Source organism: Muntiacus reevesi, chromosome 18 (assembly GCF_963930625.1).
Source record: "Muntiacus reevesi chromosome 18, mMunRee1.1, whole genome shotgun sequence".
NCBI classification, from domain to species: domain Eukaryota; kingdom Metazoa; phylum Chordata; class Mammalia; order Artiodactyla; family Cervidae; genus Muntiacus; species Muntiacus reevesi.
The window spans coordinates 46,363,477-46,507,655 of NC_089266.1; positions in this window are offsets into that span (position 1 = coordinate 46,363,477).

The following is a 144,179-nucleotide window of genomic DNA, read 5'->3' on the forward strand; positions in this document are numbered from 1 at the left end:
TGGTGTCTGAAGGCGGTAATGATGAGGTCCTACACAGCATGAAGACTCCACTCTAGTTCACTAATGACAGAGGTCAGCCCAGATGCCTGGATAACCCTCCAAGCTATTCTTGGTCCTCAACTTCGGGCTGGGGAGGGAGCCCCCAAACTCTCACCTCTTCAGTGCAGAAAGACAGCACTAAAAGGGACTTTGTAAATCATCTTCCCGAATCTTCTCATTTTACAGATGGACAAATAAAGGCCCAGAGAAATTCATCTGGCAATTTAGCATTGACGTACGTCTCTGGAACTCAGAACTTCCAAGTCTTGAGCCACAGATAGGCACCGTGGTAAAGCAGAAAAGGCTCTGGAGTCAGAGGGGGCTGCTGTCTAAACCCTGACTCTGCCACCTGACATGCTGTGCTCCTGGCCTAATCACTTAACCTCTCTGAGCCTGTTTCCTTGGTGATGATGAGGTTGTGCAGATTTAACGAGATGGCATGTGTAGAAGAGCTTCATATATAACAGCGGATCACAGAAGTGAATCCTCTTTCCCCAATCTGGATCTCCTCTGCACCAACAGTCTGCCCCCTACTCCTCAACCCCATCAGAAATCTGTTCTCCCCACCAGCCTACAGGACCTCTACCCTTTCCTTTCCCGCCACCATCGAAGCACTCCCAACTCCCTCCACCGAAGGAGGGTTCTTGAGTCCCTTCTGAACTCTCTGCCTCCCTACTTCATTCTGTTTTGTCTTTCCACCCATCTCTGACGGACAGCAGAAGTTCTAGTACAACCAAGCAGAGGCAGGGATCAGAACAAGGTGGGAGGAAACCAGCAAGGTCAGCAAGCTGGCCTCTTTGTTCCCGGAAAATGAGTGCAATTTCCCTTCCTTTCTACAGGAAGCTGGGTCCAGTGAGATAGCAACAGCTAAGGGGTTGCCGTGGTGAGTAATGGCCCCAGCAATGACTCTGCCCTCTGCTTGCACCTCATGCCCCAAAGATGAACTTGGGGCCTATGAGTCAAGGGGAGTGACAACTTCAACTCAGCTCTGGCCCCCACCCCAGCCCCTCAATCCTTGGCAGTGTTTCTCTCCTCCAGGGAGTCTTCCAAACCTGGTCTTGTGAGAAGCCACAAGAGCTCATTTGATGCAGTGCAACAGGGGGAGATGGATGCCCAGAGAGGCACAGGGCCTCATCTGAAGACATATAGCCACTTAGAACACTGAGACCTCTGAGCCATCGGTTCTCCCTCCCGCAGGGGCCTCTGGACTTTCTGACACCCCTCCTGGGCCCTGCCACTAGCCCACCTGCTTATCTATAAAGGAAGGAATGAAAACCTGACAGACCTAGATGGAATGTTAGCTTACTAGCGATGTGACCTCAGGTAAATTACTTAACCTCGATGTTCCCATCTATAAAAGGTGATAATGATGGCGTCTCTGCAGTCATTAAAGAATTGATGGATTGGCTATTTAAAGTGCTGCTCACGGTGCCTGCACACAGCAGGCGCTTAATATGCATGAGTTCCCTCTCAGCCCCATTCTCAGACCCTATGCATTCCACCCCCCACCCCCTACCCCGCGGTAAAGAATCCACCTGCAATGGAGGAGATGTAGGAAATGCAGTTTTGATCCCTGGGTTAAGATCCTCTTGAGCAGGAAATGGCAACCCACTTCAGTCTTCTTGCCTGGGAAGTCCCACGGACAGAGGAGCTTTCTTGGGGGGCTACAGTTAATGGGGTTATAAAGATTCAGACACGACTGAGTGGCTGAGCGTGCACACACACACACACACTTTTATTTATTTACTCATTTGACTGCCCTGGATCTTAATTGCAACATGTGGACTCTTAGTTGCAGCATGTAGGATCAGCATGTAGTTCCCTGATGAGGAACTGAACCCACACCCCCTACATTGGGAGTGCAGAGTCTAAGCCACTGGATCACCAGGGAACTCCCCCAGAACCAACCTCTTAATTGCTCTGCTATCTCTGATGCACTGGCCCTTTACACAAAAGGACATTCTCTCTCTCACACACACACACAAACGCATACTCATGGGGAGACAGGAAGCTGGTCTGGGCCCCAGAGTGAACCCTCTGCCTGGAAAAATGCAAAAATGTGTCTCTCCACAATTCCTTTGCCTTGCCCAGCCCCCTCCATGAGGGAGAACACCACCCACCATTCCCCTCCCTGCCCCAACCCCATCTCCCTGAGGTCCCATCTCCTGGGTCCCCCAGGGGCCTCGGCTGTGTTGCAAAGATGTCCTGGCACTCAGGAGGCAAGAACAGAATGAAATATATGTAGCATCTTATTAGTAAAGGACATCTGAGCCTCTAATTAAAATTTGCCTAATGACCCAACTTCTCCGTCATTTTCGTTCTCGGAGACATTAATTTAAGGTGACAGGTACTTAGGCAAAGGGAAAATTAATTTTTCCTTTAAAAAATTAAAGGGGAAAAGAGTGGCCTGCTCCCTTATTTATTGATTTCTCATTAAAATGTTTATTTTTCAAACTCCCTCCCACTCTTTCCCAATAAAACCTGAGGTGGAGAATAACTTGATGAAGGGGAAAGGGGTGGAAGGAAAGCATCATGGGGGTGGGCGACCAGGCACTCTGGGGGAGTGGGCAAGCTGCTGCCTTGGGTGAGGCTGGGTGGTCCCTCTGCCCAGGACCCTAGACGGCCTCTGAGAAGCTGGTTGTCAGTGGTTCCGGGCGAACTTGTGTTTATCCAAGCTGTTTGACTTGGCTGAGCCAATGGTGTCTGTTTCTTTACAGAACAGCCGGTGGGTACCTCTCCCCCAATACCAGGCTGCAGCCTAGCTTTCTGCCAGGGAGGAATTCCCCGAGCGACAGGCTGCAGCCTCCAGCACACTCCAAGGGGACAGGGATCTGGTGTGAGACACCCAGAGAGGCAGCCGAGGTCTGTCTACGGGACCCCTGTGCTGGTCCTTGGCCTCCCAACTACACAGGTCTCTAAGGACACAGGTGGGTGATGAGCTAGGGGTGGGGTGCAGCCCTCCAATCGGGGAAGAAGGACATGGCCAGGATGACTTTCCAGTCCCAGAGTCCCATTGGGGATTGGTCTAGAGAATACAGAAACGTTGCTCCGCCCCTTCCCCTGTTTATGAGTTTGTGTCCAAAAGTCTCCTCTTCAGATTCCCTGGGAACCCCTGGGCAGTCCAGTGGCTGGGACTCCGAGCTCTCATTGCTGAGAGTCGGGGTGCAATCCTCATCAGGAAACTAGGATTACACAAGTTGCACAGTGCGGCCAAAAAGTAAAAAAAAAAAAGTGGGGGGAGCATTTCCTAATGCTTTCTCCCTCTCCCCAGAAGGCCTGTGCCTTTTCCTCTGTATTTCCATCCCCTCCCCAGGAGCATTCTGTCCCACCCCTGTTCCTAAATCTTTCTAATGCTCTGTCCCTCAAGAGGGCTTCCCTGGTAGCTCAGCTGGTGAAAAATCCGCCTGCAATGCAAGAGACCCCAGTTCAATTCCTGGGTTGGGAAGATGCCCTGGAGAAGGGATAGTCTACCCCACTCCAGCATTCTTGGGCTTCCCCTGGTGGCTCAGCTGGTGAAGAATCCACCTGCAATGCGGGAGACACAAGTTCGATCCCTGGGTTGGGAAGATCCCCTGGAGAGGGGAATGGCTGCCCACTCCAGTATTCTGGCCTAGAGCCAGGAGTTCATGGTAGGCTGAGGGGGAGAGAAGGGAGGGTCAGATGGCAGAGAGATCGGGAAGAAATTTGTAGAGACTGGAAGTCTTGTTGCCATGTTACTAACTCCTCTCTGTCTCTCTCTATCTCTGTCTCTCTCTATCTCTGTCTCTCTCTGCGTCTCTGCCTCTCTGTTTCTCTCTGTCTCCCTGATTCTCTCTCTGCCTCTCCATCTCTGCCTCTGTGTCTCTCTGCCTCCCTGACTCTCTCTGCCTCACTTATCTTTGTCATCCTCTCTCTCTTTCCCCCTCCAGCGACACGACTGCTGCTGGGAAATCTGTCAGGTTTTGCTTCCTGGGGAGCCAGGAAGGCTTTTCTAGCAATTAGGCCAAGGCCTCTGATCCGAGAGATCGCTGAACACCTGGTGAGCAATAACTCACTCCACTGGGCCCTGCGGGGGGACAGGAGACGGGGGAGAGGGCCAGAGGGGGAGCCGCCCTCCATCTCCTGGTCGAGGGAAGGCCAACCCCAGGCAGGAGGGGGGTGGACGTGGCCGTGGTGATATGGACCTCAAAAAGTCCTTCCCCACAGGCCACCTTGCCAAGGGCTACTGGCCCTGCACGGCCCCCGCCAGGGCGCCTGAGCGGCTGTTCCTCATCATACAGGGCCAGGAAAGAAGTTGGTGATAAGGCCATGGGCAGAAGAGGCACATGTGCAGGGCAGAGAAAAGAAAATGGGATTTGGAAGCAAAAGACCAAAGCTTGAGCTTCACCCGTTCCTTCCTTTGTAATCTTGAGCATGTCACTTCACACCTTTGAGACTCAATGGCTTTGGAAGTGGGGCTTCCCTAGTGGCTCAGCTGGTAAGAATCTGCCTGCAATGCAGAAAACCCAGGATCAATCCAAGTTGGGAAGATCCCCTGGAAAAGGGAATGGCAACCTACCCCAGTATTCTCGCCTGGAGAATTCCATGGACAGAGGAGGCTGACGGGCTTTCAAAGTAAAATGGGAATGTTAGCACCCACCGCCGAGGGCCCCTGGGAGGGACAGATGAGCCAGTAGACAGGAACGTGGTTTGGAAAGTTACTTAGGACCCCCTGTCCCTGCATCTGCCCACCGCTGCACCTCTCCACCCACCAGTTGCAATTCCACTAATGCAAGGAGGTAAAAAAATGTGTCAGGGCTTTAAAGATGCCTGTTCATCTTGCTTTGCAAGCATTTGCATATTGAGTTCAAGAGGCTCGTCCTAATTCTGAGGATGGAAAATAAAATAAATTAACAAACGCGAGATTAACAAATGGGACTCCTGCTGCAGTCGTCTCCCCGGCTGCTCCGGGCTTGACACCTGGGAGACAAACAATGTTCTCAGGGCAACCAACATTTAATCCTCTCTGGACCCTGCCCCTCTGACTCCCAGCCAGAGGTCGGTACTGGGGGAGCTGGAGGTGGGCAGCTTGAAAAGTGGGGGCCAGGCCCAGGCCCCGGGGCAAGGAGTTCCCCTCAGCTTGCTCCATTGTGAATTTGCAGAGCAGGCTGTGGTGCACATGAGCATGCCCCCTGGACCACGCTGCCTAGGTCTGAACCCCAGTTCTGCCACATCCAGCTCTACGGCTTTGGGAAAGTCAGTAAACCTCTCAGTTTTTTGATGCCCTTGAGAGTCAAACAGGAAAAGTTGTGACACCTAACCCATCGAGTTGGTGTAAGGGCTGAATGAGTTATGTATATAGTACTTAGAGCTGAGCCCTGAATAGGCAACTTCTTGGTAAGTGTCCTGGTGTTTATTTATCTATTTTCATCATCACCATCACCCCAACATCACCATCAAAGCCATCACCATCATCAGCATGTGGTAGAAAATGTCTCCTCCAGGACTATAAACCAGGGACCCAATTCTTGTTCTCACTTTGCCCTTCATCCCCTGTGTGGATTTGTGGAAATCTCCTGGCCCTTTTGGCCTTCGTTCCCCAAAGGGACCAACCCAGGCCCCCTTCAAGCTGTAACACGACAGTTCAGGCTGAGGAAGCTCCCAGCTTGCTCCAAGGCTGCCTGAGAATAGACTTGGGCCTCTTGTCACATGCAAAACGCATGTAAAACACACACAGATTACCATCTCCATGCACTCCGAGGTTCCTACAGCTCCCACACATGAGAGGGGCCCTCGGGCCATCGCTGTGCAGGCCCGGAAGCTGGGACACTGCCTCACCACTTGGGAGGAGCTCCGTCTTCTTTCTTCCACCCCTGCCCACATTGTCCCCCTTCCCCCCGCCATTCTGGCCTCCTTACCCTCTGCCTGGCTTGGCCTGAGAATCCCTCACCACCTGGGAGACGGCAGATCACTTATCACCAAGGTGTACATCTGCCTTATGCTGGGCCCTTCACCTATTTTTTTTTTCACAATTCTCTCTCATCGCTGGGAGGGTGGGTGTCAAGACCCCCACTTTACAGATGGAAAGACCGAGGCTCAGAATGAAACAACTTCTAAGAAGCACCTTCCCTGTTAGGAAGGTGAGTGGGGAACCAGGAGACTCACTATGCTGGAATTCCTTTTCATGGACTGTGGCTCCAAGAAAGAGAAAGGAGAGGAGGTGGAGGGAAGCTTGTCAGCCCTCTTTCCCATCTTAGTGCCTGAAGGCCAGCAGCTTCTCTGCTCAGGGAGCTGGCACTGGTAACCGAGGCTGAGAATCGATGTGGCTGTCTGCCAGGAGATTCCTGGAGCCCCCACTGACTGATGGTGTCTGAGAGTCACCACTGAGGGCCACCCCCATGACCATGATCCTTGACCCACTTTTGAGGGCTTCCCCAACTTCCCTCCCGCCCAGCACTTTGGATTCCAGAGGCTGCTAAGCTGTGTCAGGGGTCAGAAAGCAGATGCTAATGGCCAGGTGCTCCCAATTCCCTCGAGGAACCCGCTTCCCCTCCCAAATCCCAGAGGGGCCAGGCTGTGGCCTGGGGAGAGGGTTAGGAGGGAAATGATGACATTCTCGACCATCACACAGCACCCAGGCTTCCCCTAGGACCCTCCTTGGGCCCCCCTGGTCAGCCCAGCTCTGCCAGGACCCTGCCCACGTGCCGCAGTCACAGCCTCCGTAGTCGTTTCTCCGTCTTCTCCCTTCTAAGGCCCTTGTTCAGCCTGAGGCCCATTAAGTTGATTAACAGGCACATTCCAGAATGGAGGGATAAATTTCAGTCCCTAGAGGACCCTCCTTCTCCACCTCCACCTCCTCCTCTCTGTCCTGCTCACCTCCTCCTCCTCCCCCTCCTCCTCCCCACCCCCCTTCCTCCTCCCCCACCTCCTCCTCCTTGTCAAGCCCCTGCCCTGCCCACCCTGCTTCTGTTACTCACTCTCTGGTCCTCCAGATTCTAGAGCCAGAGATGTTGGAAACAGCATGGGCCAAGACTGGACCAGGCTAACATTTGAGATGTGTGGTTGGAGAAGGAGGAAACAGGAGTTTTTCTGCAGTAAGCAATGATTTAATCCTCTCGTTGGCCCTTCCAGGAAATGAGTATCTCCATTTTTTATAGATGAGGAGACTAAAACCCAGAGAGGTTAAGTAGTGCCTTGCCCAATGTCACCTAGCTAAAGGTCACCTAATGGAGACAAAACCTCCGTTGTTCTGAAGCCAAGCCCTGCGCTTGTGGGATGCTGGTTTGACACAGAGATCCCTAAGTCCTCTCCCAGAGATGCTAGGTCTGGCTGGGGGGGAGCCCAGGGATCTGTATTTAGCAACCACTTTTAGTAGTTCAGATCTGTAGACAGGTTTAAAAACCACTTTATTAACCCAAACTCCTCATTTTACAAATGTGATAACTTAAGACCCAGAGAAGGTATGTGATTGGCCCAAGGTCACACAGGAAAAGGCCAAAGTAGGACCTAAGTCCCAGCTCACTTTCCACTTGGAGGACCACTAGCGGAGAGCAGCCCCAGATCTCCTCTGGTACCACCCCCCACCCCCATCTTTACCTGCATTTCCCATAGAGTGGAAGGCCAGGGCAGGGCCTTCCGCAGGAAAGAATAGCTCCTTCTCTGGGCCTTGTCTTTTGCATCTGCAACTTGAGATGTGATTTTTGCCTCCTGGAGAGGAGAAGGAAGCCCCACAAATGCAAGGAAGGATCCTGGCCAGTTTCTGTCTCCATGTTGGAAAGCAAGAGGACAAGCTGCCTGCAGAAGCCTGGGGTTTATGCGAACGGTCCCAACCCTTTGGGTTGTTCAGGTTAAGATCTCATGGCTGCACCAGGACCCTCGTCAAAGCGACCCTGGATGGCAAGGAAGCTGCCTGACTTTGACAAATCAGCAGGCCTTCCTTGTGGCTGTTACCCTCCATGGATGGAGGGAATGGGTCAGGGCCCAGAGATGACAGCAAGATGACCAACCAGCCTGGGATTTTCGAGGACTTTCCCTCTTTATTACTGAAAACCCCACAGCCTCCATTTTGGAGGAAAAATAAAAAAATAGACCATTGGCCACTCTAGACAATAAATCACACACTCAGGGTCACGCGGCGTGAGTCCCCACAGCCTCCTTCTCCTCCCTTTTCCAAGAGTTCTTTTCCTTTTTAAGGTGAGGAATAGGCAGCACCATCCAGTGACAATAAATAACAACAATAATACTGTGAGGCTTCTTTGGTTCTAAGGTGCTATTGATTTTAAGTGAAATCCAAGTTAACAGCTTTTCAGAAGCAAAAGGAGACCTGTGTTACTATATTATATTATTAATACATTACAGTAGGGTGCTTCATGATGGCAACATGAAAATGTTAGAGAGATAATGGAGGAGTCTTCCAGTTGAGGAAATACGGTTGTGGTAATCACCCTAATAAAGGCACAGCCCGACACGTGTAGCCCTTGTCCTTTGATGAGCACCCCGTGGTGTGGCAGATGTTGTCCACTGCAGTGATGAGGAAACTGAGGCTTAGGGAGGGCACACACCCTCCCAGGGATCCTCCAGCTAAACTCAGCTGAAAGTCCGTCGGTCTTGCGGACACACGGACCTCTCTTTCCTTGGGGCTCCCAGAGCAGACACTCAGCCAAAGAGGGTGGAGTCGGGGGAGGCTCTCTGTATCCTTCTGGGGACTAACAGCATTAGCTCCAGCCGTATAACACCAATGGCCTCGTAATTTATATTGCGGTTTTCATTACTTCCCTTCTCTGCAGGCTTGTTCAATAAATTACCATTTTTATGAATTCCAAAGTGCTCGGTGGAGGGCAGAGCTCCACCTGGCTCTGACTGCCGTGGAGAGGACAAAGGCGGGGGGGTGGCTGGAGAAAGGATAGGGGGTTTCCCACGTCCTGCATGCCAGGGACTGGACAGAGGTGGGAAAACCCTACAGGCTTGGAGGATGCCAGTCTGGGATCCAGTCACTCCACGTCCTGGCATCGGGAACCTGGGCCTCCCTTCTGCCTTTGTAATACACATGGGAGGGGTCAGTCCTCCTTTGCAGATCCTGTGAGAAGTCAGTGAGATGACAGGAGTATCATACCTGGTGCATTGTAGTGATAACTGCCATTTTCCTGTCTTGCTTGTAACTACCTCCCTTCTCCTCCCAGGCAAGTCAGGGAGTTCCCCCCCACACACACTCCACAGAGCCTCTCAGGATTGCCCCCGCTTCAGGCCTCTTCTTCTGCCCTTCTCAGCAATATAAGATAGATCAATACTTACTGAAATGGAAAATCTCCAGTGTATATCTCAAAGTTTGAAAAGCAAGATGTACAGACTTCCCTGGTGGTCCAGTGGTTAAAAATCCGATTGCCAATGCAGGGGACATGGGTTTGATCCCTGGTCTGTGAAGATTCCGCATGCTCCAGAGCATACTAAGCCCACGTGCTGCAACTATTAAAGCCTGTTGTTCACCTAGAGCCTGTGCTCTGCAGCAAGAGAAGCCCCCGCAATGAGAAGCCCATGCATGGAAAGTGAAAGTCACTTAGTCATGTCCAGCTCCTTGCAACCCCACAGACTATACAGTCCATGGATTCTCCAGGCCAGAATACTGGAGTGGGAAGCCTTTCCCTTCTCCAGGGGATCTTCCCAACCCAGGAATCGAACCCAGGTCTCCTGCATTGTAGTTGGATTCTTTACCAGCTTAGCCACAAGGGAAACCCAAGAATATCGGAGTGGATAGCCTGTCCCCTCTCCAGCGGATCTTCCTGACCCAGGAGAGTAGTCCCCACTGGCAGCAACTAGAGAAAGCCTGCATGAAGCAACAAAGACCCAGCACAGCCAGAAATAAGTAAATAAATAGGTTGTAGCCCATTTGTTGCTACAAATGTTTAGTTTTTAAAAAGCAAGACATAAACCAATTTGTAGAGTATGATTCCAATTTAATACAATATATTGTTACATGTATGAATATACAGAGACAGATCTGTATAAGCACAGAAAAATCAGTGAGCAGACTTCATAAATGGTTCACAGTTTGTAGGATTTCCCAGGTGGCTCAGTGGTAAAGAATCCACCTGCGGATGCAGGAGACACAAGAGACACAAGCTCGATCCCTGGGTCGGGAAGATCTCCTGGAGTAGGAAGTGGCTCCCCATTCCAGTATTCTTGCCTGGAAAATTCCATGGACAGACAAGCCTGGCGGGCTGCAATCCATGGGGTTGCAGAGACAGACTTGACTGAACATGCCCTTTTTCTTTTCTTTCTTTTTTTTTTTCTTCATAGTTTGTGAAACTTCTGAGTGATGAGACTTAATGATGAGGGGAGCAAGTTAATTTTTGTGCAATTTTCCAAAGTGGGATGGAGGTGATTTTTCTTGCAGCAGGTATTTCTAATATATTTTTCACATTAAAAAGGAAAAGGAAATATGACTCCTCCCTTGAAGAATACAAAATTCCCAATTCCTCTTTGCTCTAGAAAGAAGCAGCCAGAGGTTAGCAGCTGATGCTCCCAAGCCGTGGATTCTGAAGCCAGAAATTTCCAGGGGAGTGTTTTACTCTCAAGTGTGCTGGACTCCGGGCCCTGCTCCTGCCCTCCCACCCTTCTCCAGTCTCTGCCCCACTCCCCGCCCAGAGGCCTCACCCTGTCTCCACGCCCAGTGAGCGTTGCATGTCAGAGGACCTGTCTGCACACCCCTGGCTCTCTCTTGGAGGGGGACTCAGGGCCAGTTAGGAAGTAGAGCTGTTTCCTGCACCATCTGGATGCACCTGTACCCACTGCAGTCACCATGGCAACACAACTGCAGCAGGGGGCTCTGCCCAGGAAACAGGTTGCCTGGAAACAGTGCTGAGAATGGGCGGGGCCCGACCAGAGACAGCCCCTTCCCCTCTTTCTGAGGGGGAAGTAAAGAGAGGAGAGCCAGGCAAGAGAGATGGCCCTCCAGCAGGAGTGGGGAATCCAGCCAGCATCCCCTTGCTCGTTACCTAAAGAGACAATGGCAGAGATTGGTCAGGACCACTATGGGTCTTGTAGACGCTACTCTGTCTGGAGAAGGGTAGCCGATAGCCAGGCTAAGAGTTTGGGCTCTGGAAGGACCTCCCTGGTGGTCCAGTGGCTAAAGACTCCATGTTCCCCATGCAGGGGACTCGGGTTTGATCCCTGGTCAGAGAAGTAGACTCCACATGCTGCAACTAAGACCCGGCACAGACTAATTAACTAATTTTGAAAAAGAGTTTGGGCTCTGGAGCAGACAGCCTCACCTGGTCATAAAGTCCATCACAAATGTTGGGCTCTCCCTATGCCTCAGCTTCTTCATCTGTGCGAAAGAGGGCTGATAGAAGTACCTGCCTCTCCCTGTTCTTGTGAGGAATACTATCTCTACATGTAGAGTAGAAACACAATACATGTCAACTCTTGTTACTAATGTGCCTGGCGTACACTAAACACTCAGTGAAGTGAAAGTGGAAGTATTAGTCTTTCAGTTGTGTCTGACTCTCTGCGGCCCCATGGACTGTAGCCCTCCAGGCTCCTCTGTCCATGGAATTGTCTAGGCAAGAATACTGGAGTGGATTGCCATTCCCTTCTCTGGGGGATCTTCCTGAACCAGGGATTGAACCCGGGTCTCCTGTGTTGCAGGCAGATTCTTTATCGTCTGAGCCACAAGGGAAGCCCCTAAACACTCAATATGCATGCTACTTATTAATTCCTCTTCATCCTAGTGGAGTTCAGACAGCTTGCCCCTTCCATCGGCCCTCAACAATTATTGGTTGACATTTACACTCTGCCAAGCTTTGTTCTTGGCCCTGGGAATAAAAGATTTAATAAAAATAGTAATTCTCCCTTTGTGGGACTCACAGACTAAGGGGTTGTGGAAACCCATAGAGGGACGATGTGACCCATGCTGGATGGAAGCCAAAGCAGACTGGGGGGCGGGGGCGGCACAGGGGTGGAGCTTGTCCTGAGTCAGTAACACCTGAGCTGAAGTTTGATTAAGACGCTGGCCAGGGAGAGAAAGGCATCCCAGGCAGGAACAGCATATGCGAAGGTACAGAGGCAAGCAGGAAGCAGCAAGCTCCATTTGCAGAATGGTGGTGCCGTTGGAGTAGGGACTGGGAAAGGGGGAGCAGAGAGACCAAGGCTGGAAAGACGGGCAGCGGGTGGATGGTGAATGGCCTTAAATGTCACATGAGGGTTTGAATGTGATTCTGAGGACAAGGAGAACTCTGGAGAGTCTCTAACAGAGAGGGACAGAAGGATACCTGGAGAGGGTGAGGGTGAAGGCGGCGGGGGTGGGCGGGGTATCAGGAGGGCCACTGGATCAGGGCAGCAGCCACGGAAAGAGTGGGAGGGCCAGAAGATCCCTGCCCTCTCCCCAGGGCACCATCGGGGGACCCATGGCCCTGCCGGCTTCTCGCCGCAGCCCTCATCCCACGGGGAGCTGGATGTGGCTAGAAGAGCCGGCGGAGTGCAGTGCCTGGAGCATTTGATCAGCTCCTCCTGGGTCTCCTGGTAGCTCTCATGGCCTTTCCCATAGGGAGCCTCCCAGACAGTCCAAGCAACACAGGCCACCGGAACAAGTGTCGTGTCTTCCAAAAGAATGCCAGGACGGTGGGCAGCACTCATGTCACAAAGCCACCTCATCTTTCTGTTCCAAGAAAATCGAGGCACACGGCAGCACACTCCCACCCCAGATTTCAGGTTAGACCTCAGGTGCAGGAGCCTTGGAGACCCTGTTCTCTGGCTCTTGGAGACGGAGACCCCACCGCCCCTCTGTGAGGGAGTCCCCCCAGTTTCCCAGCCCCTTCCTTCAGAGCCAGGAGCACTCAGCTGTTTGGTGGAGCTGGAACTGCTGTGAACAGGAAATGGGGGTGGCAAAGGTTTCAGCCAGTGGGAGCCCAGTGACATCACCGTCCCCAAGCTTTGCAGATGAGGAAACAGTGGGCCAGTGAGGACCCACCCGCTCAAGGCTGCAAGGGGCGCTGGGTCATTCTGCCGGCCCCCTCCCCCAGCCTTCCAGAGGACCGGCCGGGCGGTGCCCGCCGCCCCTGCTGCTGTGCAATCTCAGCTCCAACCTGACTCAGACTGCCTGGGCAGCCCGAACTGCTCCTGTTCTTTTTAAAAATCTTTTTTCTTTTAGCCTGACCGTGAGCTCTGCTCGGTTGAGGGAATAACGTGAGCGTTCCGGATGGCAGAAAGGAATGGGACAAAAAGTGTTGGGAGTGAGGTTCAGGTTCCCTATAAGCCCAGAATATTACCCATTTCCAACTGGATTCAGGACAGAAGGGGTTTGGTACACAGCCCTAGGAAGAGGCATCACTCAGCTGAGAAGAGAAGAGAGGAACGGGAGATCAGGGACCCGCGGACCCCCAGCTTATAAACCCTGGACCTGGGGAGGTCCTCTTTTGAATAGCCTGAGCCCTCCTGAGTTTCTGCAGGTCTTCCCCAGCCCCACCTGCAGCCTCCCAGGGAAGCAGGAAGGAAGGAGGAAGAGGAGGGAGGGGAGGCCCCTCCCGCAGACCCTAAGGTCCTAAAGAGGAAGAACTGGATCTTATTCCTTGTTGGGTTCTCAGGATCAAACACAATAAACTGCCTTTAATTGAAGTTCAGCAAATACATCACAACAGAAGAAGCAAGCATTTATTAAGCCCCCACTGTGAATCAGGCTCTCTGCAGGAGAATTCACATACGTCGCCTCATGTTAGCAGCACCCCCGTGCACTCGGAGGACTGTGGCGGTCCCCACCTTGTGAGGACACTGAGGTTCAGAGAGGTTCACTTCATCTCCTAAGGCCACACAGCTCGTGAGGGGCAGAGCTGGGATTCATGCCGGGGCTGCCCGGCTCTGAAGCCTGGTTTGTTCTCCTCACCTGTCATCCCCAAAGTGGTGGGGGAGCTGGGTGGGGGGGGCGATGGCACTCAGCTCTGGGAGCCAGGCCTCCTGAAGCAGCACCCCCAGCCTGCAATCCTTCTCCTGGAGCAGTTCTGCATCTACGGCCCCAGCTTCCTCCTCAACCTGTTTCCTGGAACTCAGCTCCCTGTCGATGCCTCATTCATTGTGTCCCCGCATAAACATCTACCAAGAAGTGAAGATTTCCCAAATGGACTTTTTCCCTGAATCTGAGCTTCAGGGCTTGCTTGAAAAGGGCGCTGTGACGGGCGTGTACTGGTGGCTGGGGCCCTGAGTTGGAGGGACAGGGCGGGAGGGATGAGGCCTGGGGAGACGGGCACAGTGTGACCCCCACCCAAGTGGCCATCCCAGACCCCCGCCACCTGGAGATTGGGCTGCAGGCTCTAAGCGGTAGCGGCCAAGGAGAAGGGAGGGGATTAATCCCCCCTGAGAAGCAGCAGTGCCTGCGGAGGAGCGGGTTCTGTCCACACCTGGGGCTGCATTTAATCTTCAAAAACCCCTGCGAGGAAGGCGCTTTGGGCCCCGCTGTATAGACTGCAAATGAGCCCTGCAGAAGAGAAGAGACTTGTCCAAAGCTACACAGCCTGGAAGTAGCTGAATCAGGATTTAAAGCCAGATCTCCCTGGCCCCCGAGCTGTGTTTTTTCTGTGGCATCGCCCTGAGTGTCCCCTGTAGGATGTGCCTGCAACCACGTGGATCACGCCTGATGGAGAAGGGCACAGGGCCTGCTGGCAATTCCCAGCAGATTAAGCCCACAGAGACGGCCTCCTGCAGCAGTCGACCTCCATCACTTCCTGGATCCCTCCTTCCTGACCTTTGGGAGCCAAGGGTTCCTCTGCTCTGCCACTGCAGGGACCCCCAGGAAAGACTCAGGGAGCCCACCAGTTTTGCCTCTAGATGATCATTTGGGACCTCCCAACCAACCCTCCCTGCGTTTGGCCGCTGGAGAAGTTGGGGTGCAGAGTGGAGCAGGGACATAACCAAGCCCACCAGCCCATGGGAGGAGGAGGGCTGAGAAAAAAATTCTTAACCCCTGCCACCCTCACCTTGTGGGAGCACCTCTCCCCACAGTCTTGGGAAGGGGGAACCATTTGAGAAGCCTGGGCCTTTGAGCCATCACCAATTGGTGGGTGTTGAGGATGCAGGAATGACTGGATTAATGCTGCCTTAGTCCAGTGGGTAATTATTTCTCAGGGTTTGCGGAGGGGTGAGATGACATAGCACATGGAGAAGATGGCCTTCCAGGGACACAGGAGGTTCATCACCGTGACAAAGAGCTTAGCGGGGGCCAAGCATCCCACAGCCCGTCTCATGCAGCCTCTGTTAAATGAGAGCATCACTGTCCTGTTTGACCCTGAGGCCCAGACTACAGGGTGAGCGAGTGGCGCGGCCAGGGTCCAAAGTGCCCAGAACGGGGACCCCAACGCCCTCCCCATCCCTTGGAGCCCCCGCCTCCTCCCCCATCCAGGTCAGAGTTGGTGAGGATGAAGCTCAGCCCCCCTCCCCAGCCCAGGTGCCTCCAAGCACCTGGAAACAGGCTGCGCTGGGAGCCGTGGTGGAGGCAGGTTGGGAGGCAGTACTGTCAGCTCCCATCTGCGTGGGTTTGATGCCTGATTCAAGTTTCCGCTCCCGTTAAGGGGAGGTAACTGAAGGCACCGGAGGGGAATCGCATCTTTCCAGAGGGGGAGGGTTATTCGCTGGATAATGACTCCGTGTCTATTCTTAAGCAGGGGGCTGGGGCCAGGTGCCCCCTCCTACCGTGACCTCGGTTCTCCACTGCGGCCTGCTGTTCCCAGGCTGCCCTTTCAATCACAGGAAACCTCCACTGAGGCCCGCTGGGTGCTCGGGCTGGAGACCGGGGCTCAGCTGAAACTCTCAGGCTGCCCTTGGTGGGTGAGCAGCCGGAGAGCTCTCCCCAGGCCAGCTCCAAGCTTCCTCTGCATTTGTGACAACAATCAGAGGCAAGAAGTCTTTGTCAAGTTCAACCTGTCATGGGAAGAGCTAAGACACTAGCCCAAGAGAAAAGGGACCCAAGTTCCAATCCTGGTTCTGCCATGACCATGCAGGGTGCCAACCTCTGGGTCAAACATGCTTCATTGGAGAAACTTTTTTGGGTTTTTTTGGCCACTCTGTGCAGCATGTGTAGGATCTTAGTTCCCCGAACAGGGATCAAACCTGCACCCCTTGCATTGGAGTCTTAACCCCTGAACTTTCAGGGAAGTCCGACTGGGGACCCTTGAGGCTCTATCAACTCATGGTTCAAACCCAAGACATCTTGCAGATCGTGGTCGTATGTTGCTCAGGCCCCCCGAAGAGCCAGGCGGCCCCTTCTTCTGTTTGCCCCGCCCACTTGAGTCACCAAGAAACAGTGAGGAGGAGGAGTTACTCTGCAGCACTCAGGCCCAGGTCTCCAGCTGTTCCTGTCTGTGACACAAGGGTGTAGTCAAGATACCCTCTCCTCCCCCATGAAGAACCATGCCTTCTCCATCAGAAGGGGCTCCGCCAGACCCACAGTGGGTCTCCCACCACTCACAGGGGTCCCGTTTCCATGGAAATGCTGCTTCCCTCCATCCTCAGATCTTCACTAAGGGATCTTCACTAGGCTCAGACTCCACCCCCACCCAGAGTTTGAAGCACCAAACTGGGTTGGAGCCCCTTAGAGCTGTACCCCCTCTTGTCATGGAGATGTCTGACCTGGGGAGCAGTGCATAGAGATGCCCCAGACTTCCTGAAGCTCCTAAAGCCATCCAGCCCTCAGAGAGCCCCTCTGAATGCCAGTGTCCATAGGCCTGGCCAGTGAGCAGGGCGAGAGGCCTGTCCCTCCCCCTCCCATGAAGACCCCAGTGCTCCAATCAGAGGAATGGCAGTAGCTACCGCCCACTGCCCACCAGGCCCCCCTCCCCACAGGTCAGGGACAGAAGTGGTACTTCTCCCTGCAGAGGCTCAAGAGGAGTTGGGGAAGGGATAGGGCAAGATTGGGGGCTGGGGCAGAGGCAGCGGGTCTGGAAAGAAGGGCCCAAGGTATTTTCCTGTGTCTCCTGCAAATATTCAATACAGTGGGCTACCAGGTTTCTCCCCACCCCTTCTATCAAAGGCAATTTTCCAAAAATTTTGACATACTAAGTCCTGAATGGAAAACTAGGGTCCCCAGCCTCCCAGGGCCCTTAAGGAGCCAGGTCTCCAAAGACTGAGGCACTGGAGGATATATAAGTCTGTCTACTCCTTGGCAGAAACATAAGTCTCCCTGGCTTCAAAGAAAAGAGGCTTAAAAAGGTCTGGGCACCAAGACGCAAACATCAAAAGCCTCAAGCCCACTGCTAACCAGTTGTGTTAACTGCAAATAAAGCTGAAATGTACATATACAATTTCCCTGGAAATGTACCTGTCAGGCCAGAAGGGAAGCCCAAGGCTCTCCTTGGCCTATTGCACCTGCCCTCCTCCTTTGCCCCCAACCCCCCAGCTCCCCCTTCCACATGAGTACCAAAGTCTCTTCCTCCTTGGGTTAACTGCTCATTCTCAGGGTATTTCAGGAAGGGAGGAAAAAGCTCCTCCAGAGACACATCAGGGTTGAAGGCAGAGGAAACCTTATAAGGATCTCATCCATAGAAAGTGAATTGAGGGACTTCCCTGGTGGTCCAGGGGCTAAGACTCCAGGCTCCCAGTGCAGGGGGTCTGGGTTTGATCCCTGGCCAGGGAACTAGATCCCACATGCTTCAACTAAAGATCCTGCATGCCGCAGTGAAAATCAAAGATCTCACAGGCAACAACTAAGACCGTCACAGAGGAAGGAAGTAAAGTTGAGCATGCTTTGCTTCTTTCTCTGGAGCAAAGGGGCATCTACCCAAGGACTGAAAATGATAGAAGCCCTGCCCCATCCCAGGGTGCCCAAGGCTGGCAGGAAAGACCCAACCTTCAGTTTGCTGGGAAAGACACAGCCCAACTGGTGAAGCAGGTTTCCCCTTGTCTGAAGGGGCAGAGGCAATTCATGCTTCCCAGGAGCCCCAGCCCAACAGAGGAGATGTAGAACTGACTCAGACGTGCTCCTACTCCAATGGGGACGACAGCTCTGCCCACGATCCCCCAGGCTGATGGTCTGTCTGCTTGCCCAATATCTGATACGCAATCAAACAGTCAGATCTTCCCTAGCCCTGCAGATTCCCTGGATGAGCCTTTACCAGCTTTGCTACAAGCAAGGACAGCTGCCGGGCGTCTGAGCACCAGATGTTCTCATCTGCTTCCGGCCCAATCCAGGGACCCAGGACCTCTCCCCCACTCACACTTCGAGTCTGAGCAGTTCCCAGCCTGGGCTACCCTGCCCCACTCTCACCCACTACCCCTCCATCTATCTTCCCCACCGAACATTCCGGGAAGGCTGGATTCCTAAAGCAGAAATAGTAGTGTCTGCTCAGCCTGGCAACGCAGTCCCTGAAAATCAGCAACAAAATCAGCAAACATTATCGAGTGCTAAGCACGTGCCAGGCATGGGCAGTGTGCTGGGGAGGAGACGGCCAATAAGACACGGGCCTGCCCCCCTCCCGGGGGAATCCCCTGTCCCAAACACCGAGGTGTCACACAATCTGGTGCCTACAGATTGAGTGTGGCTGCACGAATCCTGAGGAAAAGCAGAGGAGGGAATGATTAAGTCTGCCTGGGTGGGGGTGGGGTGGAGAGGCTTCTGGGAGGAGGGGCCATGTGGCTCCAGCCTGGAAAAATAAACACACATTTGCCAAGTGGAGTGGGGAGGTGGGGAGGAGTATTCTGGCAGGGAGAGAAAATACAGGCTCTGGGAAGGGATGTAGTTTGTGGCACTGAGAGATAAAGAAAGGGCCAGCCTGGTTTAACAACCTGTGGCTCTCAAACTAGAGCCCGCATCACCGCCAGAGTTTCTGATTCAGTAGGTCTGGGGTGGGTGGGGTCCAAGTGATGGTGATGATTCTTACTAGTCCAGGGACTATAACTTCAAGAACCACAATTGTAAAGGACTGTGGCAAATTGCTTTATTATCCCCAGTTCTTCAATTCCTCCTTATAATAGAATTACATATCTTTTCCTTTTGTCATGGAGCTTGCCTGCTCCTATTAGAGGAAGCAGAGTATATTTCTCTGCCACCATTGGGCTTAGCCACGCAACTTGCTTTGGCCGATGAAGTGTTAGTGGACTTGCTACGAGTAGAGACTTTAATCTCGTGATGAGAGTCAGCTTGGCACTTGTGCTTCCACCATCTGGCATGGAAAGTGCTTGCTTTGGGTAGTTGCTGGTCCCAGGACAAGAGCCATAAGTCACAGACCTGAATCCAGCCTGCAGCTTAAGACAACTGAACAACCTGAAGACTCTGAAGACAACCTGAAGATTCTGGAGTGAGAAAAACAATGGTTTGTGGTTGTAAGCCATTGAGGTTTGGGGGACTGTTTGTTATACAACATCATCATAACAGAATCCTGATGAATACAAGGGTTTTGAATGATATAATAAGTAACCTGGGATCAGTACAGGAAGAACAATGAAAGCTGATGGTGGAATAGGTCTAATTGGGCAAACTCAGAGGCTGGGAGGCCAGGTAGAGGCTGCTGCCGTGTTTCAGACAAGATACAGGATGGGCGTCCCAGTGAGCAGAGGGGAGAGAGTAAGGTATACAGAGGACAGAGATGCTAGAGCCAAGCCCACAGGACCTGGGTAGTAACTGGCTGAAGAAGGGAGGGAGACAGAAGCAGCTCACGATTATAGTCACCCTCCTAGACAGCAGGGAGGAGATGGAGAAGTTCAGTAAGAACACAGAGGAGCCTCCACAATGCTCCAGGGAGGCCGATCACAGCCCGAAAGCCAATACACATAGAGCTCCCCCCAGGATCCCACCACCCACCCTAAGCTGGGTCCTAGCCAGGCTGCTCACCTGGGCAAGCTTCATTTCCTCCGCCACCCGACCCCCAGCCCCGCCCCACAGCCAGAGCACCATCCAAGCGCTGCAGGGCGACTTGCCTGGCTAAGGAACCGGAGCCTCCGCAATTTATGCTGTTTTTCTCCGATCCATTTGGTTCTAAGTCAGCTGTAGACGAGCTTCGCCCACAACCGCCGGTCTTTTAATTTAATTGTGTGCTGCTAGGGTGTTTTTCCCCCTGGCAAATACATCAAAATTGTCACATTGTAAATAAACAGCCTTCTTCCGCCATTCAACACCCACCATCCACCGCCCTACCCTCTCCACCCCCACCCCACACCCACAGCTGCAACATCTGGAAGGAAAGGAGGCCCGCCCTGGGCGTGGATCCCTGGGCGTGGATCCCCCCCGGAAAGCAAAGAAATACCTCTTGAAGAACCTGAGCACTGCCTTCTGAGCCAGAGGACCTCAGGAATAGAGTCCCCTGCAAACCCCCGCCATTTAGAGACTGTCTGGAGCCCTGGAGAAGCTGGGCTGCAAACTGAGCATTGGGGAGCATCCCTAGTTGTCTGAGCCTGTCTTCCTATTGGAAAAAATGGGCTTTGCAATGAGTCAAAATACAGAACTACAATCAGATCTTGTCAATTGCACAAAGTTGGACTTCTCTGGTGGTGCAGTAGCTAGGAATCCACCTGCCAATGCGGGGGACATGGGTTCAATCCCTGGTCTGGGAGGAGTCCACATGCTGAAGAGCAACGCAGCCCGTATGCCAGGACTGCTGAGTCGTCACACCCAGAGGCTGTACTCAGGACCAAGAGAAGCCACCACAGCGAGGAGGCTGGGCGCTGCAACGCAGAGCAGCCCCACTCAGCACAACTAGGGGAAGCCCGAGCAAAGCAGCAAACATCCAGTGCAGCCAAAAATAAATAAATAAAGGGATAAAAAAACTGCACAAAGTTATAGTGTCACAATCACAGGTGCATGCTTGGGCTTTATCCCAGCTCCATCATTTGCTGTGTGATCTTGGGCAGGTTATTTAACCTCTCTGTGTCTCAGTTTCCTTGTCTGCAAAACAGAACTAACAAAGGTGCCCGAATCCAAGCACAGGGTGAGAAAGAAAGGTGGTACATTTAAAGCATTTAGAACAGGGCTGTCCTTGTGGCTCAGACGGTAAAGAAACTGTCTGCAATGCGGGAGGCCCAGGTTTGATCCCTGGGTTGGGAAGATCCCCTGGAGAAAGAAATGGCAACCCACTCCAGTATTCTTGCCTGGAGAATGCCATGGACAGAGCAGCCTGGCGGGCTCCATGGAGTCACAAAGAATCAGACACGACTGAGCAACTAATATTACACCAAGAACAGGGAGCACATGGTAAGAGACTGATGAATGTTAGCTATTAACATTACATCCAGGAGGAAACTGATTGGAGAGGCACAGCCTCCCTCTGGGTTACTCAGCCTCGAACTTCCAGTGAGAGGCAGACACAGTCTGAGGGCCAGGAGACCACACAGCAAGAATTCTTTTTGGCCGAGTTATCACCCTTGAAAACCAGATTCACTGTACAATGCCACCGCCGCCGCTGCCACCACACACACACACACACACACACACACACACACACACACACACCAAGGCAATCAAAGTTGCCGTGGCGGGCATCCCTACTGGGAGGGAATCAGTAAAGAAATGGAGACCCCATGGGCACATTCCCACAGGGCAAGAAAAAATGGAAGTCCCTCCTCTTAGGTTGAGATGCCAACAGGAAAAAAAAAAAAACCAGAAATTCGCTCATTCCAGAAATATTCATAATTCGCCCCTCCTGTTGGAAACATTGAGAATAGAGTCATGAAGAAAACTGACAATGCCCTTCCCTCCTTGGGAAATCCCCTCCGAGGGATGTGATGGGAAAGTTCTGGGTTCTGACCTTAAATGGCCATCTCTCTGGACCCCGTCTTGTCACTTTTAAGCTTCGTGATCTTGAGTGAGTCATTCAACACCCCCTCCTCACCCCGGTTTTCCCCTCTGAGAAGAGGAGGTGATTGCAGCTGCCTGTAATGTTGCCACAAGGCTCAAATGAGAGGACGTGCCTCCAGGGGCTCAGTAAATGCCTGTTCCAAGGTCTGTTATTTTAGTTCTTTAAATCTGTGCAGAAAGGATGGCTGGTTGTCTCTCCCTCGTCCCTGAGGGATGGATGGAACTCGGGGTTTTAGTTGGGCTCACAGTCCTCCAGGATCAACTACATTTCCCAGCCTCCCTTGCAGCTCAGTTCAGGCGTGTGAGAAGTGTCTGTGCTCTTGGGGAAGGTGACTGGGGGCCCTGCAGCTCCTCTGCTCCCCTATCCCTTCAAACTGGCTGGAAGGCAGACCCAGTGGACATGCTGGTGAGGCATCTAGTCCGTGCCAAGGAAGGCAGCACCCGGAGGAAGGTGGAACGGTCAGATAGAAGGGATCCCCAACACTGAGAGACCCAGCCTGTAAACATGAGAAGGAAAGAAAGAAGGTTTGGTCTTGTTCAAGCCACTCTTGTCTGAGACTTGAGGAACAGCAACAGAAGAAGTATCCCAGTTGAAGTAAGACTATTTTTCCTAAGTCACCACAGCTGTCACTGCACCTTGACTATGAGAAGTGTAAAAAACAGGAGGAGACAGGTTTTTACACACAAGTAAAGTGAAGTGTACATGCAAGAGCATGGCTCCAATGAAACCTGAAGATGCAGATAAGAAAGGACCAGTGGGACATCAAGGATGAGAAGTCTGGGTTAATGAGGAGGGTGATGAAGATGGATGAGTGTGTGATGACCTCAAGAGGTCTTATTTGGAAGATGAGAAGACTGATGATAGAGCTGGTTACAGAGCCTGACGGGGAGATGAGGGGAGGGGCAGGGAGGTGAGGAGCCCAGTCTGGGACCCATGGAGTTGAGAGGTGTGCACGACCTCCATGTAGGGGAGACTTGGGGGCTGGAGATGGAGATTTAGGGACCACCTCTCTAGGTGATGAGGGCTTCCCAGGTGGTGTTAGTGGTAAAGAACCCACCTGCCAATGCAGGAGACATAAGAGACATGGGTTTGATCCCTGGGTCAGGGGTCAGAAAGATTCCCTGGAGGAGGGCATGGCAACTCACTCCAGTATTCTTGCCTGGAGAATCCCATGGACAGAGGAGCTGGGCAGGCTACAGTCCATAGGATCTCAAAAAGCTGGACACACCTGAAGTGACTTAGCATGCAGGCATAGGCACAGGCTGGCTGAAATCTTTGGAAAGGAGATGTACAAACACTCAAATACGTAAGTACATGATGTGATACGTACAGAAAAGGGAAAGAGTCAGATGCTATCTAAGCCAGTAGAGAGGCTGCGAGGAGGGGCAGGGCAAGCCTCCAGGACTCGTTAATGTTGAAATGGAGACCTAGACTGTGTGGGAGGGCACTTACCAGTAAATCAGAGGTGGGAAATGGGGCAGAGAAGGGAATGAGCAGAGAAAACAGCATAAGCAAATGTCCTGTGGCTGGGGAGACTTCAGCATGATGGAAAGCAGGAGCAATGGAAATATGTCATTCTTTTTGGCCGTCCAAAATGAGAATCGCCTTCCTATATTAGAGGAGGCCCCTCCTTTACTAGCCAGACCAGCTTCCCATCCCAGGCACTAAAAATGTCAGATCATCACACCATCGGTCTCCCTTGCAGCTAGGCTGCCTGGGTCAGGTCACCCGAGGCACGCGTGACTTGTTCTGTCACCCAGGACCCCGTGGTGCACAGAGGACGCACAGACAGGGCTGTTTTGTCATTTAGGATTGTGACCTGGCAGGGGAGCCCTACTTTATCCAGACCTCACCCTCTATCCAGATCTCTCACCAAAGAGAGCCCCTCTCTGCCAGACAGAAGTCTGCTTTCTGACCTCCAGACATCACCTTGCCCTTATCTGAAACCCCTGTGCTTGTTACACAGCCCTCTTCATGGACCCAGATGCCTGGCCTCATGTACAGAATTCCACCTGGTTCCATAGAACCCCACGCAGCTTCACAGAACTTAGCTCCTGGCTTTTCCACAAACAGATCCTAATATTGATGTACAAGGATCACGTCTATTCTCCATCACCCTGGTTGGTTATACAGAAACCTGCCCGGCTGCACAGACTCCTGCCGTTTTCTTTAGAAACAAGCTCAGTTGTGCTGAACCCTCTGAGATTTTGTAGAAATCCGTATTCGCAGAATCCTGCTTTGTTACAGAGAAACCTGCTGGGCTCTCCACAGCCCTGCCCCATTAGAGAGAACTGGGCATCGTTACGGCAGGACGGTTGACTCGGACACCTGCTTTGGGGCTCAGGACCCTGCTGTTGGCCTGACCCCTGCTTGCCAACCTGATTGCACCGCAGAACCCACTTTGGCAGCATAAAGCCCTCCCGGGAGGTTCAGAATCCTGATTTTTTAAAATAGATCCCAGAATTGGTACATAGAACCCTAGGGGGTCACACTGAATTCATCTCCATTACATAGGACCCCAGTCTGGTACATCTTCTCTGGCGAAGCCCAGCATCACCTCTGTGACTTCCCTAAGGATGGTGCTGGCATTCTTGGTGGCTCAGTGGTGAAGAATCTGCCTACCAATGCAACAGATGTGGGTTTGATCCCTGGGTCGGGAAGAAACCCTGGAGAAGGAAATGGCACCCCGTTCCAGTATTCTTGCTTGGGAATTCTCATGGACAGAGGAGCCTGGCAGGCTACAGCCCAGGAAATCACAAAAGAGGCAGACACATCTTGGCAGCTAAACAACCACAACAGCAAAGGATGCTGCACCTGCGTGTGCCTTTGCGAGTGGAGGGATGTGAAGAAGAGCTGAAGATGGTTGTGGTGGCTTAGTCGCTCAATCATGTCTGACTCTTGTAACCCCAAGGACTGTAGCCTTCCAGGCTCCTCTGATCTTGGGTTTTCCCAGGCAAGAACACTGGGGTCGGTTGCCATTTCCTCCTCCAAGGGATCTTCCCGACCCAGGGAACAAACCCAGGTCTCCTGCGTTGCAGGCAGATTATTTACCAAGGGAACCGCCAGGGAAACCCTGAAGAGCTGAAGGGTCCTCCCAATATCACCTTTGCTTTAGGAGAGGCTGGGAGGACTTGTACCCACCCCACACCCAGGGTCCAAGCCCCTTTACTCCATCCTCCCCTGCCAGGGAGGACTTCAGCTTGAGCTCTGCTGAGCAAGGGGCCAGCAGGTACTCTGCTCAAGGCCTCGAGGGAGGAGCCTGAGAATCTACCCTACTTCCTTCCCTCCAGTGCTGGCCGGGGCCGCCTGGGCACAAATCTACTTGGACAGAAATAATCAGCCGAATTAATTTAGCTTTAAATAGCAGCACTGAGAATGTTTCCACAAAATTTTCTCCGAGGAGAGCTAAGCAGAATTAATGATGGCACAATATCAGAGAGAAATGTTATTTATTAAGGCCTAATCATTCCAGGAAGTGGGGGGAAGTCATCATAATATAATAAAGTGGAAATCAGCCAGTCCGGCCCAGCCTGACCCCCACTTAGGAGCCAAGGAGCCCTGGGAGAATGGTGGGGACCAGGGGAGCCTCACAGAGAAGCTTCCTGCAAAATGAACAGTTTCTCCTGTGGTCTCCCTGATGTGGGGGTCCTGAGCAGGCTCCCTTGTTCCGGCCACATTTCTTATTGGCTGTGTCCACACCAGCCCGTCTGCTTCTCAGCACCCCTGAAGGTGAACAGACTTGACAATCAATGGCCAAAACTCTGTCAAGATATGGAGCTCCCCAAAAGAAGACCTGCTCCACCCCCACGTCCTGTTGCTCCTCACCATAAAGCATCCTTCATCCATTTCTTTTCTCAACTGTTTTTTGGGCTTGTTTTTTTTTTTCGGGTTTTTTTTTTTTGGCTGCACCGGGCCTTTGTTGTGGCACACAGGATCTTCTTTCTTAGTTGCAGCACGTGGGATCTCGTTCCCTGACCAGGGATCAAACCTGGGTGCCCTGCATTGAGAGCGAGGAGTCTTAGCCACTGGACCACCAGGGAAGTCGCATCAACTGTTATTTATTGAGCACCTCCAACTGAGGGCCCAGCACTGTCCTAGATGCTGGGGACAGAACAGTGGGAAGACTGGCAAATGAATGAATAAGCAAGATGATGCCTGGCAGTAATTGTGTTATGGAGACAATGAAGTGATGGGAGGACAGGAGAGGTGAGCGATTTTGGCAGTGTGATCAGAGAGAGTGCTGAGAGAAGGCAGCATGGGAGCTGAAACTGGAAAGAAGTTGGTCCTTTGAAGATCTGGGGTGTGAGAAGGACTTCCAGGCAGAGGGAACAGCTCGGGCGAAGACCTGGAAGAGGGGAGAAGCTTGGCTTTCTGAAGAAAGCATGAGAAAGCAGGAGTGACCGCGGCCTGGAGGGTGAAGGGGGGAGTGACAGTGCCTCTGTTTCTAGTTGTGGGACCAAGAGTGCAGGGATGGGCCAAAGTCACCAGGGGAAGGTGAGATTCAGAGGGGAAAGAGTGAGGGGCCACTGACTCTCCAGCCACTGCTCACCCTGAGATCTTCCTCCCATTATGCTGTGACCTCCAGTGTGCCTGACACTCATGGGAGGTCTCCACCTACACGGGTTACAGGCTACCAGACAAGGCAAGAAATTGGTTCACTTCAGTTCAGTAGCTCAGTCGTGTCTGACTCTCTGCAACCCCGTGGACTGCAGCACGCCAGGCCTCCCTGTCCATCACCAACTCCCGGAGTTTACCCAAACACATGTCCATCGAGTCAGTGATGCCATCCAACCATCTCATCCTCTGTTGTCCCCTTCTCCTCCCACCTTCAATCTTTCCCAACATCGGGGTCTTTTCAAATGAGACAGCTCTTCGCTTCAGGTGGCTGAAGTATTGGAGTTTCAGCTTCAACATCAGTCCTTCTTATTTATTAAGCAGTGACTGTGTGCTGTCCACCACTTTTCTTAAGGGCCATGGACAGAGCAGGAAAGGTCTGGAAGGAGATGGACTTCCATGTGTTGGGGAAATGCTCTCCAGGCAGTCTTCTGGGCTGTGGTCCAAAATGCAAGTTCTAGGGTCAGAAAGACATTTCGTCTCTAAACTTCAGTTCTTCGACTATAAAATGGGATGAGGGACTTCCCTTGTGGTCCAGTTGTTAAACATCTGCCTGCCAATGCAGGGGACATGGGTTCGATCCCTGGTGTGGGAAGATCCCACAAGCCACAACTACTGAAGCCCACGTGCCTAGAGCCCATGCTCCACAAGAGAGGCCATGGCAGTGAGAAGCCTGAGCACAGCAACAAAGACTCAACACAGCCCCAAATAAATAGCATAAATTAAAAACTTCAATAAATTTTTAAAAATCTCTAAAAAGGGCCTCCCTGGTCATCCAGCAGTTGATAATCCCCCTGCCAATGCACAGGGTCTCTGGTGTGGGAAGATCCCTCATGCCTCAGAGCAACTAAAGCCTGTGCACGACAGCTACTGAAGCCCACGAACCTGGAGCCTGTGCGCTGAAACAAGAGAAGCCCCCACAATGAAAAGCCTACACACCACAACAAAAGTAACCCCTGCTCGCCACAACAGAGAAAGCCCACGCACAGCAACGAAGACCCAGCACAACCAAAAGCAATCTTTTATTTTTAACTCTAAAAAAGTAAAGTAGGATGAGCGTATCTGCCTTGTGGAATTCTGTAAGAGATTGTGGGATCTTGTGGGAATTCTATAGGGAGCGAGTCAGCTGCTGTCTGGCTTACTGGGGGCAGACTCAGGGAGGCCACTCAGCTGCAGATGGTGGCTTCTGGTTCATGTGGCTCTCCTACTCCACGGGCCAGCCACCTAGTTAGTTCTTGTCACAAGAATGGCAAAAGTGCAAGACAGCAAGGAGAAACATTCCATCTCTTCAAGACAACTCAGAACCGTCACTTCTGCCCCATTCCATAGGCCAAAATAAGTCACATAGCCCAGCCCAGAATCCAAAGGAACTGAAATCTACTCTGTCCATTAAGTGGAAAGAACTGCAGAGTCACATTACCAAGGGTGAGGACAGAAAGAGGGTTAAGATTTGGGGACAGGAATGCAATCTACTATGAGTGGTATCATTTGAGTCCCTAGATCCAGTTCAACCTGAGTCAGATTCACCACATGAGTCCAACTGATCTTTCTGCCCTGTTCATACCTGGACAGAGTCCATCTTTTGCTTAACGTCAGAGGCAATTTTCTCCTAAGAGAGACAGGAGGAGCCCTAGGATATATTGAGTCCCACCATGTGAGAAGTGCTGTGCTAGAAGCTGTTACTGAACTCTCACACTTGACCCTCAAATAGTAGCTCTATGAAGGGGCTGTGAAGTAGCCCATCTTGCAGGTAGGAAATAGGGTCCGTGGGGTGGTGTGACCTGTCCACGGTCTCATGGTGAGGATGGAGGTGAGCAGGCAGGGTTGAAAAGTGTCCAAATAGTCTGCCTGAGAATGAAGCAAGTGCCTTTCTCACTCCTTAACTGTGATCCTTCAACTTGGGAGTGGGGGCACAGATCAACTGTCCCACCTTCCCTTCAACCAACCAAACTAACAAAAATAACTGATTTTCCTGAGTCCTTCCTGTGTGCCAGGTAACCATGAAGCACTTTAAATGTGTTAGCTCAGGTAACTTTTTTTTTGGTGTGGAAAGTGAAAATTGAAAGTGCTACCTCCTCAGTCGTGTCTGACTCTTTGTGACTCCATGGATTGTACCCACCAGCCTGTTCTGTCCATGGGACTCTCCAGGCAAGAGTACTGGAGTGGGTTGCCATGCCCTCCTCCAGGGGACCTTCCCAACCCAGGGATCAAACCTGAGTCTCCCACATTGCAGGCAGATTCTTTACCTTCTGAGACACCAGGGAAGGACCTTTTCTAAAGTCTTTATTGAGTTTGTTACAGTATTGCATTTGTTTTATGTTTTGGTTTTTTGGCCATGAGGCATGTGGGATCCTAGCTCCCTGACCAGGGACCAAACCCATACCCTCTGCATTGGAAGGTAAAGTCTTCACCACTGGGGTGCCAGGGAAGTCCCTGTTCAGGTAATCTTTGCAAAGGCCTTGTATGTTAACTGTTAGTATTATTTCCATTTTACTGATGAGGAAACTAAGCCTCAGAAATTTAGAGAGCCTAGCCAGGTAGTAAGTGGTGGGGCCAGGATTCCAACATTTCCTGTCTGGTAACAGAGTCCAGCCTCAGAGCCTCCATTTAGACCAAAGATGATACTCAGTAGTCATGTCCAACTCTTTGAGATCCCATGGACTGTAGCCCGACAGGCTCCTTTGTTCATGGTGTTTTCCAGGCGAGAATACTGGAGTAGGTAGCCATTTCCTTCTCTAGAGGATCATCCCTACCCAGGGATAGAACCTCGGTCTCCTGCATTGCAAGATTTTTATTGTCAGAGCCACTGGGCCACCAGGTAGGTTAGACCAAACAGAGGGTCCTTAAACCCCTGGGGGCTGGTGGGAGGGCCAGAGGCTTCAAATCTAGTTCACTCCACCTCTTCCCAGGGGACCATCCCCCAGGCTCCCCCAGATTCTAGGCTCACCCCTTAGTGCCTGGTCACCAGCCTCTGTGCCCATGAGCCAATCCCCTGTCTGGCCGCAGACGTGATAAATAGCTCCCATTAGCCCCTCCGAGCTCCGATTTGATGTAATGTTTTATTAATGGCAACCGTCAGAGAAAAGCATTAGCCCACTGCACGCCGCGAGGCTGCTGACCTCTGTCCTGAAGCCTGCACTCGGGTGCAAAAAGGAAGGGGTACAGGGGAAGGGACCACCCCCTCTCTAGGTCCTCGGGCAGAGCAGTGACTCCACATGCCTCCCTGCACAGGCCCCAGGCTGAACGAAAGCCATGTTTCAGCCAGGCACGTTCCACCCGTTGCTGGTGCTTTGTTGCTTCTTTGACTGACAAATTAGGGGTTTGAACAAAACTCGGGTGAGGGAGGGGGGAAGATGGCAGCTGCCCACTCTGCAATTAAGAGAGCCTGAGAGAAAAGGGGCAGACACTGAGACATCCCATAAACATTCCTTCATCTGGTCCAGTTTGGGCTGTGCATTTTGAGTGGGTATATGCAACCCCATGTTAATCACTGACGAATTTTCCCCTCGGAGCTTACCGTCTGGGTCATCACACTGATCCAGGCTGAAAGTTCCCACCCAGCTTTCAGACCTGCTGTCCCAGGCCATCTGAGACTCAGGCCGGGCAAGTTCCAGTCATCCCATTAGAAAGACGGAAAACTGAGGTCTGAAGAGAGGCTGTGCCTTCTGCCAGGTCAAGGTGGGTGAGCCAGCACTCGCATTCCAGGCTTCTGACCCAACCTGGATCCTCCTACACAGCCGTGGATGGTTTGCAGTGGGGAAGGGGCGTGGGTATGCTCTCCCCACCTCCCATGTAGACGCTGAGTCATCAGTCACCGGGCAGAGCCTGGCAAGTTCTGGAGGGTGTGTGTATGTATTGGCGTGGATGCAGTTGAAGCTCACCCGAGACTCACACCTCTCCCCAGTATTAACATAGAAAGGAACCCGATGCTACCCATTCTGTCAGTAAACATGTACTCAGGGCCTGCCACCGGCATGTGCTGTGGGAAGAATGGGAGACCAGACCAGACTCTGCTCCCAAAGCATCCTCAGATGTTAACAGACCGCTTCATGCGTGTGTGCTAAGTCACTTCAGTCGTATCCGACTCTTTGCGACCCTATGGACCATAGCCCTCCAGGCTCCTCGGTCCTTGGGATTCTCCAGCAAGAATATTGGAGTGGGTTACAATGCCCACCTCCAGGGGATCCCCTCTAAAAATGAGGTAAAAGAGGCAGGCACAGAGGGTCCAGGGGCCCCTGATAGTGTGTTGATAGTTCCAGCCTATGGATGGAAATGTCATCAGCTAGGAATGCCTGAGGCACCTACCTGGTCCGTTTTATTCCTTGAAAGCCCCACAGACACTCAACCCCACAGGGCGAACTTTTGACTGAACCACCACTTGTGGTTCTCACTCTCATCCAGGACACTCACTTCAGGAAAAACCATCAGGGAACTTTGGAGATGTGTCAGTCACTGGTCTTAGAAGGTGCACGGCACACCGGAGGTCCATCCTGTGGGGAGAGGGAGAGTGCAGACCTGGGGCTCTGTCTTTATTCGGGTTCAAGTGTGCGATATCTAGAGTTTTCTGAGTTTGCTCTTTATGGGTAACTTAAAGCATAAGATCAGGAGTTGGGGTGTGGGAAGGGAGAAGCAAGACCAGTCAGCAGTCCATTACCTAAGTTACCCAGGGCTTTCTGAACAAAAGCCTTTCCTGAGTGGGGCAAACTTAATTCCTTACTTGATTTTTTTGTTAGCAGCTGTGTCGTAAGCTGACACTGGGTTTATTCATGATGGATGTCTGGTGAAATGGATGCCTTGGCCATCCAAAGCTTAATATCAGGCACTTTCTGGGCTCTCCTTGGTAGGACAAGGTCAAGGAAAACACCAAGGAGGAGAAAATATCCCAGATGGGACTTAAAAAAGAGTGGGAGGGACTTCCCTGGCGGCCCAGGGGTTAAGACTCCATGCTTCCAATGCAGAGGATGCAAGTTCAATCCCTGGTTGGGGAAGTAAGGTCCCACAGGCCAAAAATAAATCAATAAAAAATAAAAAGAGTAGCCTAACCAAGTAAAAATGTTAGTTGCTCAGTTGTGTCTGATTCTTTGGAATCCCATGGACTGTAGCCCACCAAGCTCCCCTGTCCATGGAATTCTCCAGGCAAGAATACTGGAGTGGGTAGCCATTCCCTTCTCCAAGGGATCTTCTCAACCCAGGGATCAAACCCATGTATCCTGCATTGCAGACAGATTCTTTACCATCTGAGCCACCAGGGAAGCCAAATAACGGGGATGGAAATCCAAGCAAAGGGAACAGTGCAGGAAAAGAATGTGTGAGACTCAAACTCCTAGCAGAAGGAGGCATTGGCCCCAGGGCCTAAAATGAAACTGAGGTTGGAAGGGGACAGACCACCCCCCCCCACCCCCAGGGCCAGGCGAGGGAAGTTGTGCTTCCCCTGCAGGGCTCACGTGTCTCTAAGTAGGAAGGTAAGGAATTGATGCTTCAGAAAGGGCATCCTGGCTACAGCGTGGAGAAGGGATGGGAGGGCAGTGAGAGGCTGTGACCATGGTCCAGAGCAAGGAAGGCAGGGATTGTGGCCTGAATGAGGGAAGATGGCAATGGGGATTCAACACTGATGAAGGGACTTCTAATTGACTTATAGAGGTTAGACAAGGAAGGATGCATCAACATGTCACCCTGAAGGGGAAGGGAGTCTGGGATCAACATGTACCCTCTGCTATATTTAAAATGAAAAGCCAGGACTGCTCTGGTGGTCCAGTGGTTAAGAATCCATCTGCCAGTGGAGGGGACACAGGTTTGATCCCTGGTCTTGGAAGATTCCACCTACGGCGAGGCAGCTAAACCTGCGAGCCCTAGGGCCAGTGCTCCACAAGAGAAGCCACTGAAATGAGAAGCCTACGGACTGCAACTAGAGAGTAGCCCCCACTCCCTGCAACTAGAGAAAGCCCACACGCAGCAACAAAGACCCAGTGCACCCCAAAATAAATAGATAGATAATTTTTTAAAAAATAATAAAATGGATAACCAACAAGGACCCACTATATAACACAGGGAAGTCTGCTCAATGTTACATGGTAGCCTGGATGGGAAGGGAGTCTGGTGGAGAGTGGATACATGTATGTGTACGGCTGAGTCCCTTTGTTGCCCACCGGAAACTACAGCAGCATTGTTTACCAACTATATTCCAATATTAAATTAAAAGTTTTTTTTTTTTTAAATGTCACCCTGGCTTCTAACACAAGATATAGTATCTGGAACAGCAGGAGAAGTTTCCCTGAGAGGAAGTTGAGATGGAGGAGACAAATGTCCATGATATTTTTAATGAATATTTTTAAAGTGCAAAATCAGATAATGTTGGGTTTCCCGGGGCCCCCGAGCTGGACCAGATGGATGGTGAAAATGAGAAGTGGTAATCAGAAAGGAAGCTGTTTTCCTTATGACAATAAAACCTAGTACCTCCAAGGCTTGGCTCTGGTATAGGACCTCCTGTTTGGCGAGGGGGACTGGACCTGTGATTTCATGTCCCTCTGCGATTCCATCTCTCCCATCCCTGGAGCCTCTGCACGCTGGCCTGCCAGGGCAGTGTTGCTACCCTTTCAGCTGTTTTTTTTTTTTTTTTTCTTTCTCTCTCTGTTTTTAATATCATTAACATAGAATAAAATTAGCTTTTGCTTGATTATAGTTCTTTGAATTTTAACACATGTATAGATTCGTGTTCCCACCGCTACAGAGCAATTCCATCACCCCAGAAAATCCTCACGCTGCCCCCTTTTTAAGTATTTTTCCCACTCCTCTCCCTTGGCAACCACTAATCTGTTCTCTATCACTGTAGTTTTGCCCTTTCCAGAATGTCATATAAATAGAATTGCACAATATGTGACCTTGTAAGACTGTTGTTGTTTTTTTTTTCACTCAGCATAATGCTTTCAAGACTCATGTAAAGTGTTATATGTATCGACAGTTCTTATTGCTGAGGCGTATCTCACTGTACGGATGTACTACATTCATTCATCCACCAAAGGACAATTGGGGCGATTATGAACAGAGCTGCTGCTGCTCCTGCTGCTGCTAAGTCACTTCAGTTGTGTCCGACTCACTGCGACCCCATGGAGAGCAGCCCACCAGGCTCTTCTGTCCACGGGATTCTCTAGGCAAGAATACTGGAGTGCGTTGCCCTGCCCCTCTTCAGAATAGAGCTGCTATACACATTCAAATGCAAGCTTTTGTGTGAATGCCAGTTTTCATTTCTCTAGGGTAAACACCTAGGAGTGGGAATGCTGGGTTGGATGATGTGTATGTTTAATAAGGAAACGACCAAAGTGTTTTCTAGAATGACTGTACCATTTGCATTCCCACCAGCAATGATGCGAATTTCAGTTTCTGCCTATTCTTCACCAGCGCTTACTTTTATCGGTAGTTTTTACTTTAGTCATTCTATTTCGGTACTGTGCTGAGCTCAGCTGCTTCCTCTATGTCTGACTCTGTGCGGCCCCATGGACAGTAGCCCACCAGGCTCTTCTGTCCATGGGATTCTCCAGGCAAGAATACTGGAGCTGGTTGCCACGCCCTTCTCCAGGGGATCTTCCTGACTCAGGGATCAAACCTGCATCTCCTGTGTCTCCTGCATTTCAGGCAGGTCCTTTACCACTGAGCCACTGGGGAAGCCCTAGCCATTCTATTATCCATCTAATAGCAGATACAATATAGCATCTCATTGTGGTCTTAATTTGTAATTCCATGCTGGCTAAGGATGTCAAACATCTTCTCATGCACTTGCTTGCCCTCTATGTATTCTCTCTCCTTTGCCCATTTTTAATTCAAGTTGTTTGGTTTTTTTGTTTGTTTTTTGCTTTTATGGCTGCACAACATGTGGAATCTTTGTTCCCCAACCAGGGATCAAACTCTTACTTGATTAAGCACAGAGTCTTTATCCTTGGACCTCCAAGGAAGTCCAATTTTTTTGGTTTTTTTATTATTAAACTTTGAAATATACATATATTACAAACCCTTCATCAGATATGTGAGTTGAAAATATTTTCTCTAAGTCAAATATTTTGTCTTAAGTGTCTTTCACGTAGCAAGAATTTTTCATTTTGATGAATTCTGATTTGTCAAATTTTTATTTTACAGACAATGCTTTTGGTATCATATCAAAGAATTCTTTGCCTAGCCCCAAATCACTAAAGTTTTCTCCTTTATTTCTTCTAAAGATCTGATAGTTTATGTTTTACATTTAGATCTATGCTCCACTTTGAATTTTTGTATAAGATATGAAGCTTAGAGTGAGGTTCACTTTTATACCTATGGATGCCCAATTATTCCAACTCCATTTATTGCAGGGAAAAAATTATCCTTTCTCCACTGAATTGCCTTCACATTTTTGTCAAATGGTTTTGTTTGTATAGGTCTGTTTCTGGAGGTTCTATGCCGTTCTATCAATCTATGTTTTTTTCTCTGTATATACATCTTTCTTTTTGCCGTTACCACACTGCCTTGATTACTGTATAAGCTTTATAGTAAGTCTTAAAATTGGGTACTGTGAGTCCTTCAACTTTATTCTTCTTTCAGAATTATTTTGGCATTCTATCAAAACTTCCTTTGCTTTTCCATATAAATTTTAGAACCAGCTCATTTATATTTACAAAAAACTTTCCTGGATTTTCATCAAAATTGCATTAAATCAATAGATACATTTGTAGAAAATTATTTTTTTTTATTATTTTTAATCTTATAATACATCCATATTACATGTCTGTCCATTTATTTAGGCCCTCTTTGATTTCTTTCATCAGTATTTTGTAGTTTTCAGTATGGTAAACTTCTAAATATTTTGTTACATTTATGCATAAGTATTTCATATTTTTGGAACTATTATCATGAATGATGGTGTTTTTAAGTTTTGGTGTCCAAGCACTTGTGGCTCATTTTTAGAAATATGATTGATTTTCTGTGTTTATTTTGTATCCTTAGTTGTAGGAGTTTTTGTTTTTGTAGGTATTTGGAACTTTCTACATAGACAAACATTTGGTCCTTGAATAGAGACAGTTCTATTTATTACTTTTCAATCTTCATGCCTTTATTTTTCTTTCCTGATTGCGTTGGCTAGAACTTCCAGTGCTGAATGGACATCCTTGACTTGTTGCTGATCTTTCAGAGAAAACATTCTAATTTCACCATCAAATGTGATGTTAGATGTAGGTTTTTAATAGATATCCTTTATCTATTGAGGAAGTTGAGGAAGTTCCTTTATACTCCTATTTTCCTGAGAGTTTGTATCATAAATCAGTATTTCATTTTGTTAAATGTGTTTTTCGCATTTGTTGATGTGATCATGTGGGGTTTTTTCTTTAGAATGTTAATACAGTGATTGTTATTTAGGAATTTTCAAATACCTAACCAGCTTGGCATTCATGTAATAAACTCTACTTAGTCATAGTGTATTATTTTTTTATGTATTGTTAGAAGCAATTTGCTCTTCCCTTTTTAGTTTCTTAAGAGAGAACCTAACATTATAGATTTAAAATCTTTCTTCCTTCCCAATATATTTATTTAATGCTATAATTTTTCCTCTTACTATTGCTTTACTACATGCCACAAATTTTGATATGTGGTGATTTCATTTTCATTCATTTCAAAATATTTTCTAATTTCCTTTGAGGCTTCTTATTTGACTCATGGATTATTTAGATGTATGTTGTTTATTCACAGTATCTGGAGATTTTCCTGTTATCCTTTCATTATTGATATCTAGTTTAATTTCATTATGGTAAGAGAACATGTTTTGCATAATTTCTATTTGACGCTATTAATATTTGTTTTATGACCCAGTATACTGCCTATCTTAGCGAATGTTCCATGTGCACCTGAAAAGAATGTACAGTCCACGTTAGTTGGGTTGTTCTGCAAATAACTATTACACTCAGTTGGTTGACCACGTTGTTCATTTCTGCTGATTTTTTTGTCTATTAGTTCTTTCAAAACCTGAGAAAGGAGTGCTAATGCTTCCAATTTTAATTATGAGTTTGTCTATTTCTCCTTCTAATTCTGTCAATTTTTTCTCTGATATTAAGTGAATCCACATTAGATTTTTTGTCTTCTTTATGAATGAATCCTTTTATCATTATGTAAAAACCCACTTTATCCCTATTAATTTTCTTTGCTCTGAAGTCTACTTCATCTTATATTAACAGAGCAACCCAGCTTTCTTTTAATTAATATATGCATAGTATATATTTTTCCATTCTTTTACTTTTAACCTATTTACATCAATATATTTGATGTATCTTGTAGATAACATGCATCTTCCCAGGTGGCTCGTGGGTAAAGAATTCCACCTGCAATGCAGGAGACCTGGATTCAATCCCTGGTTGGATCCTGGTTGTATTGAATTTTGAATACAAAATCCTCTGCTTTTTAATACACTGTCTAGGTTGGTCATAACTTTCCTTCCAAGGAGTAAGCATCTTTTAATTTCATGGCTGCAATCACCATCTGCAGTGATTTTGGAACCCAAAAAAATAAAGTCCGTCACTGTTTCCCCATCTATTTGCCATGAAGTGATGGGACCGGATGCCATGATCTTAGTTTTCTGAATGTTGAGCTTTAAGCCAACTTTTTCACTCTCCTCTTTCACTTTCATCAAGAGGCTCTTTAGTTCTTCTTCACTTTCTGCCATAAGGGTAGTGTCATCTGCATATCTGAGGTTATTGATATTCCCCCCAGCAATCTTGATTCCAGCTTGTGCTTCCTCCAGCCCAGCGTTTCTCATGATGTCCTTTGCATATAAGTTAAATAAGCAGGGTGACAATATACAGCCTTGACGTACTCCTTTTCCTGTTTGGAACCAGTCTGTTGTTCCATGTTCAGTTCTAACTGTTGCTTCCTGACCTGCACACAGATTTCTCAAGAGGCAGGTCAGGAGGTCTGGTAGTCCCATCTCCTTCAGAATTTTCCACAGTTTGTTGGGATCCACATAGTCAAAGGCTTTGGCATAGTCAATAAAGCAGAAATAGATGTTCTTCTGAAACTCTCCTGCTTTTTCAATGATCCAGCAGATGTTGGCAATTTGAGCTCTGGTTCCTCTGCCTTTTCTAAAACCAGCTTGAGCATCTGGAAGTTCAAGATTAACATACTATTGAAGCCTAGCTTGGAGAATTTTGAGCATTACTTTACTAGCGTGTGAGATGAGTACAATTGTGTGGTAGTTTGAGCATTCTTTGGCATTGCCTTTCTTTGGAAGTGGAATGAAAACTAACCTTTTCCAGGAAGTCTCATGAGACCCAGCAAAGAGCCCAGAACTGGTTATAAAATGTCTTGACTCCAAGAGATGAGAAGGGTAGCCCATAGCACCCCATCAGAGCAGGGCCCCCCAGGGCCTCAGTTACCAAGTTTTCAGCTGCTTTAAAAGCAGAAACAGCAAAGGTAGAGTTGCGGAGAATGACGCCCCAGGATACAGCACCTTCTGTCACCTGTTTCCTCATCAATAACCCTTGAAGAGAGTTATTGAGCGCTCACGGCCTTGACTTCTAGGTCAGGATTGAGAACAATATCCTAGGCTTGCTGATGAATGAAACTCATCAGAACCTCAGGCAGTGACCTCAGGATCAGAGGCAGGGACCTCAAAGCCCAAACTTCCTACCACCCCAGGCCTCTCAGGCTTCTAGGCTCCTCAGTCTCCACCCCTGCCCTGCTCCCTCCCTCTGAATCTTCTCAGCCTCACTCTCCATCCCTCCAGCCTGACCCCTGCCCTTCTGTGGGATCTCCTTTTTATTCATCAACTAGTTTTCCCTAGTTCTTCATTGCCCTTTCCCCTTCTTCTCTCCTTCTCATCACTTCCTCCTCCTGCACTCTCCCACATCTCTCTCTATTCCCTCCCTCTTGTCCATTGCAGATTCATTCATTCATTCAACAATTACCAAGAGCCCATTTCTGGGATAAATGTGGACAATTCCAAAAAATAAGGACATTGCTTTGCCCTGGAGGAACTCACAGTTCTAGTGAGAGAAAGAGATGAGAATGCACTATGACAAGTTCTTAAAACATCCAGGCCCCTGGGCTGATTTGAAGAAGCTTTCCCCTCCCTCCCCATACCCTCCTGAGTCCAAGCAGTCTCAGTCCCAGTGTAAGAAGCTTCCCAGCCTCATCCAAAGACAAAGGCACCTTTTTCTCTGGGAAAGCATGTTAACATTTCAGTTCCCACTTGTCCTCTTGGCTAGGAGTCTTTGTGGTGTGTACAACCTATGCCACAGTTCATGACAGCCCTGCCCTGGGATTCACACCTCAGCCAGAAGGTCTGCTTCTATGGACCTTTCTGGGCCTTGGGCAGTATCAGAAATGTCTTTGCAAACTGAACAAAGCTCCCCAGACAGATGAGGGAAGGTCACGTGGTGACCACCAGGTGCTGCCCAAACCTCTACCATCCAGGCTGGCAGAGGCCTCTGGTCTTGCTTCTTTGTCTGAATCCCACTCCTTCTCTTCCTCTGCCCCACTCCCTGAGGCTGAGGAAGACAGTACATCCCTTGCCTGTCTTCTTTCTGTGCAGTTGGAATCGACAGGTCCTCGGGCAGAGAGACTGGCCCCTCCTCTGACAGCAAACTAGTTCTAGATAAATGAGTATTGGTTTTGCTCTGTTTGGTTTTCATTTGTAGCTATCCTTTGATTTTTTTTTTCCCCCTGCAAAATTGGTTAAGCAATGATAGCGTGGCCTGGATCTGCAGTTGCGCTGAAGGAGAGGCTCCTGGAGGCTGGCTCTTTCAACGGGCTTTCTGCTTTGTTTCATTTTCCACCCCACCCCCCAACTCACCTGTCTCTTTTGGATTTGTGAGAAGAGTAGAAAGAGGGGGAACTCACACACACAGAGTATCTATTAGTGCCAGGCAGTGTGCAGGCGATTGATGCCAGTTGTCTCATTCTAGCTTCAAAAGATGACACTAAAGAAGCTGGTGTGGTGGGAATTATTCTTCCTATTTTTCAGATGAAGAAAATGGGGCTCAGAGAGGTTCGGAAACTTGTTCAAGGTTGCACAGCCAGAAATGAGCACGGGGAACTCACTGCTTCGCCTACCAGCTGACTAGGTGGCCCCCAGCAAGGGGTCCTCACTAGACCTCACGCTGCCCCTCTGTGAAAGGGAACCAGCCCGGGAGGAAACCTGGCAGAGTGCAGGAACTGGGAGGAGTCGGGGGTGGTCAGTGGGGCCGTGGAGTGGGCTGGCTCCCAGGCCTGCCTGTTGGGTGGGCAGGGAGCGGTCAGTCTCGTATTCGAAGCAGAGACCTAAAGGTTTGACTCATTACCTCTCTCTGCATCCTCTCTGGGTTTACGCAGTTGCCAGGCTTTACAGAACCGGGGTTGGGGACTTAGCATTCCCTCCTTCAGGTCCTGGGATGTGTTTGATGGGGGAGATCCTCTGTGGATTGGCCAAGCCCTCAGTGATGTCCAGCTTGAGAAGGCGTAGCCACAACCGATTGCTAGGGTGGGGGAGGGAGAAGGAAGGGACTTCCAGGGAGCAGCAAGGTGGTGAAGTGGAAAGGCCACTGGCTGAAGTCAGGAGACTGGGGTATGAGCGGCTCCCATTGCCACACCTCTTAGCTGTGTGACCTTGGATGAGTTAGTTCATCCCTCCAGGGCAGTAAAAATAACCGAAAGCAGATATTGGAGGGTTTACTGTCTTCCAGCCACTGATCTAAGCATTTTGCAAATATTAACTCATTTAATCCTCAAGATAGCTCTAAGAAGAGCATCATCTTCACTTTACCTACATGAAAAGAGGGGAGTTGTGAAGATCAAACGAGGCAAAGCAGTAAAGCAGTTTTTACAGTGTGTGCGGGGGTGGGGAGGCGTGTGTGTGTGTGTGTGTGTGTGTGTGTGTGTGTGTGCACGCGCACCCACACAGGCGGGCAAGGAGAGGACATCATTGCAGATCTCACCTCGGCCAGAACCCATCAGGGAGGAGGAGCCTCCTGAGGCCTGGCCACCCGCAGAGGCTGACAACCTCCGTGGAGACCTCCGTGCCCTGGCCTTGGCCTGACCACCATCCATCACTCAATCCGCAAACATCTGAGGGTGCGGCACAGGCCAGGTCTGTGCTACAATCAGAGCCAGAGGACAGTTCTGACTCTGTGGGGCCAAGGAGTGAGCTCAGGAAACAGACGACTGTTTGCTATAGGCATCGTCTGTAATAATATCTCACGTGGAGGAGGTAAGTGTTTTGGAGGAAAAGAAAGCAGAGTGAAGGGTTCCAGAAGGAGGGGTGGCGGGGGGGGGGGGCCTCCTTGAAAAAAATGACCTCCGAACAGATTCCTGAGCAAAGAGGGGCAGAGGACCAGCAAAGACAAAGCTTCTATGGTGGGGGCAGGCTCCGGGGTTCAAGCAGCCATCACCCAACCTGATGGAGAAGAACAAGCAAGCAAGACCAGGTCTCCCTCAGCCTCGCAGAGCACGTGAAGACACAGGGCTTGTTGTAAGCAGGGCAGTGTGCCTTGGAAGATTATGAGCGAAAAAGAGGGTGACACTCTCTGATGAGGAGCAGGAGACGACTCTGTACCTGGCAGAGTGACCTTTCTGGGACCCTTGTTTGAACTTCTCCCAATCCCTGTCCTTTCCCACAGCTCTTTTGGGGTCCTGATGGTCCTAGGATACAGCCCAGGTTCCCAGGCGTGAACCTACTCTCATGGCCTCCCAGTCAACAACCTCCCTTCCCAAGTACAACCAACCTCCAGGCTCACTGACGCCACTCTTCTCCGACTGTCCCTAAACCTTCATCCTTAAACGTGCTGACTCTGCCTGGAACACTCTGTCTCCCCGCCTGCCCTGCACCCCCCTCCCCGCACCTCCGGGCTTCCCAGGTGGCTTAGCAGTAAAGAATCTGCCTGCTGATTCAGGAGACTCGGGTTCTATCCCTGGGTGGGGAAGATCCTCTGGAGGAGGAAACAGCAACCCACTCCAGTATTCTAGGAAATCCCGTGGACAGAGGAGCCTAGCAGACTACAGTCCATGGGGTGACGAAGAGTCAGACACAATTTAGCAACTAAACAACAACACCTTCACCTTCGTCTCAGCCCATCATCTCCTGCAGGAAATCTTTCCAGCCCCACTGTTGCACAGCAGGTGAGGGCTGTGCAATACTCAGGGCCGAGCTAATGGATGTTTCTCGAAAGAGTCGTCACTAGCCGCCCTCTCGTGAGTCTCTGCCAGACACAGCCAGCTCCTTCGGGCTGGGACTAGAAATGACCTGTCATTGTGTCCCCAGCCCCTAGCGTCATGCCTGACGGACACAGGGTAGGTGCCTAGCACTCACTGAATGGATTAATAACAATAATTGAAATAATAATATCCCAGCAAGGCTACCCCATCTCTCCCACCCCTGCTGCAAGAGGCTTCCAGGTTCCCGGGGTGGGGGGCCTGGGCAGAGAACCCCCTTTTGCTTCTCCAGGGAGAGGCACACAGTCTGGACCAGGCCAGCTCTGAGGGGGCCGGGAACCAACTGCGAGGCTGACTTCCAGAGCCGGCCCGCCAGCAGCGCTCGTAAACGGCCCAGTTACATTTATAGCCGTGTTCTTATTAAGCACCAGGAAAGAAGAGATGAATCATACCCACCCCTCCCGCCCACAGCCTGGGGAGGTGGAGGCCACCAGCCAGCCAGGCCTTAAATCTCAGGAAACTTAAAAGTCACAAGTGCTCAGGGCCAGCCCTGTATCACCAGGGACAGCTGAGAGGAATGCAGTTTCTCAGGCAGAGCCTGGACCTATGCCCTGCCAGGGTTCAGGCTGAGGGCAAGAGATGGGGAGGGGGAGGATGGAGGAGGTATTCCTATGTGAGAGGCATCACAGGCATGCCTGTCGCTTCAGTCATGTCCAACTCTTTGTGACCCCATGGACTGTAGCTTACCAGGCTCCTCTGTCCATGGGATTGTCCAGGCACAAATACTGGAGTGGGTTGCCATTTCCTCCTCCAGGGGATCTTCCCCACTCAGAGATCCAACCCTATTCTCTCTGTCTCCTGCATTGGCAGGCAGGTTCTTTACCACTAGCGCCACCTGGGAAGTACTGGGAACAGGAACTAAATGCTGTGTGGCCTTGGGAAGATCAGATGACCTCCCTGAGCCTTTGGGTGACACTTCCCCTAGGGGAACAGGATCTTGGTGTCTCAGGAAACTACCCCCAAAGATATGCTTTGCATCCCCTCAATTCACCCATTTTATAGAAAGGGAAAGTAGAACTCAGAGGGGACCCTGGCTACCTGACTCCCAGTAACCACTGCCCTGAAGTTTAGAAGTGGGGTCAGTTCATCATCCTTCATTGGAAGAACTGGTGCTGAAGCTGAAGCTCCAATACTTTGGCCACCTGATGCGAAGAATCAACTCTTTGGAAAAGACCCTGATGCTGGGAAAGATTGAGGGCAAGTGGAGAAGGAAGCAACAGAGGATGAGATGGATGGTGTCACTGACTCAATAGACATGAGTCTGGAACAGAACATCACCTCCTGGAACAGAACAGGGGCCCTTAGGGGATGTTCTGCCCCTCCGCAACCCCAGGTTCACTTCCCTGGAGGGGTGAGGGGTGGGGATGTTGTTACCTATTTCCCAGGGGAGGTAGCTGCAGCACAGAACACCTTCCAGGGCTGGAAACGTGGACGGGGACCTCCTCAGGCCTCTTTAAGCTTTCTTTTGTATGTGTAATTGATTTCAGCAAGATTTATTAGGGTTTTTAAACCTTTTTTATTGTGAAACATAACACAAATACCCTAAAGTGAATAATCCATACCTGTAGAGCTTAATGAGTTATGTAAAGTGAACACCCAGGAAACCACCTCCCCAGAACCAGGACCTAGGACTTTGCCAGAAGTCATCCATCCTTACGGGTGTCTTCTCACTCCCACTGGGGGGAACCACATCCTGACCCTGATGGGAGTTTTTTGGTTTTTTTTTTTTTATTCTGTTCTGTACTAAGTAAGGTCACTCACCTAGGAATTAAAGAGAATGAAGACACTCAGCTGGAAGGCAAGAGGTATGTTTCCAGTTCCCCGCCCCTCTGGAGGCCTCAGGTTCCTTATCTGAAAATAGAGGATTGAAGCCATTCAGCCAGAACAGTCGAGAATCCTAACTCAACAGGAACAGCTTCCCCTGGATGAGCGTGTGCGTGCAGGGGTGCGGGTCAGGGGTCAGAAGGAACCTGGACACACCCTGAAAGGATGCTGCTTTCATTCCTGGCTCTCTTCCTGCACCCCTCCTCCCCTCCCCCTTCCTACTCTCCCTTGACCTTCACTTCCTCCTCTATCTCCTCTCCCCATTACCTTCCAGACCCAGGAGGGAAAACACTTCTCCAAGCCCAAGAACAATGGCAGTCAGCTCCAAACTTCTTTGCTCATACCAGCCACTCCAGCCAGCCAAGCGGGGTCCCTGGCTGAAGTCACCTGCAAGGCCTGACGCCAAGGAGGTGGGCACAGATTGCCTGGTCACTGGACTCCCGGGACTCACTGCTGACTACACGTGCTGGGGGAGAGGTGCCGGGGGTCCTAAGACTGAAATCAGCCAGCTTGTCCGCACTGCTGGGCTCCTACTTCCCCGCCTAGGTTAAGGTCAGGGCTTCTCAGCAGGAAACCATGATGGCTCAGTTGCCTTTCCAGCTGAACAATTTTAGTTGAATAATTTTGCACGATCTCAGCACAGTGTGAGAGAGCCCCAACCTGAGGATAAGAAGCTTACACGGCAGGGGAAGGGTCAAATGGGGATGTAAAGAGCTCCCTACAAACCAGCCTCTGCTGGGGACACAGGCTTCCTACTCCAGCTGGTCATCACCAATTACAGCAGCTCCCCCACACACTTTGCTCCAAGCAGACCCCGAAAGGAAAGTGCCCGTGGGTGGCTCTCAGCCTTGCGTGGTCATGGTGGGTTCACAACAATCAGTGCAGAGGCGTTGCACTGGCGTTCAGTCAGGTCACTTCAGTTGCTCAGTCGTGTCTGACTCTTTGCGACCCCATGAAGCAGCACGCCAGGCTTCCCTGTCCATCACCAACTCCCAGACCTTGCTTAAATTCATGTCCATCAAGTCGGTGATGCCATCCAACCATCTCATCCTCTGTCGTCCCCTTCTCCTCCCACCTTCAATCTTTCCCAGCATCAGGGTCTTTTCCAAAGAGTTAGTTCTTCGCATCAGATGGCCAAAGTATTGGAGCTGCAGTATCAGTCTTTCCAATGAATATTCAGGACTGATGTCCTTATCTCATTGCATCTCCAGCATGTCTACCCCAACCCATGCACACACACCTGGAAACAGGTATTGCCATCCCTAACATGCAATGAGGAAAGAGAGGCACATTCTTTCCTGAGACCCTCAATCCAGTCAGGACTGATGGAGCCAAGGTCAAGCCCAAGATTGACAGACCTCAAAAGAGGGAGTGCTCGGGTCTCCAAGGGAAGGCACTGGACCTAGGTTGGAAATGGAGATGCCAAACCGGAAGACCTCCCTAGGACACCAGAGTCCAGTAGAGGAATCTAAGGGGTCTCACTGAAGGAGGAACGGGAAAGCAGGCAGTTAGAAGATCTGGAAGAAATTTAGAATCACAAGCTACAGCCCCCTAGAGGGTTTCAAAATCATCTTCTTCATTGTACAGATGAATTTCACAGTAATCCCAGAGAAGTCAAGTGGCTTAGCCAAGGTCACACAGCAAGGGAGGTGAGACCAGAGCCAAGTGCTCCCAAGCCCATGACCCCAGGCTGGGCTGGGCCTCTCCACTTTTCCCCAAGACCAATCCAGCTTTAGTTCCAGCATGGCCGGGTCAAGCTGGAGCCAGACGAAGAAGGGTGGGCAGTGCAGGGGGCGGTGCCCAAGCCAGCCCAGGCAAGGGGGGACCTCCCCAGCTGTCCCACCTCCACTCATTACTATTCCTGGCATCACCCCCTCACTCCCCGTACCGTGGAAACCCAGCAATGCCGAGAGCTGGAATTTGGATGTTTTCCCAGCATTGGGGCTGTTAATTAAAACTAATAAATCTGTCACTTGGAGTTGGGTTGAAGAGGAGAAAGGGTGAGATAGGAGAGGGAGGGGGACTCGGGCTCCTCACACACACCCCTGCAAGGCTCTGTCCCTTTCAGTCCTGCCTCCTGAATTATCTTCTCTTGCGACCACTTCCTCATTCCACGCTTGAGCCTCCCAGCTGCCAGTCGCAGCCTCTTCCCAGGCACACTCTGCTTCATAGACTGAAGGAAGTAAGAAAGACTAGCTTCTAAGGCAAGGACTGGCCGGCTACCCCCTGCCACTCCATGGGACTGAGCAAAAAGCACTCAAACCAGCTGGACAGACCCGGGTTCAAATCCCAACATTCTAGTCATGTGAACATCTGGGTATCATTTTTTTCCTCTCCAAGCTTCCCTTCCTTCAAATCTAAAATGCAGATTATGTTTCCTCCTATGAAAAAATATTGCAAAGATGACATGCGAAAGTATACAAAATAACCTGTCACCAACTAAAAGGTTGCTCTCTTTCCTGGTCTCTGTGATCTCCTATCCTGATCTCCACTTCCTTCTTTCCCATCTCCCCTGACTCCCAGACAGTCTCCCCAACACTGTCAGTCATGTGTTAGTAAGAAATAATGCCACCTGATATCTACAGTGTGTTGTGAGTGTGTGTGTGTGGTCACTCAGTCATCTCTGACTGTTGGCGACTGTAGCCTGTCAGGCTCCTTTGTCCATGGGATTTCCCAGACAAGAATACTGGAGTGGATTGCCATGTCCTCCTCCAGGCGATCTTCCCAACCCAGGAATCAAACCTGGGTCCTCTGCATTGCAGGCAGATTCTTTACCATCTGAGCCAAGATACACAGGATTGCTCGATTAACGTGCCTTGGATGGAAGAATGAAGTGCTTTCAGAGCTTCGGGGGACATCATTCCACTTGTCTGCCCAATACTCTGTCCCCTTATCTAGTAATGGCTTCTCCTTCACTTAGAGAACTGCACCCCCACTCCAATCCCGCTAAGTTTTCCTTCCTCTTCCTACTATGTGGATGGTCATGTGACCAGGCTGGTCCAATCAGAGCCTTTCCCAGGATTTTTCTCCAGGGGACTGGAAGGGACTCTTTCCTCTTCACTCATGAGGTCAGAGGGTGTGTGACCCAGCACCAGCCTTTCTCACTGACAAAGATGAAGTTATATTCACAAAAAGACAGAGATGAGAGTTGAAAAGAGGTTGCCCGGGTCTACTGGTTCTCCTATGACTGGGTTATGTGAAAAAATGAAATTCCCATTTTTTTCATTAAACAGTAAAGCCAGGGTTTTGCCATTCACAGCCATCAACTCACAAAACATCTATTATCTCATCTAATCTTCTCAGTAACATCCCCAGCCAAGCCAAGAGGGATTGTTCACATTTTATAGATGAGAAAGCCAAGTCCGGAGAAAGTGAATTCATTTCCTGAAACCGTACAGCTGGTAATGATGGAACTAGACCTGATAACCAGGAGTGGTCTTTTATAGAGAGTGATAGGTGCTGTGATTAGGGGTCCCTATATATTTAATTCCATATTATCAATAACCCAGTGACATCACCTGCTCTCAATATCTGCCCTCACACAGATGGGGAAACTGGTTGGAGAAGTAAATTACCCAAGGTCACCAAACTAGTCAGTGGAGTTGGCCTAGTTCTGTCTGCCCAGAGCCCATGCCACTAGTCACCTACCGCACTGCCTCTAGGCCCAGTCTCTGAGGTCACCCTTCTGGGAGAGGAGCATCTCTGGCCAGTGAATGACAAAGAGCACTGGGAGATAATGAAGGACCTGGCACATGCATAGTTCTGTGCAAGGACTCTAGGGATGCAGAGATGGCCAAACCATGCTGCTTACATCAAGGAGCCCCAAAACACATCTATAAATCCCATGCTGCAAAGTGTGAGGGTCCTAATAGACGCTCAGGTGAAGTGCTCTGCAGCCCAGGGGGAGGAGAGGTGACTCCAGCTTGGGGAAGGAAAGGACCAGGAAGGAGTGATGGAGCAAAGAGCACTGAGACAGGGCCTTAATATAATTAGATCTGTATGTGTGGACACGGTGTGGTCAGCGCATGGTGGGCACCGCAAGCAGAGGGCAATGCGCAAGTGAACACCTTGAGATGGGCAGTCCAGGGGTATGGCTGGCCAGGAGGAAATGGACCTATTTCCATAGTGTGCATGAATGGAAAAGACAAGACCGAGACATGCGTTAGAGGCAACAAGTCATTGGCCTTGCATGCCAGGATGAAAAGTTTGGGCTTCATTTAGCCAAAAATGGGGACTCACTGGGGCATTTTGAGTAGGACAGTGACCCCGCCAGACAGGAACATTAATATCCAAGACAAATGAGGAGGGAGAAGCCAGTTAGGAGGAGGCCATCAGAAAGACAGTGAGGCCTGAAGTAGGCCAGGGGAGGGAACAGGGAGGGACAGCAGATGACCCCAATGACACTGTGGAGGCAAAATGGTCAGGGAAGAGTGGATGTGGGAGAAAGAGCTCAGATTTGGGCTTGGACCTGGACTGCCTGGCTCCCAGAGTTGCCATGCAAGTGCAGGTCACCAGGACCTTGAACAGACAGCAAGGGCACTTGATTGTCTGATGGCATCCCAGGAGCCAGATCCCAGCCTGACATCTAGTGGGTGTTTGATGAATGCGGAAGGAATAATGGGGGGTTGGGGTGGGGGTGGCGGTGCAAATGGACAAGTGAATGAATGAATGAAGAGATGAATGAATGAGTGAAAGAAGCAGGGGAGGGAGGTGGGGAGGCAAAGAAGCTTCTTCCAGTGCCTCCAGAGGAAGCTTCATGACCCTTTTTCCACCTCCCCCAGCTCAATCCCAAGCCTGCACACAGCCCTGGACTGAGCCAGGGTTTCCACAGCTTCAGGACATTAGGTGGAGGAGGAGAAGGGAGGGATGAGCGAGGGGGGAAGGCAGAGGGGAGGGCAGGGAAGGTTTAAACATGATGAACTGCTCGCCATGCACCGTCGGCATCCCTCCGCCTTCTGAAAAACAGGAGTACTTATTAATAGAAGCAAATGATACTTAAAACCCAGTTAGCGGGGCTGTGATTTAAGACTCCTCTGTATTTGTTCCCCACCAGCCCTGCCAGTTTGGGGCACGGATGACGGCCACTCCTGGGGCTGTGACCTCAGCCGAGCCAGGAACCAACAGAGGGAGAAGCCCAGTGCTTCCTTGATGTGGGGGGCCTGGCCCAGGGACCAATGGTGTGTAAGCTCACTTGGAGCCCGGGACCTGTGATCTCCTGCCTCCAGGCAGCCCTCCAGTGGAGACCACTCCTTCCCCTTCAGACACATCACTCACCTGCCAGTCAGTTATCACACTGCAAATATTATTAATGGGGATGTACAGATGTGAGAGTAGGACCCTCAAGAAGACAGAGCACCAAAGAAATGATGCTTTCAAACTGTGGTGCTGGAGAAGACTCTTGAGAGTCCCTGAGACAGCAAGGAGACCAAACCCATCAATTCTAAAGGAAATCAAGCCTGAATACTCATTGGAAGGACTGAAGCTTCAATACTTTGGCCACCTGATGGTAAGAGCTGACTCATTAAAAAAGACCCTGATGGTGGGAAAGATAGAGGGCAGGAGGAGAAGAGGGCAACAGAGGATGAGATGGTTGGATGACATCACCAGTTCAATGGACATGAACTTGGGCAAACTCTGGGAGATGGTGAGAGACAGAGAGACCTGGTGTGCTGCAGTCCACGGGGTTGCAAAGAATCAGACACAAGTTGGCGAGTGAACATCAATGTTGTACACCCACTCTCATCAGATCTTCACAGCAACACTGTGCGCTCTCTGCCCAGTTCACAGATGAAAAAACCGAGACTCAGAGAATGTGACTTCCTCCAGTTCATGCAGTCGGGGGCGGTTGCTGGTCCACCATGAAGCATAAAGGGGTGGATGGTCACCTCCCACTGCTCCTCTCACTTGTGCAAAACAGGGATTGGAGGGGAGAACCGATGCAAATGAATCCCTCCCCTGCCAGGAATAGAAAATGCCACCCAGGCAGGAGGGCAGGCAGAGGAGTCCTCAAAATCGTCGTATTGATGAGAGTGAATATGACTGCAATTTTCTCTTTGTCAGGTCCTCCTATGCACTAGAAATGAGTCAACTCATTTAACCCCATGGTAACAGCAGCAACTCTCTCTCCTGTGCAGGTTTAGTCTCTGGGGAGGGAGGAGACTAGTCCCTGCACAGCCAAGACACGGCACAGCCTGGACTCAAACCCAGGTCGTTCAGCTCCACAGCCAGGGCCCCTCCCCTCCCTCCACCAGTTCCAAAACTGCTCTAAGTTTTGAGCAGGGTTAACGCTGCCCCTAAGTTCTCCGGTTGGTTAAGTGGAGACGGTGGCAGTACTTGACATGCAGCATGGTTATAAAAAGCTAGCTGAGGATATGGCGACAGTGTGTGTTAGTCGCTCAGTCATGTTCGACTCTTTGCAACCCCATGGACTGTAGCCCACACGACTCCTCTGTCCGTGGAATTCTCCAGGCAAGAATAGTGACGTGGGTTGCCATTTCCTTCTCCAGGGGATCTTCCTGACCAAGGGATCAAACCCTGGTCCCCTGCATTGCAGGCAGATTCTTTACCATCTGAGCCAACAGCATGGTTATAAAAAGCTAGTAGAGAATATGGCTACAGACTGAGTGAAGTCGCTCAGTAGTGTCTGACTCTTTGTGACCCTATGAGCTGTAGCCTACCAGGCTCCTCCATCCATGGGGTTTTTCAGGCAAGAATACTGGAGTGCGTTGCCATTTCCTTCTCTAGGGGATCTTCTGGACCCAGGGATTGAACCCTGGTCTCCCACATTGCGGGCAGGCTCTTTACCGTCTGAGCCACCAGGGAATCCCTAAACTCAAACGCCGTATGGTGGATCTTATCATGGTCCCTGGGGCTTGGCTGGTACCTAGGGAGCCATTTTTTGTGTTCAAAAGACAGAGAGGGACTTCCCTTGCGGCTCAGTGATGAAGAATCTGCCTGCTAATGCAGAGGACATGGGTTCAAACACTGGTCCAGGAAGATTCCACCTGCCAAGGGCGACAAAGCTCATGAGCCACCACTACTAAACCTGGTCTCTAGAGCCCCTGAACTGCAACTACTGAAAGCTTCGGGCCCTAGATACTGTGCTCTGCAACTAGAGAAGCCACTGCAATGAGAAACCCGGGCGTTGCAACTAGAGAGAGTCCACGAGCAGCAACGAAGACCCAGCACAGCCAAAAAAAAAAAAAAAAAAAAAAAAAAACAGACAGGAGGGGAATTGACGGGAGCAGACGTGAGGCCAAGCAGGCGTGTGGACAGGGAGGCAGAGGCTGGGAGGCAGCTGACAGAGGAGCTGGGACAGGGCCAGTGGGGAAAGGCAGAAAGATCGCAGTCACCGAGTGCAGACCAGGGCTCCTGGGACTTGCTGTCACTGCCCCTCTCTGGTCCCAGTTTTCTCCTCTGAAAATAAAGTGGGGCTGGGAGGTAGGGACAGTGGTGAGAGGAGTGAAGATGTTCCCTGAGGTCGTGTCCACTCTCTCAGCACTGTTTCAATTTTCCTGAGAGCTGGTCTGCAGCACAATGGGGCACAAGAAACAGATTTGGGGGTGTGGGTGTGGTATAATAGCCAGTACTCCACAAGCGTTGCTACTGGAATCCTAGAATGCCAAGAAAATGTGAATGTCCCCACTTCATGCCCTCCATCCCGCCCATCCTATGCACTCCCTACCAACTGCTCCAAGATACCGAGTAAATGGAGCATGGGGGACATAGCAGATAGTCATGGATCCACTCTGAGCCTCAGTTTTCCTCATCTGTATAATGGGGGAAGAGGGACTGTGGCCTAGGTGGTTGCTTAGGTCCCTTCCAGCTCTGCTAGTCTAGGGTTCTGATCTTCAAATGAAGCTTATTTTTTCATGAGGTTATCTGTGTCTCAGGGGATAGGAGCTGGAAGAGGGTGGGAGCAGTGTTAACTCAGTTCTTCCTGGGGTAAAACACCCTCCAGAGGGAGATGAGAAGGAAGATGGGTGCCCCATGGCTGAGCAGAGGCGAATAAAGGAGGGCCTTTAACAGCTCTGTGCTAGATTCTGGATCAGCTTGGAAAAAGAATGCCATTTCCTCCAGGAAGCCCTCCCCGACTGTCCTGTTGACCACCTGAGTACATGGTGATCATCCCCACCTCTTCCCCATTTCCAGTCCATTCCCACATAGGTGCCCCTACACACTCACATGCACTGACTCTCCAGCCCTAAACTTCCAGGTGTCCCACTGACTGACCTCATGTCCCCACCACACTGACCTCTGACCCCTGCCTAAGACTCCCTAGAAAACGTGAGAACTCACAGCATCTGTCCTGCTTTCTCATTGCCTTCCACTTTGATTTTGTAGGCTTTTTGACCGCTTGTGGACTTCAAGCTCGGATAATGCGCAGCACTTTACAAGGGAAAAAAAGTAATTAAAGAGAAAGCTGGGAAATAAATACAGAGCCTGCCTCCTTCTCAGGCCACTGATCTGACTGGGAAAGATCCTGTGACATGGGGCCCCTCAGAAGCCACTCCATTATGCGAGGTTCCCAGTGTGTTCAAACAATGAGACTTTGCTAAATTCAGTTTACAAAAGGTATGGTATATATTACAACTTCACATTTAACAATTTAAAGCTTTAACACAAAAATTATAACGTATTTAATATGATCGTTCTATTAACAAGATAATTACAGGTTCATTTTCAATTAATTCATAACATGCTGCAGATGGTGAGGTCTGGTTGTAGGACTAAGTTTAAAGTTACAGGTTGAACAGTCTCTTTGGAGCCTGTCGGGGGCCTCCGAGATGGGAGAAATAAACTCATCTGAAATACACGGCAAGAGTTGAATGTGAGCATGGGGGACCCAACTCAAAAGTGTCTCCCACCGTTTTGTGCCCCCAACTCCATTCCCCCATGACAAGCTCTGCTCCCAAACCTGCCACTCCCCTGAGATACCCTAAAACCTAGACCAGGGAGGAAATTTCTTGATTAACAGTCCAGACTCCTCCATCGATCAGATAGGGGGTACCAAGGCCACAGGCAGCAAAAACAGCACTGGATTTGGAGCCAAAAGAGTCTGTTCTCAAACAGACCTACTAATTTCACTTACTACTTATGTGGCCTCGGAAAACTCATTTCAGCCCTCTGTGCCCCCAGTCTCCTTATCTGCGAAGTGGGCACAAATAAAGCCCACCTTCTGGGCTTCCCTGGGGGCTCAGATGGTAAAGACTCTGCCTGCAATGCAGGAGACCAGGTTTGATCCCTGGGTTAAAAAGATCCCCAAGGAGAAGGGAATGGCTCCCCACTCTAGTATTCTGGCCTGGAGAATTCCACGGACAGAGAGGAGCCCTGAAAAGAGTCGGACACGAGTGAGCAACTTTCACCTCCTGGCACTGCAGTGAGATACCCAGCAAAGGACATTGGCGATGCGACTCCTGCCTGGGACAGATGAGTGCGGCGTCGACAAGACTGACAGCAGAACTGAGATTAAGACCCCGGCCAGGGTGCCACGCCTGCCCTGCGCTCACCCGGCCCTCCATGCCGAGTCGGAAGTGGACTTGGAGGACAGAGCGACCCCTAAGTCCAGGGTCAGAGGGAGAAGCTCTGTCGCCTGGCTCTCACCCTCCAGCCTTGAAAGCAGGGAGAGCTTGGGGTCATGGAGGAACGGACCATCTGGGAGGCCTACTGCTGAGGAGCATCCCACCCCACCCCTGTCAGACCCAAGCGAAGCTGTGTGCACCCAGAGGCCTCTGTCTGTGCAGGAGAGAAATAGAATCAGTCAAACCGGCTCCTGCCCTGGGGGTTAAGCAACACTGGGAGGGCTTGGAGTCTGGACAGAAGGTCCCCCAGCAAGCCTGGCTCTGGACTCCAAGACTGACTCAGAGACCTGCTCCCCAGCAACCCTCCCATTTCTCTTTCATCTCAAAACCAGAACCGGAGCCCCAGGATTCCAAGAGTGTTGAAGAGGACGGCAGTGGCCCACCCCTGCCTCCCAAGTCCTCCCTGGGGGGCAGGGGCCGCTGGGAGGGAGCCTCCAGGTTGGGGAGGAGCCTTAGGAGAAGGCAGGTGGGGAGCCACGCAGCCGCTCAGCAAGGACAGGGCCCCGTTCCCTGGCACCCACCTCGTAGAGCATGGAGCACCCACTGGGCGGAGCCGAAAGCCTCCTAGCGCCAGAGTCAGTCTTTGAAGTGGGACCCTCCTCCACTGCATCCCTTCCCTCACCCGCATACGCTGTTGAGGTGAACCTTCTAGAACGCAATCTGACCAGGTGATCCTCATTTCATGTCTCATGACTCCCATCACCTGCAGATCAATGAGCAAATCATGCAGCAGGGACCTGCTTCCTCTCTCTTAACTCAGCGCTGGACACACAGTCCGCTGCCCGGGGAGGCCAGCTCTTCTCTGTTGAGCACCTTGCAGGTCAGCCCTTTCCAGGCAGAGCCTGAAACCCTCATGCCAGAAGGAGACAGACCCCCTCCCCAGGTAGTAGGCAGCATTCGAGAGAAAAACCACGCCCCTCCTACAAAGAGCTGCAGGTGTATCAGAGTTCCTGGAGAAAACCCAGTTTCAGGCCAAGAGAAAAGAAATGTGACTCCCAGCTGCCACAGCCCTCCACGGACCCCTTCCACAAGCCTCCCTAAACAAGCCTAACAGGCTGCCCCCAACCCCGGGAGGCCTCTGCCCATCCCCCAGACTCCCAGACCCCCTGACCCCCTGTTACAGGTCAGGACAGTTACCTGGGCCTCCAGGACCAACCCACCATAGGCCTCACCCCCTCCTTTCCCACCCACCCATCATACCCTGCTCATGCAGTCTGTTCCCAGCTGGATCCAGGCCTCACACACCCCACCCCAACTTTGTCCCCAGGGCTTATCCCAGTATTGTCCTGCACATCCCCTAGCCAGACCCTATCTCCCACCACTTCCCATACTCCCACCCCTCTGGATCCCCACTGATGTGGACGTGGATGTGAAAGTCACTCAGTCATGTCCAACTCTTTGTGACCCCATGGACTATATAGTCCATGGCATTCTCCAGGCCAGAATACTGGAAAGGTTAGCCTTTCCCTTCTCCAGGGGATCTTCCCAACCCAGGGATGGAAGCCAGGTCTCCCGCATTGCAGGAGTATTCTTCACCAGCTGAGCCACCAGGGAAGCCCAAGAATACTGGAGTGGGTAGCCTATCCCTTCTCCAGCGGAGCTTCCCGATCCAGGAATCAAATCAGGGTCTCCCGCATTGCAGGTGGATTCTTTACCAACTGAGCTACCAGGAAAACCAGATCCCCAGGTCATTGGCAAATGCACCCACACCCTGACTTTCTCTGAAGGTTCCCTCCCTTTCTTGATTGAGGACAGGTTCCCCTCTGAGAATTACAGGTTCTCCTACAGCCCTTTCAAACACCATCTATTTTCTTTCACATTCCTTGCTCGTCAGTTTCACTTGCCACCAATTTCCCTGGCATCTTCCTTTAACATCTTTGAAGGGCTCGGCATCAGATCCCTACTGCCTGCTCCCCGCTAGTTGCAGTTGTCGACTCTCAAGCGTCTTCTCCAACATCACAGTTCGAAAGCATCAATTCCTCAGCACTCAGCCTTCTTTATAGTCTAACTCTCACATCCGTACATGACTACTGGAAAAACCATAGCTTTGACTAGACAGACCTTTGTGGGCAAAGTGATGTCTCTGCTTTTTAATACGCTGTCTAGGTTTGTCATAGCTTTTTTTCCCCAAGAAGCCAGCATCCTTTTATTTCATGGCTGCAGTCACTGTCTACAGTGACTTTGGAGCCCAGGAAAATGAAGTCTGTCACTGTTTCCCCATTTGTTTCCCATTTATTTGCCATGAAGTGATGGGACCAGATGCTATGATCTTTGTTTTCTGAATGTTGAGTTTTAAGCCAGTTTTTTCATTCTCCTCTTTCACCTTCATCAGGAGGCTCTTTAGTTCTTCTTCGCCTTCTGCCATTAGAGTGGTGTAGCTACTGAAAGACACAACAATATCTTGAACAACAACAGCAACAGACCTCACTCGCTGATGAGCTGAGCACTCGCCTCACAGCCTTCTCCATCAAACTCCAGTCACTCGTCAGCATCCATGAAGTCAGTTCCGAAAATATACGGGCCTCTCGATTCTTTTTGAGCTCCTTCCTCTATCCTTCCTCGTTCTCCATACCCTGTGTCATCATGTCGTCACCTCCGTTGAAATCCTGACTATAAATATCTCTGAAAACACTCTGCCCATCACCCCTCTCCTTCCAACTGTGGTGCTCCCATCCTAGCAGCACTGACCTCGTTGAGGCCCCTTCCACCTTCTCAGATCTGTCGCCCTTGATGCTGTCTCCCTTAACCAGCCTGGATTCCATGGGTCAGCCCTCCAGCCATCCCTCCACATGTGCCCCCCAAACCCTTGGATTATGGTTGTAACAGGGGCCTCAGATGATCCCACAGGAGTTGTGGAGTAGGTTGGTCCTTCCAAGATATCCCAGGCAGGTAGTCAAGCCTTACCGCCTGCACCAGCCTGTCCTGGCTATGGGATGGCTTCCCCAGGCCCCAGGGCGCTTCCCTGATTGGATCAGACAGCTCTCTTCCACTGACCACTATACCTAGCAAAGGGCTCAGCTGAGCACACTCAGTTGCCCACTTTCCTAGCCACAGAGGCGCAGGGGGACAGCCCCCCACCATGGCGCCCACAGCCTCCAAGACCCTGTATGCCCTGTCCCCAGCCCCCGAGGCTTTCCCACCACTGCTCCAGCCACACTGGCCATCATTCAGCCCATAAAACGTGCCAAGCCCGAGAACTTTGCTCATGCTGCTTTTTCTGGGCCTCAGTTTCCCATCTGGAAAATGAAGGAAGTAATCACATCACCTTACCGGGCAGTTGAGAGGATAAAATGTGTCAACACGTATAAAGAGCAGCGCTTGGCACGTGGAGGGGTCATGTAATCAGAAGTAGTGGCAATGATGATGATGACAGAGGAAACTCTTCCCCCTTTCCTGATGAAAACACCCTAAAATGCACCCTCAACAAAGAGATTTCTAGCCCAAAACATCGGTAGTGCCAAGGCTGAGAAATCCCGATTTCCATGTTGATTTTCTGTCTCCTCCACAATGAGAAGCTTTGTCTTATTCTCCCTCATGGCCCCAGTATTGACACCTTGTAGATGCTCAGTAAATAGCTGTTGACTGGCAGGGCTTATATGCCCTCGAAATGGAGCACGGGATCAAAAACCTTCACTATGTGAATGTGATAGCTCAGTGACTTCAGAGTTTGGGATCTTGGTGAATCAAACTAGGTTGACCTCTCCAATTTTCAATCTACAATTTGTTCTCTTGTGAAACAACATAAATATTCATTCATGCAACCAACATGGACTGAGAGCTCACTGAGTCCTTGCCCATCCACCCTTCAGAACTGGGAGCTCCATGGATTCATCCTTTGGGGCTGCTGACATGTCACCTCCCCGGTGAAGTCGTCCCCCATCCTTGCCCTCCCCAAGAGCCCACTCCCCTTCTTCAGTTTTCCAAAGCCCCATGTTTGCAGTGCTGTGAGCTCGAAATGCTCCTTTAGTTCTCGGCCTTATCAGATTCCCCACTTTTATAACAAATAGCTCACAATGGCTCTCTTACAATCCTGAAATGAAATTCATAGACTGTGTAACCTACCTAGACACATCGTTTGAAAATAAATCAACATAATGCCTTAACTATAATATAAAAGTAAAATAAAGATCATTCCTAATAAAATACATATTTCAATATGTAAATGCTCAGGTTCAACTACTCGAGAAGACGTAATGAAGAAGTCAGAACTCGCACCCACAGGCCTAATCAGTGCGAGGGCCGCAGCCTCAAAGGCTGCCTAAAGCTCGCGGGTTATGTCTGGGGCTCAAATACCACAAAGAGCATTGCCATCGGAAATGTGATTTTCCAAAAATGATGAATAACTCCGGGTAACGTTTCCAACAGAACAAAATACAATCTTCCTTCAATTTACACGGTAGTTGTATTCCTGGAAATTCAGAGTGTATTAAATCTGTGACACAAATGCTTTCTGTTTATATATAAAACGGAGGTAGGTTCCAGACTCAAGTAATTATAAACAGGTTTTCACCCACTTAAATGTCAACCAGGATATCTGAAAGCCATGCAGGACGTGAGATGACTCTTGGTTATGCAGGACTATCCTGGGTGGTTTGTCAGAGTTTAGGAATCACTGGCCCTTTCCATCAATGCCAGCAACCTCCCCTATAATAACTGTGACCATCAAAATGCCCCCATTTATTCCCAAAACTCTCCCTAAGGGACAGCACTGTTTCCGTGGAGATTTTCTGTTCTCAGTTTCAATTTTTTTTAATAATTTTTTATTTTCAATATCATGATAGTTTCAGGTGCAGAGCAGAGCAGTTCAGCAATTCAGCCATACATATCCATGTATTCATTCTCCTCCAAACTCCCCTCCCAAGCAGGCTGCCACATAACATTGAGCAGGGTTCCACGTGCTAGACAGTAGGTCCTTATGGTTATCTACTTTAAATATAGTAGTGTGTACATGTCCATCCCAAACTCCCTAACTCTCCCTTCCCCTCATCCCTCCCACCGGCTACCATAAGTTCATTCTCTTAAGTCTGTGAGTCTCTTTCTGTTCTGTGAATAAGCCCATCTGTACCACTTCTTTTTAGAGTCTATGTATGGGGAGATCATGTGGATCTAGAGATTGTCATTCTGAGTGAAATAAGTCAGACAGAGGAGAAGTATCGTATATTCTCATTTGTTTGTCTCTTTCCCCAGACTACGAACCACCAGAGGGTGGATGAACTTGTCGCGTTCACCAGTATGCTCCCAGAGCCTAGAAGGAGCTGGGGAAATGATGGGTGCTCAGTAAAGATTTATTGCTCCAGGAACTGGGGTCGCAGCCCACCCACATCCCCTCAGCCAAGCCCAGAGGCCACCTCCAGATGGGCAGGCCAACTGCTTCCTAAGCCACAGACTGTGGGAGTTCTCTGTCCCCAGGGGGTGCCAGCCCACGTGCAGGGAAGCCTCAAGGTGCCAGGGAGTAAACCCACCATGTCTGGGGATAACCCCCCACCCTCCTCCCTGTTCACTGGGGCGGATCCGGGGAACACTGGGCACAGCGTCTCAGAGGGTCCCCGAGAGTCTGAGTGCTGCCACCCTGCGTGAACACACCCCACCGGGCTTCCCCCTTTCCCGTCTCACTTGCTTACTTCTCCAGGCTTCCCGCCATCACCCCCACAAACACAGCACTTGCACCAGATTCCCTTTCAGGTACTATGGCTACATCACAAACCACCCCCAAATGCCTGGTAACAGCGACGATGTCTTATTTCTCCCGATTCTGTGGATGGGTGGGTGGTTCCTGTGAGGGATGGCTGAACCTCTCAGCTACCTTCAGCTGGAGGGTCGAAGCTGGCCTCATCCACATATCAGGCAGGTGGTACTGGCTCTTGACCAGGGAGACTCCATCCTTCCTCTCGTGACTCCTCACCCTGCAGGAGCCAGACTCACTTCCATGCAGACTCTGTGCTGTCTTGTACCCCAGACAGCAGAGAAGGCTGCAAACCTCTCGAGGCACCGAATCACAAACTCCCTTTGCCCTGCACCCTGTAGGTCAAGGCAATCTTAGGCCACCCAGGTTTGGGGAAACAGATTCGTATGAATGGGAGTTGGAGTGAACGGTGTGAGGCCAGGACAGGAAGGGTGTGATCATTAAGCAATCTTCCACTTGGCGTCTGCTTTTTTAGGGGGTGAGTTCCACATTAACAGCAGAACATGGAAGCCTCATGAGAAAGTGCTTTGGAAACCAAACTAAAGCACCCCCTGCCCCAGCTGCTGGGGCAGACTTGGGCGGGTAGCTCATGGGACACACAGGCTGGGAGGCAGCCGAGACCTTCTCAGTATCTCGCGTTCCACCGCCAGACTTGTATTTTTCCGCAAGACTGCATAGTTCACCAAAGATACAATTACTGAAGGCAGAACATAAGCAGTGTGTGCACGCCCGTGGGGGTCTGTAATTCATATGTGTCTCCAGGGATAATTAGAACCTCCTCTGGAAGCACAAAGTCTTGAAATAAGTCCCCCGCAGTGCGCCCTGTGCCTGCCCAACCCTGGGTGGTGGCCGGGGACTCCTGGGGCAGAGAAGGACCTGAGGACAGGAGACGGAGGCAGCTGGCAGCCCTCAGAGAATTCTCTCCATGAGGGCTCAGCCAGAGAAAATGCACACCCCGCTGCAGCAGCAGAAGGGAGTTCAACGGCAGGGAAAACTTCTCATCACCAGGGCCATTTTTTACCCCAGCACAGGGGTGCCTCCCTTGCCAGTAGATGGGAGAGGAGAGACAGAGGAAAGACTCGTGGGACAGGGGCAGAAGAGGGGCTGGACGGGCCTTCTAAGGAAGGCTGGGGATCAGGAGGAGACTTCCTCGATAAAGGAGAGGAAGGGACCCTGAAGACTTGCAGACCTGCTCTGTGGCAGGCACTATGTTAGACATTCCATGCCCATTCTCACTCAATCTGTTCCCATTTTACAGATCTGAAGACTGAGTCTCAGAGACATGAACTGCTATGCCCAAGAGCACCACGTTGCTACATGGCAGAGCAGAGACCAAGGGCTTTTGTCTCCAAACCCGATGGGAGCATCTAAAGGAGAGCAACAGGCCAGGTGAGATGTCTGGACAACAAAGAGAGGGTGATCTTCATAGGGAGCAAACATTTCTGCCTTAAAATACTGGAAGGCCAGTTACAGAAAAGAGACATGCCTTAGTTTGCATGTCTTCAAAGGCCAGGAAAAAGGTCAGAAAGGAATTGTTATCAAAAGATAGATTCCAGTTTGATATAAGAAAGAACTTTTAATAGAAATGTCCCACGCTGGAACAAAAGGGCTGTGTGGATAGGGAGTGAGTTCCCCATCCCTGGAAGCATGTAAGAACAGCCTGCATGCTCACCATCAGAACTTCTACAGACTGGTTTAGTTCTGGTTCCTGTGAGTCTCCTGAAGCTTAAGGATTCCTGGGAGTGGCTAGGGTGCCCTAGCTGGGGTGTCCCTAGTGTATGGACCAACTCTGGGCCCCACTTACTCTCTTCCCTGCCTCCAGACATCCTCATCTCATTGCTGTTCTCCCAGCAGACTAGGGGAGGAGAGGTTGGGGGGAGGAGAGGAGTCAGGCAGCCCCCAGCCCCACCTGCATGCTGAATGGCAACCAGTTAACCCGCTGACCCTTAATCAAAGGCTCAGAGCACAGCGGCCGCTGGATGGATGCAGGCATCTCTCCAGCTCCAATTACTCCACAGGAGGCTCATGCAGTGGTAAGAGGTAGAAAGCGCAGAAGGCAGAGACAGGAGAGATGGAAGGGTCCTGGGGGGGCGCGCACAGCCATGGCCTCAGCCCGGGGCGGGGGCAGAGAGGAGGAGGGTCTCCTTCTCCATCCTCGACCACTGGTACCTTCCACTCCAGCCCCAGCTCCCAGTGCTCAGTGACCCAGCAGGGCCCCCACCTGGGCTGGGAAAGGCCTGGTACTGGGCAAGGGAGAGAAGAGACTGAGGACCTGGGGCAGCCCAGGCGCGGGTGGTACCAGGGAAGTGGGCCACTGAGGCCATGAACGCCTCCGCCCCCCAATCACACACCGGGGGCTGGAGGCGGTACACGGGCGCTGTCTCGAGGTTGTGACAGGCATCTGTCCATCCTGGGGAGCCCTCCTGCACTCCATTCCACCCTCGATGTCACCCTGTGTTCCCCTGGGGGTGGTCAGCCCTAAACATGGAGGAGGGCGGGGTGGACAGAAAACACATTCAAGATCCTCAAGTCTAGAATTTCCAGAACGAGGTGGCCTAGGAGCCCTGCCAGCTCACCTTCTCCCCCCTCATCTTCTCCCCATTCAGAAAAGCCTGACAGGTGGACAGGGGTCCTGGGCCTACCTGTTGGGAGGTGTGGAAGCTCCCATTTGAGAAGTGCAATCTGACAGGGGAGACACAGCCCCTATCCTGGAGGAATTCCCAGTCTGATGGGGGAGGCAGAGCTCTGAGGTCAAGAACCCAGTCTGAGTGAGGAAGACAAACACACAGATAGGGGCTCACAAAGGCTCATACAATGTAGAAAACAAACTCATGGTTACCAGTGGGTCAGGCGAGGCAGAGATAAACTGGGACATTGGAATTGATAGACATACACGACTATATATAGAATAGGTAACTAATAAGAACCTAGAATCTGCCTGCAATTCTGCAGGCAAATCTGCAAATCTACATCCAGGTTGCCTGCCTGCAAGCTGGGAGGCCAGGTTCGATCCCTGGGTTGGAAACACCTGGAAAAGGAGTGGCTACCCACTCCAGTATTCTTGCCTGGAGAATTCCATGGACAGGCGAGCCTAGCTGGCTATCGTCCACGGGGTCAGAAAGAGTCGGGCACGACTGAGCGACTAACACTTTCACTTTTTCACTGTATGGCACAAGGAACTCTACTGAATATTGTATAATGGCCTACATAGGGAAAGAATCTAAAAAAAAAAAGAGTAGATGTCTGTATGTGTATAACTGAGTCACTGAGCACTACAGCAGAAACTAACACAAAATTGTGAATCAACTGGACTCCAGTAAAAAGAAATTTTTTTAGAAAGGCTCACAGGGCAAGAGGATCCCCCGCCGTCTGTCACACTTGCACACGCCAGTGCTGGGAGGGCAGTATATTCGCGCAAGGAGGGACCGGGGTCAATCCTGAGGGCCCCCCTCCAAGGAGGACGTAAGCTGGGAAATGGCTTCTCTTCCTCAGAAGGCGGCTCCCAGGGCGCAGGAGCGCCGGTTTGTACAGCTGCAGGAGCCAAGGAAGAGCAGCTTATTAATTTAATCCTTAAGCAAATTTACAAAATTGTCAGTGGATTTACAGGAAGCCGAAGGAAGTGGTTTCCAGGGGGGAGCGGGCAGGGCGGGAGGAGGCCGCCGCCTCTGCCTTGCACACTGCACCTCGGGCAGGGCCCCTGCCTCTCTGCGTCCCGCCCTCCCAACCTCTGCTCCGGAAGCAGAACCTGCAGACTCGGCAGGGAGGACGTCGGCCATGTTGGCCAGGAAGAGGAATCCTTCTGAGACACTAAGTGCTTCCGCACGCCGGACATTGAACCTGCACGGTCTCATTTCCTCCTTTATCTTTCCTACGCTTCTTTCAGTTTTATTGACGTATGATTGACAACTAAAACTGAAATTAGGCGGCTGCTGTTTACAAATGGGTAAACTGAGTCCTTGAGACACCTACGGCCCAAGGTCACACAGTCTGCGAGTGGCAGAGGCAAGATGGCATCGGAGCCCGGCTCTCTGGCCCCGGAAGTCGGCCTGCTCCGCCTCGCTGCGGGTCTGTATCCTCCCGGGTCTCTCCCCTCTCTCTCGCCTGCCCTTTCGGCTCCTGTGAAAAGGAGGAGACGCCATCCCCGATTCCTACTTCCCACCCCCACGGGGACTGTGGGCCTCTCATGCTGACCCCAAGGGCAGTGGCAAGAGTCGGCCTGGCTAACCCCCAGCCTCGAAGCACCTCTGCCCCCTCGGTGCCAGGGTAACCATCTCTCTCACACTCTTCCCATCCTCCTGCACCCACTCCCTCCCTCCCCCCTTCCTCCCCCTCCCCACACCCCTCCCCCCACCTCCTCCCTCCCCCCTCCCCCCTCCCCCTCTCCCTGTCCCTCCCTTCGTCCTTTATGCCTTCCTCCATCCTCCATCCCAAGTGATGGGACAGATGACAGTCAGTGCTTCCCTTCAAGATGGAAGGGTATCCTGGAGGCTTCCTGAGAACGTGGGCACATGTTCTGAGCATTTTCCTGGTGCGTGCATGCTAAGTCGTTTCAGTCGTGTCCCACTGTGACCCTATGGACTGTATCCCACCAGGCTTCTCTGTCCATGGGATTCTCCAGCCAAGAATACTGGAGTGGGTTGCTACGCCCTCCTCCAGGGGCTCTTCCTGACCAGGGATGGAACCCACGTCTCTTATGTCTCCTGTATTGGCACGTGGATCTTCTCCACTAGTGCCACCTGGGAAGCTATCGTTCAGTCCCCAAGGAAGCCAGAGCCCCTCAGTGGAGCCTCAGGGAACCCCTACAGTGACTTCCCTGTTTGCATAATAAGGTCTGTGCCCATTAGCCTTCTGATTTGAAGAGGCCTCTGGGAGCCAGCCGACCCAGCGCGCTGGCTGACTGAGTCTCAGTCCCCAGGGAAGCCGAGACCAGTTAACCTGCCTGGAGAGTTCACTGATTAAGCACCGATGAGAAATGAGAGAACCGCCTGACCAGCCTGCAACCCCACCCAGGCCACTGAGCCTGGTCCCTGGTCCAGCTCCAGCACCTCCATCCAACAGATCCCTCATTAGCATCTTAATGTAACAAGCATATGCAATGAGGCATCAGAGAAAATCCCCAGCATTTAAATTCATTAGCAGTCTCTGGAAGTCTTCAGTGTGTAGGTGGAATTATCGCTAAACTGCTTTTAACTTACCACCTGTGCACTAAACGACTGAGGAGCCTGGCTCTTGCGTTTAGGGGCGAATGGTGGAGGGGGGTGGTGCTGGAGGGTGTGGCCATCTGGGGGCCCAAATGCAAGCCCGAGCGTGCCGAGGCTCCTGGCTAGAGAGCTGTGTTTTCTAGATTCTGTCCCACCTCCTAATGATGAGTGAAAAATTCAATCAACCAGCTGGCTAGTCCACTTAGGAACAAACAGCCGCCTCGACTGATATTGATGTGGCTGCCCATCTCAGGTTAAGTTTTGTGACCCTGCTCTCTCTGCTTGGCGTCTGATGGATGATGGAGGAAATGTCTCTCCTCTCCCAGGCGTGGCCTCCCTCTGCCTGGCCCGACCCTGCTCATGCATCAGCCACCCCCTCCAGGAAGCTTCTCGTGACACCCGTCCAGCCCCGTCACCTCCATTACCCTGCGCATCCACCATCCCGGCGAAGCCGAGACCACTTAACCCACAGTGCGGCCATGACCACGCTAAGCTCTGTCTCCCCTGTGTGCCTGAGGACCCCGGAGGGCCACATTCAACCTCTGTGTAGCCCAGAGCCCAGCTGGCATCTGGCACAAAAGATACGCTCCACAAAGATTCGCTGAATTAATTAATTAATCGATTAAATGTTCCTCCTTGCCTGCAGTGTCGATCACCGTACCTGACTCATTGCGGTTTCTCAATAAATATTTGTCGAATAAATGTTGGATGACAGATAAGCCATAGCTGCAGGGATGGGGTAAGGAGGTTAAGATTCAGAAATTCAATGCTTTCTTCAACAGATATTAATTGAGTATCTAATCAGAATGATGGTTAATATTTATACTAGGCTTCCTAGCTGCAAAGTGAAAGTGAGTGAAAATGAAGTCATTCAGTCGTATCCAACTCTTTGTGACCCCATGAACTGTAGCCTACCAGGCTCCTCCGTCCATGGGATTTTCCAGGCAAGAATACTGGAGTGGGTTGCCATTTCCTTCTCCAAGAGATCTTCCCAACCCAGGGATTGAACCCTGGTCTCCCACATTGTAGGCAGACGCTTTACTGTCAGCCACCAGGGAAGTCCCCTGGCAGGTGGGTATAAACCCCCGACAGGGTTTCTGCCATAAGCCGTGTGAGGTCACCGTGGAACTGCAGAGCAGGGCTCCTCACTTGCTTCACTCGGGGCATGTCAATCATTCACACAAGCACACTGTAGAGTTAGTAAAGTACAGCAGAAATCACATTCGCTAAGAGAACAAAGAACTAGAACTCCAAGCATCCTTACCTTGTCCTAAAGAAACCCGGATGAAACGTTGCTGCTGAACCACAAAAGACACCAGGATTCTTGGCCTCTGGAGGAGAGGAATTCAATCTGGGGCCAGTGACGAGGCTTGATCACTCAGAGCATTTGTGTAATAAAGTTTTATTAAAGTATAGAAGAGATAGAGAAAGCTTCTGACACAGACACCAGAAGGGAGCAGAAAGAGTGCCCCTTGTAGCTCCAAAGCACAAGCCAACTCATTTAATATTCACAACAACCTTAAATGCAGAGGATTCTAATACTGTCCTCACTTTCCAGGTGGGAAAACTGGGGCACAGAGCACCTGAGCATCTTGCCGAAGGTTGTATGACTAAGGAGTAATGGAGTGGGGATCTGAATCTAGGTGTCTAGTTCAAGGCAGGCTGTCAAGAGAAAATGTAAAGGGAGTCATGTGTGTAGTTTTATATATTCTAAATATCCTATTTGAAGAGCAAAAATAAATAGGTGGGATTAATTTTAATAAGCTATTTTACTTTACCCAATATATCCAAAAAACTATCATGCCAACATATAACCAATATAAAAAAGTGTTAATGAGATGTTGTTTTCAGCCTTGTTTTCAAGCTTCTGTGTGTATTTCAGACTCACAGCACTTCTCAGTGTGGACACCCAACACTGCACGCGCTCAATGGCCACCTGCAGATGTGTATTGGATGGGTCTCATCTGAAGTCTGGATTCCTATGCCCTGTGCTCTGCGGTCTTTAACCAGCTCGTGTCTCACAGACACTGAGGACGCAAAGATGAATCAGGCCAAGTCTCTTCCAGGAACCCACAGTTTGTTGGGAAAGACACACAGGACTTGGGGCGGGGGGGCATGGGTGGGATGAACTGGGAAATTAGGATTGACATATATACACTATTGATACTGTGTATAAAACAGATAACTAATGGGAACCGACTGTATAGCACAGGGAACCCTACTCAGTGCTCTGTGGTGACCCAGATGAGAAGGAAATCCGAAACAGAGGAGATATATGTATACATATACACATATGCATATGTATCTATGTATATATATAGTTCCCAGGTGGCATTAGTGATAAAGAATCTGCCTGCCAATGTGGGAGACACAAGAAACACAGATTCAATCCCTGGGTTGGGAAGACCCCGTGGAATAGTTAATGGCAACCCACTCCAGTATTCCTACCTGGAAAATTCCATGGACAGAGTACCTGGCAGGTTACAGTCCATGGGGCCACAAAGAGTCAGATACGACTGAGCACACACACACATATATGTATACATATAGCTGATTCACTTTGCTGCACGATAGAAATTAACACAACATTGTAAAGCAACCATACTCCAGTAAGAATTAATTTTTTAAAAAAGACACATGGGAAGGGATGACACTGTGGTGAGTGTTGGTAACAAGACATGAAAAGATCATGATAAAAGCATGGCATTTTAGACTCGCACAGAAGGAGCACCTGATCAAGTCTTGAGAGTGCGGGCTTCAGGAAGTCAAGGAAAACCTCTATAAACCAGACACCTAAAGTTTGAATAGAGGCCAGTCAAGGAAAGAATCGGGGAGCAGCACGTGCAAAGATCCTGGGGTGGGAAAGTGAACAGCAAATCCCTAATACGGCAGACAGTTCATTCAGAACAGTGGGGTCAGGAGTCTGCAGTGGGTGGAGATGCTGAAAGCTGAGGCTGGAGCAGTAGGCAGGGGCCAGAACATACTGGGTTGTACGTAAGTCTCAGTGAATGGGTTTGGACATGATCCTGGGACACACAGGCAGACACTGAAGGATTCTAAATGAGGAAACGATGAAGTCAGATGTACCTTTCAGAATGAGGCTGGAGGAGTTAATGCCACAGGCAGGAGGCCATGGCCGAGGTCTGGGTAATGGAGCAGAGGCCATGGCCCAATTGGAAAAAAGATGAGGAAATGACGTCAACGGAACTTGGTGACTGTGATGGAGACCGATAGGAAAGTTTGACCCCCGTGGTCCTGACGGGGCTGCTGGGCGAGTGATGGGGCCATTCATTGAGAAGGAAGACAGAGCAAGCTTGGAGAAAGGATGTAGAGTTTGGATTCTGTCATGTTGAATTTCACGTAAAAGATGGACAGGGCTTTAGAATAGCTTAGAAGAGAATAGGGCTTAGGGCTGGAGGTACAGATGGGGAACCTCAGTGGATAGGTGGTCACTGTGGACAGTGGAAGAATCTCTGGACCCTGCCCTTTTTGGAAGGCAAGGAACACATAAATTATGGCCACAAGTTCTCCTGTGGTTACATGCTGTTAGGTAAAAGGAAGAAACCATCCTGAGGATTTAGGGCCAGAGATTCCATTAGTAAGGGAATGAGACATCTTTGTTATCTCATTCCATCTATTAACAGCTTTAGGGAGTAGACAAAAAGAGGTCCAGAAAGGCTAAGCGACTTGTCCTAAGCCACATAGCCCCTTAGGAGTCAAGCCAAAGCCTAGATCCAAGTCTCCCGACACTAACTCCAGTGTCCTTTCATCCATTCATGCATCTATTCCGCAGTTACTTATTGAGCACCTACTATGTGCAATGCACTAGTCACTGGGGGTGCACGGTTGAGCTCTGACATGCCCTGTCCAGGATCTAAAGACGAGAGAGGGCCGGGCAGAAAGGAGGGGGCAATGGTATAGACAAGACCTTGTGGTGGGAGCAAGTCACAAGACGGTGAGGGAGTGACTCCCACATGCAGCGAATCAGGCTGGGGAAGGGGCAGATGTGGACGGGTTTGCACTTTTGCACAGCCCTGGCCTCGTGGACCCAAACACCTCGTCTCTCCACACCACCAGTGACTCCATCGGCTGTAATGCCAGCAGAAAGGCACGGATGGCACAAAGACATCCTGTTAAAACAAGCAGGCCCTCCCACACTCAGCTCTTTATGGGACCTCTCCCCATGGTTCACCCTGCGGATACACGGTCCAGTCTGGCTTGGAAGCTGTAGCTCACGGGGCAGCCTTGCCTCCTCGCCCTCCTCGGCGCAATGGAGACGGTGGACTGGATCCACCCTTCCCTTCCCAGCAGAGCCCTGGAGCCACCTCACTGCTTATCACCCAGTCAGACACCTGAACCCAGCTTGAGGAAGCCATCCTTCCAGGAACGGAGATCAGCTGGGGCTTGAAAGGCTATGTGACTCCTAACGACCTCATCAGCCCAGACATTCTCAGAGCTCATAGGATACACAAGGAGCAGAAGAGGAGGCTGGGAGGCTGTCAGATCAAGCCTTGAAACTCCTGGTCTTCCTCACCCTCCCGCTCTGTCGTCATATCCAGTTACAGATGAGAACGCTCAGGAGCACACCCGGCTGCACCCGGGGCAAAGCACATCACTCTAGTCTGCCCCATTGTCAGGGGGCCATGTGGCCTTCCAGGTTTAGGAAAGAAAAATGCAGGATGCCCAGTTAAATTGGAATTTCAGCCACAGATAATTTTTTACAAGTATGTACCCTTCAATATGGGGCTTCCCAGGTGGCACTAGTAAAGAAGCCACCTGCCAATGCAGGAGACATAAGAGACACAGGATTTGATCCTTGGGTCAGGAAGATCCCCTGGAGGAGGGCATGGCAACCCACTCCAATATTCTTGCCTGGAGAATCCCATGGACAGAGAAGCCTGGCAGGGGTGCTGCAGTCCATGGGGTCGCAAAAGAGTCGGACATGACTGAGCAACTAAGTCACGCAGAAGCATGCATGCACATCCTTCAGTATTGGCCCAATAGTTAAATGAAAGACTCCCCCAGCCTCTCAGCTACAGAAAGCAGGAAGGGCCTCCGCCTGGAATTCTCTCCTGTTGCCTCTGAGGAGTGAACAAGAGAGGCTATTTCAGATGGAAACACACGGAGAAGTGTGTTTCACTAAACCTGGAAGGTCAGTGGTCCACTGAAAATGGGGCTCATCTCTAGAGCCATCTATGAACAGGATTAGGGCAGCAGCACCCAGCAGCCTAGAGCATCTGCCTCATGTAAGCGAGCTGTGATCAATCACCCCAAACCACTCCATTGCCCCCAGACCACTAGCCCCAGGCCCCACAAAGCAGAGCAGGACACCCCACTATTTGGAGAGGAAGAGGCTGGGTGGGGGGAGATGTGCTGATTAGGGTAAGGCCACCAGGTTACAGACAGGAAAGCCCCATAACTGACAGGCTCAGGCCCAGGAGCCCCAGGCATAGGAGGAGACCCTCCTGCCTGCTGGTCTAACCCAAATGACAGGTCACGAGACAGGCCTCCAAATGAGTGCAGGCCCAGGCCTGAGAAGGAGCTCGAGTTCTTCATCCACGGGCAGTTGGGTAAATCCCGCACAGTCTGACATCAAGGCACTCAGTTACAGATAAGAACGCTCAGGAGCACCCCCTGGCCACATCCTGGGACACAGCACATCACACTAGTTTGCCCGCCCTAGTTTCAGTTCAGTTCAGTTCAGTCGCTCAGTAGTGTCCGACTCTTTGCGACCCCACGGACTGCAGCACACCAGGCCTCCCTGTCCATCACCAGCTCCCAGAGCTCACCCGAACTCTTGTCTATTGAGTTGGTGATGCCATCCAACCATCTCATCCTCTGTCATCGCCTTCTCCTCCTGCCTTCAATCTTTCCCAGCATCAGGGTCTTTTGAAATGAGTCAGTTCATCACATCACCTGATGCAAAGTACTGGAGTTTCAACTTCAGCATCAGTCCTTCCAATGAATATTCAGGACTGATTTCCTTTAGGAAATCAGACTGGTTGGATCTCCTTGCAGTCCAAGGGACTCTCAAGAGTCTTCTCCAACACAACAGTTCAAAAGCATCAATTCTGGTGCACTGGGAGGACCCAGAGGAGTCGGGTGGAGAGGGAGGGGGGAGGGGGGATCGGGATGGGGAATACGTGTAACTCTATGGCTGATTCATGTCAATGTATGACAAAACCCACTGAAATATTGTGAAGTAATTAGCCTCCAACTAATAAAAAAAAATTTTTTTTAAAAGCATCAATTCTTTGGCGTTCAGCTTTCTTCCTAGTCTAACTCTCACATCCATACATGACCACTGGAAAAACCATAGCTTTGACTAGACGGACCTTTGTTGGCAAAGTAATGTCTCTGCTTTTTAACATGCTGTCTAGGTTGTCATAACTTTTCTTCCAAGGAGCCCTGGTTTAGCCTGTCCGTAAACACACACACAGACCCATGCACACAAGACAGGAACACACAAGAAGTGAGAAGGTGAAGAAGAAGGAGAATGCCACTAATATCCCTAGCATTTCCCAGCACAGCCCCGGCGCCCTGTCCTCCCAAGTCCCAAGACAGACTCCACTGTTTGGAGACGGAAAAATGGATAAGCAGTGAGTCAGCCAGCCGCACGCACACTCCCTAAAGCCAGCACCTGTAGCCACCAGCTAATCAGCTGTGGGGTGATGAGAGCCGTGCACGCCCAGAGGCGAGCGCTGCTGTTCTGGGACATTCCCTTCCCATATTAGGAGGCAGGCACAGCCTGGGAGATGGAATGGCAGGGAAGGGGCTGGCCTGGGGTGGGGGGAAGAAGCAACATGCTTCCAGAAGCCCTTTATTCACTCTAATTAATTCACTCCGTGCGCTGCAGGGAGCCCAAGAGAGGGGAGAAGGACGTGGGAGGAAGACTTGAGATTGGGAACCAGTGCTGTAGCCTGGAGAAGCGTGAGGGAGAGGGGAACACCTGGATTGTGCAGATGGGGAAAGGCAGGCCCACGGAGAGAAGGGAGGTACCCAGGGCCGCACGCGGCGGGGGCGGGGATGCTCCTGTTCAGCTCAGCTTAAACCCGAGCCCTGATGATGCCTCTTCTGGCTAAAGGGCTCATCCGGAGAGGAGCTGGGGACTGGAGGGGTGTGACAGGAAAGGGGGCCTGGGCCGGGTGGCCGGGGGAAGGGCAGCTGGCAGGAGCAGGCAGGGCGGGAGGCTTTCCATAAGCTGGAATGGTTATCACCTTTCAGACCGCACCCAGTGAGGCTGGGAGGTGGGCGCCCCCTGAAGCTGAACACGCGCTTCCCTCCTGTTTGAAAGACTGAGGCCGTGAGTGGGAGCGGCTGGCAGGCTGGCTGGCACAGGGACCCCTGGAAGCGGGTGTGCCACAGGGCTGGGCGGGCGTCTTCACGTTCCTGTCGTCAGGAGGAGAGGGCCACACGTGGCAGTCACGTGTGTGCATACACACAGACCCACACAGAGCAGTGCGGGTGTGGGGGGCGGGGATCTGAAACAACAGCCTGGCCCCAAGCAGCCCCACGACGGCCCCCTGATCCCCCATACTGACCACACAGGGAGGGGCCCGACCAGGGGTTCTGCCAGCTGGGCTAGTCTCATGTTTATCAGCATCGCTGTCTGTAACAAACATTTTGGAATGCCCTCTTGAAATGAAATTCAGAGAATATGACCTATTTGTCATCTAAACAAAGAATAAATGAGGGGAAAGATTATAAAGAAATAACACATGTTGCTGTGTGTGAATGCTTGAGCACGACCAGCCACGAAGATGCCTGAAGCAGCCTCACTCTCGCACCTGAGCACATCATGAGGACAAAGCCGGCAAATGCTGGCAGGTCAGTGGGCTCTTTTCGGGACTATGAAGTTCCAACCTTTTGGCCACCTGATGCAAAGAGCCGACTCATTGAAAAAGACCCTGATGCTGGGAAAGATTGCAGGCGGGAGGAGAAGGGGACTACAGAGGATGAGATAGTTGGATTGTATCACCAACTCAATGGACAAGAACTTGTGCAAACTCTGGGAGATGGTGAGGGACAGGGAAGCCTGGCATGCTGCAGCCCATGGGGTCGTGAAAAGTTGGTCACAACTTAGCTACTAAAAACAACATTTATTTTTGGCTTTGCTACATCTTCCTCGCTACACCCAGGCCTTCTCTAGTTGCAGCAAGCCGGGGCTCCTCTCTAGTTTGCAGTGCATGGGCATCTCACTGTGGTGGCTTCTCTTGTTGCGGAACATGGGCTCTGGGACACATAGGCTTCAGTAGTTATGATACATAAGATTACTTGCCCCACAGCATATGGAATCTTCCCAAGACAAGGGATCGAACTCATGTCCCCAGCATTGCAGGCAGATTCTTAACCACTGGACCACCAGAGAAGTTCCCTTACTCTCTCTAAGACCCTCTTGCCCCCAGGAAAAGTCTCCAGGGAGGAACAGGTGTTTGCAATGATGACATGCCAAGGTGAAGTAGGCCAGATAATAGATGGCCTTGAATAGTCAAGTAGAGAGTTTAATCTTGACTCGATAGGGACCAGCAAGCCAGGGAAAGTTCTAGAGCAGGGAAAGGAGGTGCCCAGATCTGCCTTTCTGCAAAGCCCTGAACTGGGTTCCACAGTTGTTCCTCCTGTCTTCCAAACTAGGCTCAGCTCAGTCCTTCTCCTAAACCAGGCCTCTTCCTGGGGCTGACGCTGTCAAGGAATTCCTCCCAGCCTCCTCGAGCAGTTTTCAAGCCATAATTAATTGCACAGTAACAAGGATCTAATTGCCTTCCCCCTGCCAGCACCCCAGAGATGATGGGCTGTACCTGGAAGAAGGTGTGTTCAGAAGAAACAAGTTAATTAACACCCTGAACAAAGAGGCTGCTAATTGCATTGTTTCCATGACTTGGGAAGACGTTTTTTAGGAATGGGAGTCTACTGCCTTGGGCTCACTGTCAGAAGAAAAACCTCGGGTCTCTGGGTGAATGGGCTCTATTCCCTCCTCTCCCAACAGTAACAGCCATCCTGACTGCAGAAGTGAGGACCGCGTTGTCCCAGGGAGAGCCAAGAACCCAGGTGTCTTCCTGTCCCCACATTACAGATGGACAGACTGAAACCACAAAGGATACAAGGATGTAGCAGCACAGTAGCTCGGCCGCCTTTCCACAGTGCTCTCACCTGCCGTAATCCAACGAGGAGGGTGGAGAGGACAGGGCGGAACTGGGGCAAATTCTTCTTCTAAGTTCTCCCCATTCCTGAAGGAGGAAGCATGTGCCAAGAGATTGGGAAGGCTTAGACTTCAGGGGAGAGTGAGAAAAAGCCCTGCTATTCTCTCCTGGGGCTGCCACCCACCAGGAGGTCTGCCCATCTCACAAGGGAGTCTGGCAGGTGGGGAGTGGGTGTCTGCATTGGGCCCTCCTGCAGACCTCAGCCCTAAGACCATGCATCATGGCCCATCCCTGAATAGGAGGGGCAGGCACAATGCTTCTGGTGGCCCCCTTGGTATCCATCCGTGGCCTTAGCACAGTTCCTGGTGTGTGTCCCCTTGTCTGGGCATCAGAACAGCCTGGGAGAGGGCTGTCCATGCTGTTGGAACTCACTAAGAGGTTGGTAAAACCCTCTGCGGCTCCCAGACCCAAAAGTCCCCCTGCTCCTCCTCACTCACCTCCCCCATCCCCTCCCATGGTTTACCATCCAGAGTGAGGCCACCACCCTTGTCAAATCTACGGGCCTGAAAGCTTCTTGGCCCCGGGACCCGGCTTCTTCTCCCAGTGGGTGGGCCACCCCCAGAAGGCTCTCCCACCAGTTTTTCTCCCCAGGCGGACAATTCCCTGGCAGGGGCAGGGAGGGAGAGCTGTGCTTGCGGGCAAGCATTCTGGGAAAATCCGCCTTCTGTGATGAATGGAGGGGAAAGCCCAGGCAGCTGAGCCCAGCAGAGCTGACTGTGGGCCCGTGGCCAAGGCAGGAGGGAGGGACAGGTCACAGCGGCGGGGGCTTGGCTCTGAGGGCGGGCTCAGGGCTCTCCAGGAGGCTGGAGGGCCTTCCAAAGGATCCCAGTTCTTACAGCTAGAGGCTTCAGGAAAGCCTTCAGGAACTCTGAGGAGGTGTGGAGGGAACACAGATCAAAGGCTGGGATTGAAGTCGGAGATGAGAGAATCTGGCACAGGCTGCCTTTATGCTGGCTGGCCTGCTGGTCTCTGACTCTATCAACTGCCAAAGCCCAGAGGATCTACGAGGGGTCAGTGAGCACAGAGGGAAGGGGCATCAGCAGGAGGGGGCCCGTGGTCAGTCCTGCTCGGGGCCCATGGTGAACAGAATCCGGAGATGGGCAGGGTTGGACTCCACCCTGAGGATCATAAGGCCCTTCCCAGGCAGCTGGCAGGACCCCGCCCAGTTTATCCTCGCTAGAGGAGAGAAGGCAGCAATCACTTGGTTTGTGGACATCCTGCTTGAGAAGCATCACACCAAACAGGAGGGCACCGGGTCCTTGGAAAATATTATAAATATTGAGAGCTCCAGCCAGCCGGTCACTGTCATACTGTTTTTCATGCAATATCTCATTAACTCTCTGGTACACCCTTATACAGTGGGTATCTTTGTTCTTGTTTTACAGGTGAAGAAACTGAAGTTCCAAGATGTCAAGTCATCTGTTCAAATCCCACAAAGCAACAAGTGTCAAGTTTGGATTCAAACCCAGTTCTGTCTCTCAAACATTTCCTGTATGTTCCAGACTGACATTCAAAACAATATTCATTGAAAGGACTGATGCTGAAGCTGAAGCTCTAATGCTTTGGCCACCTGATGCAAAGAGCCAATTGGAAAAGACCTTGATGATGGGAAAGATTGAGGAGAGGAGGAGAAGGCGGCAACAGAGGATGAGATGGTTGGATGACATGAGTTTGAGCAAGCTCCAGGAGTTGGTGGAGGATAGGGAAGCCTGGTGTGTTGTATTCCATGGAGTTGCAAAGAATCAGACATGACTGAACAATGACAATAACAATGAAAAGTCTAGCACAGATGTCAACCCTGGATGCCAATGTAAACAGCTAGTACGGCTAAATAGCTGGTTGCTTCAGACAATCACTGCATGGAGTCCCGGCTGACCTTCCCAGCACCAGCCCCCACCCTGAACACATACACTCACAAGACCATCCATCTGAAATACCAACAAGAAGTCATCCCCACATCATCCTCACAGGTGAGAAAAGGATCTCAAACCCAGTAATGCTGAGCCCCCAGCATCCAGCAATCAAATCAAGCCACAGTTGAGTGGTCTGGTGTGCTCCCCAGCACACATCATCCTGCCCAGTCCCTTCATTTTACAGAGAAGAAAATCTAGGTCCAGTGAGGAGAACTGACTTACCCAAGGTCACACGGCAAATGTGACTAGGGTCAGCTGACCCTAGTTCCCAGAAACAGAAGACCTAGTCCCCACCACGTGGCCCCATTCCTGCACATGCTGGTGGCAGAGCCACAGCTCAAGTCGGTTCTCAGGAAAAGCAATCTGCAGTGTGTTCGTGTCCTCTGACCTGGTAATTCTCCTGTGGGAGTCAACCCTTGGGAAATAATCTAAAGGGAAAGAAAAAAGGGAGTTTGACAAAGATGTTCGTGGCAACACTGTTTGCAAGATTGAAAATCTGGCCACCATCCAAATGCCCAACAGTAGCAGTAAACAAATGGTGGTCGTATTAATGTGCTGTGGTTATTAAAAATGACAGCCCTGTACACTAAGTGGATACAGAACAAACCTTCATGTAAAATACCGTTAAGTGGAAAAAGGAGATGTCTTCTCAGGCTGGCTACAACCAGGCAAAACAAGTGTGTGTGTTAACAGAGGCTGGAGAAGATGGGGAGAGATAAAAGTGGCTTATTGTTCACCCGGGGTGGGTTCTTTTCCCCTGAGTTGTTCAGCGTCAAAATTTTTCGTAAAGATTTCTAAGCTATCCAGTAGCAATGGAGGAGAATTAACTATGGGAGAACAATACTGCCTTCGAATCCACCTGAGTCCTAACTCCCACTGAGTTCTGCTTCCTTGCTGCCCTTCCCGCCACCCCCGCCCTGCAGACATGCATGCAAACCAGCATCTGCCTCCCTTTCAGAAGGATGGTTAACAAACTGCTTTGGAGACATGAGATGTCAGGAAGTTCTTCACTGTCCACACATCTCCTGGTGACTTTAGCAGAAGTGAAAATTGCCTCTGTGGAGGCACCTTGGCCATGAGTCCTAATAGAAATGGATCCAAAGGTGAGAGAAGTAGAGAAAAGCCCCAGAGAGATGAAGAGAAAGTGATGGGAAGGAGACAGTGACTATGAAGCTCCATGGGAGTGCTTTTGGGGGAAATCAGAAGCGTAGTTGGTTCCAGGCCCAGGAGGAATGAGGAAAATCCTTCCATGCAGAAGCTGGTATGCAGAGATAGGCAGCCCGAAGACCAGAGTAGGCATCACATTTGCAGCAGAACTGGGGGAGGGGGTGCGGAGGGGGGTGACGGGCCCTTGGCTGAGCTGAGTGAGAAACACAAAAGAGCAGGTGAAAATATAAGGGAAGCAGTGAAGGAGAGATAAATGCATCCCTTTCGTGGAGGAGGTCATGACAACCCACTCCAGTATTCTCACCTGGAGAATCCCATGGACAGAGGAGCCTGGAGGGCTATACAGGCCATGGGGTCACCAAGAGTCGGACACGACTGAAGCAACTTAGCAGCAACTTCCTTGCCCCTCAGCTCCCTCCCCCTCCTTAATCATTTCAAAACTCACAGCTGTGAGCCTGGGAGGATTGTAGCATCTGGAGGGCTTCTGGTTACATCACCACCTCCACCGCCATCACCTCCATGTCAAACTGATGAGGACCCCTGGCCTTAAGCCGAGGAGGAAATAATAGAGAGTAACTCCAAGAGCCAGTCCTTCAGGAGTAACCTTGAGTGGCCATGCTGGGATCTCCCTTTTACAGATGGAAAAACAGCCTCAAGGAGCCGAACTGACTCCCCTCTGATAAAGAATGGAGCCGCTTCTTGATCCCAAAGCCTGTATTTTCTGCCACATCACATATCAGGGAAGGAAAGAGCCCCATCAGGGATAAGCAGGAGACTTGGAAATTTGTGGTTTGTCCCATTTCTGCAGACCTTTGTGCCAGTTTAATTACGGCTAAATATGGCCAGAACAATCCAGAATTTCAGGACCAGAGACAGCAGGAATTGGATACATTGTAGGGAAATGGAAGTTTGGAAGGGGGGCTCTTTATGTGGCTGTCTGAATTTGCCTCTTCATGGTCACAATCTGGCTCAGCCTCATTCTTGGAAAGAGAGGAAGGCGCTCAGCACCAGCTGCGGTTGTAGGATCCTGCTGGGCTGCTTTGGGAGGAAGGGTATGGGTCTAAAACAAAGCACCCCTGTCTTGGGCAAGGCACTGAAGCTCACTGGGTTGACTCAGGCATATGCCACATAGTCAGGTCATGGGCCATTGGAAAGCCAAGTATGGGCTCTCCTCAGATGTGGCCAGCCCAGGAAGGCCCTCCCTTAAAGAGCTGAACTTAGTCAGTCAGATTCTCCTTGCAGAATTTGAGTTGGAAAATACACACAAAGTTTGTCAGGCCATGAGGCTGCCAGAGAGCAGCGGTGACTTAAAAGTTATGAGTAAGTAGAAACTGTGAGGCATTCAGATGTTGAGAAAAGAAGGAAGCTGTTGATAGCAGAAGCAGACCCAGAGACAAGTCTCCATATGGGACACAACTGAGCCACATTCATATACTCAGTAGAGGAACCAAGCAACACTTGATTCTGCTAGGGAAACAAGGAAGCCAGATCCCTGGGTCCTGAATTTTTCCCGGATCCAATGACTACTGAATCTTGAGCATCTCACAGGATTCCTTCCCACCACCCCTGCTATTGTAGCTTTACAAATATGTTCCATTTGTTGAGGAAACTCAAGTGAATGTCTCTGCTCCTTGCGGTCTGAATGTCTTAACTCAGAGCCCAGACCAGGGTTTAGATGCCCTTTAAAATTTTCCCATCCTGCACTTCCCATCACTGCCCTTTGGTCTGGCTCTTCCTGTAGACTAAGCTCCCTGAGATGCTGACCCGTGTACCATTTTATCCCTGGAATCTGACAGTATCAGGAAAAGAAAGAAGAAAGGAAGAAGGAAAGGAAAGAAAAGACAGAGGAAGGGAGAAAAGAAGGAAGGGAGGAAGGGAGAAAAGAAGGAAGAAAGGAAGGGTGACATGGGCAAATTTGTGTGGCTAGACAGCCTGCCCAGCTCATGGCACGCGCACTGTGGGCTGAAGCTGACCTCCATCCTCTCCAAGACAACTGCACCCAGAGCCACACCTAGCCATTCAAGCTGTGTTTCCCACAGAGGTACCACTGGTTGTTGGGGAAAGCAGTTCTTCATTGGTTGGGATGTCCCGTGTATTCAAAGACATTTATCACCCTAGGGCCCTCCTCATCAACACCGGGAGTAGCTCCCAGTCATTGAGAAAATCCAAAACATCCCATCTCTGGATGCCCTTTGGGTGCTGTCCCTGGTTCCTCTGATCACATCTTTCCCCCTCACAAAATCGTGCTTGGGTGCCACCGAGCACTTGTAACTGATGGCTAACATCCATAGGATACCTTCTCCGTGACAGGCATTTTTCTTTTCTTTTTATTGTTGGTGGCCCTGGGTGTCCGTTGCTGCAAGCGGGCTTTCTCTGGCTGCGGTAAACAGGGGCTACTCTTCATTGCAGTGCACGGGCTTCTCTTGTTGTGGAGCAGGGCCTCTAGGCTCACTGGCTTCAGTAATTGTGGTGCACACGCTTGGTTGCCCCTCGGCAAGTGAAATCTTCCCAGACCAAGGATTAAACCTGCGTCCCCTGCATTGACAGGTGGATTCTTAACCACAGGACCACCAGGGAAGTCCAACGGGCACCACTCTAAGCACTTTATCTGCATTCATTCATTTGCTACTCAGAGCAATTTTTATTGTAAGGTGACTCATGAGTTTACAGATGAGGACATTGAGGCTCACAGAAAGCTAAGCCCCATGCCCAGAGCACAGTCCCTAAGGGGCAGAGTCAGGATTCAAACCTGGATGAGTCTGACTCGAGCCTACACTCTTGACCACGACCCCAGATTCCAGGCTGTGCTTAGTCGCTGAGTCGTGTTCAATTCTTTGCAACCCCGTGGACTGCAGCCCTCCAGGCTTCTCTGTCCACGGGAATTCTCCAGGCAAGAATACTGGAGTGGGTTGCCCTGCCCTCCTCCAGGAGATCTTCCCCACCCAGGGATCGAACCCAGGTCTCCCGCATGACAGGTGGATTCTTTACCCTGTGAGCCACCTGGGAAACCCAGGCTCCAAGCTTGCAACCCACTCATGCTCCAGAGCTCATGCAAACCCACCCCACCCCAGCTGCCAGAGCTGGTGGGCCACTCACCGCCGCCACAGCGCACTCACATTTGTTGCTCTGTTGAAGCTCCTCCTGAAACGTCCTTCTCTCATTCACCACGAGTTAGGTGTTTCTCAGCCTCAGAGTTCCCACTTAAATAATGCTTTCTTCATGAGGCTTGCAAACTTCCCCCAGGCAGAATAAACCAGGCCATTCCCTTGTCTGCCAGTGGCCCCATAGACACGTCCCGGCGAAGCCCGCAATGCAGGCTGCCTTGGAGCCCAGCTGCTTTGTGGGTGTTTCTGCATGGCTGGGCCAGCTCTGAGCACCTGGAATCTGTCCCCAGCATGTGCTGGTGGCCCAGCCTTGTTCTCCCAGCCATCGCCAGCTGTCTCGCTGTATCACTCCACAGCTCCAGCTGGCCACGCTCTAAGCAGTCTCCCAATCTGCCATTTCTAGAGATAGCTTAGACCACCACTTTCCTCACTGGTGGCATCCAGGATCCCAGGACCACCACCAGGGTTGTGTCATTTAGCCTCAAGCCTTCCTGTCACCCAAGCTGGTGATGGGCAGCTAGGATCCAGGGTCATCACGCCTTCACTCTACCCTCCCCGTGGGCAGCCAGCCCTGTCCCCAGCATACATTTCCTTCAACACAAGGCTAATGCCCCTTCTCCCTCAAACTCCAATCTAGGTCCACTCCCAGCCATTAATAATAGCTGCACCATCGAGTAGTTCGTTACTCAGCAATTTGCAATCATTAATTAGTGGAAACTGCAGATTGGGGCCATGAAGGAGGATGGCATGATTAAGCTCGTTTGGAAATCAAGCTAATCGAGTGATGGAGAGGGACGGCTGTCTGGTCCGGAGAAGAGGCCTTCCTGTACTTGCTGAGCCAGCCTCTGGCCTTGGACCAGGTGTCAGATTTCTCCTGAGTGAAACAGGAAGAGGTGCCCGGAGATATTTCAGACTGTGAAACTGGAGAGCCTAGAAAGACACTCAGATAGATGTGAAAGACTAACATGGATACCATGACCATTGTTTAAACTGATATTTATTCCCAAGTTGCCCACTGCCCCCTTGAAACTCTATGGATCCTCTACCTCTCCTCTTAGCCCCAACCAACCTCTTTGAAGGATTAGAAACTCCTTGGGCACTATTCGCCTTTGGAAACTGACTTTGCAGACAGCATTTAAGGGAAAAGGGTTAAACAATCTTCCCCACCCCACCCCACCCCACTCTGGTGAAGGATGCTGAGTAGACATCTCTTCTCTCTCCCAAAGCTGAAAGAAAGATGCTGCTGCCCCCGCCCATATTTCTTCCCGAGGAGGCACAATTATCTCCTGCACTTCCTTTTCCAGCGAGCAACAAGATGACACACCCCTGATATATGAGCAGCCGGCGGGCGCCCTGTGCTGGATAAGGACGCATCTGAGAGCTGCTGCCCCTAAGTCATCCTTCCACCCCTTCATCTCTGGGGACAAATCTCAATGCAGAAGGCAAAATCCAAACAGTCTGGCAGATCCAGGGCAGGCTCCTGGTCCCTCCCCACCTCCCCCAGCTCCCAGTCCAGGACCCAAGGCCTAGAGTTCCTTCCCCAGCAGGTAGGATGATGACCCAGAGGTTTGCAGCCTCCACTTACTATAGCCCACCTCCTAGGTCTCCTCCCATTCCAGCACAGGGTGTCTCCTCTCTACGCCTGTGCCCAGGCTGTGTTACTAAATACCACTTAGTAACTTCATTATCTGGTCATTCAGCATGCATCAAGTGTCTACTGTTGGCACTACTAATAAAACACTGACTAGGATGAGATTAACAAGCTCCTGCCTGGTGTAACAAAGGAAGACTGTCTCACCGACAAGTAATTAAAATGTAGCGTGGTGGGCGCGATGGTAGAGAGAGAGCTCCAAAGGACCCCTGAAGCATGGGGTTGGGTCCCGGAAGATAAAGAGAAGTTCAGCAGGTGGATAAGTAGCTGGGAGAAGGTTGTTTGCAGCAGAGGAATTAGCACGTGCTGTGGTTCAGCCATAAAGAAAAGGCACACGTGGGGACTCGGAGCAGTCTGCAGTTGCTGGATTGTGAGGAATAGAGTAATAGTGAGATGCAGACCCTCAGGGTCCCCCTGTGCCAAGGGGCGTGCAGCACGGCCACTGGTGATTGTGAGCAAACACTTGCCCTGGCCTAAGTGAAGGACGGCTAGATGGGTGACAGAAGTGAGAGTGGTGGCAAGGGTTCAGGGGACCTTGGTCCACGCGAGAAGGGCTGAGGCTGGAACCAAGGCGGGGCAGTGAGCACGGTGAGGATCAGTGGACTCGAGACATCCAAGAAGGACAATATATCCCCTGAAATCCTACCCAGTCTTCACAGCCCAATTCAAATACCCCCCTCTGCATGCAATGTCTCTGAGTCCTCCACACCTACAATAACGGTCTCTTTGTCCTATCCGCACATCATGGACCTCTTTGTCAAATCAATAATCACATTCTGCCCTGAGTTAGAGGGATCTCACTCGCCCCAGCTCCCCCAAATACTGCCTGAAAGTAGGGACGATGTCTTATCTTCTCAGAGCCTGTGCATTGATTGTGGTTGTCAGGTCAAATCAAAGTGAAATACAGGGAGGCTGTAATTCTGGCACGTGGTCCACAGGTGGACAGGATGCCCCATGAGGGAGAAAACTCACTTCTCGCCCTGGGAATGCTCAGGCATAGACTGGCCTTCCATCCTTGGGGGTCCTGCAGTTGGGGCTCAAGCAGGATGTGAGGCCAGGAGGCACACCCTCAGAGTCCACATACTTTAGAGGGGCTACCCTCCCTTTCCCCAGAGAGGGAGAATCACTTACCCTGGGTTACACAGCAAGCCCACACAGGGTGCAGATGGGTACCTGGCCAGAGTCCCCCCCACAAAGTGGATGGACGCCGTGTTCAGGAGCTTGGAGTCCCTTTTCTGGAGGCAATATGATGCCTGTCCACTACCCTTTCCCTACCAAATCCCCAAGTAATGTGGCCTGAGCAGGAACTGTCTAGTGTGACATGGAAGTTTCCCTGGCTCCTAGATGTTAACCCTACCACCCCAGGGCTGGCATGAGGGGGGAAATCTGGAGAGAAAGAGACATGGCAGAGGTCAAAGTCCAGTGAACAGAATGGTTGCCAAAGAACTCAGATGCAATGACCCCTTCTTGGATTCAACGAGTATTTGTTGAGTGCCTACTGAATACTAGCCCCTGGGATTGGTCCCTATCTCTACCCACTCAGGCAGGCTACAACACCTCTGCTCTGACACTGAAAACCAAAACGAGAGTGAGGGAGAAACAAAATGCACTGAGGTTCTCTGATTATCTTCGGGCTTTGTACATCAGCTTCTCTCAAACTTCAGAGTGCATAACCAGTCACCTGGGATTTTGTTATAATCACATCCTGGTTCTTTAGGTCTGAGCTGAGGCCTGAGATTCTGCATTTCTAACAAGCTCCCAGGTGATGCCAGTGCTGCTGGTATGCAGGCCATGCTGTGCAAGGCTGAACCTCCTTTCCCTCCCACAAAAGGAAAAAAAAAAAAAACTAAGAGTGCTGGGAGCCCATTTTACAGATGAGGAAGCTGAGGCTCAAGGAGGTAAAGAACCAAAGAAGGGAGTCCTCACGCCCAGGAACTCTGGTGGGGAGGCAGAACACATACTCAGAGAAATCACAGGCTGGTGGAGGAAGATATGTCATTAAGAGGCAGCCCCAGGTCTGATGAGAGAGACAGAGTTTTATCCTGGGTATGCTGCCAGTAGGATGACAAGTATACAGCCTAACCCAGTGGGAGTCTCCCAGTCTTGTGGGGAGACAAGCCCTTGCCTTGGGAGCCCCAGTCTGTTTGTTAGGGCACAGACTCTGTTCTTCGGGAGCTTCCATCTGGCTCAGAGACCCAGGGAGAGGAGAAGGGAACGACCAGCTCCTGACTCATGCTCCAACACAAAGTTCTGCTGCCCGCATTGGAGAGGAAATGCAGTGGACAGAGGGATCATGGGGAGTCCCTTCCCAAGCCACTCTCAAAACCCAGCCTAGAGCTTCCCTGCTAGTCTAGGGGTTAGGAGTTTGCCTGCCAATGCAGGGGACACAGGTTCAATCCCTGATCCAGGAAGATCCCTCACGCCACAGAGCAGCTAAGCCGGTGTACCACATCTGCTGAGCCTGTGCTCTGGAGCCCACGAACCGCCACTCCTGAAGCCCTTGCACCTACAGCCCGTGCTCCACAATAAGAGAAGCCACCACAATGACACACCCTTGCAACGCAATGAAGAGCAGTCCCTGCTCATGGCAACTAGAGAAAACCCACATGCAGGAACAAAGAACCAGCACAGCCAAAAATAATAATAAAATTAATAAATAAATCTAAAAAAAAAACACACAAACACCCCAGCCTAGATGCATGGAGCTGTTACCCTGGAGGGTGGCCCCCAAGCCTGGGTGGGCCCGGCTATTGAACACTGTAAACATCACGCTTTCTTGCGGCCATTAGGCCCATAACAGCTCCCATCCATCCTCAACCTAGCCCTGCGACAGCGATCGCTGATGGCGCAATTAGGCGACAGAGAGTGGGCCGTAAATTGTGGGTGCGGCCGTGCTTCTGCCAGGCAAACTGAGGAGCGCCCGCCTGTGCTCCCGCATCCTGGGCTCCAGTGAGGAGGGGTGCTGGTCCTCAGGACCCCTGTCCCCACAGAGACTCCCTCAGAGGCTGCGGTCCTGTGCACCAGAAAGCCTTCTGCCTGTTAGGGCCCACAGGAAACCGGAAAGCTCTTTGAATTGCTCTACCCCGTGGGTATGTTTGTGCCAGAAAGCTCTGGGGTGCCTCCCCTGAGCTTTTTTAGGGCCAGCCACTAACAGCTGTCACACTGTGTCCCATGGACGGCCAGGTCCATGCCTCCTGAATGCATCTGTGTATAATTGGGTCTAGCACACCCTGGACACTCCCGGTTAGAGAGTGTACATTCTAGCCCCTGGTAAGGTTCATCCCCTGATTCCCTGGGCAAAGTGCCTGCTTTCTCTAGACCCAGTTACCCATCTATCAGATGAGGGGAGAGTTTGCAAACTGGAGGCCCACTGGCCCCACCGGTTTTTTTTTTTTTTAATGCTTCACAAGACCAGGGAGGGGGAGGCTTTAATTCAATTGTTTGGCAATTCTTATACAACAGGGCTTCCCTGTGACTTAGATGGTAAAGAACCTGCCTGTGATGGGGGAGACCTGATTTTGATCCCTGTGTCGGGATGATCCCCTGGAGTAGAGAATGGCAATCCACTCCAGTATTCTTTTTTTAAATTATTTTATTTATTATTTTTGGCTGTGCTGGGTCTTCGTTGCTACGAGGGTTTTTCTCTAGTTGCAGCGATCGGAGACTACTCTCTAGCTGCGGTGCATGGGCTTCTCCATGCAGTGCCTTCTCTTGCTGGGGAGCACCAGGTCTAGGGCATGAAGGCTTCAGTAGTTGCAGCACATGGGCTAGTAGTTACGGCTCCCAGGCTCTATGGCACCTCACTCTTCAGATCTCAGCTTCCACATCGCTTTCTCAGGAAGGACTGCCCCAAACTTAGAATCCAGATGAAATCTCCATGCAGGGCCACCTCCCAGCACCTCACCCCTTTCCCTTCATGGCACCAATTGTGCCTGTTATGATTTAGGCATTTGTGGGGTTATTAACTAACGTCTCCTTCCCCACTGGCATAGGAGCCCTAGGGGCAGGGTTCAGATGAGTTTTACTCACCTCTACATAGCCACCCTTTAGCACAAGGCTTGGTTACACAGTCATTGAATGAATAGATCACAGAGCCGCTTTTGTCTGCAGGAACTGAGCTAAAATATAGTCTCTTTCCTGCAGTAGGCTCATGACTGTGTTGGCTAGTTAAACTCCAGTTTAGCTGAAGTTAAAAGTAATCCAATCCTCCCCTTCTCAATTAAAAAAAAAAGTTGAGTGAAGATTCTGAAGCTAAAATCATCCAGAGATTGGGGCAGACCCAGGGCTGGAACTCAACTCCTCTGCTTCCCAATCCAGCCTCCTCTTCCCTCTGTGGTCTGTCATTTCATCTGCCTGTTAATGGCCACGCACACACCCACCCCCATTATCCCATCAGCCCTGCTCCACCATCTCTATTGCTCCATTTAACCCCCTAGGGTTTCTGTTTGCTGTGACTCTATCCCGTTGCTTTCCCGAAGACTGCTGTCTGGGCCTCCTTGCATCTCTGAGTGTGGATGAGCAGGAAGATTTAATGTGGCTGGTTTGGTATTTGTCTCTGCAAAGCAAACCCTTCCCCTGCTGGGAAACTCATCATCACCAAGCATCAAGCTCAAGCTGAGCTCCACTTAGCTGTTTGCAAATGGCGGTGGGGAGCAGGGGCATGTGGGTGTGTGAGTGAGAGGCTTGAAGCCCAGAGAGGGGGCCTGAGGCGGAGGGGGGGCTTGTGAGAACCCACAAAGGTAGGGCAACTGCAGGGAGGCAGCTGAGGTGTATATAGGCACGTGAGGATGGCCGGCTCGCTGCGGGCAATGCACCAAGGGTACAGGTCTGCCCTGTCCAAATCACGTCCCTAAATTCATCATCTTCTTTTTATGTATTCACCTGTTTTGGGCTGTGCTGGGTCTTTGTTGCTGTGCGTGGGCTTCTCGTGGCAGTGGCTTCTCTTGTTGCAGAGCTCTAGAACACAGGCTCAGTAATCATGGCGCACCGGCTTAGCCACCTGCAGCCTGTGGGATTGTCCCAGACCAGGGATCAAACCCGTGTCCTCTGCATTGGCAGGCGGATTCTTTACCACCAGACCACCTTTGACTCACAAGCAGACACATTGGTCATCACAGACTTGGTCATCACAGTTTCTGTCCTATATCCAGGCAACTTCGGGGAGTGGATCCGTTATCTCACCAGCTGTGAGTCCCAGGGAATTCACCTAATCCCTCTGGGGCTCACTCAACTCATCTTGACATGGGAACCTGTGAAGTTGCCCTTGGTATGTAACGTGATCACTCATAGACACACCCAGTGAAGGGCTCACACATCACTGGGCCCGTGAGCAGCGTGCCCTCCTCTCTGTAACATGTGTCCATACTCCCTACCTTGACTTATACAACAGTGAGGCTCACCCATCAAGACTGGCCCGTGACTACCAAGGAGGCCATGAAGGAGGTCAAAATGGGATGAGGTGGGTCGTGGCCACGCCAGCATTTCGGGTCCTCATCCAGCCTCACGCCGTCCCTCCTTGTTCCTTCCTGATGCCAATATTCTCTGAATCGCAGGTAGGGTAATTTATTCTGTGGTCTGAGTGTCTTCTGCTCATCCCCCTGCTGCTGTATCTTGTCTTAGTCCCCCTCCCCTCCACCCCACGAACAGAGAGACAAAATACCCACAGACGAAATGAAAAGGATGGAGAAAAAAAAAAGAAAAAGAAGAAGAGAACAGAAGAAGGGGACAAAATCCTGCCACTATCTCAGCCTCCCTAATTGAATGACTCTCCTACCTGACTCTCCCTGTCGGTTCCCATGTTCCTTCATTCCCTCTGACAGCCCTTAAAATCGTCCCCCCATCTCATCAAATCCCTCCCCTTTCCTCCCTGCTTGTTCTCTAAGCTGCAGATTACTTTTTCATAAAATTCAATTTCTAGCCATTCTCATTACTTACTCACTTAATGTGGCTGGCAGGGGGGAGGGGGAGCGGAGGGGGGTGGGGGCGGTGGTGTTCCGCGCAGCACTTATCCAGCCTGGTTACCCAGGCCCCTCGCTGAGGTGTATTAGAGTCTGACACGAGCAGATAATGGACTTCTGTCCCACGGAGGGAGCCAGCAGTGGCGTCTTTGGAGATTGCAGCATCGCATCGGAGGGTGGCCAGGCTCACAATTGTCTCCAGTGACTCTTCTCCTGCTGGGAAGAGTCTACTGGGAGAGCCATTTGTTCAACAAATATTTGCTGAGAGACTTTTATAGACAAGGCACTCTATTCGGTGTTGGAAGTGTAGCCATAACAAGAGAGGTCCCTTACCTGGACCTGGTGGTCAGGGAAAATTGGGGAGGAAATGAAAAATCTGAATGGGAATTAACAAGCTCAAAGGGGGAAATCAATATATCTTAGCTTGGCTTCCTCTCAAAACAGAGCCTGAAACAAGGTCCTGTGAGCAGGTATTATGCCTGGGAGATAATCTCAGGGAACTAGAGCAAGGGAGTAGGGGGTGTGAGGCGGGCAAAGAGAGAAAACCAATCAAGAGGAGATTATTGACCTAGTTATTTCTACAGAAAACTCAGGGCTGTCTGAATAACCATGCAGGATGAACCTCAGAACTATCCTTTTGAAGGAAGGAGGCTGGAGCATTCGCCTGACTCCCGTCCCCGTTGTTTGAGGGTGGTCCTCAGAGGGATTCATTTTCCTGCACTTCCCATGCTGCACATGGGTGGGCTGCACACACCTCTGGCTTTAGGGAAAGCCCTGAGTCAGAAAAGCAGAGACGCTCCTGTGTATGCTTGAGATAGGATGCTGGCAACAGGCTCAGATTTGTTCACGGGAGCTGCACTGAAATCAGGTCCGCTAAGGGGATGAGGCAGGGGCTACAGAAAGCGTTCGCTACAGTCCACCCCTTGTAGTGCTCAGATCTGCTCATTTTGCATTTAGTTGCTCAGTCATATCCGACTCTTTGCGACCCCATGGACTATTGCCCTCAAGGCTCCTGTGTCCCTGGAGATTCTCCAGGTAGGAATACTAGAGTGGGTTGCCGTGCCCTTCTCCAGGGGATCTTCCCCACCCAGGGATCAAGCCCAGGTCTCCCACGTTGCAGGCGGATTCTTTACCATCTGAGCCACCAGGGAAGCCCAGAGACCATTTGCACTTAGTCGCTCGGTCGTGTCCGACTCTTTGCGACCCCTTGGACCGTAGCCCAGCAGGCTCCTCTGTCCATGGGGATCCTCCGGGCAAGAACCCTGGAGTGGCTGAACTAAAGTTATTCAGGCAGGACAGTTAGTGGGTCAGGGTATGATACCAACTCCCACAACAGGTTCTGAGGCTACAACCGATATTCGTAGATTGTATCCTGTACTACTGATACTGCTTTTCCTTCCCCTTCCGTCAGTCCTTCCGCTGGCCTGGTTCGGTTGCCTTCTCCTCCGAAGGGTGAGCCCTTGCTTTTTACCTTCCTCGGGCAGCGTTGCTGCAGCTGCCCATTCAGTACCACCATCAGGCGTGGAAACTGCATGCCTGTCCCGGTGACTCCATGGGCTCCAGGCTGAGTCCTCCCTGCCCTCCACCGGGCAGCGGTAACCCCAGCTCTTTGCGAAAATCATGGTCAGTTACCCCCACCCTCTCTTGGCTCGCTATCCCACTGACATGAAGAACCCCACGTGACCAGGCTCGCTCACAGTGTCGTCCGGAGTGGGGTCCTGCAATATCTGCTGGTAGAACCAGAACCTTTCCTGCACCAAAGCCTGGAGTTGTGGCAACAGAAAGCACACATTCTCCACGAACGTCACTAGAAATGATGACTCTTGCTGCTGTTCTTGAGTCGCTCAGTCATGCCTGATTTTGTGTGACCCCATGAGCTGTAGCCCACCAGGATCCTCTGTCCACGGAATTTCCCAGGCAAGAATACTGGAGTGGGTTGCCATTTCCTTCTCCAGGGGATCTTCTCAACCCGAGGATAAAACTCTCACCTCCTGGAGCAGACAGATTCTTTACCACTGAGGCATGAGGGAAGCTCAGAAATGATGGCAAGTGGAACCAATTCTACTTCCACCCCTTGTTTTCCAGACACAGGTATCCTAACTTTGGGACACACAGCTCCATACTTTAGCTGTTGAGTCAATACATATACCATACCCTGGAGGGCAGTACCAGAACCCTACAAAGTGTCTTTCACAAACTGGCACCTCCCCTAAACCTTCAATAGACTATTCCAGTATTTAGTCAGACCAGCTGCTTCCGAACGGTGTGTATATAGTAGGACAAGTGCGTTACATATCTCATAACCCTGCTGACCCTTCACTATGAAATGAGTCTCCTAGTCTGAGATGATGTATTTGTGGGATCCCAAGCTGATAATTCGGGCGCAGTTTAACCCCTCAAATTGCAATACTAACAGAAGTTTTGCAAATAGGAACAATAAACCTAATGAGGAGGCCAAACGGATGAACTGAACAGGGATACAGTGGAGACCACAACCCTGCACATTTTTTTCTTTTTTTTATTATTGTTTATTTTTAATTGGAGGATAATTGCTTTACAGTGTTGTGTTAGGAATCAGCTGTAAGTATATATATATTCCCTCCTTCCTGAGCTTCCCCCCGACCACCTATTCATGACCCTCCAGGTCATGTTTTAGATCTTTGCATGTTTATTTGCTCAGTCGTGTCTGTCTCTGTGATCCCATGGACTATAGCCCACCACGCTCTTCTGTCCACAGAATTCTCCAGGAAAGAATACTAGAGTGGTTTGCCATTCCCTTTTCCAGGGTATCTTCCGTACCCAGGGATCAAACCTGAGTCTCCTGCATTGCAGGCTAATTCTTTACCATCTGAGCCACCAGGGAAGCCCCTTAGATCTTTGAGGGTGGCACTAATCTCTGCAATTCCACCTGCCTAGCTTCTGACTTTCTTGGTTACGGGAGTTGGGGGGCAAGGGGGGAGTTCCAGAAAGATTCCATCTGGCTCTCTTACCATAAAAACTCTTACATCATAGTGAGGGCACCAGCGTGAGTGTTCTGCCAATATCTAAGTACACCCATCCCTATAATGCACACAAGGGTAGAGAAATGTCTGAAAGAAAAGCCTATGAGCCAATTAGAGGTACTGTAAAGTGAACAGAGTCAGGACTCCATTTATCAGCTGGCTCTCACATGCCCCCAGTCTAAACTGGGAGACATTGAAAGTATTATAGGTTCCCTAGCATCAGTGATAGTTCAGACCTTGCATCCAATAGCCCTCAAAAGGTCTAGCTATTCCTCTTTCTTTGGTGAATGGTGATGGGTCCCTTTAGGAAAAGATTAAGGAAATATTTATTGTTTATGCTGTGGAGGCAATGCAAGCTCTTCCTCAAGAGGACTTGGTCTTTCCATCAGTTATGGGCTCTGGGTTTAAGAACTAGCTCAGAACTGGAAAGTGAGTGAAAAATCGTGATTTTCTATTGCAGAGGCTAATACCAGCCATCAGTTGTTGTTTTTTAATTTCTCCCCTTCATACAAGTCATAGAATCCCCTATTTGGCCACTACCTACCTCTATGTCCCTAGGAACAGCACAGTGTATTGTCAATCACCCAGTTCCCTGAGTTTTGAGGCACCCTAGTGGCCACTCTGATCTTGCTTCTCTCTATGATAATTATGTCCACCTGCAGACCTCAGCTAGTCCAGAACCTTCTTGCTCCCACTGACACAAGGGAACTCAGTTCCATGGCCACATCCGCTACTGTTAGCTCTAGCCTTCAGAGGATAGCCGTCTGCTCAGTGATGCTAGAAACCCCCTCACTCATACATTCCTGATGGATTTAATGGTGAATGTCCTCGGACTTCCCTGGTGATCCAGTGGTTAAGACTCCGTGCTTCCACTGCAGGGCACACAGGGTTGATTTCCGGTTGGGAAGCAAAGATCCTGCATGCCACACGGTGTGGCCAAAAATAAAAATTATTGTTTTAAAAATGGTGTGTCCTATTGGCCCTCCCAGGGCACATGGATTTAGGTGGTGGGTTTCTTGGTTTCATGTCATAAATCCATTCTAACACAGCCACGTCCCTGAGTCTTCTGACCCCATCCTCAGTGCTCTGCCAAGGCCATGCTGACATCCTCAAGGGGCCTTTGCAGTGGCAAGTTAGGACTGGCTCCAGGAGGCCTTGCCAGAACATTAAATCCTGAGTCATGGGAGAGTGTCCCCATGTCAATAAATCTGCTTCCAGCCTATATTCCACCCCACTCCAAGTCTTAACCCTCAAATTCCACTTCCATACAGATTTCCCAGTTTCTACTCTTCTGTATCAGCTAGATCCTCCTGCAACTCTTTCAGTGAATAAGCTATTTCCTCCCATAAGAGAAGTAATGTGTCTTCCCTTGAGCTAGGCTAAGATCCAACTTCAGTTATTGATCTGGGTGGAGGTGGAGAGTAGATCTTGAGGTTGGACAAGAGTCACCTTCCAAGCAGTTGCCTTTGGTCAAAAGGAGATGCAGATCCACTCCAATAAGGGGCAGGGAGCTGCGGCTATCAGTCAAGAAGGTTCAGGGCAAGCTGGGAGTTCCGTGTCCTAAGGCGCGTCACTGAATATCTTCGTCTCATCCTCAGGATCCCACTCCTCTTTCAGACCTGACTTGATCTGAGGAGACCTGCAGGGATTGCACACTCAGTCTCCTTTACAGTCCTGCTCCCTTATCATTAACTCCCAGGCCTGGGTTCTGGCACTGTCTGCCCTCTAACTTTGCCTCACCCAGTCCTTGGAGTGAGAATCTCGGGAATTCAGATCCTTCAGTACATCAGAGGTTATTACACCCCCACCAGGCACCTGCAGTGGTAAGGGATGTTCCAGAATCTTATGCAGAAGATGTATTCTCTAGGCTGCTTCTAGTATCAACTATCAGGCTTGGGATTCCCCTAAAAGCAGAACTTGAGACAAGGTATTAGGTACAGGTAGTTTACTTGGGGTGGGGGTGGGGGGGGCGGCTTCCCCAGTGGCTTAGCGGTAAAGAATCTGCCTGCAATGCAGGAGACACAGGTTCAATCCCTGGGTCAGGAAGATCCCCTGGAGGAGGGCACAGCAACCCACTCTGCTATTCTTTCCAGGAAAATCCCAAGGAAAGAGGAGCCTGGAGGACTACTGTCCATGGGGTAGCAAAGAGTCAGAGACGATTGAGTGACTGCACATGCATGCCGTTTATCTGCGAGATGATCCCTAGAAACCAGAGTAAGGAGTAGGGACAGTGAGACAAGAAGAAAAGAGGGAAAACAACAAAGGTACTTGTTTGAGCTAGTTTCAATGTAAACAATTGAGGTTCCATCCTACTGGGACCCTTCCATGGTATATAAGACCAGGCGGAATATACTTTAGAATTGTTTCTCTAGGCTTGAGGTGGGGCCTGAGTTCACTGACTCCCTTCTAGTGCCCCCACTGATGTAAACCGCCCTTCCTCTCCATTCCAGACTGTGCCCGTGTGCATGCTCAGTGATTTCCTTGGGTTCAGAGAGACCAGTATCTGAAAAACAGGAAGGGAATGCAGCCCATGTTTGAGATGGGGCAATAAAGGGATAATGGAAGAGTCTGACTTCCCTGGTGTCTCAGACAGTAAAGCGTCTGCCTACAATGCCGGAGACCCGGTTTCGATCCCTGGGTCGGGAAGATCCTCTGGAGAAGGAAGTGGCAACCCACTCCAGTATTCTTGCCTGGGAAATACCATGGAAAGAGAAGCCTGGCGGGCTACAGTCCATGGGGAAGCAAAGAGTCGGACACGACTGAGCGACTTCACTTCACTGGAACAGTCCAGGACAGCTACACTGAAACCAGCTGGGCTGAAGGGGTATGACATGAAATAAAAATAATAATAATAATAAGCATCTGCAACAAATAATGTTTCTGACAGCAGGAACAGCATGTGCAAAAGCCTGACAGAGAGAAAGATGTTTAGAGCACCAAGGATTTGAGGGGGAAGAACTTGAGACAGAAGGGATAATCTCTGATCCAGAAAGACTCTCACAGGCTGTGTTAAGATTTTGAAATTCATCCTGAGAGAATGTGAACACCATTTAAGGGTTTGAAGCAGGGGAATGAAATGACGATGAATTTATTGTAGATCTCTGTGGTAAAAGCCACTAATTGTTCCCAATACCACCACTCACCTTCCTCAGTGCCTCTGGTTTGTCAACAGGCATATGACTGGCGCCCAAGTCTCTCTTGCATCTGGGTGTGGCCACGTGACTCAGTTTTGGCCAATGGGATATGAGTAGAAATGGTGGGTATACTGTCCAGGAAGTGTCCTTAAAGGGAATGTCCTCCTCCTTGCTGGCTGGATTGCAGATGTAATAGCTGGAGCTGTGGCAGCCATTTTGGTCCATTAGGTGGCACCATGAAATCAGCAAAGCACTGAAATAAAAAGGAGCTTCAGTACCTGATAATGCATGGAGCAAAGGCACCGTGATCTAGCCCTGAACTGCTCACCTGAAGACTTTTCCATATAATTTGAGTCTCTCTTACTCACACTGTAAATTCTAACTGACATAGGGCTGTGGAGTGAATGCAGACACACCAGTTAGAAACTTATTGCAAGAATCAAGGCAAAGGATGGCTTGGCCTGGAGTGGCACAGTAGAAATGGAGAGAAGTGAATGAATTGGAGATATTTTTGAGGTTAAATCTATGGTTTGATGTCTGTGGGAGCATATATGGGGTAAGAGAAAAGGATAACTCTAGGTGATGCCCAGGTTACAGGCTTGAGCAAGGAGGTGGTGGTGGGGCCTAGATTGGGAGTGGAGATTAGGTGAGCAGATACTCCCTGATCCTAAGTGGGGACTGAGATACCTGGTACCAGGTCCCCAGAGGTACCTGTTCCCATGAAGGAGATCTTGAACCAGCTTCCAAAACAAGCTCAAGACTCACCTTTTCAGTAAACCTTCTCAGATCATCCCTGTATTCCCACCCTCAGGACCATTCAACTTGTCCCTTGCATTTGACATACCCAACATCCATTTTCAGTGTTTCATATGCAGCTCAGAGAATCTCATTGAGCACCAAGTCTATGTTCTGCATAGGATGAAGAAATGGTTTGGTTGGAAGCAGAGTAAACTCAGGTAAAAAGTGTTAGACAACAGGGATAGAAATAAAGCTGAAGTCTCCCCTCTCAGGTGATTCACAGGAAAGATGGTAGATTAGTAAAGTGAATACTCTCAGTTTCAAAGAATCCATCAGTGTTCGTGTGTTCTGGGTACATGATTTCCCCCAAAGAAAGTGCTTGTCCCTGCATGAAAGGTTAGAGAAATCATCACAGATAAGGGGGCATTGGGGCCAAGTTGTGACATTAAGATAAAGGCAGACATTCCTGGCAAAGATACTTGCTGTACAAAGACTTCTGAGAGTGAATCCGTTTCAGGATTTCACAGAATTGTTAAGCATTTGAGTATTCCTAGAATGTAAATTTTTCATGGTTTTTGGAAGAAGGAGGGATTGAGAACTCAAAATGCAGTTTGAGACTTCCCTGGTGGTCCAATGCTTAAGAATCCACATGCCAACCAGGGGACCCGGGTTCAATCCCTGGTCCAGGAAGATTCCACATGCTGCAGGGTGACGAAACCCACGCACCTCATCTACTGAGCCCTGGTGCCCTAGAGCCCATGCTCTGCAACAAAAGTCACCACAATGAGAAGCCCGAGCATCACAACTAGAGAGCAGCCCCCACTCACGGCAACTAGCGAAGGCCTTCAAGCAGCAAGCAAGACCTAGCACAGCCAAAAATAAACAAATAAATGTTTTTTAAAGTGCAATCAGGACCCATGTCAAAGGGAACTCTATGAACTATATTATGTGCTCTGGATGGTAGTTATGGCAACAGAGGGGGTGGAGATAAAGAATTTTAGGCAGGAGAGTGCTGAGATATATAGCAAAGCAGTCATCATAATTACAATAATTGCTAACATTCATTGAGAGCTTCCTATGTGTCAAGATGGGTGCTAGGCATCTTACCTAGACCACCTCATGTACTCAACACCCAGTACGGTGAGGATCATTAGCATCCCCATTTTGACAGATGAGGAAACTGAGGTCCAGGCAGATTATGGAACAAGCCCAAGGTTACACAGCTAATAAGTGGCAGGGCTAGAATTCCAACCAGAGAGGTCTTCCTTCAGAGCCCATGACCTTAACCAAGATGCTAAGGCTAACACTGACATTCCCCCTATTGCTTATGTAATGAGATGTGGAATGAGATGCTTTTCTTTGCAACTGTGCTTTAAGTCATTTCATATAGAGCAGTGGGGAGAAGGGAGAGGTGGGTGTTTGTACAAAAGGAGTTTTCAATAAATATCTCTGACAAAGGGAGAAATTGAGACATAAGTATGGAATTCTAGATGGCTAAAATCAAATGCACTTTAGAGATAACTAGTCTAAATCTCTCACATTCACAGGGATGAAACTGAGGCTCAGAGAAGGGGATCACACTGACAGTTAGTGGCAGGATCTGACACTGATATTTTTCCTACGCTAACAGGGGAAGTTAGCAGTGCCCCCATACTCTGCTCGCAATGCAGGAGAGCTGGGTTTGATTCCTGGGTTGGGAAGATCCCCTGGAGAAAGAAATGGCAAAGCCCTCCAGTATTCTTGCCTGGAGAATCCCATGGACAGAGGAGCCTGGTGGGTTACCCTCCACAGGGTCACAAAGAGTAGGATACAACGAAGGAGCTAACACTTTCACTTTCCCATAGTCTGTTCCTTCCCACTCTGCATAGCACTACCTTTCTGGAGATATTAGCAAGTTACACTCACTCCCTGGAAGTAAAAGAACAGCTTTGTTCTTTTTCTTTTTAAACAGCAGAGCTCCCAGAAACAAAGTCAGAATCAGTCCCCAGAAACTTGATGTACACACTACGAAGTCTAGGGCCAGCAGGGAGTCAGTTGAAGGAAAAGCAAAACTCTCCCCAAAGCCATGACAGAGAGGACTTGAACTACAAAAGAAGGAAAGTTTGGCAGGTCAAACAAAGAGCTCCAGCCAAGTTCTTATGTGCCAGAGTGGGAGCAGGTGAGCCTGTCCTGGGCTCACTACCAACGTCCATGGTCAAGGTCAAAGCCAAGCAGACAGGTGCCCAGGGTTACCAATAGCAAACAGTCAGAACTCTGCGCCCAGCCAAGACATTGGTCCATCACACACACACACACATACACACACACACACACACACCACCCCAGGATGCCCGGTATCTTTCTAGTGTTTCCACAAGGAAGTTAAGATGCAAGACATTTTGAATGATGCAAAGGCAAGAAAGTGCACAAAAGTTTATGGGTTCTTTCTCCTTCGCTGACATGTCATGGTTATATTTGTTATATCTGTGCTCTGTACCCAGCCTGCAAGGGGAGCTCATGGAATGGTACAGAGGAAAGAGCATTGGACTGGCAGTCAGAAGTTTCTGGTCCTCTGAGCAACTGCTCTGTAAACTTGGACTTCTTATTTACCCCTTCTGAGCCTCCGACTACTGATCTGAAAGAAACTTGAAGGCTCTTTTGAGTTCTAGGATCTTATTAAATATGATGAGTTAGTCTCCTACCTTCCCCCTTCCAATAAACACCTATCACTCCCTCCCTTTGCTCTGGCTGCTCCTCTTACCAAGAATGCCCTCTCAGCTCCCCTCCCCAAATCAGAGTCCAGCTTTCTTCAAAAATCTTCTAATTAATCCCATGACAATACGCTCCTTACTATGGAGCCCCTTAGCAAGTCTGCTATTTCTCAAATAAGTTGTGTTACGGTTCTTCACACACGAGGGAATTGACTCGCCAACTGGATGGTGAGCTCCTCCAGGGCAAGGAGTCCCAACTCCAAATCGTTTCCCCCAAGGGTACTTGATAGATGTCGGATCACGCCATTCTATCCCTCAACCACCTTCAGTTGACTGCAGGCCAATGTCATTCATTCACTCAGCATGGATTTACTGAACACCTACTTTGAGCTGGTCACTGTGCTGGGTACTGGAGATACAACAGTGGAATCGGCACAGTCTCCCCCACCCTCCTCCAGCAAGGACGGTCCATTCCCCTTGCCTCCTCCTTTTGACTTATACTTTGGCCACCTGATGTGAAAAGCCAACGTATTGGGAAAGATTCTGAAGCTGGGAAAGATTGAGGGCAGGAAGAGAGGGTGGCAACAAAGGATGAGATGGTTGGATGGCATCACTGACTCAACAGACATGAGTTTGAGCAAACTCCAGGAGATAGTGAAGGACAGGGAAGCCTGGTCTGCTGTAGTCCATGAGGTCACAAAGAGTCAGACACAACTTAACGACTGAATAACAACAATGCTAAATCCTTTGCTGGGGTTTCCTCCTCTCCATTCCTTGCCATCTTTATAACTCCCAGAGAATGGAGAAGAGAAAGAAAAGAAGGAAGAGTGAGAAGAGAAAGCATAAAAGGAAAAAGGATTATCAGAAAACATAAACCCAGTCCAACTGCTAAGGGCTTAGAAAAACTCTGCCAAATTCCATCCTCCTGGTTGAGATCTAGAAACCTGCTGCCCAGTGAGTAGGTCAGGGGAGGGTCATCTAATGAAAGACAAAGGCAGGCCACCTCTCATTCATCCCAGAGATTCTCCCCTGCCAGGCACCACTCATTTTCCTTCCTGATTCATCCATTAACCCCACAGGCTGCTTATTGCTTCACTTGAGTGATACAGCTGAGTCAGAACACCCAGTTTAATGGCTGGATGAGCCAGTGGGTACCAGACACACCAACCCCCCATCCCTGGTATTTACCCTAATTGGATCAAAAACAAAACTCATTTTCCTGGCTTTTCCTCTAATGCATGCTACAGATGAGTGCTCCTAGTGATCACACCCCATCACCTGCTAGGCTGGCACACAGGATGCCAGCGGGCAGTGTCCAAAGGCCCAGCACCCCTTTTGCTGGCATCCCCGCCCACTCCCTTCCTGGCCCTGAATCCAGGACACGCACTCCGGAGCCAGAAGAAGGAAGGCTCAGCCTCCAGGGGACAGAAGGGGGTCCCCCCAAAGCATTGGGCATCCCTTTTGCGGAGCATTTACTTCCTCTGACTTGTCCCCGGGTTCTTGGGCTCTCAGAGGAGAAGATACTCTGGTGGGATGTACATACCCAGGAGCTCTTGGCTGCTGGGGCGGAGCACACATCAGCAAACCCTGCCAACCAGCAACCTTCTCTCCCCTGACTCCCAGCCATCCTCCCCCACAGCACCAACACACAGTGACGAGGGTGCTGGATCTAAGTCCTTCCCTGTCGGATTAGGAGGGCCTTGTGGGGAAGAACTTAACTACAGAACCATGAGCTCCCAAAGAACAGAGGCCACTCTTGTCTTCAGATTGGGGCCTCTGTGAGTGGGGGCCTTTTATTCCTCTCTATATTGGGGCACCTCCCCCACAAGACTTTACCCCCTCCATCAGACTGGGGATATGTCAAGGAAAGCTCTCTTCTCCCTCATAGACTGGAGGCTCCCCCAGGACAGGACCCACTAGATCCAGTTTCTGTAACCCCCACTGTGTGCCACATGCTTTCCGGAACAAAGACTGAGACCTGGTGTGAGGAGTGGCCAGCCCAAGGGAGGCGGCACGGCACCCCATCCACAAGGCCAGCAACTGAGACTGGGGTCACCTCTTCTGCACAAAACGACCAGCTGCAGGAATTAGGAAGAAGTGGGGTTTCCCTGGTGGCTCCGTGGTAAGGAATTTGCCTGCCAGTGCAGGAGACACAGGTTTGAGCCCTGGTCCAAGGAGATTGCCTGTGCCTCAGAGCAACTAAACCCAGGTGCCCCAACTACTGAAACCCACAGAGCCGTAGAGCCCGAGCCCCAGCTCACCACGACTAGAATAAAGCCCAAGCAGCAATGATGACCCAGCACAGCCAAAAATAAATACATTTTAAAAAGAAAATGGGTTGCCGGTGACCCTATTTAGGCAAAAAATAAATAAATAAATGAAAGAAGTGTCTGTGTCCAGAACAGGGTAGTCAGTCTCTGCACAGCCTTCAAAGCAGAGCTTCGAAATCAGAATCCCAGCTTTCTCGTGTGCAACCTATGTCACTAGGGCCAGCCCCAGGACCTCAGTTTCATAAACTGTAAAATAGAAATAACAAAGTCTACCTACAGGGATTTAGTGAGGCTCCTGCAACACGTGAGGCAAAGCTAGAGGACTGGGTGCTGACACCAGGCTGAGGGAAGAGGGGCCCTTCCATTGTAACACCCGCTCATTTCCTAGATTTCCTAGATTTCAGCAATCCCGTCATGGACCATTTCCAACTAGCAGTGTGGCGTCACTGAGAACAGAGCTGGGAAGAAATGTGCTGACCTGACTTTCGGGAGAGGGTCTGAGCTGGTTCCAGTGCGTCATCATTTAGAAGATGCGAGATGCTCAGGAAACTGTAATCTGTCATGTGCTACCTGGTCAGGTTACAGCTGTTCCTTTTTTTTTTTTCTTTTCGTTTATAATGTGTAAGTGTCACACTTAAGAGGGGCCTGGGCAAGCTGGAGTCGGTTTGTAGGAGGATGAGCTAAGGATGCTATGGTAGGGGCCAAACCAGCTGTTTCACCAAAGCATTTCCAGTCTCCTGTTGGACTCACAACCAGACCGTATTCCCAGCCTCCCTTGCGGCCGGGGCAGTCACGTGACTGAGTCCTGGCCAATGGAGTGTGGGCAAGAGTGCCGCCCATCGTCCAGACCTGAGCCTCTCACTGGCTAAGGGCGAGAACTTGACGGTCCTATGGGAGGGCAGAACCTAAGATGCCAGGAAAGGGGAACGTGGAAGGCTGAATGCCTGCACTGGACAGTTAGTTACAGGAGAAAGAAGTCAGCTCCTGTCCTGTGAGGGAAGCCACTGGGATCTGGGCGTGGTGGGTCACAGCAGTTACGAGCCACTCCGACTTCTACAAACGGACTCACAACCCCACCACTGGGGGACAGCTGCGGAACTGCTGCCCCGGAGAAGAGGAGGCCCAGCGGAGGACATTATACATTATCCTCAAATCAGCATTCTTGCCTGGAGAATTTCATGGACAGAGGAGCCTGACGGGTCAATGGGGTCATAACATGACTGTTAAGGCTGTCCTGTATGACCTCAGAGAGCAACTGTAGGACCAATGGGAGGAGAGTCCCAGGGATGCAGATCCAAGCTCAACACGCAGGATGGTGCAGGCAGAGCGAGACCTGGGGAGGTAGTGACGTGCAATCCCAGGGGCTGTGCCAACAGGCAGGAATGCCATAGAAGCTACTCGAACATCCGCTAGCGGCTTGACATCAGCTTCATACTTTGAGGCTGTCTTCAAGACCTTGGAGTCTGTGATTGTCGATCTATCATTTCCCACTAAGATGCTGCCTCCGCCATCAGACCTGAATCTTACAAAGGCCCAGGCTTGTTTCTTGAATGAGACAGAAAGCCCTCAGGGCAAAATTCCAATTCTCCTTCAGACTCACCCCTGTTCTTCTTAGCCCCAGCTCCCAACAAGGACCCCATGACCAAATGTGGGGACAAGACTCTGAGTTTGTGGAAGACCTGTTACTAGGTTTTTGGAGGGTTTTGGTGGGGGGTTGTGTGTGTGTGTGTGTGTGTGCAATTGTTATTGTTGTTTTGGCCGCACCCTGCAGCATGCAGGATCTTAGTTCCCTGACCAGGGATCGAACCCAGGCCCCCTGCAGTGAAAGCATGGGTTCTTAACCACTGGACCACCAGGGAAGTCCCAGCCTGGTTACTAGGGAAAGCTACCTTCCTGAGTGGGAGAGAGGGGTGGGGAATGAATAGACTAGGCTGAGCAGGGAGTGCAGACAGGAGGAGGAGACTGACCTGGAAAGCAATTTGAGATGGAGGAGAGGAGGGCCGGCTGCTCCCCAGCGTCCAGCAAAGGCAGAAATCTTCATCTCTCTCGGCTTCGACCGAGGAGGAAGGCTCAGCGGGGACCTCGGTAGCATAACCTCACAAGAAAGAAGCCCCGGCTGGGCTCTCCAGAGGCTTCTTGAGAGTCTGGGCTGTGTTGTCTGTCAGCATCCACACGTGTGCATGTGCGTGCATGCACACACATTCACACACCCTTCCAACCTCTGCTCCGGCCTGCTATCTCAACTATTTCCCAAAGTCAAGCTCCGAAAAGCACCCTGAGATTTCTAGGAGATCTGGAGGCTGGGTCCGGGGGAGTGACCGGGAAACAGAGAGAAAAGGTGTTTTCCTGAAAGAATCATTAAGCTGTGTGCAATCCTGAGGTCTCCTCTCCTGCCCATGCCCACCCCACCTCCACCAGGGCTTCCCATCACCACGAGCGCCGCATGAGGGCCAAATTGAATTAGAATAATTAACTTTTGGTCACACTTTTAATTTGGTGCCGGAAATAAGAGAGCTAATGGAGATTAAACAAGGCTCTGACGCTGGAGATCAGCCTGAAAGCTGCACAGGGAGGCCCCGGGCTCTGGGGGGCTGGAGAGGGGGGCGTGGGGGACACAGACAGCCAGAGGGAAGAGACTGGGCGAGAAGGACGCGGGGTGGGAACCACAGCCCGCCCGTGTGTGTTGACGCACGTGTCCCTGCTGTGTGCCCATGTGCACTCGCTGCCTGTGAGGAGGCCTGTGTGCCACAAAGGCAAATGTGCGCTCATGTGTGCCTGGACGTAGGAGGTTTGCACACACAAGTGGCTCTTTGTCCATGCGTGAGCGTGCATGTGCACACATTGCTTTAAATCCCGGGCAGGCAGAGCTGCCTGAGTTTTATGGGATCCTAGCAGTTCTGACCTGAAAGCGGCCTTCATAAATGCCTTCAGATCCACCGGCTGCTTGAGACTCTTCCACCTCTCTTTCCCCAGGAGAACACACACCCCATCAACCCATGCTTCCCCCGCTAACCGGGGGCTCACCACCACCGCCACCACCAAAGGCGTCCTGCAGAGCCTGGCCTGTGAGGAAGCACTTCCTTCCTCCAGCATTCACCCGTAGCCCTGGATCTGCCTCCAGGGTGGCACAGAGCAAGGCCTCTCCCGCTCCCTCGGCGTCACCAGAGGAGTGACTGTTCCCTTCTAGAAAATCTCTTCTCTAGGTGAGGCATCTAGGTTCTCCCCTAGGATCTGAAAGAAAGTGATAGTGAAAGTAGCTCAGTCGTGTCCAACTCCTTGCAACCCCATGGACTTATACAGTCCTTCTCCAGGCCAGAATACTGGAGTGGGTAGCCTTTCCCTTCTCCAGGGGATCTTCCCAACTCAAGGATTAAGCCGGGGTTTCCTCCATTACAGGCAGATTATTTACCAACTGAGCTATGAGGGAAGCACCCCTTTGGTCTTCCTCCTCAAAATGTGGGGCTTATTTTTCTGATTAAAGAAAATAAAAAGAGCTGTGACAGTATATATATATATATATGTGTGTGTGTGTGTGTGTGTGTGTGTGTGTTGGCTGCATTGAGTCTTAGTTGTAGCATGTAGGATCTTTCATTGAGGCACATGGACTTTGTATTGTTTAATTGCTCTGTGGCATGTGGGATCTTAGTTCCTCAACCAGGGATCAGACTTTCATCCCCTGTATTGGAAAAATGGATTCTTAACCATTGGACCACCAGGGAAGTCCCAATGACATTTTTTTAAGGGAGAGAAGAACCTCCCTAGATCCTCCAACAGGACTTCACCCAACGTAACATGTGCACTTGATACCAAGCACTCACACGCCAAGGCATGAAGGAGATGCGCTGGGGTACACACCAGAGACCCTCGGGCTCATCCGCTCCAGCCATGGTCAGACTTCACAGGGGTCAGAATCATCTGGTGGAATTTACTAACATACAATTCCCAGGCCCTTGCCCAGAGGTTCAGATGCTACAGGTCTCCAGGGGGCACCCGTCCTCCGCACTTTTAAGAAGCAGCCAGCTGACTCTGATGCACCTACCCAAGAACCGTCATTTGAGAACAATTGCAGTCATCCAGCCCTCTCATTTTACAGATGGAGAGACTGAGGCCCAGAGAGAGAGAGATGCTCAGAGTGAGGTAGAAACTAAGCCAGTACTGGTGCCCTAGCTTCAGCCCCCGGTGCTCCGTCCTACCACCCACCCAGGAGGAATAAACACAGACTGTGTCCCTCCCGTCCTGCTTCCCCCAGGGAGCCCATCTCCCCACCACAAAGCAGGGACATCCCAGTCTAGAACAGAAGCATCCTTCTTCAAATCTGACATTCCCATCAGTTCCTGCATGTATCCCTGGCCTGGGGGTCAGTAAGAGACAGGCAGGGATGAGCAGCCTTGCATCTGCTAAATAAAGTGGTCCCAGCTGAGGAGCTGAGATTCGTGGAGGCCATCACTGCATCAGAGGGACATTCCCTTCGGGCAGTGAGAAACAGATGGAGGGTCATCACTGAGGATGCCCAGGCTGGGAAGGTGAGTCAGACAGAGGGAAGTCAGCCTGGAGCTTCCCACCCGGAGAAGACAGGAGACACACAGGGCCTGGGAGCAGCCAAAGGTCTCACCTCCCCCAGAATCCAGAGTTACCTTCCAGAGGATCTGGCCACATCCATCTGCCACTGTCCACCCAGGGGCCTGAGGTCTTCTGATCACACCTGGCCCTACAAACACAGTGAACAGAGAGGACAAGGAGGACGTAAGATCACACAGCTTTTCAAGGCAAAGTCCAGTCTCCCAGCTCCTAGCCTGTGTCCTTTCCACTTTGCCTCGTGCTTGCTGTAAAGCAGCCAACACTGACTGGAATGATCTCAGATGGAGAATGAAGAAACAGGAATAATAAGGATAATCAGACCTTCTCCCAGCAAAATGAAAGTAAAACCAAAGCGCCTGAGACCAAGCCAGAAAAACACTGTCTCTCACCAACACTGAACTTCCTCGTTACCTACAACCATTGTCTCCCTCCCCTGGTCCCTGAGACACACTCATCTTCTAGGATTAAGTGAGAGCAAGCATACATCTTCAAAACTCAGAGTGCCCCAGACACTGAACGCAGGAGACTCAAAGGGAAGAAAAGGGAATTTGACTTCTTTCAAACCTGCTCCGTGATTTCATTTGGCCTGAGGTCTTCTTTCTCTTGAGCAGGGCACCGGGGCCAAGTTCCATTTCCAAGTCTGCTTTGAAGGTGAGATTCCCCAGAGGAGAAGGAAGGGCATCTCTGACTGCTTGGAAGTCACTCCCTGTCACCGTCACTCACCGTCTCTAGCAGCGACAGCCCCACCAGGCCCCAGCAGCTCTCAGCCTCATGGCCCTAGATGAGACAGGCCCGCCAGGCGCCCAGGAGGGCTGGGAGCTGTGGGGACCGATGGGAGAGGGACAGCAGAGGGAAGTGAGCGAAGGGAACTGCCCGGTCCTCTTGCCACGGCAGCGAAGAGGCAGCGGGATTCAGACCCCAGCCTGGGCAGGTCCTTCCTTCTCTCCAGCCCTGGGAAGGGTGTGAGCAGGGGAGGGAAAAGAGGGATCCTCAGGGCTGCACCCTGCCTGCAAGAGAGGGCTTGACAAGGAGACGGTCCAGCTGGGAGATGGGTGCTAAGGTTTCTGTCCGAAGCCAGCCCCCCACCCCGCTGTGCTCTTGGGAATAAACACCTCACTTTCTCAGGGCTCCACGTCGCTGGCTTCCTCCCCTGCCCTACTTGTGGAGGCAGAGAAGGAGGACGAGAAGGGAACAGGAGACACTGTACTGTTTTAAGTCCGGGGCACGGAGTCCTCCCGGCGCCTGCCCCCTGGCAGGCCCATCTGTCCTCAGCCCTCGTCTTCCCCATCCGGCAGGAGCAGCCCATCCAGGACCCTTCCCGACCCCCGATGCCCCCCACCCCACTTCTGCCTCCATCGAGCGTCTCTCCCACCTTCTCCTTTTCCCGTCCTTGCCCCCAGTACGAGCACTGACGCAAGAATCTTGAGTTCTAAATAAGACACAGTGATCGGAAGGCTGACCTCACCCAGAGATCAGGGGAGGCACCCCACACCCCAGCCCAAGAAAGTAGCTGAGTATCTGAGACCCAAGAGGTGAGTGAATTTGCCTACAGTAGAGGATTGCAGAGGCGTGTTCTTAGAGGGACAGCCTGTAGATGCCTCTGAGGTAGAAAAAAGCTCGACTCACTCATTCAAGGATTAAAAGGAGCCTCTAAAGAGAGGAATGATGGGAACCACGACACTTAGGAGGAATCAAGGGCCCTGGGGCTCCTTAGGTGTGGGGATGAGGGAGGAGGCACTTGTCGGGCCTTTCCAGGTAGACCCACTCTGTCTGGATCTAGAGGCCCCCGCATTTCTATGAAAGCTTAGTCAAAGCTCCTTAAGTACCTTAGCCTCAGGGGCCTTGCCTAGAGAAAAGGGAAAAATACCTCATAAGCTGGTGTGATGGTTTAAATTAAATGGCATTGGTCTGAACAGCATCAGCATCTAATACATACTTGACGGAATTACTTGTCTTGCCCACCCCTCCTCTGTCCAATTCAGAAGCTGGAATTGCAGATTCGGGCTCTCTTTCCTCTGGGGTGCACAGAGGTGAAGGTCAGCTGTCCCCGTGACTCCCACCCCTCCTGCCGAGTATAGCACGTTCTGAGAGCAGGAACCACACCTTTTCATCTGTCTGCTCACGCAACCTGGCTCATGTCAAAAACGTCTCCTTGCTTCCACTCCCACCCTCCTCACAGAGGGCTCAATCCAGCCATCAGAGCATCCGTGAAAACTGAAGTCAGGTCCGGGCACCACTCCGCCCTAAACCCTGCGATGCCTCCCTCTCACTAGGGGTAAAAGCCAAAGTCACCGCAAGGCCCTACATGCTCTGCTCCTCCCAGTCCCTCCGCCCTCATCACCTACCACTCTCCCCTGCATCCTTCCTGCTCCAGCCACAGGGGCCTACTTACTATTCCTCACCCCTGCCGGGCCTGCCCCCGCCTCAGGGCCTTGACACATGCAAGAGAATCACACGCCCCTCCCCCTTTCAGGTCTTTAATCAGATGTCACCTGCCAGATGGGCTTCCCAGGTTGACGCTAGTGGTAAAGAGCCTGCCTGCCAATACAGGAGATATAAGAGACATGGGTTCAATTTCTGGGTTGGGAAGATTCCCTGGAAAAGGGCATGGCAATCCATTCTGGTATTCTTGCCTGGAGAATCCCATGGACAGAGGAGCCTGGCAAGCTAATGTCTGTAGTGTTGCAAAGAGTCAGACAGGACTGAAGCAACTTAGCACGAATGCATTAAAAAAAGAGAGAGAGAGAGAGAGAGAGGTTGGCAGAGCTGGGAGATAAGGAGGGAAGTTTCCTCTTCTCAAAGCCCCCGAGGTCCTGAAGATCTCATCTCAGACAAAGTCCTTCTAGTCCTTCAGTACTTGAGTACATGGTCTGATGAAGAGGACAGACACATAGTCAGTTATGTCTCAGCGTGTGCCTGTGCTCAGTCGCGTCTGACTCTTTGCAAGCCCATGGACTGTAACCTGCCAGGCTTCTCTCTCCATGAGACTCTCTGTCCATGGGATTCTCCAGGCAGGAACACTGGAGTGGATGGCCATTTCCTTCTCCAGGGGATTTTCCCCACCCAGGGATAGAAACTGCATCTCGTGTGTCTCCTGCATTGCAGGCAGATTTCTTACCCAATCGGGGAAGCTGGTGTCATCTCAGACAAAGGCAGGTATCATCGCAGCACTGTTTACAATAGCTAGGACATGGAAGCAACCTAGATGTCTATCAGCAGATGAACGGATAAGAAATTGTGGTACATATACAGAATGGAAGATTATTCGGCTATTAAAAAGAACACATTTGAGTCAGTTCTAATGAGGTGGATGAAACTGGAGCCTATTGTACAGAGTGAAGTAAGTCAGAAAGAAAAACACCAATACAGTATACTAACGCATATATATGGAATTTAGAAAGATGGTAACGATGACCCTATATGCAAGACAGCAAAAGAGACATGGATGTAAAGAACAGACTTTTGGACTCTGTGGGAAAAGGCGAGGGTGGGATGATTGAGAGAATAGCGTTGAAACATATATATGAAATACATGTTTATGAAACATGGTGAAATAGATCACCAGTCCAAGTTCGATGCATGAGACAGGGTACTCAAAGCCGGTGCACTGGGACAACCCTGAGGGATGGGATGGGGAGAGAGCTGGAAGCGGGGTTCAGGATGGGGGACACATGTACACCCGTGGCTGATTCATGTCAGCGTATGGCAAAAACCATTACAATATTGTAAAGTAATTAGCCTCCAATTAAAATAAATAAATTAATTTTTTTTAAAAAAAGCACCTATCAAATCATGGCTGGTATTTTAGGAAGAGGTGAGGTACTCAGTTCATTCTGAGCACTCCATGCTGAAAACCACCCACAGCTAGAGCTCACTCACACGAGGGAGGAGGCGAGTTGCCAGCCCCAGGTGCCCCTGCTGTGAAAGGCTGGCATGAGTTAGGAATTCACCATGGTGGCAGCCCCTACCCCCAACCCCAGGGCAGAATTCAGAACAGCCTCTGGCTTCTGGGCTGAGCCCTCCCCAGAACTGTTGAGATCACCAGGGCCATGAGCAAGCTCTTGAGTGAGTCCTGTCTCGGTGCCTGGGGGCCCAGGGCATCACTGACCCTCTGCTTTTCTATCGTGAGAATGTGAGTGATGATGGTCCCTGCCCGTCCCGCCTCATGGGGTTTTGCACAACTCAAGTGGTTGTGAAAATGTAGACTTCTATGCAGTTTCTTCTGATCCTTAAACTCTCCCCTACCCAAGTCGATTATTTCAAGATTCAGAGAACAGACATCCCATCTTCCCTTTCACTCCCAAACCAGATTAAAACTCGACATTTTGAGACTGTCCTGGTGGCCCGGTGGTTAGGACTCGGCATTTTCACTGCCGAGGGCCTGGGTTTAATCTCTGGTCAGGGAACTAAGATTCAAGCAACAACAATTCTACATTTTGCAGAAAGAAAACTCCTCTCTGGATCCGCCTGCTTGCTTTACATCTATCCTTGTGTTTCTTTTTCTTTTATCACTCAGTTCACTTACCCTTTCTAACTCAGCCTCCCTTTGTGTTTCCATGTGTGTTGTTCGTAAGTGTGTCTGTCTGTCTGTCTGTCCATCCCTGCTCTCCGCTCCTCCATCTCTGTCACTTTGAGCATCTCTCTGTTTCTCACGCTCCCTGACTCTCTCTGCTCATCTCTACATGCTCTCTGCCTCACACTCGCTTTCCCTGTTTCCTCCTCTGCCTTCTCTCTCTTCTCTGAATCTCTGTTGTTCCTCCATCTGACTTGCTATCTCTGTGCGTCTGTCTCTGACACTGAATGTGCTTCTCCCTGGGTCCTACCATCACTCCCTCTCTTTCTCTGACTTTCTTTCCGTCTCCCCCTGAATCTCTCCTCTCTGTCTCTCTTCTGTCCTAATTGCTTCTGGTCCCCATGAGGATTTATGTAACTCACTGACAGCCGTGGCAGCAGCCAATCTGAAAGACTGCTCACAGATGCAAAAACTTTAAGCTTCCCCAGCCTCGGGAAAACGAGCTGCCATCCTCCTGAGGGCTCCTTTGCTCAGAGAAGCCTGGGCGGTCCCCCTTCTCCTCCGGAAAAAGAGAGCGGCAGCTCTTTAGACAGCACATTTGTGTCCCAGCTCTGTTTGGGGAACTTTGCATCTCCTGCCTCCCAAGGAGTGAGAGTCACAGTCAGGCTGCACTTTTAACTAACACGGTGGAGACGGCCCCGGACCAGAGACAGGACGCCTGGTCTCACCCCACGTTGGTGGAAGCTGTGGGCAGATCATGACCCCACTCTGAGTCTGGTTCCCCATCTGTTTATGGCCACAACCCTCTAAGATTCTAAAAAACCAGGAGGGAGCTTCTGGCTGTAGGGGAGTCAAGTGATCCCAAAGCAGGGCTGTGGTCAGCGTTTCAACAGAGGAGACATGAGAACCGACAGAAACCCACAGCAGAGGGGCTAAGAGAGTGACTTGGTGACCAGGGGGGTGGAAAGTGGACTCCAGGGCAGAGGCAATGGGGAAAGCCTTCTGCCGTGTTCACCCGCCCTGCAGTAGGTACCTGGGATCCCTCCATGGGATCTAGTTAATTTACCCATCCTCTTGGTCAATGTCCACCTGGCACCCAGCAGATCAGATTTGGTAGCAGCAGCTAAGGGCCAGAGAGAAAACAGAGGTGGGGTGCAAGCAGGAACACCTGATTCCCAGAGTGAGTGGGAGAGAACCACCTACCGAGCATCTGCTCCGTGACTTGCTCATCGCAAAGCGCAGAAATGAGCTTCACTCAGAGAGGTTAAGTCACTTGGCTGAAGTTGCCCAGCTCATAAGTGACCACCCCTGAGTTGGAAAGCACAGCGCAAAGCCTGCTTTTTCTGTGTTCACGGGGACTTTTAAAGGAGAAGAGGAGAACCTCAAATAAGGAGCGGAAACTTGGAGACACGTCTTTTCCTACTGTTTTCCCAGGGGTCATCCTCATCTGTGGAAAAAAGGTTAGGGGAGGTGGGCTTGCTTGGTTGGCAAAAGAGAATCTGGGACGTATTTTCACGGAGACACTCAGTTTCTGTTTTCAGGTACTTGAAGGGCTTGCATTAGGGGGGTAAAAAAAAAAAAGTCATCTATTTTCACAAAATAGAGACCCTGGAACCAGCCTGCAACAAGAGGGGTGTGGAGAAGACTGGAGGAAGGACTTCCCACCCATCGGAGCACGAGTACAGGCTTGAGTTCATCTCTGTAAGCTACATAAATAAGGGAGGGGCTCCGTCCCTGAAATGTGTTGAAAGAATTCTAACCTCTGCGGACACAGGAAAATCTGCATGTCAAAGTACCTGTTAGCAGCTCCTACAACTCTTGAAGCCATGCTTGCATGCTCAGTTGCTCAGTTGCATCTGACTCTTGATGATCCCATGGATTGTAGCCGGCTAGGCTCCTCTGTCCATGGAACTTTCCTGGCAAGAATACTAGAGTGGGCTGTCATTTCCTCCTCCCAGGAAACTTCCCGACCCAGGGATCAAACCCATGTCTCTTTCTTGGCAGGCAGATATTTTTTTTTACCACTGAGCCACCTGGGAAGCCCTCTTGAAGTCACAGGCAAAGGTAAAGACACCAGCAGACACATTCAGACACAGTTCTTAGAGGCTTGCACACAGGCTTTTCCCTCATGAGGCTTCGCAGCCCACCTGCAGCCCCCGCACCGCCAACTCCCCCTGTGCAGTGGCCCTGCAAGGACAGCTTCCTCCGGCTGGCTGACGGGCACCAGTGCCCCTGCAGACAGGCAGGAAGCCAGAGCCGACAGGGCTATCTCCTCATCGCACCAGGCCGCCACCTCTGAGCCCTCTCCCTTTCAGGAAGCCAAGCCAGGAAATTAACACGGAGCCGAGATGCCTCCAGGCACATGCCCGGAAATTCAAACCTGCTGCTGGTGGGGGCCGGCTTAGGAGAGCAGAGTGTGATGTGAGGGGCTCTTTGCAGAGGAAGGTGAGTACCTGCAGGGGGTGTGCACCGGCTCTATTTAAAGGGGGTACGGCTGCCGCAGATAACCAACCTGGGCTGCCTGGGGAAGTGGCCGGGAGGAACACCGTCAGCTGGTGCTGGGGAGCCTGGTTCACCCAACGGCAGGAGGCCTCAGAGCAGGAGAGTCTGGCAGCAAGTTGATGACTTGTTCTGCAGCTGCTACTGCCTAGAAATCCCCTGGGGGATGCAGGGAGAGGGGACAGAAGTGAAGACAAGCCTTCCCCTTAGAGCTGAGAGCTGAAAGGAGGCTGCCCTGATTCTGAGGCAAACACAGGTATTAGAGCCAGGCAAACCTGGGCTCAAACACATACTTCACCAGTTACAGGTTCTGTGACCTTGTGCCTCAGTTGCCTCATCAAAGAAATGGGCATAACAATAGCAAGGCAGACCAACTGTTCTAAAAACTAATCCCCCAAATCTCAGGTGGTTTAAAGACATATATTTTACTTCTAGTCTAATATTAATACCTTGAGGACAAGGAGAATTGCAATCTATACAGTCATTCAAGGACACAGGTTCTTCTTTTCAGACTATCCCAGGGCTCCAGGATTCTCTAGACCAGAGTTTTTGCACCATTGACATTTGGGATGTCTAATTCTTTGTTGCAGGGGCTATACTGTGCTTCTTTGTCAGCATCCTTGGCCTCTATCCACTAGATGCCAGGAGCATGCCCCCAAGTTGTGACAACCAGAAATGTCTCTGAATATTGTCAAATGTCCCCAGGGAGAGGGGAACAAAATTATCCCACTTGAGAACCACTGTTTCCCATGCCTCCACAGCTAACCAGCAGCAGAAGAAAAAGGGAACACACGGAGCCTCCCAAAAGGGGCCTGAGGGGCCAGCCTGGAAGAGGCAGCATGCATGACGTTAGTCACACGCCAACAGATCAGTTGAGGTTACCTGGCCACACTGCAGGGCAGACTGTGTGTCCAAGAGGGAAAGGAAACAGGGTCTTGGAAGCCCGTGGTCTTGCCTCTGCCACACCACCTCTTGGGGTTGTTGGGATAATTTGATGAGCTGGCAATTTTATGTAAATAAGATACATGGCGTTTGGTGGGCTCTCAACAGATACTAATGACTAACATTTTGGAGGGTTTGTGTAAGCACCACGCTATGCTCGGCACTTGGAGTGCATTCTCTTCTTGGATCCCCATTTGCTAACGGGGAGCAGAGGTACCGGGAGAGCAGTGACCCCTGCAAGGTCACAGAGTTGGTGGCTCTGAGATGCTGGCTCCAGCGCCCACCTCTCCACCCACCTGCTCTACTCTGCTGCCTGTGAGTCTCCAGCCCCAGATCCTCTCTCTCATTCTGCTGTTACAGGGAACGTGGTCACCCAACAAATCATAGATTCACAGGATGCTTTCTCTGCACAAAGACGGAAACCTGAGCCCCAGGAAGGGAATGCCCAGGGTCGCTCATCTAGAAAGCAGCAGAATCAGGACGAGCAGCAGGGCCCACTGGCTACGCAGGCAGCACCCTCTCTCTGGGGAGGAGGCCATGTCCGTCCTCATGCTTTTCTTTAGAGATTGACAGAAACCTCTGCCTGGGCCCGCAGGACACCGCTTTGGCTCCTGTCTCCCTGCCAGCCCTCCAACAGAACCTTAGCCATGCTCTTCGTTGCCCTCAGTGCTGCAACCGTACCAGAGTTCCCATGATTGCCCTGAAGACATCATTGTTTCAAGCCTTCTTTGACTTTGTCTAAGCTGTGTCCTCTACCTGAATTGTGTTCCCTGGGTGGTGGTGGTTTAGTCACTAAGTCATGTCTGACTCTTGTGACCCCCATGGACTATAGCGTGCCAGGCTCCTCTCTCCATGGGATTTTCCAGGCAAGAATACTGGAGCAGGTCGCCATTCCCTTCTCCAGGGGATCTTCATCACCCAGGGATCGTACCCGGGTCTCCTGCATTTCAGCCGGATTCTTTACCAACTGAGCCCTATTCCCTAGGTGGTAGGTAGCAAACTCCTATTCATCCTTCAAAACCCCCCTCCCTCCATCTTTACCACCTCCTCCCTGCAGCAGCACTAATTATAAGAACACTTCACATCGATTGAGGGCTTACAGGCATTGTCCTAGACCTACCACATGCCTCATTTAATTATCCAATGCTATGAGCAGAATAATCTTTTTAAAACTGTCCCCTCTCCTTAAACCTAAGTAGGTTGTGACCACCTCAGTGCAGCAGCAGTGGTGTGATGTGACTTTCCAGGCTGAGTGATAAAAGGTCATGCAACTTCCACCTTGGTCTCCTGCTTTCCAGACTCTCCCTCTCTCACAAAGCTCCCTTTCTGAGCCCACCATGACGTGAGAAGTCCAGGCCCCACACACAGGCTAGTAGTGGCTCTGGTCTCTGGTCCAAGCTGTGCCTTGGAGTCACAGGAGAGTGACAGATGATTCCAGCCCCAGCCACTTTGTCACCCCTAGACATTCAAGTCTTCCAGCCGAGGCACCAGACTGTGGAGCAGAGAGAGGTCATCCCCACTGTGCCCTGAGCACGGTACCTGTTGACACATAACAAAAAGGTGACTGTTTCATGTCACTGAGTTTGGGGAGTTTGTTACACAACAATAATCATCACAATTCTGTTATGGCCCAACCCATTCTACAGCTGGGAAAACTGAGGCAATGAGAGGGTAAGTAACACACACAGGATCCTAAAGCTAGGAGGGAGTTGAGTCAAGATCGAAACTCAGGCCATCAAGTTCCAGAATTGGCCTGCTTATCTGCTTTTCTCATGGCCAATTTCAGACGATGGTGTAATTGACCAAACTTAAATGTACTCCTCTGTCTTCAGACTGAGCTTCTTGAGAGCAGGGATGTGTCTCCTGTCTTGATTCCCCGCAGCAGCTCAGTTTCTGGCACAGAGCTGAGGCTGAGGACGGTTTGCTGCCCTGGCGTGAGTGCCGCAGGGAAGCCCCTGCAGTGGGTGGGGTGGGGTGTGGCCCGTCGGAGCTGAGTCTATCTGTGCTGCCCTCCGCTCTCCGGATTTCTCTGATGCTGCCCTGCTGTCCCCCAGGCCCTCGCTCACCCAAGCCTCTGACTCACTGTCTCTTTAAACTGGTAATTTTCTGCCCAGTCTGCTCTCTGCGCCCCGGTGGCCCGGCTGACAGCTTCATTAACAACCGTCGCGGTCGGCGTCTCTCAGTCCAGCAGGGCCTGCTAGCAAGCGTCATCATGGACCCATCATCCCACCCCTGGCCACCTCCCCACTTCTGCCACCAACAGCACGTGGGGCAACCCAGCTTAGAGTCAAGGGTTTGAACCTCCACTAGTTACAACCAGGAAGCCCTCCCCTCCCAGACTGGGGGCAAGGGACAGACTCCCGAGAGGGATCCATGCTCGAAAGCTTCCCCACAAAGGAGATGAAGCCGGAATGAGAAGTCAGTTGAGGCTGCTGAGTGCAGACCCTGGCTCCACGCTGGGGCACCTCTGGCCTTGGGGATGGCACCCGCCACCTTCTGCTCTGCTTTCCAGCTGCAAGAGGAAACTCTCAGAATGATTCCTCTGGAGGGGACTTTTCAGGGGCAGCACAAGCCCTCCTGGAGGCTGGTTTTTATAGGAGAGGACTTCTCCCTCAGCGCCACTGACCCCTGCTCTCCCACCGGGTGACCTCGGGCAGGCCACTCAACTTCCCCTTCCTCATCGCCTCACACCAGAGGCCAGATACCCTTCATCTGAGCAAGAAGACAGGTACAGCCAGGGCCAGCTCAGCTGATGAAAAGATGAAATTAGATTAAGAGCCAAGTTTCAGTAACCCTTCTCAATATCTCAGACACTCTTCTCTGTGCTTTCCCTGAGCAAGTTTATTTATTCATCCCAACGACTCTAGTGGGTCGGGAAAGGAAAGTGAAGTCGCTCAGCTGGGTCCAACTCTTTGCGACCCCATGGACCTCAACCTACCAGGCTCCTCTATCCATGGGATTTTCCAGGCAAGAGTACTGGAGTGGGTTGCTCTTTCCTTCTCCAGGATATCTTCCCGACCCAACGATCGAACCCGGGTCTCCCGCACTGCAGGCAGACGCTTTACCGTCTGGGCCACCAGGGAAGCCAGTGGGTCAGCACTCTTGTTATTCCCATTTTGCGGATGAGGAGACTGAGGCACAAAGGGGTCAGAGAACTTGGCCAAGGTCTCACAAGCAGTTCGCAGGTGGCAGAGGCAGGAGCCAAAAGTCAAGCAGATCGAACCCAGAGTCCTGACCACGTAGCCCTCCCACCGTGCTGAAGCCAATGTGAAGTGCTTAGCACAGCGCGGCACACACAGTAGATGACCAAGGGCACTTAGGCCAAGGCGAGGGCCACACAGGGCCCCAGAGGACACAGAGAGGGTCTGCCACCCCTCTCCAGAGCAGTGGGGGCAGACTGTCCCCAGCTGCTGGTAGTTTAGCCGTGAGGATGAGGAAATTAAGGAGGTCATCTCCAGCTTGCCTCGTCCTTTTGTCCTTCTGCTGGCATGAGAAAGGGATCCAAGAGTTATTTACTGCAGAGATTTCATCGTGATGTTCTCACCCTTACTGTACATCCTTTAAAGGTGAAATAAAAATATCTAAAGGGGAAAAAAAAAGTCTTTTTTATTCAGCATCATAAAAGTCATTGGCAGGTGTTCCTCTGGAAGGGGTAAAAAACAAACAGTGTAAAATTCTACAGTGACGTTGTTCTGGGAGAACCCTCGCGGCCAGCCCTAGTTGGGGGGTGTGCCTGGGGGTGAGGCAGCTACCAGGACCCCCGACACATGGCTTTGGGCTCCAGCAGGTGGACCTGCAGCTGCATCTCCAGAGCCCACAGCTGAATCAGCAGAGCAGAGAGGGAACGTGTGTGTATGTGTTAGTCGCTCCGTCATGTCCAACTCTCTGTGGTCCCGTGGACTGTAGCCTGCCAGGTTTCTTTGTCCATGGGATTCTCCAGGCAAGAATCCTGGAGTGGGTTGCCATCCCCTTCTCCAGGGGATCTTCCCGACCGAGGGATCGAACCTGGGTCTCCCACACTGCAGGCAGCTTTTATACCATCTGAGCCACCAGAGAAGCCCTGGGCGCTTCACCACTGCTTGTTAGATCAAAGGGTAAGTACATGAATGAATGCTGGAGTGAAGACTTCCCCAGAGCTTGCCCGACTGTCTTTAGTGGGAGGTCTGGCAGTGAACCAGAGCTCCACGGTGTCTGGTACTTTCAGCCTGACTTCCCACGTAATCAACAAATAGATCGCACTCTCACATCCACACCTTGTGCTCTGTCCTTCTGTCCTCAGGGGGTTTGGCGCAGGCCTCCTACCTCCGTTTGTCGGCTCAATACCAATTCCTCACACCCCCTCCTTCCCACCTTTATCTCTAAGGGGCCTCCTCCTCCTCGCTGGGGCCAGAGCCCCCCGACTGCCCCTCCAGGCTCTCTGCACAGAGTATCTAGGTGTCTGTGTTTATGTTTCCAAGAGAAAGTGTATTCCTCAGAACAGAGCACCTGTTAGGCAATGTTCAATAAAGGTGTCTCAGGTGAATGAGTGAATGAATGAATGACATTTGCTTGATCCTTGACACTCCAAGAGCTCTCACAACCCTTCCCCCCAAATGTGGTGGTATCCCAGGGCTCCCCTGTAGTCCAGTGGTTAAGAATCCGCCTGCCAGTGCAGGGAACATGGGGGGTCCAGGAAGATCCCACACCACGGGGAAACTCAGCCTGTGCGGCCACAAGTAGTGAGCCTGTGCTCTAGAGGACGGGAGCCACAGCTCCTGAAGCCCAACCGCCCTCGAGCCCGCGCTCCGCAACAGGAGAAGCCGCTGCAGAGAGAAGCCCGGACACCGCAGCTGGAAAGTAGCCCCCACTCACCGCAACTAGCAAAAAGCCTGTGTCCAGCAAGGAAGACCCAGTGCAGCCAAAAATAACTTTTTTAAAAAATGCAGCATCCAGCTTTGACATCATGAACCTCATTTTACAGGTAAGAGAACAGAGACTCAGAGAAAGGAAGACAGTGCCTGAGATGCAATGAGTGTGGGTGTCCCTGAACCCAATTCGACATCCTTTGCTCTTTCACTTTACCAAGCTGAAGCTCACAGATTGTCACTCCTGCCCAACACACCCACAAATATACACAGACACATATGCACACACATGGATGCACGTACACACGCACACAGAGGTGTGCTCACATGCCTGGATGCATATATATGCACACACACAGATGCATCTAAATGCATGCATGGGCAGGCACACACACATACACACACACACACACACACACACACACACACACACACACAGATTCATGCCAACAAGCAGAAACGTTAGGCTTGAAAAGAAAAACAGGAGTTGAGGAGAGAGAGAAGTCCCAAAGGCCTCCTCAGTGCCTCCCACCACCACCAGGCTCTGCCTTTGATTTTCAACTTTTAATTTTCACATCATCAGTTACTACATCAAAGCAATTTTACTTCAGGTGCCCTGGACCCAGGCTGTTTCTAGCCGCCCTGATTCCAAATTCCTCTTCCCACCAGGCCCGCGTTGCCAATGGCATTTCACTTCTCATTAAATTCCACGTGGGGAGCATGGGGAAGCCGGGGCGATGGCAGTGAAACCACCTCTCACTTCTGCTTCCAACACTTGTTCACTTTTGTTTAAACGCTGCTTAAGGAATCATGTTGGGAGTTCTGGTTACACATGGCAGAGAAAACCTCCCTGCCTGCCCAGCCCAGCGGGCTCTTGGGGGAGATAGAGTGAGAGGATGGATGTGGATGGGTTCTGTACCCTCTGAAATGCTCTGTACACACGGGGAAGTCACCCTTCATCTCCCTTCCTCCCAACAGGGCACTGAAATGACTAAGGGATTTTGTTAAGACATAAACAAGATGAAGAGAAAAGGAGAGGAGGCAATGAAATTGGTGAGGCTGAGGAGCTGATGGGTGAGTACGGACTGACCCTCAAGGCCCGAGAAGGCTGAAACCTCAGTGGGCAGTGGAAGAATCCCAGGGCGTGGCTGTCTCCTGGTGTCGAGGCCCAGAAAGCCTCCAGTACTAGGGACACAGCTGCTTCTGAAAGTGGGGTTCTGGGACTTCCCTGGTCCGACGGTTATGACTTTGCTTTACAATGCCAGGGGTACTGGTTTGACCCCTGGTCAGGTAGCTAAGATCCCACATGCTTCATGGCAAAAAAAAAAAAAAAAGGAAAAATGTAAAACAGAAATAATATTGTAACAAATTCAATAAAGACATCAGATTAAAAAATGGGGCTGCAGTCAGGCTAAAACTGGAAGCATTGGCTGAATGTCTGCCTATGAAGTCTTCAGAGCACCCTGATACCATCCCTACCCCGCCCCCACCTGCCCCAGCATAAAAGAGAAGAACGATGGGTCTGGACAACTCTAAACTCCAGAACACAAACCCTCACTGTGAGCAAGATGATGATGGAAGACAGAGGTATTAAGTAAAGGTCTACATACCTTCATCCCCCACTCAATTTCCTGAACATTGACAGCCCAGCTTCTACCACCAAGCCGAAGCTCAAAGGATTCCTCTCTAATGGATAAAACAGTACAGACCAAGGACAGAGCGAGAGCTAGTGTCCCCCAAACACCCTCCACCCTTTTGCCTCACACCAGGCCCATGTATGTGGCTTCCCAGGCAGCTCAGTGGGAAAGAATCCGCCTGCCAGTGCAGGAGATCCAGGAGACCTGGGTTATATCCCTGGGTCGGGAAGATCCCCTGGAGGAGGAAATGGAAACCCACTCCAGTATTCTTGCCTGGAGAATCCCATGGATAGAGGTGCCTGACGGGCTACGGTCCATAGTGTTGCAAAGAGTCAGACACTGTTTTGTGACTGGGCCCACACACACGCACGCAAGCCCAGGCAAAGTTTCCAGACCGTCAGAGCATCCAATGCAGAATATGAAGGCCAAAACATTAAAAAAATCTGAGGGAAAGGCGCTCAGATAAAACAGAAGCAATTTAGGAACAAGCAAGATATCTCAAAACCCTATGATTATCCTTCGAGAAATAAGAGAAGATAGTGCATCTGTGAAAAAAGAACAGGCTATTTTTTTTTTTTTTTTAAGAACATCCAAGAAAAAATAAAAAGAATTCTGGGAATTAAAAAAAGAAAGAGAAAATTCCATGGGGGGTTGGGTTAGTGGATAACACTGAGGAAATCTCCTAGAAAGTAGAACAAAAGGAATAAGAATTTTTTAAGTGAAAATGAATTTTAAAAAAAAATTTCAATCAGTTCAGGAGGTCCAACAATGTAATTAATAAGTGATCCAGAAAGAGAAAGAAATCGAAGTAAGACAATTATCACAGAAGTAATATGAGCAAATGTTTTAGCACTGAAGGATATCGGTTTCCGGATTAATGGGTCCCCTGATACCAAGGTGCTTCGTGGGCAAATTTCAGAACTCCAAGGATGAAGAAAAGATATTAAAGCCACCGGAGAGGAAAGAAAAAAAAAAAATCTGGTCACATACGAAAGATCAGGAAGCCGCCTGGCATTAAATTTCTCCTAAGCTGTCTCAGAAATTTTATCTCCCAGGCACCACCAAAATAAAACTACAAACCAAGGTGCGGGATCCAGGAAACATGATAACACAGACAGAAGAGAAGCAAGGAGGTGTTGAGGTAGTGGTAGAGAAATGCCAGGATTGCAGCTACGCAAGTGAGTGTTAAAGGAGAAGGCTGGAGGGCTCCGCAAGGAATGTCTGCAGGGACACAGTGAAGCCAAGGGCCCAGGCGATGGACACCCGGAGAGCAGCGTGTAGGGACTCCAGGCTTAGGAGAAGCACGCTTCTTCTAAAGTGCTTTCTTAAGCCCCTAAGATGCTAAATTTCTTCACCTACCACCCCTTAACCGAAATCAGTTTGCGGCTCACCCTAAAGCACAGCTGGTTGCTATGGAGATGGCTGTATATATAAGCAGAGCAAATACCTTGGGCACTCATTTGTCTGCAGAACTGGGCAGGGGAAGCGATTAAGGCGTGGCTTACTCGAATGAGAAGTGGGAGCCATTATATTAGGGTTCAGAGAAGATGTTTACTTATTTATGCAGAATCATCAACATCGGAGTGAGGTTACCTGGTGAAGAGGGAGAAGACAGCATAAGAAGTTTTAGTGGGAACCTCACTTCTAGGGGAAGAGAGGGCCCAGAATTGATGTTACAATGTTAGCTACCTTTATTTATTCATTCATTCATTTTGGAAGGGAGAAAGAATTTCAACCATGAAAATTCAAAAAGTCCTGAACGTTGAAAACAGGCAGAAAACAAAAGATGATGGAGTGCGAGCCTATCACTGTACAGAGAGGCGACTTGGGTCACACAGTAAGTTAGCGAGAGACCAGGACCAGAGACCAGTCTCTTTAACATTCCTGGCCACATGCTTCCAGAACTTTCTCCAAGGTCGCCTATCTCTCATTTAAGCATTCTACAAAAATAGAATCAAGCGTTTATTCTGCACCAGGCACCGAGTGTACTTAAACAAAGGAGCAATCTGGTAACAGGGGAAGCGTGTAAACAGAAAGCAGGTGCGTGTGAAACAGTTTCACTGCGTGTGGTACAAGGCAGGTCTGTGCCAGGTGACGTGCAGGCTCTGGGGGTCAGGGAAGGCTTACCCCACTCTGCACCCACAGGGCCTTAAAGGGAGGGGTTTTCTCCAGGGCGATGAAATGGGGTGGGGCTGGCATTCCAAATGGAAGACCCTGCCTGCAAATAAGCTGGACTGCTCTGCTGGGCTGGAAAATGGAGTCAAGGCTGTGAGTTGAGGATGGAAAGACAGGCAGGACTCCAGACTCATGGAGGCACTTTTGGAAGATGTACTAAAAAAGATGTGCAAGCCAACCTATAGAATAGGTCTACCAGGAGGGCCCAAAGGTGGAAATGGGAAGGGAGGGGGAGGAAGTTCATCTCTGAGGCCTGGGGATGATCAAGGCTCACTCACCCTTTCTCCCACCCTCGGGTCTTGGCTCCCTCCCTCCTAACTCCTCAACCTCCCGCCCCACCCCCAACCACCAGGTCCCAGCCTACAAGGTAATTATAAAGAAGTTAAACCGAATTACACACGCAGGGTTTATTTTGTGTGTTTCTGCTGCTGCTGCTGCCAATTATGGTGCAATTAGACTGCCTTCATTAGCAAATGAGATTAGAATTAACATTGTTAATTACTCGTTCTGTTAAATGGGGAAGCCGGTGTGGTGGGGAGGGCCCTGGGGGAGGGAATGAAGGGCTGGAGACTGCACAACGGGGGCGGTGTGGCGGGAGGGGGGTGTTGGCCGTCTCCCCAGGGCTCCAGGCCCACAGGAAGTGAAGGAGGAAACCAAGATCTACCCACTGTGGAGACACAGGTGGGGCGAGATGGGCCAGAAAAAGGAGGCTTTGCTCCTTCATGACATTCCGTCTGTGCAGCACCTCACAGACAGTATTCTCTTCATCCTGGCCTCCCTGTGTGAAGTGGGTCCCCATTTTAAGAGGGGAAACGTGGTTCTCGGAGAAGTTAGGTGACTTTCCCAACGTCACACAGCTTTAGCAGGTGGTAGAGTCAAGCACTTCTCCATGCCTGAACACCAGGACTTTTGGTTCTCAGAAGAAAGAGGGCCCACATGTAAATTAAACTTCATGTAGTAACAGTTTTAGGTCAACTCTTTTGATGCTTATATTTGCCCCAAGATGAAAGAACTATTAGCCTCATTTTCTCATGAGGAAGCTGAGATTCAGAGTTTGACCCAGGGTTGATTTATTGGCCAGTAGGCCAGATCTGACCTGCCACTTGTTTTTGTAAATAAAGTTTTATTGGAATATAGCCTTGCTCATTTACTTGTATGTTATCCATGGTTTGCTTTCAAACTAAAATAACAAAGCTGAATAGTTGCAACAGTGACCACGTGGCCCATCAAGTCTAAAATAATTACTCTCTGGCCCTTTACAGAAAGAGTTTGCCAATTCCTGGTTTAAATAATTAACATAAAGTCATAAAGTGCCCACATAAAAGTGTAGGATTTGATCCCAGTTCTTCTGAACCCCAAACCCAGACTCTTTAATAAATTTTGCTCAAAGGGAAAGGGGGCAGTTCTGGAAAAAATAGGTTCCAGTGAGTTCAGAGACCCTTTAATTGCCCCCCAAAAAATGACTCGTAGCAGACAATTTGAATCATTTCGTCCTGATTTCAGAAATTTGATACGGTTGGCTGCTTTCAGCAACAATCGATAGGAAATTCAATTATGAGGGATTTTTAAAATGAAAAGTTCATTACTTCTTATAACAGAAGGCCAAAAGTATGGCAATTCCAAGTTTGGTTAAGACCCAGGTTCTTTTTCTCTTTCTAGTCTCCTTTCCCTTGTGATCTCAATATAGCTGCCAGAGCTCCAGACATCACATCCTCACCAAAAAACAACCAAGGATGGTAGGTAGCTGCTGCTTCTAGCAAGTCAGTTTTTTAGATCTTGGAAAGCCTTTCACAAGCCCCGTCTCCACCAACAATCTTCCCCTTAGTTGTCACTGTCCAGAATTGCAAAACACGCCTGTGCGTGAGCAATCACCAGCAAAGGAAACAAGACTATCCCATTTTGCTTAGAATAATCAGGATTCACTCCTGGGGCAGGAGGGATCCCAGATTCCCCTGAAAAGCATTGTTGCTAGTATCTGAATTCTGATAGCAAAAAAGAAGTAGGGGAGAGAGAGGGCTGTTGGGAAGACAAGGGATGGAAACTTCAGAATTCCTATCCCATTGGCCATGTGAAGAGTCTTATCCCCTGTGGTCTAGGCAGTAAGCACAGTCCTCCTTCCGCATCTCTCTTTCCAAATCCCTGTTGCCTTCTCCTGTGCGGGCGGCCAGGAAGAGCCAGGGGAAGCGTTCATCTCCGCAGCGGCCTGGCCTCTAACTAATTCACAGTGTAGGCACATCCCTCCTGAGACCCTTTGGCCTTTGGTCCTCTCTCCCACATCCCAGGCCAGAAAGGCCAAGGTTTCCCTGCATTCCCCATGGTGCTGTCTCCTTCATTCTTGTCACCTACGCTTCCTGTTCAATGACCTCGCAAACTGTGAGTTATGCACAAAGGAGTGGAGACCCAAGTGACCCCAGGCCGTGGGCTGAACCCACAGGCCACCCTTGCTGAGAGGGTGCTCAGAACTGCCCGCCGGGGCTCAGTGCCAGCACTGAAGTGCGGTACAGATGGCCTGGGCCAGGCTGGGCAGGGCATGTCCTGGGGCTCCGAGTCTCTCCTTTCCCTCCATCGCTGCACAGGCTGGCCATTCATTCCCCTGCTTCAAGGTTCCCAGCACGCTCTCTGCCTCTCTCCCTTCCCTCCCCCACCTCCCCAACACACACTCTTCAGTTCTTTTAGACCCTGGGCAACTGGGTTCATGCACCTTTGCCAGAACTTCCTTCCTGCCATCTGGACGGGGTTGGTGAGGCAGAGAGGTTACCCAGGCATTTAAAGAAAGTTCGGGAAGAAGGATGTCAGGCAAGGTGGGTCCCATCTGGGTGCCACCTGTCACACACAAAGGCTCAGAGGCAAATTCCGCAAGGCCACATGGCCTTCGTTAAGAAAGAAGAGTTACAGAGAGTCAGGGGCGGGGGTTGGGGGGGTAGTGGGGGGTACTATACCCGGAGCCAGCGAAGGCAGGTCCGGGTCTCTTTCCTCCTATCCCTGATGACATTGCACTGGAGCTGGGCCACCTCCTGATGGTCAGTGCAGACTTGAATTTCAGGCAATGCTGCTGGCAGGCTCGCCTTGGGGAGCTCGCCAATGTGTAAAAGAGGGGAGGCCTGTTCCCTCCCATCTTAGGTCAGTTGGGCAATGTAGATGCCATGGAATTCACCCCAAAATGGGGGCCTTTCGGGTGGTGACCTCAAAGAGAAAAAGTCTAACTCACGTCCCGGGGGGAGTGGCCAACCCTATGGGTTAGACAGATATGTGACAGAGCCCAGAGAAAAGAGAAAGAAGAGGTCTACATGATCACTCTCCTGTCCTAGTCCAGATTGGAAAGGCTGGTGCCCCTGGAGAAGAGGTGTGCATGCTTGATTGTCCGGCACAGACATGGACTGTGATGCAGGAACAGGACAGATGGAAAGTGACCCTGGTGCCCTGGGAATATGGGTGATTCACTGAGGCTCAGCTTCCTGAGGGGCTGGAGCTCCCCCAGCCCACCTCTGACCTGCAACTTCCCACAGGCCTCAAGGCCCCATATGCCGGCCAGCTGTTTCACAACCAACTCCTTCCCACCGCAGGCACCCACGTCCAGACTGTCTGGAGCCAAGTAGTCTAGGTTTTCTCCCCTACAAACAGGCAGATGAGCCTGGGGTCAGGGGGTCAATGTCTCCCTGCGGCGTGCAAACCCCCTCCAGTGCCCACACATGGTCGGGCCCACACAGCCTATGATGATGCGGAAAACTGGGGCCCAGGCCTGCCCTTCTCTTGTTCATCCTGCTTTGTACATTTCCCCTTTCTCAAACAGAGATGCTTCCCAAATGCCATGTGGCATTTATTTTTGTTTTTGGTGTTTTGTGGGGTTTCTTGTTTTTGCTGCCTTGGGTCTTCCCCATGGCATGCAGGATCGTAGTTCCCTGACCAGGGATCAAGCCTACATTCCCTACATTGGAAAGTGGATTCTTTACTTCCCTGGACTACCAGGGAAGTCTCCCCATGTGGCATTTGGAATTTCCAAGTCCCAAGCCCTGGTATAGGACAAGTAGCCACGCCGAAGATGTCCTACCTGGCCTAGGTTGATAAAAAGGGAGAAAAGTGGGAGATGGGGATTTTTCTGAGCACCCAAAGCATGCCTAGTGCTTTATGAAAGGGAGTCTGAGTGGTCAGGGGTCTGACAGCCTGAGACTCAGTTTCCCCATCTGTGAGATGGACAGAATAACACGAGTTTTGGATGGCTGAGATGATGGGGTGTGGGGGTTAAAGCCAAAGTCAAGGGGAATTGGAAAGGCCCCAGTTCAGGAAGAAGCCAGCCCTCTGTACACACACAGAGGAATGTGGTACCCAAAAAGGTGAATTGTGGCTAAATCCCAAAAGACTCTGAATACCACGTCAGGGTCTCCAGACTTATCTGCTAGGCAATAGGGAGATTTCAAATGTTTACAAGCAAAGTGAAAGTCACTCAGTTCGTGTCCGACCCTTTGCAACCCAGCCATTCCCTTCTCCAGGGGATCTTCCCAACCCAGGGATCGAACCCAGGTCTCCCACACTGCAGGCAGATTCTTTACCCCCTGAGCCACAGGGGAAGCCTCTTATAAGCAAGGGAGTGACCTATCAGAGCTATGCTCCCAGCAGAAAATTAGGATAGAGATTTGGAAATGTCAAAAAATAAAAACCAACAGAAAATGGAGTTTGTCATCTGTCACCTTGGTGAAGAGAATATTCCAGTCCCGGGTAAATGAATTTAAATGACTAAAGACATTCCCCAGTGAGTGGGAGTTGGGTTGCTAAGGCCAGATGGTGTGATACCTTCAGACCACTGACAAATTCATCTCCCATAGGTGGCCCCCCCCCAAAAAAAAATGTCAGCTCCAGGCCAGATCCCATCCACCTGACATTCCTGTTAATAACAAAGCCTAATTAGCATGGCTTTTAAGCATCCATTACATTAATTTAAGGCAAAAATCTAATGGAGCTTTATTGGAATTTTTTTTCAGCAAAATTAACCCTGCGGGTTTCTTACACATGTTTTCATTAGGGGCTGTGAGCAGTGAAGATAGTCAGAGAATTAGAATTAGCCCTTGCGGATTTTGTTCTAATCCAACTCCTCTGTCCCCGAACCCCCAAGAATGTAGGTCTTTGTTGAGCAAAACTCCTGCCCCTACACCAAATGGTCCGCATAAAGGAACATTATGATGGTGGGAGATTTAAGCCCCAAGGTTTGAGCAGGTGTCTCTCTAATTCAAATACATCCCACTCCACCTCAAAAGCTGCAGTTCTGGGACCCTGAAGAATCTCAGAATACCAGGAAAATATCCCTATGTAGGGAGAAATTCACCATCAGATGTTTTAACCCAAACCCATTCCCCACTCTCTTTCTCCTGGCTACCTTCCAGCAAGCGTGGCTGTGTAACCTAGTTCTGGCCTAAAACAATAGGCAGAAGGCTCAGAGAAAAGCATCCTTCCCTGATTTATCAAAGACAAAACTAACGAGAATGCCCTCTACCCATTCATCCTCCCCTCTTCTTCCCACCGGGAACATGGATGTAAGGTATGGAGCAGTAGCAGCCATCTTGTGCTGTGAAAATAAAAGCCCCAGCCTGGGGGGTGAAGGCAGGTTGGGGGGCGGTGGCATGTAAGAAAGTGTCTACAGAGGGTAAAATGGAAAACGGGAAGAGCCTGGACCATGGTATAGTCCTCAGCAGTCTATACTTGAGCTACTTGTTGCAAGAAACAAATTCTTTACTTGCATCAGCCTCTGTTAGTCAACTTTGCTGCTACTTGCAGTCAAAAACACTCCTAAGTGATAGAGCTGGATTCTGGTCCCAGAGTCTGTGTGATTTGGAGCAGGTCCCTGCATCTCTCTGAGCATCAGTTTCTCACTTGTGAAACAGAATAATAGAATAATGCATGTTAAAGACTCACAGAGAGCAAACTTATGGTTGCCAGAGGGAAGGATGGGGGGAAGGGATAGTTAGGGAGTCTGAGATGGACATGTACACACTGCTGTAGTTAACATGAATAACCAACAAGGACCTGCTGTACAGCACAGGGAACCCTGCTCCATGTTATGTGGCAGCCTGGATGGGAGGGGAGTTGGGGGGAGATGGATACATACGTGTGTGTACATGCCTCAGTCCCTTTGCTGTCCACCTGAAGCTCTCACGACACGGTTAAACAGTTATAAGTTCAGTCACTAAGCTCTGCCCGACTATCTGCAACCCCATGGACTATAGCACACCAGGCTCCTCTGTCCACCACTACCTCCTGGCGTTTGCTGAAATTCGTGTCCACCAAGTCGGTGACACGATCTAACCATCCTCTGCCATCCCTTTCTTCTTTTGCCTTCAGTCTTTCCCAGCATCACGGTCTTTTCCAATGACTTGGCTTTTCATATCATGTGGCCAAAGTATTGGCACTTCAGCTTCAGTCCTTCCAATGAATATTCAGGGTTGATTCCCATTAGGATGGACTGGTTTGAAATCCTTGCAGTCCAAGGGATTCTCAAGAGTCTTCTCCAGCCTCACAATTTGAAAGCATCAATTCTCCGGTGCTCAGCCTTCTTTATGGTCCAACTCTCACATCCATACATGATGACTGGAAAAAACCATAGCTTTGACTAGATGGACTTTTGTTGGCAAAGTAATGTCTCTGCTCTTTAATATGCTGTCTAGGTTTGTCATAACTTTCCTTCCAAGGCACAAGCATCTTTTAATTTCAAGGCTGTAGTCACAATGATTTTGGAGCCCAAGAAAATAAGATCTATCATGGCTTCCACTTTTTCCCCATCTATTTGCCAGGAAGTGATGGGACTAGATGTCATGATCTTAGTTTTTTGAATGTTGAGTTTCAAGCCAGCTTTCTCACTCTCCTTTTCACCTTCATCAAGAGGCTCTTTTGTTTGGCTATACTCCAATACAAAAAGTTTTAAAAAAGAATCAGTTCAGTTCAGTCACTCAGTCATGTCCAACTCTTTGTGACCCCATGGAATGCAGCATGCCAGGCCTCCCTGTCCATCACCAACTCCCAGAGTTTACTCAAACTCATGTCCATAGAGTCGGTGATGCCATCCAACCATCTCATCCTCTGTCGTCCCCTTCTCCTCTCGCCTTCGATCTTTCCCAACATCAGGATCTTTTCAAATGAGTCAGTTCTTCGCATCAGGTGGCCAAAATATTGGAGTTTCAGCATCAGTCCTTCCAATGAATATTCAGGACTGATTTCCTTTAGGATGGACTAATTGGATCTCCTTGCAGTCCAAGGGACTCTCAAGAGTCTTCTCCAACATCACAGTTCAAAAGCATCAATTCTTTGGCATTCTGCTTTCTTTATAGTCTGACTCTCACATCCATACATGATGACTGGAAAAAACCATAGCTTTGACTAGACAGACTTTTTTTGGCAAAGTAATATCTCTGCTTTTTAATATGCTGTCTAGGTTGGTCATAATTTTTCTTCCAAGGAGCAAGCGTCTTTTAATTTCATGACTGCAATCACCATCTGCAGTGATTTTGGAGCCGCAAAAAATAAAGTCTGCCACTATTTCCACTGTTTCCCCATCTATTTGCATGAAGTGATGGGACCAGATGCCATGATCTTAGTTTTCTGAATGTTGAGTTTTAAGCCAACTTTTTCACTCTCTTCTTTCACTTTCATCAAGAGGCTCTTTAGTTCTTCTTCACTTTCTGTCATAAGGGTGGTGTCATCTGCATATCTGAGATTATTGATATTTCTCCTGGCAGTCTTGATTCCAGTTTGTGCTTCTTCCAGTCCAGCATTTCTCATGATGTACTCTGCATGTAATTTAAATAAGCAGGGTGACAATGTACAGCCTTGGCATGCTCCTTTCCCTATTTTGAACAAGTCTGTTGTTCCATGTCCAGTTCTAACTATTGCTTCCTGACCTGCATACAGGTTTCTCAAGAGGCAGGTCAGGTGGTCTGGTATTCCCATCTCTTTCAGGATTTTCCAGAGTTTGTTGTGATCCACACAGTCCAAGGCTTTGGCATAGTCAATAAAGCAGAAATAGATGTTTTTCTGGAGCTCTCTTGCTTTTTCAGTGATCCAGCGGATGTTGGCAATTTGATCTCTGGTTCCTCTGCCTTTTCTAAATGCAGCTTGAACATCTGGAAGTTCACAGTTCACATCCTGTTGAAGCCTGGCTTGGAGAATTTTAAGCACTACTTTACTAGTGTGTGAGATGAGTGCAATTGTGGTGTTTTGTTTTGTTTTTCTTTTTCAGTTTTTTTTTAGTCAACATACCCTAACCATCTCACCCTACTTCAGTGAAATTACACTCTATGACAAGCTTATAAACCTAATTCAATAGAAGGTGTTTAAGCGAGCAAGGCAGCTGGAGCCCTGCCTGAACCAGAGGAGCCTCAGAGACACCGCTAGGAACCAGTGCTCCAAAGCAGAGCACTTGCAAAACCACCAGCCTTGAAGGTGTCGCAGGGCTCTTCTGGCTCTAGTATCCCCTCCAGAAACATCGAGGCATTCTGGAACCTGGCCAGTGCGGCAGGCAGAGATCTAGAGCAGTGCTTCCCTGCCTCGGGTGTGCTCACAGGCCCCAGGGCATCCTGATCAAATGCAGATCCTGACCCAGTAGGGCCTCAACGTGGCCTGGTTTCCAACACGCTCCCAAGGGATACTCACGCTCCTTGTCCGTGGACCACACTCTGAGGCGAGGTCTTCATATCATTTTCATCACCACCATCATCGTCTCTAACCAGGTCACTTCTCTTGCCCTGTCTCACATTCCCAAACAGGCGGACAGCCCAGGGCAGTGAGGAGAGCACAGTTCCAGAGTCAGGCAGATGGGGGTTGAATGCTGACTCTGCCGCTTCACTCTGGAACTTGGGACATCTTGCTCTGCCTCTGTGAATTGAATAGAACAGTCATACCTGTTGGGAGCACATCAAGGGTGCTACCAGGCTGGCTGAGTCAAACCGTAAAGGCAGGCAGGGCTTGCAGCTCAGCCAACTGAGTCATCTTTCCGGAGCAAGGCAGCCCAGCAAGACGGGGTCAGGGTTGACATAGGGTGAGGGGGCGGGGAGACAGAAGGCAGCTGGTGGGAGGGAGTGGGAGAGGAAGGACGAAGTCAGGGTGGGGATGTCAGAGCATTTTGACAATAAAGCAAAGTGCAAATTACATGCAAATGGCATCTCTCGCTAACACTAATGTGGTGGTGGTGAAGTCAGTAAGTCATGTCTGACTCTTGAGACCCCATGGACTGTAGCCCGCCAGGCTCCTCTGTTCATGGGATTTACCAGGCAAGAATAACTGGAGTGGGTTGCCATTTTCTTCTCCAGGGGCGTCTGCCCAACCCAGAGATTGAACCCAGGTCTCCTGCGTTGCAGGCGGACTTCGGCGTGACCCAAGCCCATCTCTGCCACATTCTGGCTGTGTGACCCCAGGCAAGTGCCTCCCCTCTCTGGCCTTCAGACTCCTTGGTTATGAAATGGAGACAGAAATTCTCCCACACCGGGAACATTCAACTACACACAGAGGTGCGATGCCTGACACAAACAGGCCCTTGTCTCACCATCCGGTGACACCGACGCCGCCCTGCCCTTGGGGAGCTTCGAGTCTGGGAAGAGAGAAATTTAGTCTTTGAATAATTCAGAAGCCTTTTACTCTTGGGCACCTGGGATGATATTTTCCTAATACTAGAAGATTTTTTTTTTCCATCGAGATTAAGGTTTACTCAAGCCAAGATGGAAATGAGCCTGCCTTTTAGAGCTCACAATGAAAGACAATGTCAGGGGAGAGGAATGATCAGAAATGAAGACGTAGAGATCACAGAGTCAGCTGACCCGAAGTGGACTTGTCCTGGGCAGCGAGGGAAGTCACGGGACAATAGGAAGCCTCAGCGAGGCCACCCTGCAGGGCCTCAGGAAGCGCCGGCCGGAGGCTGCAGGGCAGATGTGTGGTCCAGGCCAGAGGGCGCCGGGGCCCCCACTCTGGGAGCACAGGGGAAGGCAGCAACAGGGGAGGGGAGAGGCGGTCGGCAGCCCCCTGAGAAGCTCCACGCCTCTTGGTTCCCTGCTGGCTGGGTCCATCTGAGTCCTGCCCTCTGGGAGCCCATCCCTCAACCTCACAGAGACCTCTCAGATTTCAGCCAAACTTACAGGTCCTCACCGGCCCCCAGGTGCGTGGAATCTAGGTCGTGATCCACCAGCTTTCTGATCATTTCCTGCCCTGTTGTCTTTGAAGGTTTGGTTCGTTCCTTATTCTTCTCCTGTAAATGCCCACCTCCAGGTGCCAATGCAGGTGGGTCTGGCTGGTTCCATCTGACAGCTCTCTTGCTCCATGCCACCCCAGCTCCTGCCTTGCCCGTCTCGGAGATGGGGGTGCCAAAGCCGTGGTGGCCCAGGGCCCATCTGGAATAATCAGTCAGAGCACCCCCTGGGCGTGTCCAGCAGTGAGAACAGAAAGAGTTCTGCATGGAAATTCAGAGAACTGGCTCTTAGCCCAGTGTTGCTGTGTGATCTTGGGTTCTCGCTGGCCCTTTCTGAGTTTTACCTGTAAAACATCCCCAAGGTCCCTTCTGGCTCTAACATCCTGACCACCTCCCCACCAAGCCCTCACCCATCACCAAAGGGAAGCTGAGAAGGAGAAGAGAGGAGAGCTGGCCTGTCCCGAGGTCACCCAGAGCTCCGAGTAATGTCAGGGAGGTGAACAGAGCTGGTATAGGACCTTGTCTTTGCCCCAAACCATCCAAGGAGGCCTATGGCCCTGCGGGGAAGAAAGGGGAGCCTTACACTGCTTTAACCGCACAGAAACCAGTTGGAGATTCAGAGCCGAGAGCTAGCTTAGAAAGAATGGTGCTTATTTGGGTAGTTATGCAAACTGATGGCTGCAAAGACTATTGGGAAAACTGATTATCTGACTGTGTGAAGAAACGGGATTAGGATGAGAAGGGGGAGGAGGGGCTCCACAGCCTGCAGTCATCATCTATCCTTCAGAAATTGGATCCTCTGCTTTCCCAGCCCTGCAAAGCCCAGCAAGTTCTTCCCCCATCACAGAGATGTGGCCATCAGAGGCCCAGGGAACGTGGGAGACTGCTCAGGGCCACACAGAAGGATGATTGCAGGGCCGACTGAGACCTGCCCCATCGTAACAGCCTGGGAAGGCCCTGCCCTCCTTCTCCGGGGAAGCCCAGCTTTCTTAGTCCTGCTACGGGACTGCTCTTTGCTCTTCCCCGGAGGATGAGCAGTGTGGTGTGGTGTGCGGCCTCCAAGACGGAGCCTAGTGATCCTCACCTCCTGAGATGCAGTCCCCTCCCAGGTTATGTGACAAAGTAGATGTGACAAAATGATCTGCTGTGACTTCAAAGCTGGGTCATTGAAGACGCGGCCACATCCAGCCAGCCACCATGCTGTGAGGATGCTCCAGCGGCGCTGCTTCCCCGAGAAGTCCATGTGCAGAGGAGCCGAGGCCTCCCGGCGTGAACTGGCCAGGCCCGTGAACGAGCCCTCTGGGAACAGGGCCTCTGCGGGGAGGCGCTCCAGCCCCAGCCAAGCCCTCGGATGGCTGCAGCCCCAGGCCAGCATCTTGACTAAAACGAACTCAGGACCAGAGGCTGAGTCTCAGCTAAGCTGTCCCCAAACATCTAACCCAGACAAACTGAGAGACAGTAAATGTTTGTTTTTTAAGCCACTGTGCTTTTTTCTCCTAAGATTTATCTATTTATTTATTTTTGGTTGCACTGGGTCTCTGCTGCTGCATGCAGACTCTAGTTGCAGTGAGCAGGGGCTGCTCTCCATGGCAGGGCACAGCCTTCTCATTAGAGAGGCTTCCCTTGCTGTGGAGCACGGGCTCTGGGCATGCAGGCTTCAGTAGATGGGGCTCCCAGGCTCTAGAGTATTGGCTCAGTCGTTGTGGCACATGGGTTTAGTTGCCCCAAGGCATGTGGGATCTTCCCGGACCAGGGGTCAAACCAGTGTCCCTTGCATCGCTGCAAGGACAGACACTTCTGCTGCAATTCTTAACCACCAGACCACCAGGGAAGCCCGTCACTGAGTTTTAGGATAATTGTCATATATGGACAGGTAACTGACACAAGAAGGAACAGGCCAGAGCAGCCGGGGACCCACCTCCCCACCCTACAGCTTGGCTTTCTATTCAGGCCCCCAGGACTTGAAGGAGCTCAGGGTCCTGAGATGGGAGGCTGGGTGGTGAGGGTTGGTTTCCAGCAAAGAGTCGCAGTGATTTCTAGCAGCGGTTGTGACCATCAAATGATCTGTATCCCACCAGCACCTCCTCAGCCACGACCTGAAGATCCCGAGGGTGCCTAGGGTCCCACAGCCTGAAGATCAAGCCCATGCGTCCTCACAAGGTGTGAGGACCCCCCACAACCTCAGTCCTGGCCCACAATCTCCTGCCTCTCCCACCAAGCCCTCCAGCCACATCGCCCAGCCCTGCCGCATCCCAGCCCCCACAATCCCTACTGTCCTCTCACGCTGGGCCTCTCACTGTTCCCTGGACAAGAAGAGCCCTCCGGGGACCCCACACCCTGGCCTATGCTTCTCCTTCACATGGAGCAGGGAGTTGTTCTTGTTAGTCACCTGCAGACTCTCGCCTGAAACCTCAGCATAATGGCTGGCCCTCTGGGAAGCACCCAACTATCTCAGGCCAGTGGGCTCACTCTTGATTGAGCCTGCCCCTGGTACCCACAGCACCTAGTGATGTACAGTTCACTTCTCCATCTCTCCCTCTCTCTCTCTGAGAGCAGGGCTCTGCCTTTCTCATCCACCAGCCTTCATCACTGGGCTCTGGGCTTGGCATGTTGTCATTCCCCAATAAACTGTTTTGTTGAATTAACGAATGAATAAATAAACAAATGTGTCCTTGAGCAATTCACCCTCATTCTCTGGGGCTCAGTTATTCTCCTCTAAAATAGGAATAATCATTCTTTCCTTCCCCGTTCACTTCCCAGCCTGTCAGAGTGATCCCCTGGGACAGAGGACGTAAACTGTGAAGTGCGATAAACCCATAAGGAGGGCTCTGCTTCCCTCTTCTAAGACATCACCGCGGCTCTGCCTGACTGCCCTCTCCCCAAGCTTCCGAGGCCAAGGAGCTTCGCAGGACCTTGTGGGAGGAACACAGAAATGTGCCCTCCTCTGTTTCCTGCCCCCTCCTCCCTGGAGCAATTCTGCTCCCCATGCAGCCCCCCTCTTCCCCAGCAGCATGTGGAGGCCCCTCCAGCCACCATCTACTCCTTCTGCTTTCTTTTTCCCCTCGCTCTTTTCAACAAGCAAACTTGAGAAATGGTAAACGTTTTCCCATTATTCAAATGGCATGGAAATTACCTACTTGGCATTCCTCTTTGACATGGAGCCTTTAATTAGCCACTGGCTCCCTGGTCCCCGGGTGTTTCTCCTGCTCCGCAGCTCCCTCACTTCCTCGGCCCCCTCCCTCCATTAGCATCCTAATCAGAGATGCCCAGGCTTCCAGGGAAACGAGAGAAGCAGCAGTGTTTTCCAGAAAGAGCCCATCCGTGGCTGGAGCAGACGAGCCCGGGTTCCCATATCCACTCCCATCACCAACGCTCCAGCGACCTTGGACTTCTGTGGGGTCACACGCAAGTTGGGGGCAGAGCTGAACTCAGATCAGGGCTCTAGTCCCAGTGTATATCTCCAGCCTCTATTCCACAAAGTATCATTGCCCCTGATTCACAGATGCCTTTCCCAGGCTTGCCTGCCCTTGTAAGTATGCATGCTCAGTTGCTCAGTCATGTCTGACTCTTTGCTACTCCCTGGGCTGTAGCCCACCAGGCTCCTCTGTCCATGGAATTTTTCAGGCAAGAATACTGGACTGAGTTGCCATCTCCTCCTCCAGGGAATTTTCCCGACCCAGGGATTGAACCGAGGTCTCCTGCATTGCAGGCTGATTCTTTATCACTGAGCCACCTGGGAAGCCCCTTGCGCTTGCCTCCTGCCCTATTCAGCCTTCCCTCTTTCAAGAGTTTAGCTCCTCTGCTTCCTTGCCTACTGCGTTGGGGAACTTACACCCCGAGGATGCTAGGGATGTGGGAGAGCTGATGTGTGGGGTCAGTTCTCAGCCTGGTAGGATACAGGTGGGTGCCCTGCTCAAATCAAGGCTCAGTTCAAGTCAACACACCTTTATTAACAGGCGCTGCTTCCTGCAGGTCATCCTCAAGGAGTGGATGAGAGGCAACCAGTGCTGGGTGTCACAAGCCTGCAGGACCGTGAGCCACTGTCCTGACTCTAAAGGACTTGGCAAGCTAATTGAGAAGACTAGACTGTCACATGGGATGCCATCGAGAATAGGAGAGGATGCATAGATTCTGGGCAAGTCGTTCTACCTCTTGGGTATATTTATTACAATAACACTCACTGGGGACTTCCTTGGCGGTCCAGTGGTTAAGATTCTGCGCTTCCACTGCAGGGGGCCCTGGTTCGATATCTGTTTGGGGAACTAGGATCCCACATGCCAAGTGGCACAGCCAAAAAAAAACTAACACTAGCTGCCACAACAGGTAAACCTGAAATCTCGGGGAAATGTTCCTCTTGCTAATGATAAAGTCCAAAGCAGCACTCACCGTGAGTGCACAGTGCTCCCCACAAACATTGACAGGCTGTGTGGTCCTCAACAGGCAGCTGCCAAGGTCGCCCTGGGCCTGGACGTGTGGCCAGCAAGTGGGAGAGAGAGGCTGGATGCCTTAACCACCTTGGCCCAGGAGTGGCGCACAAGTCACATCCCATCAGGGAGAAACAGACTAGGAAATGCAAGCCTGTGGGAGCAACCAATTCCCTGCACAGTGGAGGGGGAACACAGCCGGCTTTCTTTGCCACGTAAGCCTCGGTTTTACAATCTGTAAAATGAGGGCAAGGATGACCGGTGTGAATATCAGGACCGGAAAGAACCTCTCTTCATTTTACAACTGAGTCCACTGAAGTCTGGAAAGTTTCATGATTTGCCCTTGATCACAAAGGCACGATAATACAATAATACAATAATCTAGGTCTCTGAACCCCCAAATACATGATAGAAATTCCAGCTATTGCTCACAGAGGGCCTCATCACACAGGCCCTTTAAAACTATTGTCTTTGATTCTCAAACAACCTGTGAAGGAGGTATCATGTCCCCATTTTACAGATGAGAACACTGAGGTTCAGAGAAACCAGCTTGCTCAAGGTCACCTGACTGGTGAGTAGCAAAACCAAGACCTGACCCTTCCCTAGTGGCATCTCCTTTCACTGCACCAACTTCTTCCCAAATAGCTAGTGATAAATCCTCCCTGCAACAAGGACCAAGACCCCAGGCCTCCCGGTGTTCTGTCTCCTTAGAGCTGAAATCTCCTTATTACCCTACCCATCCTTGACCTCTTGCATGGGAGGTCACACCATGGGCAGCTATCACTATCAACAACCAGCAGAGGCCCAGAGAGGCTGAGGCCCTGCCCAGTCACACAGCATAGGAGGAACTGCAGAAAGAGGATTGGGTTTAGCTGTAACTTGCCAGGTAGGGATCCAGGGCTGCTGTGGTGCCTGCAGTGTCAGGAACTCAAGCTCCATCTGCCTTATTGCTTCACGGCCTCTCTCCTAAGTCCACCTCATGGTCCACCATAGCTGCCCCACAACTAGTCACTACCTCTGCACCGCAGCCCACGTGAAACGAAAACTAGGGGACCAGACGTCACCCCACCTTTAAGTACACTTACTAGAAATCGCACATTCCTTTGGCTAGAACTTGGTCACATGGCCATACCTTGCTGCAAGGGAACCTGGGAAATGTAGTCTTTGTTCTGGGTGGCCATGTGTCAGGTTCTTACTGAGGAAGAGGAGAGAATGCATAAAGGAATCCCACAGTCTCTTTCCCAGAAACCAGTTTCTGACTCAGTTCCCAATCAGACACTGGGCCTATAACAACACTGCCAGGTGATGGAAACAAGGGCTGCAGGCTTGGTGTAGCCCCAGGAGAAGAAATGATGGGTCCCCAGCTGACTCCTTCCTCTCCAAGAGCCTTGGCTAATATTTCTGACTCTAAGAACTCAGCCCCAGACAGGCGCCTATTGGGAATTAATCCTCAATGGGGTTTCTCTGGCTTCCACCTATGAGGCTGGCTTATCTGTGCATTGGGAATGGATAAGTATCCTTCTCCACAAGGAGAGAGAAAAAGGTTGTGCCCCCTTCTCTCTCACTGACTCACTCCCCAAAATAAGCTCTCTGCAGAGAGGTAATTTAAAAGGGTCTAAGACCTCTTCTTGCAAAATTCAGACTTAATTTGAAGAAAGTAGGGAAAACCACTAGACCATTCATGTATGACCTAAATCAAATCCCTTACAATTATACAGTGGAAGTGACAAACAGATCCAAGGGGTTAGATCTGATAGACAGAGTGCCTGATGAACTATGGATGGAGGTTCGCAACATTGTACGGGAGGCAATGAGCAAGACCATCTCCAAGAAAAACGAATGCAAAAGGGCAGAATGGTTGTCTGAGGGTGCCTAACAAAGAGCTGAGAAAAGAAGAGAAGCTAAAGGTAAAGGAGAAAAGAAAAGTTATACCCATTTGAATGCAGAGTTCCAAAGAATAGCATGGAGAGATAAAGCCTTCTTCAGGGATCAGTGCAAAGAAATAGAGGAAAACAATAGAATGGGAAACACTAGAGATATCTTCAAGAAAATTAGAGATACCAAGGGAACATTTCATGCAAATATGGGTTCAATAAAGGACAGAAATGGTATGGATCTAACAGAAGCAGAAGATATTAAGAAGAGGTGGCAAGAATACACAGAAGAACTGTACAAAAAAGATCTTCACGACCCAGATAATCATGATGGTGTGATCACTCACCTAGAGCCAGACATCCTAGAATGTGAAGTCAAGTGGGCCTTAAGAAGCATCACTACAAACAAAGCAGTGGAGGTGATGGAATTCCAGTTGAACTATTTCAAATCCTGAAAGATGATGCTATGAAAGTGCTGCATTCAATATGCCAGAAAATTTGGAAAACTCAACAGTGGCCACAGGACTGGAAAAAGTCAGTTTTCATTCCAATCCCAAAGAATGTGCAAAATGCCAGGCTGGATGAAGCACAAGCTTGAATCAAGATTGCCAGGAGATATATCAATAACTTCAGATATGCAGATGACACCACCCTTATGGCAGAAAGAGAAGAGAAACTGAAGAACCTCTTGATGAAAGTGAAAGAGGAGAGTGAAGAAGTTAGCTTAAAGCTCAACATTCAGAAAACTAAGGTCATGGCATCTGGTCCCATCACTTCATGGCAAATAGAAGCAGAAACAATGGAAACAGTGAGAGACTTTATTTATGGGGGGCTCCAAAATCACTGCAGATGGTGACTGCAGCCATGAAATTTAAAGACACTTGCTCCTTGGAAGAAAAGTTATTACCAACCTAGACAGCATGTTAAAAAGCAGAGACATTACTTTGCCAACAAAGGTCCATCTAGTCAAAGCTATGGTTTTTCCAGTAGTCATGTATGGATGTGAGAGTTGGATTATAAAGAAAGCTGAGCGCCAAAGAATTGATGCTTTTGAACTGTGGTGTTGGAGAAGACTATTGACAATCCCTTGGACTGCAAGGAGATCAAACCAGTCAATCCTAAAGGAAATCAGTCCTGAATATTCATTGGAAGGATGGATGCTGAAGCTGAAACTCCAATACTTCGCATCAGGTGATGTGAAGAACTGACTCATTGGAAAAGACCCTGATGCTGGGAAAGATTGAAGGCAGGAGGAGAAGGGGACAACAGAGGATGAGATGATAGGATGGCATCACCGACTCAATGGACATGAGTTTGAGTAAGCTCCAGGAGTTGGTGATGGACAGGGAGGCCTGGCGTCTGCAGTCCATGGGGTCACAAAGAGTCAGACACGACTGAGCGAGCGAATGGAACTGAAGCCCTCTTCCCCTAACTTCCCCTGGAGCCCCACTCTATGGTTAACTTTGTAAGTCAACTTGACTGGGCCATAGCGCTTCCCGACATTTCATCCAGGGTTACTCTGGGTGTGTCTGTGAGAGTGTTACTGGATGAGATTAACATTTGAATTGGCAGACTGAATAAAGCAGACTGCCCTCCCTAATGTGGGTGCTCCCCCAGTGGCTCAGACTGTAAAGAATCTGCCTGCAATGCAGGAGACCTGGCTTCAATCCCTGGGTCATGTAGAACCCTTGGAGAAGGTAATGGCTACCCATTCCAGTATTCCTGCCTGGAGAACCCCATGGACAAGAGGAGCCTGGAGGGCTACAGTCCCTGGGTTTGCGGAGTCAGACGCTGACTGAGCAGCTAACACACGGTCCCTAATGCGAGTGGGTCTCATCCAGCCAGTTGTGCTTCTGCTTAGTCGCTCAAACTGTCCGACTCTTTGCGACTCCAAGGAGTGTGGGAGCCTTGCCAGGCTCCTCTGTCCATGGGGTTTCCCAGGCAAGAATACTGGAGTGGGTTACCATTTCCTCCTCCAGGGGATCTCCCCAACCCAGGAACCAAACCTGCATCTCCTGTGTCTCCTGCATTGCAGGTGGATTCTTTACCCGCTGAGCCATTGGGCAAGCCCACCCAACCAGTTAAAGGGCTGAATAGAATAAAAAGACTGGGTAAGAGGGAACTCCTCTTGCCTACTACTCCTGCCTGACTACTCGAGCTGCGACATTGGTTTTTCCCACCTTCAGACTCAAAACATTAGCTCTTTTGTGGGTCTCAAGCCTGGCAGCTCTCGGACTAGAACACACACCATCAGTTCTCCTGGCTCTCAGGCTTTTGAACTTGGTCTTAACTGCACCAACAGCTCTCCTGTCTCCGTCTTGCCAGCTGGAGACCTCAGCGTCCATAACTGCATAAGCCAATTCCTCAACATAAATAAGCATATTATTTATTTATTTATTCACTTACTATACATAATAAAATATATCTCCGTCCTATTGGTTCCGTTTCTCTGGAGAACCCTGACTTTTGCACATACCTGCTTGAGGACCAGGTGAACTGGGGTCACTGGGCCAGCCCTGAGCTCCACTTTTTCTCAGCTGGGAGCTTCACAGGTCACCTAACCTGCCTGAGCCTTGGCTTCCTCACCTGTAATGAGGCATCATCATCATCATAGGCATCATCACCAGCTGACTCATGAGACCGGTACAAATATTGGATTAAATGAGATTACCAACAAAGGTCTGTATAGTCAAAGGTATGGTTTTTCCAGTAGTCACGTATGGATGTGAGAGCTGGACCATTAAGAAGACTGAGCACCAAAGAATTGATGTTTTCGAACTGTGGTGCTGGAGAGGACTCTTGGAGCCTCTTGGACTACAAGATCAAACCAGTCAATCCTAAAGGAAACCAACTCTGAATATTCATTAGAAGGACTGATGCTGAAGCTAAAGCTCCAATACTTTGGCCACCCAATAATGCAAAGAGCTGACTCACTGGAAAAGACACTGATGCTGGGAAAGACCAAAGCTAAAAGGAGAAGGGGCCAGCAAAGGATGAGATGGTTAGATAGCATCACTGACTCAATGGACATGAATTTGAGCAAACTGCAGGAAACAGTAAAGGACAGGGGAGCCTGGCATGCTGCAGACCATGGGGTCACAAAGAGTCAGATGCAACTTAGTAGGTGAACAACAGCAACCTAAATGAGAGATCTAACATATGGTGGATATTTCCCTTTCCTTCGCCCACCCCCACCCAGGATACAGCCCAGTGAATTGGCGAGCAAGCAGTGATGCTTCTGGAGGTAAAAGTCATCTTGGATTCATGTATCCATACGGGGGCATGCACGAATATGGGCACGCCTTCCCTGGAGCAGCCCACAGCCCAGCCTCCCTTGACAGATTAGAATCCAAGTTCCTCAGCCCTGTGTCCTTGGGTTTTATGAGGATTTTTGCATTATGTGAATTTGACACCATGATATAAAGAGATTAATAAAGTCTCACCTCATAGGCAAAATTTGAAATAATGTGCATCCCAAACATTTTTTTAAACACGAAGGATGTTGAAGCTGGCAGTGAATTGCGAACTAAGTTTGCACACTCGCCACATGGCAATGCTGCTTTAGCAGATGAACCAGAACACCCACCAACCTCTATCAGGATTTGCCCCCCAAGCTCGTCCCACACCAAGGCAGGATTTATACATTTCTGAGATGCCTCCTCTTCTTACTTTTGCAGTTGGGGCTTCCCTCTCATCTTAATTCTGGCTCACCGGGAAGGCCGGCAGGGGTGGCCTTGACCAGAGGTCCCTGTGGCTGTATCCCCCCAGCCCCACCCAGCTGTGGCTGTGCCATCCATCCGCCACCCCAAGGGTTGATCAGGAGTCTAACCCGGGACCTCAGGGCCGCTCCAAACACCACATTCTCTAGATTAAGAGAGAACCGGGGTGAGACAGAGGGAGGCCCCATCGAGGCATGTTGGCAGGACAGCCTTTGATCCGTCGTGATAAAGACTGATGGTGCTTTGAAGGCCCTGTATGGTGTTAAAACGTTTCTGCCCCTTCTCTGGGCAGAGCACCCAGGAGAGGAGGCTGAGGTCCTGATTCTGTCACTACCCGGAAGTGAGGCCAAGGCCTCGATTCCCTCAGCGGTGACTCCTGGAGGGATTAGATGACCCTCGTGGTCTCCTCCAGGCTGATTATTTGATGATGTGAGCGGTGGACACGTGTCTCCTTTGCACACCAGCACCCACTCCCCCTTCTCTTTAGCTTCACCTCCCTGTTGGGAAGTCCCCAACTGTGTGTGCTGGGGGCAAGGGTGGAGAGTCGCCTCTGGGGGAGCACCCTGACTGGGTTGGCTTGCAGGGGGCAGCTGTCTGTCCTCTTCTTGCTCCCTGGGTGCTCCTGGGTTCCTGCTGTCCCCGAGACCAGCCTGCCCACCTCCTTAGGGTCCCAGGAGGCCCTGTGAAATTTACATTCCTATGTTGTTAGTTTCCAGAGTTTCCATTGCTGCAGATAGCCTGGCTGATACATAAGCCACGCCCATGCCCTGAGCAGACAGAACCATTCCTTAGGATGGCGCACTTGCCCTCTCCTTTCATTTTTCCCTCTCCACTCCTTTTCATGATTATCAGTTACTGATGTCTTTCCCTATTTTTTAAGGAAGAAAAAGAAGGCGGTAAATCCAGTATGGACTATTAAGAAGTATGGGGTTCAGAGAAATTAAAGAAGACCTAACTAAAAAAAGAAAAAAGCAGCATAGGAACTTCTCTGGCAGTTCAATGGTTAAGACTTCACACTCCCAGTGCAGGGGATGCAGGTTCGAGCCCTGTGTGGGGAACTAAGATCCCACATGCCATGCTCATCATGACCAATTAAAAAAAAAAAAAAAAATTTAAAAAAAAAAGAATTATAACCTGGAAGGTAGCTCCTCTCCAAAAAATAAATCATAACCAACAGAACTGCACTGCTTTGAACCAGACTGTGTTCATCCAACAGCCCTCTGTTGAGTGCCAGCTGGGTGCCAGGCACCATGGGGACATGCATGAATATGGACACACCTACCCTGGAGCAGCCCACAGCCCAGCCTCCCTCGACAGATTAGAATCCAAGTTCCTCCACCCAGTGTCCTCATGTTTTATGAGATTTTTTCATTATATGAATTTGATGCCGTGATATAAAGAGATTAATAGTTTCACTTCATATGCAAAATTTGAAAGAATGTGTATCCTAAACATGTTTTCTAAGCATGAAGGACGTTGAAGCTGGTAGTGAACTGTAAGCTACATTTGCACGCTCGCCACACGGCAACACCACTTTAGCAGATGAACAGGAACACCTACCAACCTCTGTCAGGATTTGTCTTAAATTATGCAGCTTTCTGAATTATACAGGGCCTTCTGGAGCATGTGTTTCGCACATGAGGTGACAAGTCTGGTGTTCAGAGTTCTGGCTGTGGCATCAGAGCACCAGGATTCTACTCCTGGCTCCTCCACTGTGTGATCTCGGCCAGGGTACTTGAGCCTCTCTGTGCCTCAATTTCCCCATATGCACAATCAAGATAAAAGTGCTGCCTCTAGGGGGCGTGCGTGCATGCATGCGTGCTAAGTCACTTCAGTCGTGTCCGACTCTCGGTGACCCTATGGAACTGTAGCCCCCCCCCCTCCCCAGGCTCCTCTGTCCCTGGCAAGGATTCTCCAGGCAAGGATACTAGAGCGGTTTGCCATGCCCTCCTCCAGGGGATCGTCCCAACCCAGGGATCGAGCCCACAACTCCTGCCCTAGCAGGCGGGTTCTTTTCCGCTAGCGCCACCTGGGGAGCCGTCCAGGGGGCTTAGGAGACAGACTACAGCAAGCAGAGCGAAGGGGTGTTCTCGGCACCTCCCCAGGCTAGGGGTTGGCAGGAAGGGGTCACCAACACCCACATCATCATGAGGAACATGAACTGCTGCCCAGAATAGAAGCAGTTGCCTCAGCTCCCTGTACGACCTTGAGGTCCCCAAGGTCACACAGATACTAGAGACCTTCCCCCCACCCCCTTTGTTTTGGCTGCGCTGGGTCTTGGTTGCAGCACACAGGCCTCTTATCACTGTGCGGGCTTCTCTTCTTTTGGAGCCTAAGGTCTCCAGAGCACACATGCTTTCCTAGTTGCAGCAGAAGCGCCTCTCTAAATGCAGCACAGGAGTTTAGGTGACCCACGGCATGTGGGATCTTAGTTCCGTGATCAGGGATCGAACCCACATCCCCTGCACTGGGGGACAGATTCCCAACCACTGGACCAGGAGGGAAGCCCCCCGGAGACCTTCTTTACAGAGGCAGGGCACTCCCATTCCAGCCACATCACTGAGCTTTCCAACCCAGGAGGCTATGGCACCAGCCAGACCCTAGACCCTGACCACCTTTGTGCTCTTATTTCAGGAAATCCAGACACTCTAGACTCTTAACAGAGCCACATCGTCATCCAGAGGAGGAAGCTAAGCAGATATCATGGATCCCACAGCCAAGCTTCTCACCAGCACCCCATGGTTCCAAAAGCCTGCATCTCCAAAGGGCTCATCATAGTTTTTTTTAAGTCAATCTAACATAATAAATCCTATTCTGAAGCTTACTCTGGGGAAGTAAAGGAGGTCAGGAGGACTAGGGAGGCCTCCCCAGAGGGAGGTGCATCTTGAATAAACCCAAGGAGCCCAGTGACGGGATGGGGGTGCCACAGATCAGGCAGCGGGGACAACAGTATGGAAAAGAATACACTTGGCACATTCTCGGAATCGCCAGTAGCTCCATACATGGTGGGAAAAGGGTTCCCCAGGGCCTCACTCACTTCAGTGAAATGAATTCTGCAGCAAGTGAAGGGGGCTCAGGGAGACCCTCTCAGAGGGGTCCATGGCCTTCTTTGTGCTGCGGCCGCCTCTGGTAGCCTGGAAAGTCCATGGGATCTTGCCTGTAAAAGCATAAAACAAAGTATATAGAACTGCAAAGAGAACCAATTACAGCAAAAATAGTTCTTACTTTCCAAAGATTTTTAAAAATAAATGTGAGCTCCTAGTAATATATGAGGCTCTTTATCAATGCATTAAATGACAAGACCTAGTGGCAGGAAGTAGGGCTGAGCAAAAAAGTTGTTTTTCAAGATAAGAGAACAACTATGATATGATGAGAAAGCTCCAGTACTGCTAATTCTGCTGTGATTTGTTGCCTACATTCATAATAAATAATATTATACTGAATTGCATAATAATAACGTACCCAGCTGCAGTTAAAGGTTAGGGGAAATGACCATGTAATGTTTTCAAACCCAAGTTCCCGGAGCCCCGGAATTCTCTCCTTTGTTCCCCTGGGATCCCCAGGATGCCAGGAACAAAACCCCTGCCTTACAGGAAGGCCCAGTTTTGTTTCCAGGGCACAGGGGTTAAGAGCATTGACCGCTTGCTCCATTACTGCCACAGGACCTCGCACAAAATCCCCGCTGTCCAGTGCCTCAGTTTCCTATGAGAAACAGATGAATTGACGTAGGGACTTCCCTAGTGGTCCAGTAGTTAAGAATTCGCTTTCCAGTGCCAAGGACATGAGTTTGATTTCTGGTCAGGGAACTAAGATCCCACATGCCCTGGGGCAACTAAGCCCAAGTTCGGCACCTACTGAGTCCGCATGCTCTGAGGCCCACACGCCACAACTAGAGCGAATTCCATGCACCATAACTAGAGAAGCCCGCCCGAGCACTGCAATGAAAAGCATGCATGCCAGAATGAAGACCCAGAGCAGCCAAAATAAAAATAAATAAATAAATAAATTTTTTTAAGACAAGAGCTTAAAAAAAGGATTCATGTTGATGTTTGGCAGAAACCAACACAATTCTGTAAAGCAATTATCCTTCAGTTTAATAATAAACTTTTAAAAATAAAATGAATTTTTTAAAAATG